The 144,179-nt window shown below is 42.0% G+C and overlaps 4 protein-coding genes across 12 annotated transcripts; 2 read left to right on the top strand and 2 right to left on the bottom strand.

Annotated features, from left to right (window-relative positions):
• Window positions 1-1,942: 1,942 nt before the first annotated feature.
• GTF2B (general transcription factor IIB) lies at window positions 1,943-23,321 on the bottom strand. Its single transcript, XM_062613131.1, has 7 exons — window positions 23,178-23,321; window positions 20,616-20,722; window positions 10,727-10,860; window positions 4,901-5,047; window positions 4,635-4,764; window positions 3,789-4,070; window positions 1,943-2,446 (listed from the first exon to the last, which is right to left on the bottom strand). The coding sequence occupies exons 1-7, from the start codon at window positions 23,192-23,194 to the stop codon at window positions 2,313-2,315; spliced, it is 951 nt and encodes a 316-aa protein (XP_062469115.1). The 5' UTR covers window positions 23,195-23,321; the 3' UTR covers window positions 1,943-2,312.
• Window positions 23,322-26,585: 3,264 nt separating this feature from the next.
• KYAT3 (kynurenine aminotransferase 3) lies at window positions 26,586-44,375 on the bottom strand. Of its 3 annotated transcripts, none has more exons than XM_062613129.1 (14): window positions 44,156-44,375; window positions 43,289-43,405; window positions 40,267-40,325; window positions 38,875-39,019; window positions 35,731-35,880; window positions 34,892-34,978; window positions 34,190-34,312; window positions 33,979-34,099; window positions 32,947-33,023; window positions 31,996-32,085; window positions 31,233-31,419; window positions 30,354-30,427; window positions 29,835-29,921; window positions 26,586-28,376 (listed from the first exon to the last, which is right to left on the bottom strand). In XM_062613129.1, exons 2-14 carry the CDS (start codon window positions 43,385-43,387, stop codon window positions 28,314-28,316), a joined length of 1,362 nt encoding a protein of 453 aa, XP_062469113.1. In that variant the 5' UTR covers window positions 43,388-43,405; window positions 44,156-44,375; the 3' UTR covers window positions 26,586-28,313. The 3 variants fall into 3 exon arrangements, with proteins under 3 accessions (XP_062469113.1, XP_062469112.1, XP_062469114.1); XM_062613128.1 differs by having other exon boundaries at window positions 43,289-43,416; XM_062613130.1 differs by lacking the exons at window positions 43,289-43,405; window positions 44,156-44,375 and adding an exon at window positions 42,492-42,571.
• Window positions 44,376-47,924: 3,549 nt separating this feature from the next.
• On the top strand, window positions 47,925-79,613 carry LRRC8B (leucine rich repeat containing 8 VRAC subunit B). Of its 6 annotated transcripts, XM_062613109.1 has the most exons (6): window positions 47,925-48,054; window positions 57,999-58,155; window positions 72,926-72,977; window positions 74,307-74,405; window positions 75,099-77,260; window positions 78,226-79,613. In XM_062613109.1, the coding sequence occupies exons 5-6, from the start codon at window positions 75,125-75,127 to the stop codon at window positions 78,502-78,504; spliced, it is 2,415 nt and encodes an 804-aa protein (XP_062469093.1). In that variant the 5' UTR covers window positions 47,925-48,054; window positions 57,999-58,155; window positions 72,926-72,977; window positions 74,307-74,405; window positions 75,099-75,124; the 3' UTR covers window positions 78,505-79,613. The 6 variants fall into 6 exon arrangements, with proteins under 6 accessions (XP_062469093.1, XP_062469089.1, XP_062469090.1 ...); XM_062613105.1 differs by lacking the exons at window positions 47,925-48,054; window positions 57,999-58,155 and adding an exon at window positions 58,369-58,701; XM_062613106.1 differs by lacking the exons at window positions 47,925-48,054; window positions 57,999-58,155 and adding an exon at window positions 58,747-58,825.
• A 2,446-nt stretch (window positions 79,614-82,059) lies between these two features.
• LRRC8C (leucine rich repeat containing 8 VRAC subunit C) lies at window positions 82,060-120,003 on the top strand. 2 transcript variants are annotated; one of them, XM_062613112.1, is made up of 3 exons: window positions 82,060-82,638; window positions 111,612-111,753; window positions 113,811-120,003. In XM_062613112.1, the coding sequence occupies exons 2-3, from the start codon at window positions 111,616-111,618 to the stop codon at window positions 116,079-116,081; spliced, it is 2,409 nt and encodes an 802-aa protein (XP_062469096.1). In that variant the 5' UTR covers window positions 82,060-82,638; window positions 111,612-111,615; the 3' UTR covers window positions 116,082-120,003. The 2 variants fall into 2 exon arrangements, with proteins under 2 accessions (XP_062469096.1, XP_062469097.1); XM_062613113.1 differs by lacking the exon at window positions 82,060-82,638 and adding an exon at window positions 98,331-98,453.
• The last annotated feature ends 24,176 nt before the right edge of the window (window positions 120,004-144,179 follow it).

Consider the following 144,179-nt stretch of genomic DNA (forward strand, 5'->3'; position numbering starts at 1 on the left):
CACAGGGGGGAAATACAAGCCTGTAGTGTTCCAGTGCTCTCTCCTGGCTCACTACTGCAACAACACAGGTGCATTAGCAGCGAACCCCAAACCTATGGAACTGCAGCCAGTTTCCTCACTTGCACTTCAGGCTCTACTTGTCCATCAGCCCTTGCTACCACTCAGCTGCAATAACACAAGAAGGCAATTAGCTAAGAGGTTGCAGAGCTGCAAAAACCTCTCCAGCTCCCCAGGCCTACCCCTGTAACCCCAAGAACTGGTGGGGTACCGTGCACACAGCTGCACACATGGACATCACACATACCAGGAAACCTCATTTCTGAAGAAGCTTCTGTAAGAGAAGCCATGTTCCTTAGCTTCAAAGCAGCTCAGTAAAGGGGCTGTAAGTGCCTAGAAGTGAATTCAGTTAGTTGCACTTTTTTTTTTCTCTGCTTAGTTAACTATGGTTAATGCTTCACATTAACCACAGTCTACTGGGACCAGCAGTAGCTTGTTTTCAGACTATAAGGCCCCTTGAAGTACAGGGCTAGTACTGACTCTGGGCTACACTGTTCCTATTATCTCCATACTAAGGATGGCAGGAAGAGGCAGGGCCAGGTCAGGATGCTATGACCCTGCCTTCACCTGCTGCACTCGTCTCTGCACGGATGTATTTACATTTTAGTCCAAGCAGCTTGTGCTGTATGTAACAATTTCAACTGCAAATGCTCACCACTCACATGTCAAGTGTTCTGCATAATGCCTGAAAGCATTTCAAGTAAGAGCATTATTGTAAATCTAAGTTTCAGCCATTTTTAACCTGTATGTAGTAGATTTAACATTCTGCTCTACAGTACACTCACTGTAAAATAACCTTCATCTTTGCATTTCAAACTGTAACAGTACATTAAAGGTCAGGCCCTGCCGATACAAAGCACCTCACCTTCTCCCATGGATGAGGTCAAGCAGCTCAGAGAAAGCCCAGGTACTAGTGTTGCAGCAAAGTTTAAGGAAATATATTAGCCGTTAGAATACAATCCCTCCAACCTACCATAACCACCACCTTCAACATCTGCACCAGTTCTCAGGACTGCAACCAACAGCCTTAGCAGTGTAACACAACTGTGCTGCCTCTCCTGTTCACAGGGAATAAAATGTTGAGCTGCCACATTGCCATAGTCTCAACTGGCCCAAGAGGATTAAACTAAACCAGCACTAGAACAGTGGGGGCTATTGACAATGGATGCTGTTAGCACTGCCTTCTGGCTGGCTGAGGACCAGATGTAGAGCAAGCTCATCCCTCAGCTGTTCATTTTGGTAATTCAAATTAATTTGCACCTGTGATACAAAATTAACTTGGGCACCAAAAGACTCCCAGTTCAGTGCATTTGTTGCTTTGCACACAAAGGGACACTGTCAAGAGGCAGCTAGTTTCCAAAGCTGTTAGTTGCGGGGGGAGAAGGGTGGGCTGAGTAACTTCTGGCCTTTGCTCCTCAGCACCTGGCCCATCATTTCAAACAATGAAGTGCTTACACTTGGAATGTAACAGCACAAAAAGCTTGACCACTGGCCAGCCAAGCTACAGGGTGAGATGTTCAACAAAAACTTACTAGAAATACTTGTTACCTTCCTTTGTACAGTACCTTGCATCCCAAAGCTCTCAGGAATTCAGCTAAACTAAGAGTCCTTACACTTCTCTTCAGCTACTTGGTTCTGCCAAATTCACAGAAGTGAAGCAGAGAGACAGGGCCAAGGATGGCACTCATCATTTCACAACAACCCCCAAACCCAGCAGCACTTGTGCAAATATTCTAACCACTTCTCAAGCTACTGCTTGCACTCTGGGTCAAGTCACCCGCTCAACTGTGCAGCTTACTACCAATACTAAAGCCACACTGGAGAGCCAAGAGCACTGAAGCAGCCCCTGACCCCATGTCAAGTTGCAGTCATGTTCACAAAGTGGTGTTTTTGGAAAATGGTTTATTTGGGAATTACATCTTATTTTCAGTTTTCCAAAATACATCTTACTAGATGCCTACAAAAGAAATCTAAATCAGTACAACAATATGAAATTAAGTTTGTTGTGACAGTCATTAAATATTTCATTCCACTAATATATACATACAAAATGCCACACAACAAGTTTGTTTACCCTTGGAATGTGTGCTGCGTCCCAGCAGTTGTGCTCCATCTCCATATCCTTCCAGTTCCACAACATGAAGACTCAATATTAACACTTTGTACATCCTTTATTATAGGCAAAAAATCAGAAGTTTCTTGGTTTGGGGGAAATAAGGGGGGGTTTAATAGAAATTGAAAGTATCTCTACAATTTCACAGCTGTGGTAGTTTGTCTACTGGGGTATCAAACTTGAAGTCTGCTGGGAAGAGATCTGGAGCTCGAGGGTAGATCAGCCTGTAGGATTGTCTGATTGTAACATCAGCCACACCAGCAATATCACCAATTTCTAAGACAAAAAACAGAGAAGTGATTAGTTTCCACTTCTGCTGTTTGAGTAGAAGAAACCAGCAAGCATGATTTATCAACAAGTGCTACACACTTTGCTTAATTCCCGATTCTCCCAGCAGCCTGGTAAGAATGGTTTTAACCACAGTGACTAATAATTTGTACATTCAACTGTCTTCTCACATGCCACAATGTAATTTATGCTATCAACCTTGAAATAATACTAGTTTCAAACTGGAGGAGGGCCAAGAGAAATGTGTCAGAGGCATGGAGCACTGTTTAGCATGCTGAGGAAACACTTGGTTGAGATGAACAGACACTTAAAATTTGTTCCATATTTAACTAAATTTGGAATTAAAACCTTGAACTGCACAAAAGCATTGTCTGAGAACACTGACGGAGTGTGGAGTATTTTAACAATCACTCTTAAGAGACAATCCAATAGCTCAATGTGAGCAAGGATGAAGGCACCATGCTGTTCAAGCTCTAGATCACTCACATGCCCAAGACCCTGTCACCATGACAAAAGCTTCAGGAACAGAATAGCAGTGATTAATGCAGAACAAGGCACCACAACCTTATAGATATTCTCTACATAAAAGCAGCTCTCCACTAAGAAATTGCTAGATTTTAAATGTTTCTTATCTGAACTAGACTAGACACATCAAAAGAGCTCCCACAGCCAGCTACTACCACTTGGATCCCTTTGTTACACCAAGTTTTACCACTGCAGCCTTGGCTCCTTTCCTTCCCTATGTACTGCTCCCACATAGGTACAATTCTCTTCAGCTCCAGAAGCTGATCCACACTGTTCTGGAGCTCAAGAGCAGCCCTGAACTCTCTCCTGGCTTCCTAAGGGCTACCCTACCAGAAGAGAGTAACGCCAAAGGTGATCTATTATCCAAGCCTGCTGTCCCACCACTTCCAATCTTCAAGGCTTAGGTGATTCCCTGGCTGCTAGACTGATTCAAGACTGTAATCTAAAGCCATAACACTACATGTGACTGCCCCTGGTTTGCATATGGAGTTTTTTATTGCAGAAGGTACACATACCAATAGCACAGGTAAAGCTAAAATTATGCTAATTTGAATGCACTGGTCCACTGCATTCAAGAATCCAACTCCTAGGGCCAGAAGAAAGTGAACTTGGTTTATACTGAGCATAGCAAATTACTGTTTTCAATTTGGGGAGCAAGAGATCCTGGTTTGGTCCTTGCTGTATGCAATTAGAATAGCAGCTTATCACTCCTTGCACAGACCTCATCCAAATTTTTCAGTAACATCCAATTCTCTTTCAAGCAGCAAGACATAGGGAAGGAAAATAAAAAGGAAGGAGGTTTTACCTTTTTGTGTCCTTTTCTCTGCAGAAGCTTGTGATGCCATGTAAATAGCTGCAGCTGCTACAGAGATAGGGCTTCTCCCAGGAACCAAATCTAATTCCACAGCTTTACGGGCAATATGTGTTGCTGCCATTTGTACTTGTTTGGGGAGACCCAGATTGGAACAGAATCTTGACATGAAGTCTCCAGTTGTAATGAGATCAACACTGGTTTCAAGAGCCTTCAAAATCAGTTTAAAGCACCGGCCTATTTCCTTCTTTGAAATCCTGGACACTGCACAGATTTCTAAATGAAGAGCAAAAATTAAACTTCAGGCTTCTGTTCCCCCAAAACAGTCAGATTTGATTCTCAATATATTAAGACCTCAAAGAAGGCCAATGTCACAAGGACCACCATCATTAAATAAGCTTTGTATACTGTGAAACCTCCCAGTCACTTCAGTCAGTGAATGTTTTTTGTAAGGAGCTAACACAGTTTGCTTGGTTATGGGAATTTGGCCCTCAATGCCAGAAGCAGCTGTATCCCTGTCAGGGACCAGTTGCACATATTTACTGCAGAACTGTTGGTTTAAGTTCATGAGTCCCCATTATTCTTTCAAAGCAAAACCTTTTAAGTTTCACCCACATTCAGCATGACTTTCAGCTGCCTATTTTAATACATTATGACCCATGCCTGAGAGCCTACTCCACAAGTGTAACACATTTCCCTTCCTTCCCTCCCCAAAAAGTGACCTATAGCTCAGAAAAAACAATTCAACCAAGTCCAGGAATGAGAAAACCAACCTCCTACAGTGACAGTAACTAGACCTTTACTCATAGCAAAATTCAATCTGTATCACCAAAAACTTACCTTTAAATGTTCTTGGAACACCTTCTTGCCTACAGGCTATGTAGAGACAAGCCGAAGCAATAGCATCATTACTCCTTCCCTTCAGGCTCTTTTGCTCATACACTTGCTTGAATAAATTATTTGTTCGGTCCTTCAATGCAAGAAGACTAAATTTAATTAACTCAAGGCCATTTAATTAGCAGCAGTATCAAAAATTCATGTGCTCATTAGATTATGCTAACTAAGTCAATGCCAGAACAATTTAAGGACAGGAGACATAAACTTACAACTATATTTCTAGGGAGGTTGATTCTGTCTGCCATGTTGGTGATCTCTTTAAAAGCATTCATCATTGCACGATCAGAGCTGCTCATAGTTCTGCGATTCTGGTACTTGGAATTCCCAAATTCATCAAAACTTGCTGCACCTGTGCCCTGAGAGAAGAACATTTTACCGTCAATAAAACACAAGCAACTTCCTCCTAATTTCAAGAGCAAACATCTTCCAACTTTATGTATCTTAACTCAAGGCATTCGGTTCCAACAGTTGGGCAAATGAACATCACTGAAGTAAATTATACAATTGAGCAGCGTTCCAAATATCAGGTTCTACACTTGGCACAAGTCTCAAATGATGAATTGATTTCTGAGGACAACGGAGCACACAGGGATTTTTCTCTCCTCGTGTGACACAGTCTGAAGAATAAAATGAATATTCTGTAGCCAGTGTGTGCATCTCAATACTCCTGCCACCAACACTGAGGTCCGTGCGTCGTTTGGGCTGCAGCTGCACTGTGATGGGCCAGCGAGTCAAGAAAACTGAATTCTATGGCCAAATGGAATACAGCTGTTATAACGACAACTCAATTATGAAAATGAAGGCATAGGCAAAGAGAACATCCAAACCAATGACCTATTCAAAACCAATATGATATTGTGGCTGCTAGCAGTTGCAAGCCTTAATTGTGGCAAATGTAAATACTCATATATTCTGCCTTTCCAGGAAAACCTAAAAGAAAAGCTTTAGGTCTTTGGAGAAGTAAGAGCCACCAACTCAACTTGGCAACTTCAAAACAAGCTTAAAACATGCATTTTTCTTTGTACCTTACAACCAAAAGTGAAAACTGCATATTTCTATTAAATATGCAGTCAATTTTGCCCAACTACAGGTCTAAAACCTTTGTCTTCAATAAGCCATCAAATAAGCAAACATGCCTGTAAATACTGCCATGTTTCTGAGCTGCCCAGATGGAATCAGAGCTCATTTCCTCTCTCCTGATCCATGTTCTTGGGAATTGCCCTTTGATTTTGAAACCTCTAATTCCATAATCTCTTTGGTACACATCTGCATTTAATACATGTTCTTTGGCTGACACTTACAATGCTCACTCTTGACCATTCACTTACACTGTTCCACTTCCCCACACCCAAGGACTCCAGTTACACCCCACTTCTGACACTGCAGACCTCTACTGCAAGACCCATACCTGGGGTGCACACACATCCTGCTGCGGAGAAAGGACTCCAGCACAGGATCCTCCCTCCCAGGTTTCTCTATGACAGATGCTGGATTCAAAGATCATTCTTGGGTTTTTCCTACTCCTTCAAACATCCTTTCAGATGAAAAAAAAACCCACCCAGAAATGATCCTGGGAACAACATCCTGGCTGCTCTAAAGGCAATGCCATTTCCTTGACTGGATGAGCACCTCCAACTATCCAAAGGTTACTAGTAAGGTTTAAATGTAAACAAAGAGCAAGAATCAAGCACATCAAACGTGAGACCACAAAGAGCATTACAAATATATCTGCAACACTAGGCCTTTCTTTTAGCAATTATGCCAGAAGAACTTCTCTTGGCCCAAATATACACAATTCTCAAATCGAAAGGCTCCTTCCTGGCCACCACTCATAGGCCTGCAATGCGTTACTGGGGCCATCAAGTATTCTTCTTCACCACAGGGATTTCCCCTGGTCCACTATATAGCACCTAGAACATTAGCAGTAGTAGTAATAATAGTAATGGTTTTCCTTTACCTCTCATGTTTGCCTTTCTTGCTTACGGTTACCTTTTCTTCCGAACAACTGCTTATGTATATTGAAGCTACCAATGCAGCTATAGGCAAGTATTCTTACATACCCTGTTGGTATGAGCACTTCCCAAGAGTCATACCCAACATACAGCTCACAACTATAAAAGGATTAGAAAATACTCTTCCATCTCAACCACTTAGGTAAATCACAACAACTCTCCCTGCATTTACTACTGAAATGCATCAATGACTTTCCTCCTGCACCTTTCAATCGAGGGACAATCCTTTTGGCTTCAGCCCCTGACAATCATGTTAGGAATCTGCTTCCCTTCATGGAAAAACCAGAAGGGAGACAGTTATAGTGGAAATCAAATTGACTTTAGGAACTGTGTGGTTTACTGTTGTGGCCTTTACGAGACATCTATTCATACCTTTCCCATCTCAGCAAAAAAGGTACCTGTCAAAGTTCTACCTGTTTGGCTTCCAAACAAAGCGGAAACCTCATGGATACATTCCTGGAAACAGCCTCAAAGATAGGTAGAGTGAGAAAACACAGTCCAGTAAACAGTGGCGATCTCTGAAGGGGCACAGCAGAGGTTGGTTAACGGTGTTGGCAACCAGCAGCTTTGTACGCCTTTAATAGCGGAGAGCGGAAGTATCATCCACATCATTGACCTGATGTTATCCACAGCGCCAAGGAATGCCCCCAGATCTGACAGTCTTCTTGCCCAGTACAACCAGCTCACACAGCTTGACAGAGCCTTTCTTTTCAACCATCAGCCCTTGATGTCCTGCCACTGCTTCTCAATATAGCACTTCTAGATCCAGGCCACACAGTCTGACAACAGCGAGCTTTCTTACAGAGGCATCTGATCAAAGGATAGGAATTCTGTACCAAGAGATTGCACCAGTTTCTTGTTCGACCAACCTAAATTCTCTTGTAATTGCAGTTACTACAAAAACTAATGGATTAATTACAAAGGGTGACAAAAGACAACTTTTTTCACAAGATAGGTGGCAAATCTTAAAGTTTTCTCTTAGAAAAGAGTTGTTCACATCACAGCAGTTCTAGAAGCTGCTTGCTCTTTTTGCTGAGGATTTTAGAAAGAACTGAAATCTTCAGGCAGTCAAGTCACAACTAATGCCAGATTTCACCACACCTCCGATTGACCTGCATTGGCCACCAGAACAAACACAGTACACAGTACCTTTGGAGATACAGGTGTGTGCCAGTATCCTAAAGATCTGTCTGACAAATGCAAACTACTTCTACCACAGCCAACTATATTATTCGTCCTCTTCTTCAGAGACACATTAATCTTTCTTCCTGAACAGACTGTTGCTGCCTCAGACAGATGGGTCCCTTAAGTACTAAAACCAATTAGTAACTAATCCCTTTGCATGGGCAAAGCAGCCTCTGTTTTGCTGCTAGTTGATAAAGACCACATACTCCTAGCAGAGAGTCCTGAAGCAGCACAGAGAGGAGAGTACAAACCATTCTGTGAGGCAGAACCGTCCCATTCCTTTACTACTTCAAGGCAATAGCCGGTCATCAGAACTTGACTGTCGTACCTGGCAAGTGGTTCAGATTCCATTTCCACCTACATTCCCAGGAGTTTACAACAGATCCCTCATAATTCTCATTGCACATCATATTAATGTCCCTCTCTTTTGGATTTTCCACAGCACGGGTTGTGTTTGGGTTTTGAAGTAGGGGCTTTTTTGGTGGTGGGAGTGGTTTATTTGATTTAAAGATCCTATTATCTCTAACTAGCTCTACCTCAAGCAGAAAGGAATACCTCTGTTCCCTGTCCCCATGCAAAAGGGATCTTTGGCACACAAATCTGGGGTCCATTCCAGGCCACTCCAAGAATTGTTGTTAACTGAGAAAATACAATCTTGCCCTGATTCCTCCTCTGGCATTCATGAAGGCTGTTCTCTACTCTGTCAGATACTACTTATCCTCCTGCTGACTACACCAATTTCACCCTTATTCAACCACTCTGCATATCTAGGTCAATCCTCATCCCAGCCTACTGCTGGCAGGGACTTCAGACAACTGCTTCAGAAAGGTACTACTTCCTTTAGTTTTGCTGCAAAATTCATGCTCTTTCTGCACTGATAGGAAACCTCTTCATTTGCTGATATAAGCTGTTCTCTGAGGGAAAAAAAGCCAGCTCCTGACACACAGTCCACATCAATGAGCTGACATCCCAGAGTCCCAGCTCAGTGGCAAACCAAACACAGAAATTCTTGTACAGAACACATCCTGGTTTGTCAAACAGATTACCAACTTCCTGTCTCTCTTCTGCAATTCCTCCCTGTGCAAATAAAATACCCAAGCAGGACAGATAGCCCCCTCTCCAATCTGATCCTGGTAGTTCCAGTACTGAGATGTTTTTATTCACAGTTCTCATGGGTTCATGCCACATGGACATTCCCACATCCTGTCTCCACTGAATGGCACTCCTTGCTATGGCAAGTTTGTTCATACTTATTTCAGATGTTCTGGGCTACAGCAAAATTGTTTAACTACATGAATGTCTATCTCCAATTCCCTCTCTAGGGCTACTACCCCTCTTATTTTATACGAGGATCTCAGCCTCCAGAGAGAAGAGGGTTAACAGCACAACTAATTGTTCACCTAGATACAAATTCTATACCTTTGGCTGAAATATCTTTTTGAACACAGGGGTTCTTAAAAGAGCTCAGAAGGTTATCCCACCTACTGAATCAAACTGAGCCTCCAGAAACAAACCCTGTACTTATACAGGCCCCAAACAAGACAACAGCGTGAACCTGGAGCAAACAGTCCATTTCTCCACCTGTCTCTCAAGATGTATTTCTGATCTTTATCACAGCTGACAAATCAGCAACAGAAATCCAAGCCCCGGTATCTACAATATTTCTGGACCTACAGAGGTCACATTAAAACTCCAGTGATTCTACAACACTACTTCACAAAGCTACTTAGCAACGCCAACCTTTTTAATGGAACAGTACAGAAATTTGTTTGCCTGAATGGATTCTAAAAGCCACCATAAGACATCCTAAAATCTGGTGGGCAGCAATGCTTGGAGTTGTCCAAAACATAAGCACCTACTTGGACAATTCTTTGAATAGAAGGTTTCCTTTTCACCAGCGGTGAAAAATTAGCTGTCTGTATCTGTACTCACTAGGTGACTTCATCTCTGTGAAGAACTCCTGGTCAAGAAGTATCCATACACCCATCCATACATGTTTAAGTACATCTACTTCCTCATCCTAGCAACATCACTGGAACAAAAGCTTCTAAGAAACCCTAGTGTGCATATACCCCCCCCCACAAAGCAGCAATACATTATTTAATAGTTATTTATTAGCAGAGAGCTGAGGACCAGCTCTCATGAAATAGGCAAGAAACACACAAAAATCAATTTGGATCTTGCAGAAAAAAAAAAACAGAACACAAAGGACAACAATGAAAATTTACCTGAGTTACTACTTCAATCATTAAAGGCAGTGCATTTGTGCAGTTAACCTTGCTTGTTTTCTCAGGGGAAACTGCAGGGGAAATGGCTGTACCACTGAATTTCAACTCAAATGTACATTGTATACTTTCTTCTGGAGCACTCACACCATGAAAGAATTCTACATTTAGTGCGTGAATATTAACTGGAAGAACATGCACAATGTGCATGTAGAACTCAAGGTCTCTAATATTAATCTGATACAGATTTTATTACCAAAATACGACAATTCAAGTTGGGCAGTACCAGCTATTGAGACCTCAAAACTAATTATCTGTTATTTCAGAATCATCCCCGACACACAGGCTAAGTCAAAGGGTTTCTTTAAAGACTGCAATATCAGCTTTTCTATTTATAGCAGCATACCAAGGAGTGGCAAGTAATCACAGAGCACTGCAAAGCTTTCACCTGCTGAAGGGGTCAGGTCTTCCCTGCTACCCCCAGGAAAGAGCTGCATTTTACAGACAAAATCTCTTTGTAAATACATTCTCTGAATACTTTCCCTGCAGGTACACAAATGTACTTGACATAAAAACACTGAAATTTTGTAAAATGTAATATTTTAAGTGTTACCTTGCCAATCATTGTACTCAAGTCGCCATCACTCAACAACGGATTCTGGGTATCCCCAACTCGAGACGGATCTTTTGTGGCTTTGTCATTGCTGAAAGTTCTCCACTCCGATCCTACATCTATGACCCGGTCACCTGAGTTCACAGAAAGCAACAGTCTCCATTGAGCTTGAAATATTTTATTAAATATCATAGCTCACATATCCAAGTTCTCCATTAGAAGAGGGCAGCCTGTTGGCATTCCCAAACAGAGCGGTAACTTGCAGGACAATGTACCAAAATGTTTGGGATTTACAAGTTAAGCTGAAGGCAATGGGAAAAAAGCAAAATGCAACTAGAGCTGCAGAGAAAACAGAGAAACACATCCAGAACTTAGAATGTTAATAGTTATCCTTAAAGAGTATTGTGAAGTCTTCAATACCAAAAGGAACCAAGACCCTGATATCAAGCTTGAGGCTGTGGTTGCCTACATTTGCAGCATTTAGACAAGTAAGTTACTTTAACATAACAAGTTTGCTTGCATTTGCCATGTGTTCAAAGTTGTGCATGATAGGTAATTCACATGTACAATCTTATTAAGCTGTAGTAAATCACTTCTGAGCATGAACTCCAGGTGCTTAGTACTCCAAAAGATACCACCTTCTAACCCACCATAATGACATCTTGCAGTTTGATTCTTGCTCATGACAGAAGGTCTGACCCTGCCCAACTCTGTTTATGATGCTTGACAGTATCATCAAACAATATACATATACAAAACTATTTCTTTTTAAACTCAATCTACCCTGTTAAACCTGAAAGAGTTTAACTAAAGATTCAGAGTAAGCAGAAAAAACACACTAAACACATTCTGTGAATGAAACAACATTCACAGGTCTGCTAAAAGCTGCATCTCAAAAGCGCTGCCTACAGAGCAATACTACAGAAAGTTTTAAGAAAACACATACAGAAAATCACAAAAGGAACACTCTTCTTAGTGTTTTGCAGTAAAGCAGATTACAGCTGTGTAGGATATCAGAAGAAACTACATTATAATTATACGTTATAACTGTCACCCTGCTTTGCTAAACGTGAAGAAAAATTCACTTTTTCAGTGTTTAAGTGTGTTTTAAAAGAAACATCTGCCAAAAAAAAGTAGATTTGACTGCAAGAAAAATGTTCAGTATGGAAGGCTCAGGATGAAACCACAGAGGCTGATTTGAGCTGGTGAAAATCTAAGTTAACAGACAAAAGCACTCTTCAAACAATAGAAATACAAGATACAAAGCCACAGGAAAAAATAGCAGCAACGGACAGTGGTGTAACTGCACAATTACCACAGGGGATATCTATTCCAAATGAGGAATATTATTCTTACCATAAAGGAATATGCTTGAAATTCAAAGCTGTGAATGAATCATAAGGAATCACCACAAACAAAAAGAATATATTTAGGTTAGAGTTAGCTTGGAGGTGTTCTCACGAAGACTTGCCAGACATGCTAACAGCTATGCTCCACCTTCATATACTGCTCTAATGAAAACCAATAGAAGGAGAAACATACATAAATAAAAATAAACTAGAAGGATAAGAATACAGCAGAGTTAAAAATGGCACAGATCTATTCTTTCTGCAAGCTTAAATTAGCAGACAGTATGTCCTCTAGCTCCTGGACTGTGTAAGTATTTGATTCAGTAATGCTCCTTCTATGGCCTAGCAGTAACTTTACTTTAAGACAACCCCCTAATACTGTTTACAGCATCTAAAAAAAGCAAAATGTACTTAAAATTCTGGCATGGTATAAATAGAACACTGAGTACAGGGCAATGATGTAATATTTTTCCACACAAGTGGGAATGACCTAAATGACTCACTCAGGGATCTGCCTTCTTGCAACTTGTGAACCATTCCTGCTCTAACAAAAAAGCGTTATATCACTGCCTGATTTGGCAAACATATTACAAACAGAGGATTGAGACTACTAGTTCAGAGTGAGAAAAGATTAAGTAGAACAAATCACTGAATATAAAGCATTTGTGTAATTAAGATACAGTAAGCAAATACCTTTAGTTTGCCAAGAAATTTGCTACTGAAGAAAAGAAGTTTTTCCTGTATGTGCTCAGTCTTATTTAAAGCATACAGAGGTCCTAGGAAGTACATTCCACCTTTCAAAAGCCTTCTATAAAAGTGACACAAGCTAGAAATAGGAACAAAAATGGAACAAATAGGCCAAAAGGTTTTCATAGGTGGAAAAAATACTCAACTACAAGCAGCTGATCATCCCATTCAACACACAGACACACAAAAACCTCGTGGCATCTATCATTTGTAACTCTTCAAAACATAAGAGCCAGTCCGGAACTGTGATGTTGGTACAGATGAAATCAAACCCCACCCTAAGTGATCAAAACAAAGTCTTGCAATACTGAAGTCAGTCTTACAAAAAGCAGTGTAAGGAACCAGCCTTAAAGGCTGGCCCTGAGGTAACATTTCAAGTCCTAAGCTGAATTGGGGCTAGGTCACACACAGGTCCTGAAGCACCTGGAAAATGGGCCTGACAGTCAAAGAGAGTCAAAAATAAGCCTCCAATAAGTACCTTATAAAAATCATCACTGCTTTCTCACATCACCATTATATTGGTATTGGTAATGGTAACCAGCTGTGATAAGTATGGGAGTGGCTGCTTATCCCCTTCACTACTTCCTTTTGATGCAGTCCTTTCGAAGGAAAACAAGCTTCACTGGATGTGGTTACACAAGACACTCCTTTATTTAAGCTTTCAAACCAATGAGTTGGTCTCAGCTTCCTCCTCCAAATTACATACAAAAAAAAAGCAGTTTACAGGACCAAATCTCTGTGGAACCACCTTCAGACTGATGCCTTGAAGCATCTTTCTGATCGTGAGTGTTCCTCCATTGCCCCATTTCATTTTGTCAACTACACTTCCAGTATCCAGTTACTCTTTAAAATACAGTCTAACAGCCTATCACACAGGCTCTAGTGAAAACACACACTGCAACCTTCACTGACTCAGGTTACCCACCATATGAAAAGCTCATTTAGGGAAATGCAGAACTGTTATTCAGAACGGAAAACCCCAGACCAAGGTTGCTTTTCTTCACAACTGCCAAATGCAAAGAGCATGTGCTACAGAAACGCAAGAGGAAACTCGGGTCAGTATCAGAAAGTAAAATATCATTTCTAACTACTCCTAAAATTTAGCTTAAAATTATATCTGTTTGCTCCTCCTCTTAACAGAGAACACAATTTCTCAAGGGAAAATATTTTCCTTCAATAAGCCCTGAATTTACAATTACATATTTATAGAGAAATAATCCCAGCTATTTTAACACTGCAGTTACTCATAATACACAAGTATTTTATTCTCTTTTTTCCATTTTGTATTATGTTACATGAAGACAATACAGCTGCAAATTGAAGATGTTTAAACAAAACAAGAAATAGGATAAAATTCAAGCCTCAAGTAATGTTAACTTCCATATCTAGTCTTGAAACAGCTCAGAGAAAGTATGTTCTTAAAGTCTCTTCCAGGGAAGCTTCAGTGTTAGCTGTCCATTGATTGTATCAAGTTCCATATATTATGAACTAATATTTTAATCTTAACAAATATGGTATTAAAGTTTCTTTGCATTTTAAATACTTACTGTACCTAATGTTTCATTCTTACAGTTAGTTAAGGAATCTGCTGCCATCTAGTGAGCACATACATTATACTTTTAATTAAAAGCATTTTACAATGCCAAATTTAAGAAAAATACGATATAGAATTACAATTCATTTCAGTCAACTCCTTATTAACCAGAGTAATGAGGTGCTGAGACAAACTGTAATGAAAATCCTTGGTAGCAGGCTACAAGATGGGAAGAATTGTAAAGACATGTAACTCTGCACAGAGCCAAGCTGAACTGGGCCTTGTGTTTTCCAGGCCAACAGTCCCAGCTATGGCTCATACAGAAAATGCTCTAACCCCTAAATCACTTTTGAAACTCCTGCTGGACTTGCTCCAGCAAATCTCTACCTTTCTACTACCAAGGAGCCCAGAATTAGACAGAGCATTCCAGATATCTAGTCTCCCATGTTCTTACTTATTAGCTTACACACTGCCCCATACAGTAGAGTACTCAACTTTATAGCTTCCAAAACTACAAAGTTATCTTGTTTTGAATAAATCATTAACACCACAAATGCATTATCACCAACAGCCTATTCACAAGATTGAAATAAGAAACAGAACCAATACAGGCTTAAGCAAATACAGGTTAAACAAAACCAACCAAATAAAACCCCACCAAAACAAGAAACAAACATACAAAGAAACCAACAGAAAACCTCAACTAGTTTTCAGTCATCAACAGCATCACAGGTACTACAGAACCTATAAGCAATTATGGACTGAAACAACAGTACCGTGCTGCAGGCAAACAAGTGACAGAAGATTGAGCAGCTCCTGCTTATCAAAATGATGACAAATCTCAAAGGACTTCCAGCTTCCTAAACCATCAACTTCTAATAATTCTGAAGGAAGGAAATGGAGTAAAAATGTTAAACAGTCTGGTGGACAAGTCTGGTCAGTTGAAGTTAAACCCCTCCAGGACTTGTGGCCTTTAAAAGACAAACACCTCTAGTACTTCCAAAGGATGTTCCAAGATGCAGAATCTTAATGAAAAGCCATGCACCTGCTATACATCACACCCCAGAAATAAGAGGCTTTGGACTCTTCTTCCATCAGTTCAGGTCATTTGTAGACCTGTTTACCCTAAATCACTTTGTCAACCTGATAAGGAAGCAAGGAAAAAACATTCCCTAAATAGGATGATTCCAATTGTTACTGTTACTCCACTGGATAACTCTAGCACTTCAACTAATGGAAACATTCTTCATAGTGGCTCTCAAACACCTTTGGTTCCCAGCCTAGAACCCACTAACTAGAAAGTCTCCTCCACTCTCCAGGAAAATTCGTAACAAGAGCAGAGCTTATCACAAAGCCTGACAAAACATGCCACCTTTTGGCATCTAAACTTTCCACTGTTGCAAACATACTTGCTGAAACAGCTAAAACCGTTACCCATCTTTAAAGGTGAAATGGGCTTGACTTATAACACAGTCTATTTAAAATGCTGACTGAAAAAAGCTGGCAAATTATTTACTTCATATTATGAACTGCCTGCGTAAATCAAGCATACATGAACACTCATGCAAAAGTCACACTCAGAATTTAAGTATCAGCAGCCTTTCTAATTAGTTTTCCTGTGGATACAGAGGTTTTTTGGCAAGGACTAACTTCTGTCAGACATTTTTTAGTCCTCTGAATACCAAGTGCAGAAGCAGTAACCAGATATAAAGGTGCACCTCTAAAGATCTTTTTATTTAAATACTTTAAATTGAGACCTCACACTTAAGTTTTAAATGTTGGTAATACTCACAGAAAGAAATAACCATGAACATACATCCAAATATGAAGAGACTTCAGCACTTGGAGGTACAAAGATACTAGAATAGGTGTAACTGGCCTCTGCTGGACCCAAGGCAGAAATACTTAGGCACCTTCTCCACTTAGAAGATACCACCAATAACTGATAAAAAAAAGGTTTCTTTGGTTTTCAGAAAAGAACTATGTATAGATGTAATCAATCCTAGCCCTAATGATAGACAACCTGAGTAATGGACTGGCCAGCAGAGATGAAACCACAAAACCCCTACCCACTTATTGATTATACTGCAGAGGCAAAACCCCAACATCTGCAGCACAGTTAAATCTTGTCTGCTCTTCATAGACCATACCTAAATTTAAGATGCACCATTTAGATTTCAAACTTTTCAGAATCGTCAGCCATACCAAATATTCTGACAGCATTTCCTAACAGCCTTGCTGCTGACTACAAGCTGTGGAACATTCCCCCCCCCCCCCCATTTTCTAACTGAATACTCAGGTACACAAAGAATCTGGAATAAACACTTGAATATAGGTCAGAATCTGATTCAAAACTTTAACAAGTTGCTACGTATCCAAAGCTTCAGGTGAAAATAGACTTCTGTTTCCAACTGTTTTCTGTTTCCAAATTAACTTCTTCTCCCAAACTCCTCACTGCTTCAACTCCTGCACACTAAGACAACATGTAATGAAACTACAGAGAAGTTAAGGGATGTCTTAGATCAGGAAGGTGTTCCTCCCTAGCCGAGATGCTACACAGCTGTACATGCCCCTAGAATCACTCTTACTCTGCTCCGAGATCCAGCTCACCACCCTACTATATTGAGAAAATTCAGTTACTTGTATTCCACTATGATATTGCTTTCAGCTCCTTCTGGTTTATCAGCTGACTTACTACCTTTTAGGTAGTAAAAAAGGCTGCAAGTAAAATAATTACTTGTCAAGAAAGAGATACTAGCCTTGTGTTCTTGAACAACATAATTCTCCCCCCATCAAGTCTGTCTGAAGAATGAGACACAGTCAATGTTTTTAAATTAACACAGAACTAACCACTTCTCCAAACCTAAAGAACCCTGCTGGTGAATTCTTAAGTCAGCACACTCACTCTACCATACATCCTAGAATGATTTGAGAGAACTATGGCTAATAAAACATCAGACTTATGACAGCAGATAAGCCTGGACATATATTTGCAAAATTTTAGATGCATGCTATTCCAGGCTAACATCAAAAATCCATGGATAACTGCCAAAGTCTCCAACAGCTTTTCATGTAAAAGGCAGTAAGCAGGAAGAAAAGTTAACAAGCTGGAAACAGTTACTATGAAAAGATGGAACCTAAGTTAACCCAGGAAAGGTAACAATGAAAAGGCAGATGAGAGTTTTTAGCAGACTGAAGCTATATTTAGAAGCAGTAATAAACCAGCCACCAGCTTCAATCATACTGACATGACAAGATCTGTTTCAATACTGGAGTAAACTGCTGTTTTGCTGTGCAAACAAGTGAAAAAATGCAAAGAAAAAACAGCATACTGGATTTAACTTCAAATTTCCATTTTGAGACACTAAGAACAATACCTATAAGTAAAAAGCAACTTTGAATAAAGAACTTTTTCAAAAAATCCCTTTAAAAAAGTAATACTTCCAATAAACAGCTCTGCCTAAGACATGGAATTCAACTGCTAAAGAGATAAGCTTCTCCTTTCCCTAGCCTCCTACTCTCCCAAACTTACCCATTTCTTTCCCTAATACAATCTATTGTAGATACAATCTATGTATCTACAATACAGACCTAATACAATTTCAGTCATGATCCTAATTCCATCTCATATCCCCAGAAGATTGATCACAATCCTGAAAATTATCTACACACCAGCTATTTTATCCTTTGACACAGTTGTACATTTAATTCACACTTTGTAGTACTTTGCCATAGCAAGCAAGAAAAACCTCAAGTGGAAAATACACTTTGTCAAAGACTGTTCATCTTATTTCAGCTACACTATACTAAAAAACAAAATCAATGAAATCACATTACTAAACACAACACTAAAATAAATGCACAAAGTCAGCCTTTAGCATTGAGCCTCACATACACCAGCAGAGCTCTGGAAAATACCACAGTATTTTCAAGTAAACCTGTAACACTTTGGCTACTAAGTATATTGAGTCTTTTGGGTTTTTAACTGTTCTAACTCATCCCCCTCAGTGATAAAGATCCCACTAACTTTCAGCTCACCTCCAGACATGTTCTCAGGGGTCCCTATTCCCATCAGCTACACAGGATGACCTGGATAAGCACTGGAACTCAATTTCACAACTTTTCTGTGTAAGAACAGGAAATGAAATCTTCCCTCTTAAGGGGAACTTGTATCGAGGAATGTGAAACAAACACACAGTTCTCGCTCAGAACAGGATTTTGCCTTCACTCCTTTGAAACATCGCTATTTCACACCCATTACCTGCAAACAGGCATCAAGAACTGGAGCTGGTTTTCTCCTTCTCTAAATATATTACCATAACAGAAGAGAAAACACTGAATATAAACACTTCTGTTTGCTCATGCACTTTTTGATTACTTATCTTCATCTGATTTGTGTTTTTTTCCAAACTACCTGTTAGATACCCTAGGTAATGAATTGAACACATGCAGGTAAACTACATTGCTAAAGAAAGGCAAGACAGAATGAGACCAATTAGCATCACGAAATGTTGAAACCTCTTAATGATAAATCTGTAAAAAGGCCTACTTTAAATATACAGCATGCTTAAAGAAAAACACACTACTTTTTTTTTTACCCTAATGTCAGCTGTAAAGAAGACTAAGACCATTTAAACACATTTTGAAAATTGAACTTGGCAAAAGTTTCTGTAAAGATATTAATGATTCTGCTCATCAAAAATATTGATGATTTGAGTTCAAGAAGTCTCCAATGTTACTGATTCAGAAGAGAGCGTAAAACTCTGAAGCAAGAATACCTTATGACTAGGTAACAGAAGGCACATGAACCGAGACTTCTGAGAAGCTCCCAAGTTCCTAACAGTGAAATGGATCAAGCAAAACCACTCCCTCTTCTTCTAAAGCCAGAATTACTTTTAAGTTGCTAACTGATGAACATGGGCTTTTCTACATTTTGGTTCAATTCGTACGGCAGCCACACAGAGAGCTGAATATGGAGTAAACTACTTTAAAGCAATAACTTAGATGCCTATTACCATATTTCAAGAGGAAATATTGCTGTGGCCATTTGAATTTCTAACCAGCAAATTTATTACATTTATCAGAATTTCTGCAACTTAAACCAGTCCTTCTTTTAACAAAGCCAGTAACAATCCTCCCCCTTGATTTTAAATGGTTTCATCATTTTAAAGGAAACTGGTACTCCAGGTTCAATGTTTTAACATTTACTTTAATAAACTATATGGATGCTTGTTTTTTGCATAAAAAGGAACTTATTTTAATTACCTAGCTAAATTAGTACTACTTTTGCCAGAACTTATTTAATATTCAGCGTTACGCTAATATCTGTATGAAAACCATGAATTCAGTACAAGAGCCAAGAAAATCACCATAGTCTGAGACAGAGAAGAATATTTAGCATCACTGAACAAATAACCTGAATATGCACCCTCAAAACAGAGGAGTTTCTTCTGGCCATAGCATGTATAAAAAAATTAATAGAAATAAATGAGGTTTAAAGAATGACCATAACATGAGCATGAAAATTTTCCCATGCAAAAGGAATAAAGACAAGAAGATGCACAGTAAGATGCTCATCTTAGGAAAGATACATGCAAATGAACATGCAGCATGTTCTATGACAGCATGGTTCTCTCTGCTTCTTATTCAAAATGACTTTCATTTTATTTATTCCATTATACTTCAAAATACAGTTTAGACTGTGGAAGTTGCTGCCACATGAACTGAATAAGAGAGCTCAGCAGAATTCCAGAGGAAAAACTGGATATTTACTTTGGATAGTCATGCAAGCCTTAGGAGAAGCAATTAACAAGAACAGGTGCTGGCAAGGATATAAAGATAATTCCTCCAAGGCAGAAGATAACCTGTAACCAAGGGAAAACAGATTTTTTTTTTTTGTATTTTTTCTTTAAGCAAGTTATTTGACAAAGAGCTTTTGTTACATTTCTTATACCTTCCTGTCTGAAACAACAGTCATTACGAAAGACAGAATACTGGACTAGACAGCACAATACCCTAATTCAATATTACAACATATTTTCAAGCTTTAAAAAGAGTGTTGCTCTTTTCATAATGCAAGAAGTTACCAACAGGCAGACTATTCAAAACAGGAAGCTTTCAGCCAACAGAACATCATAAAACATTTAGGCATGAAGAAAAAGGCTTTTAATACTCAAAGTACTATATACCAGTTTTGTGGGAAAACAAATCTACACACACAGGTTATATGGTAATTCACAACAGTAGAATAGCTACTTACCTACTACTAGCCCACACTCGGAACAGATCATATCACCTGCTCTGTAATCCTCTACTAAAATGGAATCTGGATGATTCGGGCAAGTCACTCTTGGAAGTACATCCAAGCTAAGAATAAAAAAATTAGAAGCATTTGTTAATTTTAACCAAGCAGCTGCATATCCAAAAGCGTAAGAGTTCCCTGCTGAAAACAACACTTCAGTAATACAGAATTTACAGTCATTTAAATGATAGAATATTAACCTTAACACCTGAACTTCACCTTTTAAATGCTGTAACACTATATTTAACAATCAAGACTTCACGTCATCTTAATCTCCTAATTTTTTTGTAATGCATCCTTGTACCAAAACCACACCAAATTAAAACATCAAAAATCTAATTAACAGACTTGACTAAGTGCAGTCTGCCTCGCAGTCTATCCCTACATGAAGCTCCCCAAGAAGCTAGTGGTGATTGCTTCATTGCAAATGAATGTTTTCAGTCCTTCTAACCAGACAGGTATTACTTACCAGGTCCTTAAATCGGGAAGTACTGCAAACACAACATACATTTTTAGAAAATACCTGGTTCTATCACTGCTTTAATATTTTCAGTATTTGAAGAAAAAAAGCCCATTTTAAATTAAGCCACTCATTAAATGTTGTACCTTAACAAAAGCAATCAGCTCATGAAGGGGACTATGAGAAAACTGCTCTGCTAACACGGATCTCACACTCATGCATCTTTAAGAACTACAGCAGATATACAAAAAACTTTCTATAAAGCATTAGCACTATTTAACACAACAGTAGGGTAATAACCAAGTGTTTTAAAAGCAAATACCTCATTCAAGCTACTAGTGACTGTTAAGCAATTATGTTAAAATCAATCATTTCAAAACTGAATATTTACAACTGGTGCCCATATATTCATCAAAACCGTTTTGCTCGAGCTAAAACGCAGAAGGCACAGAAGGTGATCACAAAGAATTTGTCATGAGCACCCACCAGCCTCAACCAGATTATGCCAAAATATAACTTCTAATCCTTTCAATTGCAGAAAATATCCTATCAAAACTTAAATTTATCTGAGTTCTCCCCTCTCTACTAGTCCATTATTTCAGTCTAACCTACACATTCCATCTAAATTTTTACTCTTTAGGTATTTCTGATGAGTCAAAAGTAGAAAACCATCCCATTTTAATCCGGTAACTGTTCAGAAAGACTTAAAAGGAAAATTGAAAATCAACATCACTATTAATAACAAAGCCTCCAGAAAGAACATGTACATACTAGATCTTCAGATGCAAATTACATCCAAATACTACACAGAAGCTCTTTAAAATACTTCTCACTATTCCCAGCCAGTAGTTTCATGACAAGAAAACCGTTGACAAAGCATGCACCATCATCTGACATCTGGCTTTAACAGTGACACACTAAGCAAAAGAAAACAAATCCAGAAGCCTAGAAAAAATACTAATGGTGTTTGGGTTTAGACATTACCTTAACAAAGCATTCTGAAAATTAGTCTTCCTATCCCAATTTTAACTCCTTTATCTATATATATACACACACTGTGCTTCTTATACAGGTTCGAAACACTAAAGGAAAATGAAGGCAATATGCTTAAGTATACTATACTCGGTTCAGTATACTAAAGGAAAATGTATGGCACGTGTGTAAACGTCCGTCTCAGCAAATAGCTGCCGCGTTGTAATAAGACTGCCAGGAAGCACTCCCTAGATGCCACGACGGGTTCAGGAGTCGCAGAGGCACTCCACAGTCCCGCTCCATGGACCTCCCTTTATTTCTGAGTTGAAAGAAAACCTCGATGCATCCAGGGAAAAAGCCCGATACTCAACAGGTCTGGCCACCCCCCAGTACCGGTACGGATTTAGGGTGGGAGCCTAAAAGCTGTTTTCAGGACCCGATAACCTGAAGCCGAAACCAGGGAGCAGACGCCTGGGCTCAGAGGCTGCGCTGAGCATGAGCGACACCGGGGGCTCCGCGCCCAGGCTATGCCCACCCAGCCTGCGCAGAAGGGCACTCGATCTCCGGCCTTATGGCATATCTCCAGCCCAGCCGAACGAGGAGCAATCCGCGCTCCGCTTGGCCCTACAGGATAAAGGGTTGGATCACCAGCGCCGGTAATACCGAGGGGCCCCGAACACGCCACGGCTCACCACGACACCCTCCCCCCCACACACACACCCACCAAAACGCTCACTTCCCTTCAGAACGCTGCCGATTACTAACGCCACGAAGCCGCAAATCGGCGGGCTCAGCCCCGGCGCTCCCCACCTCCGGCCGCGCTCGGCCCAGCCCACACGGAGCAGCCCAGAGAGGCCTAGCCCTCGGCGACCCTGCAGCCGCCCCGGGAACAGCGCACAGGGCGGCCCGACACACTGGAAGCCGGCTGCGCCACGAACCGAGAGCACGGAGCTACAGACACCGGTCCCTCCCCAGGCAGTAGCAGGGTCAACGCGGCCATTTCCTCTACTGGGCAGAGAGAGATGGCGGCGCCGTCCCCGTCCCCCCCCGCCTCCACCCGGACGGGCGGCGGAGCCGGCCTGCCGTACCGGCTGGTGGACGCCATCTTGCCTCCGTCCTGCCACAGAGCCGAACGAAGTCAAGCAGCGCCGCAAGGGGCCCACTTATATAAGGACGGCGGAGGGGCGGGGCCTGCCCTGCTCGCTACGAGTGCTGCGAAGGGGCGCTTCCCGACGGCAAAGCATGCGGGATGGTGGTTGCGGGTTAGGGTTCGCCTCCTGGATCTAACCGATCAAACGAGGCCGGCTCAAACGCCCGTATGCAAGCTCAGAGGCTGCAGTTTACACCGTTACGCCCCAAGGGACTAGCCGTATGCAAAATCAGTCGGTATATCTAGCAACAACAAGAAATTTTCAAGCTCAAGCTGTAAAACAGGCAAACACCTTATCCCGTTGGTATGAGCCCCTCCTCACTGATAACGAGAGGGATGGCTAGGGCAGGAAATAGAAACTGACGTTACTTCAATGCTTTAAAATGATCAGGATTGAAGTCTGAACAGTTGTAAACAGGCTATCTATTACACAGATACAAAGGGCTGCTCAGGCCATTTAAGACCATGCCTGCACTATACAACAAGAGTATTTTTCAATTTGCTAGCTTAAAGAAGAAAATTCAATGGGGTTGAAAAGTTTCCTTAATACTTGCTAATACTGAGTTAAATTCATTATCACACAACTTCCAAACGCTTTTTCATTGGTAATTCTGTTAATTCCTTTTGGAATAAAAGAAAGCTGAACTATTAGAGATGCTAAGATACATTCTAAAGCATCTCTTTCTCCATTTGCAATGACCTTTTTCATACATGCTCAACAAACCCCAAAGAAGAAATAGTAATGAAAGCAGAATCACTGTAGCAGTCAATGTGAATACAGCATGTGGTATGAAGCTCCCCATAAACTCTGAAAAGTGTATGCAGCTGCATCTGCAGCAGATGTGCCTCATCAGCACGGGCAGTCCCACCAAGCTTTCCAGGTCTGTCCTGACTCCTCACAGAATCTGTTCAATTCAAAAGATCATCTGCCAATGGCTGTCAACAGCGGGTCCCTCCTGACCCTATTCTCATTAACTAGAACTGAGAGTTGAATTTCCACCAGAGCAAGACAATCACTTTCAGAAATGTTGCAATAAATACAACTGATCATATCTCAGGATTTCTTTATTCCCTGTCTGCAGCAATTTTTCAAACACTTGCCCATCAGCAGCAGGGAAAAAGCAGTCGATGTGGCAGATGGTAATACCACTGTTAACATCTCTGTCAACACTGGATCATTTGAATAACTTACAGAAAGCTCACTAGCTTTCCCATCACAGCAGTTACAACAGCAATCCTATTTTGAAACTTAATTGGTCATTCTGGAGTTTCTTTAACTTCCACACAAAGTATCTCATGCTAGCTATGGTCAGTAATAAAAATGGGGAATTGCAATTCTTACATTGCTAATAATACCAGCATAATTTCAATGAGATATTTAGATGCCTTTGCAAACACAATGAACAGTACATTAATGAAAACGAGTCACTGGCTCTTACTTGTATCTCTAAAGGTCCTTTGTTGATTTAGGCAATGGTTATTTTGCTAAAATAGCAGATGTCAGTCAAATGCCTTGAAAGAGCAAATGAAGGAAACAGTAAGCAGCCAGAGCAGCTGAATTATGCTTGGTAGGTTAATTCATTCCTGTGCTGCATCTTATGGGTTCAGACATCTGATGAAACAAAAAGATTACTTCATTACAGCACCTGGACAAGATAGGAAGAAAGAAATTTAAACTACTCAAGTCTAATACAATGGGTCCTGTAATGTGAGGGCTGTAGTTCAGCTGAGCACTACACAGCCCCTGGTGGGATGGGAAGAGAATATGAAGACTGAAAGTGAGAAAGCCTCATGGGTTAAGATAAAAAGTTTATTTATTCAAAATAAGTAATACTATATTTTACAAATTTAAGGAAAAGAGGGGAAAAAAGTCATAGGAGAAACTAAACCCCAAGACACAAGTGTTGCAAGTAACAGTTGCTTACCGCTAATCAATGATGCTCAGCCTGTCCCTGAGCAGTTGGACCCCCTGCCAACCTCCCCCCCAGTTTTATTTCTGTGTATGAAGTCATATGGCACGCAATATCAGCTGTCCCAACTTTTTGTGCACCTCCAACCTACTCTCTGCCAGGTCAGTCTAAGGTGCAGAAAACACCTGATGCTGGGTAAGCACTGCTCAGCAGTAACTAAAATGCAGGTGTTACCAGCACTGTTTTCGCCACAAATGCAGATCACAGCCCTGTTGTAGCTACTATGAAGAAAATTCACTCTATCCTGGTTAAAACCAGCACACACAAATAAGGCTCTGCACCTATACTATCTTTAAACGCTGGCCGCCTGTGTGCCCCAACCCAAATCAGGTGCTTTAGCAGGTACGTTATTATCATACTAATGAGATATTTGAAACAGTCAAACACAAAAATGGAAAAATTTGATTTCCTCTTCAGCCCTGCATATCTTTTTTCTTTCATGCACATTATAGACCGATCCTCCACAGGGTGTCCTATTTGCCAATGAGAGTAACGTAAGTGTGTTACATAATCTTTTGGAAGCAGTGATGTGTATTTTCTTGCTCTCATGAGATCCCACTGGCATACTGTGTTCAGCTCTGGGGCTCCCAATTTAAGAAGGACATGGACCTGCCCAAGTGAGTCCAGAGGAAGCCACAAAGATGCTGCAAGAGCTGGAGCACCTCTCTTGCGAAGACAGGCTGACAGAGCTGGGCTTGTTCAGCCTGGAGAAGAGAAAGCTCCAGAGAGACCTTAGAGCAGCTCCCAGTGCCTAAAAGGGGTCTACAAGAAATCTGGAGAGGGACTTTTGACAAGGGCCTGGACAAGAGGAATGGCTTTAACCTGCCAAAGGGGAGATTTAGATTAGACACTAGGCAGAGGTTTTTCCCTGTGAGGGTGCTGAGGCGCTGGCACAGGGTGCCCAGAGAAGCTGTGGCTGCCCCATCCCTGGCAGTGTTCAAGGCCAGGATGGATGGGGCTTGGAGCAACCTGTCCAGTGGAAGGTGTCCCTGCCCATGGCAGGGGGTTGGAACTGGATGAGCTTTAAGGTCCCCTCAACCCAAACCATTCTGTGATTCTATGATTTATTTCTTTAACAGAGTATGGAAACATTGTAAATAGAGGTGAATGGAAGAACCCTTAATACCCGACTACTGTTGTGAGGCCAGAGTTATGTATGTGTACATATGCTGACAAGCCAGCTATCTCAGCAACATCTTATACTGCAGGAATAGGGCTTTAAAAATACTTCAGAGATTTGTGCTCCGTAGCTGTCACCTTCAAGAGAAGCATGATGCAGTGATCTTTAAAACTTTCTGTATACAACGATAAAAATAGCATTACTTGTGTAAGCCTTAATGGCGTTGTGAAGTACCTGTTTCAAGGACAAGAAACCAAAATTAAAGTTATTTTATTATTTTATGTCATTTCAGAGGCTTAAGAAATTAGAAATTTTTTATTTGCAGAATCACACAGTTCATAGCAGCCCGTGGTTTTATGCTGGAAAAAATTGGTTTCCTTTCACAACAATTTACTTCTCAGCTAAAGCAGCATTTTCCTTTTCCAAATTCTCCTGCAGCTCAATACCGCTGCACTGCCCTCTTGGTTCCTGCAATAGCACAGCTCCCCAGTGCAACTTACAGAAATGGATTGTAAAATAGAGTTCAGATTTCACAGAAATTTAGCATCTAAAAAAATAGTTCCTCCAGGAATTTAATGTAGGAATTTCCCCATGAAATTCATGCTGAAATCTCAGTTATTTTAATTACTAAATTGATGATTCCTTCTACACCAAGACTATACACCACCTTAACAATACCAGCCAATCATCCCCTGGTAACATTTGGGGAATGGCAGTGTAAGACAGTACAAAACTACAGAATTCCAAGCTACTGGACTCCCAAAAGCCCAAGAGCAAGAAGCACTAATGAAAAAGCCTGGCAGCTGTATTCACAATCCAGTTTCTATACATTTTTTTTAGGCCACGGTCACAGTCTGATGGAATTCAGTTAAGATTCCAGCTGTGTGATTACAGAATGAGTCAAGTACTTGCAGAACTAGTTACTGAATTTGTTGAGGCTTTCCACAGTAAGGCCTGTGGGAAGAAAATAGAAACCACATGGAGAACAATGCAAGCAGCCCTAAAAGGTTACCTACCTGGATTGCTTCTACTCCCACACATTAAAAGATCACAGAGAGAACTGGAAAAGGATGCAACTAGAAAGGAGTTCTCCATATTGATCTCTCTTGAAACAGTCCTTTATCAACTGAGGTTGAAAAAAAATTAGCTGAGCTCCACAGCACAGCCCATCTTCATGGTCCCCCTAGACCTATAGAGTTTTATATAAGTTTGGTGTGAAGTCACCAATGTTGTGAACAAAAGCATGATGAAAAGTCTCCTATTTTGCTTTGTAGATTTATCCATGTAATAATTAAACAAATAGGCAGACATTTGTGAATAGAATTCCTGTTCTGAATGCCACTTGTATAAATTCATCAAGGACTGATTACTTTCAGAACAATACACATGATTCTGGGAAAATTAAATAGTAATTATGCAACTCAGCACTTTCCAATCTTGCTTATAGTGTAAACACTGAATTGACTTAACTCAGTCACTTTATTTAAACTGAGGCAATTTGTGCATGGACAAGGTAGGTAGGTGAGTATGTAGAAAGTCAGCGCAATCATCTAATATGAAGCATATCTTAATTTTTGTCCACTGCAGGCTATTGGATTTCATTAACTACTATTTTTAAGTCTCAATCCTATTTCCTATACTATGTCATACAAAAAACACCTCCCACTTTTTTTCTCTTCAGTTTTCAAATACCTGTAGCATCTATTTATTTTACACAGAGTTTTACCAAAAGACAAGAATTTGTAGGAAAAGAGATTTGCATAGATTTTCTTTTCAGGAAAAAAAGCAAATTCTTTTGAAAAGACTGAAAATAACCTCTGGCTGCATCACACACTTCAATAAATCATTAACTCAGCAGGTGGCAGCACAAAGTTATTTACAATGTCAGTAATTCTGTGTTGTATTAAGTCATTTGTTATTAAATTTGTAATAAAACTCCTATTATTAGATAATTATACCAGATGGAAGAGTTAGTGAAAAAAAATCAGGCTGTCTGTTTATTCCAGTTCTTCAGAATCACTTCAGCTGCATCCAGTGTGCTGTCTTTCTGCAAAACAAGGAATATCACTATTACTGCAAGTATGGAGTTCTTGAAAAGAGAGTAACAGTCATGGTTATATCATCCCAAATCAATGTTTGGCAGTTCCACTTGCATCCTGTAAATATCTGTCAGTCAATTCTTTGTTAACAGTTATAACTACAAATTTTGACTACACAAAGAATTCAATGCTGACTCCTTGCAAATATCTGTTAGGTTTATTTAAAAGATAACGTATTTTCTCAGCATTCATATTATCAAATGTAATGGAAGCAATACTTCTTATAAGCCTGGCATACATGCAGTGATGTACTTGGCAGCTCTATACTGGAGACACGCTAGCATAGTTTCCAAATCTTTATGTGAACAGTCAGGAGTTTTAAATCTCCATGTAACAAAGTTATGCTGTGAACTACTCAAACATAATCCCCCTAAATATGGGTATTCTATCCACTAGCCAGTTGTGTGGCCCAGCTACAACCTGGTGAGTCATACAAGTAGTCTTGTATGATTAGTGCTGTTCACATTCACAGTGAACAAGTTTCATCCTGGCTGTTACTGGCTCGGTTTTTATCATGGTCTTTATACTGCATCAAAAGAGCTGGATAACACAAGCAGAAACTCCCCTTCATTACTGGATCAAGCTAAGGCTCTGGTCTTTGTACTAGAACAGTTAAAGACTTGCACATGTTCCATTATGCTGACTGTATCACAGAACCATCAGGAAACATGGTTGCAGGCTTATTAAAGTTTATGTACCTGTCCCCATAGTCTTCCAGTCTTTTCAAGAACAGATTCAACAGGAGGAAGACAGAGCCTTGGACAACATGGTCTAATGTGAGGAGTCTCTACCCATGGCAGGGGTTTGGAACTAGATGATCTTAAGGTCCTTTCCAACCCAAACCATTCTATGATTCTAAGACTATGTGAAAAGGAAGTGCTCACAAAGTGCTCAGAAAAAGTCAGCCAATGCACAAAAAAAATGTAAAATAACTTCCTGAGTCTTTGTTTTCTTATGTAATTTGGAGCTCATGTGAAACACTGTACTTTTTCAGGCAAGTAAGTTAAACTTGAAGGTGACCACTGTTTTTGTGGTTGGAAACTGAATGAGTGTCTGTTCTGGATTACAGAATTCACCTTAATTGATAGTGTACCAGTGTAACTCATTTTCACTGTCACCAATGGCCAAGAACATTATTAAAAATCAGAGGAAGCTAAAAAAGGCCTTCCCACCAGCTGTCTTCTGTCAACTGCCCTTCTTAGCCTTGCCACCTACAGTGATGATTTAAAGTCACTTAGCTAAAAGACAGTTGAAGCTACTTTGTGCTGAATTTTACACCAAGCTAATTTTCTGTTCCTAAAGCCATCCAACTCAGGAGATCCTGTGCAAAATGTAACGGTCTGTTGCAGATTTCAGTACTGCACTGATTTTTAGGAGTCTTAAGTCTTCCCAGGACACGTATTTACCTTAATGAAGCAAAACCGTATGTATTTTTCAAACTGCTTTTTTGTTTCAGGACCACAGAATGCTGAAAGAGGAATTGCTGAGAGCTTCTGAAACATAAACCAGAAATATTACTCGCTTACAGATGTGTATATAAATAAAAATATCTGGTTTGAGCATGATTTTACTATTCTATTTCTAGAACTCTCCCTCTAGACATGTGAGGGAAAGACAAGGTTTGGTTCTGCATGCACTAGCTAGGCTTAACTGAATTCAAATTACTCTTCTCAGGCAAACCATTTCAAAGGTACTTCTATAGCACTAGCATTTAAGCATGCTGAAAGAAAAGTGCTGAGACATAATACAATCTATAGGGTACATTTTCAGCATATTTAGCAATATTTTAGCAATATCATGATCAGCAGTTACTATAAACACCAAATGGAATATCTCTACTATATTGTTTAATAAGTACAGTTGCACTGCTCTTACTTTCAATAGAAAAGCACTTCTAAAACTAGGGTATGACTAAGACACCTTACCTTAGATGTTATCATCCATTTGACAAATTTATAATCATAAGCTTGTTTCACATCTACATCAGAGAGATCCACATCTAAAACAAAATTAAAACAAACATTTTGTAAGATTTCCTAGGCTCCACTGGGAAGGCATTCATTAACAACACTTTATTATAGTTAACACTTAAGAACAAAGATGTATGCTTTTATGTTAAATTAAAATAGGCCAACAGATTGAGCCTTTCCATTCTGATCTCAGCACTTGCTTTCCATTCAAAGCAAACTCAGACATGTAGCTTGGATGAAAGCCATGCAGTACTCCAAGTCCTCTTCAAGTCTGGGTTATTGAGGGATCAGGACTGTGGAGGGTACCGAAGACTGTATTTATTGGATGGGGAGCAATAATCACTGCAACTGCTGTTTTCACATCTGTGAAAACTGGGGTATCTAAAACTTCCTGACATATGGTAGCACTGCAAGATCCAGTTGTGTTTAAACATTCCTGCATGAATGACAAGTGCCATCAGGACCAGTTAGTGAAAAATGTGGAAATAGAAAATGTTTCCCTGTGGGAATTCTTCCTCAAATTCCTTCAAATTTTTTACTAATCATAGACCTTTTTAACACAGATTTTTTTATACACCTCCCTTATCCTCCCTAAAACCTTGCCAAAGCTTTGCAAAACATGGACAGTAATTAGGATCACAAACAAAGGCTTTGCTAAAGCTTTTAAAATCTGCCTCCCAAGTTAAGGTAAAACAGAAAAATTCAATCCCAATTAACTCTCCTGACAATGTTATGCAAACATGAAATGAGAATACAGTTTAAAATGAAAGCTGCATTGTCAGATTTACTAAAATGCTCACTTTCCACACCCTTTTTAATAAACTTTACACTAACTTAATGTAGAAACATCAACGATCATAAAATATCCTCCATCTGGAACAACAGGCTTTAGTCCAGCGTCTTGAAGTAGCTGAGCCATCCGATCACGCTTGCTTTCCAGCTCTCGAGACAGTGAGTAAAAATAGCAGTCTGGGTCATCCATGCGTTTATAGTCTATCCAAAATGCTTGTGCCAAAGCCTCCTGGAAAGATAGTCAATGTTCAAAGTACTCATGGACACTCAGGAAATGCACAGACACATACTTTCTACTGAAATCACATGGATTTTTCTTAGATCCAGGTCCTTATTAAGCAAATCACCATATACAAATTATACAAGCTACATCCAAGCATGTAATTTGTTTGTTACTTTGTGCTGTGGCAACACCCAAAGCACCCAATAATTCGCTAGGTGCTAATCATAGACAGAATCACAGTCCTTGACACGAGGATTTACAACCTGAATTGAAGCGAAGTTAAAATTACTGATAAGAACATAAAATAGAATACTACAAACAAGTAGATAGAGCTAATGCTCCGTAAAACAAGCCCATATTGCAACAATTTTTATTTTATTTGCTGATTTTTTTGTGTGTTATTTGTGATGTTATTTTTTCAATCAAAAGTCTGGTGGGCTGATAAATGTGTCAGCTCTTCTTGCACCTCAGGATATATATTTTGACAACTAAAAATTCACTGTTTTGATTACTGTAGTATTACAGTGAGACCTACAATTTGCTACACCAGGAAATCACCTCCTCTGCCCCTTATGTACCTACCTGTAATGGAGTTGGGCAAGTATACAGCGTATTTTGGTGAACAACTTGCAAATGCTTAATCAGGTTCTGGGGGCCAATAGACCAACCAAGCTAAGGGAAGAAAGCATGCATCTGTTATACTTACAGCAGTGGTACTACTAAAAATTAGAAAGATTCAAACCAGGCAGTGTCTCAAGTTTTCCTGTTTTATGAACTGATAGTGAACTGGTTTTGATAAAGAATTAAGAGCTGGTTTACATGAAATTTGGTGAATGATGTCTTTAAAAAATTCCTTGATTTGAGACAGAATTATAATTTCACTTGTCCCTCTATCTCACAGGGCGCTGACCAAACTTTTCACTCAGAAATCAAACTGAGCATTTATTAGGGATCTTACTCCTAATTGGTTTTGAATCTTTACAAATCATACGCTCTTGTGTCAAAGGAGCATAAAACAAAAGCTCACTACTGGATCAGCTATGTCATGGTTCAATTTGAACACAGGTGATGAAGAAAAAAGAATTTAGATGCCAAACAAATATTTTTATTTACTTTCTGATATGTATTTTAAAGTCAAGCAAAATATTATCATTAAATATTTTACAGAAATATGAGCCGTTCCAAAACATACGATTCCCACAGCCTGGAAACGGTCATCACAAAACTGAAAAGTTACAATACAATAATATCCATGTTTTCCCCCTGAATCTTGACTGGTTTTGAACAAATCATACGGTGTTCATTTTTTGCTTAGTATTGCTTTCTCAGAAGACCTTATTAACTGAGAGACAAGAAGAGAATTAAAACATGAGTGTTGAAGATAGGTAATTACTCCAACTGAATGATAACTTCAAGTTTTAGAGACACAGAGATTTGCCAGAAGCTTTCAAAACACAGGTCATAAAAAGAGGCTTTTTTAGTGTAATAAATGCATTGTTATTTATAGAACTGAACTTATACATTGATTCTTACCTTCCAGCCAGTTACACTATACGTTTTTCCAGCACTTCCTATAGTTATTGTTCTTTCCCACATACCTGGCAAGGTAGCTGTACAGAAAATAAAATTAATTCGGTAGAGATGCACTCACATATTCCACGTAGTTATAAATCTGTACTGCCCCTAACTCAGAGCTGTATGTTGATATCACTCCATCATATTAAGCAAGCAATGAGAATATTCTAAAATTATAGCAACTGTAGCAAATGAGAAAAAATATATGGGCGAGTGCTTTTTGCCATGAAAAGAAGGTAAGGATTAATGACAGAAGAACCAAGAGGCAGAAAATGAGAGGCACAACTTGTGAAAACTATGTGTTAGTTATCCTCAGCCAAGATGTGTAATTATTCATAAGAAAGACACAATCTGAGAAATGACTACCCATTCATCTCAAGACAGAATTATTTCTGATGCCTGAGAAAAGCCCCAAATACAACATTAACTCAGGCACTACAAGCCATTTTGACACAACTGTCCTGGTCACTGTCACTGGCTGTCCCAGACATGAGAAAAACAAAAAGATTACTAAGACTTCTAACCCAGAAACATCTACAAGAATAGGACAAGTAGCAGAGTGAGTCAATAAATTATGGTTTATTATATAATTTGACAATAGCAGGTAGGTAAGGATGCCTGCATGGATTAAGGGATGCATGTAGGCCTATCTCTGTATCTAGCAGGAGACCAAAATCTCTTTGTTTCTTTTCCAAGGAGACGACAGAGCAAAGGTCCCTTCCTGTACTTGGCTTTTTTTTTTCTGTACACTGCTTCGGGTGAGCTCCATATGGACTCTCTAAATAAATTCATTTTCAACAGAAACATATAAATCAAGACACATTTATAAGTCTGAGACACAAAGTTAGACAAGATCATACCACTATTGCAACTGCAGTGGTCAGCAACATCCACGTCCACCTCATTTGCACGCTAGAACCACTACCAATGAATCTGTTGCTACAACATCATTCTACAACCATTTGTAAGACTCCACCAAAAAATCAGCACCTATTTTAATGTGTTGGTTTCCTTTATACACCAGCCATTCATAAACCTCATCACTGATGCAGAGGGTATCATGTTTAATACAAAGATCAGCTATTACTTGGAGCTCTTCCCTGGTAAACACCTGGGATACAAGAAAGTAAAGGACAATGCATTAATCACAGTATATAAGGCATACACTGAAATTACAGTAGTGTTAAAGCAGGACTCTTACCTTGCCTATAGGGTTGTGCGGGGTATTCAGAATAATTGCTTTTGTTTTGGAATTAAATTTATTTGCAAGTTCAGCAGGATCTAAGACCCAGTCAGCGCTAGATGCAGAGTTTCCATTATTTTTCTAATTTAAAAAAAAATATATATAATTATGCATTACATTAATACAACATATTACAGCCTAACAAAGATGCCTGAATTACCACCCTCAGACACCTTTATAACTATAGCTGACAACCTGTCCAATCTGTCCTGGGAGAAGGAACTTCTAGGAACAGGCGGGAAGGCTAAAAGCAAGGTAAATTATTCTGACAGTGGCTGTCCTCTCCTGGCTACTGTGTGTCTTAAAGCCTCCCCAGGAACTGGTTTCCAGGATCTGGTTGCACACATGTTGATTATAATGGTGTGCAACGCAGGAAGCCCAGTCACATGACATGAGAGTTTATGGCCTTCCCTGACACTAGAAAAAGTGGTTTGGCTGGAAAGACTCATCACCACTGGAGAGAGATTCAAGGCCTTTTCCTCCTCCTTATCCACATAAAAATGGCCAAACAGTTAGGAATCTGCTATAGCAATCTAGCTCATTTTAATGTAATTGGATGTTACGAAAAACTATACAGAAAAGCACCACCTAGGTCTTCATCAAACTGTATCGATTATGGATGTGAAACTTTATATAAGTAATACTTAAAAAGCTACTCACATATCTCAGAGGGATAAAAACAGGCTTTGCACCTGCCATCTTTACCATTGGTTCGTAACAGTCATAAAATGGCTCTATTATTATTACCTGAAATGACAATCATCAGTATCAGAAACAGATAATTTACCGTGCATGATACCATCATGTTTCCAGCTTTACTTTGGTGGTGTAACTTGATAATGTTTCTGGCACTCCATCGTGATCTAACATTGCAAAATATTTTAGAGCAAGATTGCCAAGTATCTACAAATCTCAAAAGAAAATTTTCTGGTAGAAAAAGAGGACCAATTCAAGGAAAATCACATTGAGGCTAGATAACAGAAAACCAAACAAAAAAAAAAGAGAAAACAAATGCTAATGGCAGAGAACTTAGGGATGAATCATCACAGCTAGTACAGTAAACAAACAAATTTTTGTTAATGGACATTCCTGCTTTTCTGCTACCTATGCTGCTAAGCAATGGTCCTAAATAGAAATTGATACACATTGGTTACTCAAACACCAACAGTGCTTTGTGGCACCATTAGACTGTTTCAGATAACATCCCACAGGTTTTCTCACATAAGAAATCAGCACATGTTATGTCACATAACAGTGAAAAAGAAACTGCTACAGGTACCCTAAGTATGAAAGAAAGGGATTTTTAAGTAGGAAGGCATCCAAAGGGTAGTCTCCTCATCACAACTTCTGAAAGTGTCAGAGGTACAACTGTAACAAGCCACACTAATAGAGATCAGAAAGAAGCCCCAACATTAACTTACATTTAAAAGTGAACAAACAAAAAGCAGGCAAACTCTCATTTCAGTCACTATACCTGAATATTTCAAATAAAAACTTACTTCATCTCCCTCTTCAACTAATGCCTGTATTGTACTAAAGAGAGATCCATAAGCTCCCACGGTCACCAAGATATCTGTGAGAGGATCAATCTTTCTGCCACAAACTCTCTCGTACACTTGAGACAAGGCTTTCACCAGCGACGGATGTCCCTGTTCAAAGCAAACAAATCCAACTGATGACTGTGTTCCTGACAACGCACACAGCCCATGCCTGGGTTTTTCTTTTTTTTCCACATATATCAAAATAATACATTTTAAAATAGAAAAAAATGAGATTAACCCTCAGCATTAATGGCTTTTAACAGGTAGAATGGTTTAAAGTTTTTGTGCATTAGGAAAGAAAAGTAGTTTCAATTTATTCGCTATCTACTAGGAAATTCTTGTTTTGCTTTTAATTTTCTATCTTTTTATCACATCTCAGGATAGCTCCAGGGATCCTACAGGAGACAAAAGACAGGAGGAGAGAGGGGATACTCTGACACCAATTCATCTTCAACTCCTTTAGAGTATCTTTCACACTTGCCCATATTTCTATCTGAAGTTCCTTCTGTTTCCTTCCCCATCTTTCAACTAAAAAAATACTTGGTGCAAGGGGAATCTTTTTTATCTGTTATATACTGCCACTAAACAGCACTTGTGATCAGAATGATGACTCATATAGTCATATCCCAAATCTCAGAGCACCATTCACCATTTGTGTCCCCTACATTGCAGCACTTAACATACTCTTCTCAAAATGTGGAAGGAACACAACCATGCAACAAAGATCATATACAACATGATATAAGACAACATAATTCTGTTTCCTCAGAAAAACTACAGTTTTTTCTACCGGAAAATCTTTTTTTCTTTTTAGGTGTTTGGTAGAAACAGAAAACAGCTCCTACAGAAAATGCAAGTATGCAAAGAAATCCTCTAAAATATTGAGGGTTGTACCTCTACACACAAGACATATACCACAAACCCTTCTGTAAACATAAACATTACTATAAATTGAGGCTTACAAGTCATTGTTGATTCAAATGACAGCCACTGCTTGCCACGTGTGTCAGCTACACAGGAATGCTGCACCACCCAAGTCATGTTAGGCTGCTCTACAAGCCATAGCCCTACTGTCAATGAGAGGTCCAAGTGTGGCAGAGAGCTACGACAATGTCTCAATTATCAAATGGATGTGCATCATTCCTACTCATCCCTCCCATATTTACCACCACAAATACTTGTGCTCCAAAATCTTGCAAGTGCATAGGTTTGTAGAGGAAGTGTACAGACTGAAGATAGGAATATTGGTAAAAATTCCTCTTTAATTGCTATCTACAGTATAATATATCTGCAAACATTCATAATTATCACGGAAATTATCAAACTATTTGGAAATGAAGACCAAAGTGACAGAAGTAAATACTGAATAATTGCTTGCACTAGGAAAATTATATTTATGCTTGATTTGAAAATTGTTTTAGAGAATCACTCTGTGAATATTTGTCAGAAGGCAGACTGTAGCCCATTCTCTCTGTAACCTTTCCCCCTATGCCAAGGCTGCTCCAAAACCTTTCCCGTCTGGTAAGCAAACACTTTTCAGGTACCTTATTATGGGTGATGAACATACTAATGCTTAGCCTGTAAGGTCACTAAATCCCAGCCATCTTTTGTGTGTCTGACACAAAAATAATTGCTTTATACTTTTAAGTTTATCCAGAGAGAGGTTTATATAGTTACATATATATTGTACATCCAGAGACTCTTTACACATTGGTAAATGTGACTAAACAAAAATGATCCAAAGAGGGATGGAGGAATGAAACTACAATCACTGGGGATTTTTTGTGTTCTTTCTGTTCTTGCCAGGGCCCTGACCAGCCTTACCTGGCTGTCTACCCAGAACTCTGCCCCTGGTCCAGGGGCTCTCTTTAAATGCTATGCAGTAGGGTTGCTGATCTGCAGTTCAGTTATAACCATGCCTGTATCTGGCCATAGACCCCGTTGAACCTGTGGCTTGCCCTTAGACCAGCTGTGTCACCCTGGACATGCCCAGTGATCACTGGGTTATGTCTAACTGTGGCTAGCATTACCAGGCCTGACCTGTGGATTGACATCCTGGCTTCATCTAAGGCCCACCTCACCACGACAGTCTTGGCTGGTGATCTGTGCTGACCTCAGCCACACTCTCTGGGCTTGCCCAGGAACTGTGAGTCTGGGCCCTGGCTAGTGAAGTCTTCACACTGCTCACTGTGACAGCTTATCCTTTAGGGAGCTGCTGGCTACTGCTGCTCCCTATATATATATACATATATATATAAAATAGATATAATGACAGTTATAACGCATGCAGTTTCTTAGAGAATAGGCAAAAAGTTATGGTGGAATATATATACAGTGATGCCACAACTACCAAAACAACTGCTGGCCTACCAGTCTATACAATATTTCTCTATTACAATTGCACAACATGATCATCTAGAAAAATATTACATGCACTCCTTAGGGTCTTGTACTAGTCCTAAGACATGATTTTCAACTGGGCAATATACTTTATCTATACCACAAAATAAAAGAAAAATAAACCAAACAAGGAAGTGGTCATACTGAAACAGTAATAGCCCACTTGAATATCCTGTGTTGGCAATGACAAATGCCACACACTCACACTCAGCTCAAGACGAAGTCTATAAGCCGATTTATAGAATAGCTAGTGAGCATCTTTCCCAGGCAAAAACTTACTGTGCCCATCACTTCTCAACCTCCACTGAAATCTACTAAATGTTACAGATGAATCTTTTCTTGCACTGTCTTGAGTGGTATGAAGTATTTCTTTCTCATTCTATCATTATCCCATGTGATCCATGTTTACACTGACCAAAATCAGAGGTAAAGTTGTAATACACACTCTCTAAACTGTAATATGACTCTTCAAACACAGTTCATCTTAGATGTGCTCTACCATTTTCCTCCTGCTGAAGGAGTCTGCCTTGAAGAAGCCTACACAGAGGATGTTCATTAGTAACATATAAGGCTACTAGATCAACTTAACTTGGGACATAACAGTCTGACCTACAGATAAAAACAATTCAAAGCAAAGTCCATATTTTCTTCCCTGTGGCATATTCTCCACTGAACTTGAGTCCTTAAGTTCTACATACTTACAAAGCCTCGTGTGTACTGGTTCAGTCTGTCAACTGCTGATGCCTTTGCCAGCTCTTCTTTAACATAGTTGGGAGGGGATATATCAGGAAGGCCTTGACCAAGATTAACAATTGAGGGATCTGCTGCCACCTTTGTAAATTCAACCCTGAAGAGAAAAAGCACTTTAAAGTTAAGATACCAGATAATTTTTTTTTCTCCTTCATTAGCACCAAAAGGCAAAAAAAAAAGTATTTCAGTTTGCTAAATTGAAAGCAGTGAAGGCAGGTTTGAACAGAGTGCTCACGTGGAGAGGCGGGGGCTAGGACAATGGCAAGTAACCACAGGAGTCAGAAGGAGCCCAAGAAAAGGCCAACTTTCTGCATCCACAGAACAACTTCTGCCAGCAGAAGTATGCTCAGATGTACACATGCACAAACACACAGGAACTCTGGATATGGGCAGAAATGGAACACTACTGTCTTTGCAAAATGAAATAGACCTAGTCAGAACAGCATATTAAATGATTTGGAAGCTCGATGCTGTCAAGTGAAGGTGTCATTAAACTTTCTGGTCACCTCAGAGTGCTACATTTTATTTTTCTGTACTTTTAGGCATGGACTGTTTCAGACTCTTCATCAGCTGTTCCTAGCAGCCAGATACAAACATGAGGATTCTTGAACAACTTTTTTTTAACTCCCTTCACAGGTAAGCTTTGAATTTTGCCCTTTCCTCCCTATGCAAATGTTAATAAGAATTAAAAAACAAAACCACAAAACAACAACAGAAAAAAACCCACACAGCACCACAGTTCTGTCAAAAATGAATACAAACTGCTAACAATGAGTTTGAGGCTGGATGACCAGAACACATTGTGTGCGGATATGTATATACACACACATACAACTAATGTAAACCCAAAAGAGTATTTTCACCTACTAATAAAATCTCATTTTTACCAGTGATGGCAATACTGCTTTAAGACCAATTTAATACCTGCAAAAAAAAAGTTGATTAAAAATAATGAGCTAAATTATAAAGACAAGTATAATGGCTTCAAAAAGAAATCTGACTCATTTGGTAAATACAAACCAAGTGTAATTGAAATACATTACTCAACAAAATTAACATTTAAATTTGGGAGTCAGCTATACAACCACGCCCAAGAGATATACTTGTCTTATATGGTTTATCAGATGAACAGAAGCCGAAGCCTAATATTCACAGCTCAAGAATAAGACTTAATTCACATCTTTAACAGAAATTGGTTCACTGCTTCTAAGCAGGTACCCAATATACTCCAGCAGAGATAGCAAGTGCTATGTACTTTCTTACTGGCAATAATTATCAATTTGGAAAGTAAAGATAGCAGACGAGATGTTTTCTGAAACTTGCAACTATTTTCCCTTTACTCACCACACATTGCTGTCAAGGCCTTCAATTCGTCTTGTGTTTTTGTGTCTGAAGGCCATTGTCTGCAAGATCAAAATATACAGACAGAAGGGTTTTGTTAAGAAAGACAAAGTTTTACATTGTTGGATTCTGCATGACAAACACCCTCCTTCATGCTTTCTCAAATATACCATTGCCAGCTGAATTCAGTACTTACATGAAATTTCAGAATGTTCTTTCACTAAAGCTTCTATAATAGCTTGAATTCAGACTAACAAGAAAATACACAAAAATATTGTAAATTCCCATTCATCATTATCTAAAGCCTCTAAATTTTCAGCAAGGATAAAGCAGGGGCATAATTTAGCTCAACAGCTTTAAAAGATGACCTGAAAAAAGAGACATACATTCTTTTTCTTTTCTATGGTACACTAACAACTTAAAGAGTGCGCTATTTCTATCAATTCCTGCTCAATCCAGTTTGGAAAGCATGCAGTTTCGATATAATTTTATTTTTTAAATTGATAGGCAAAAAGAAAACAGCAAAGACATATCCTATTTTATTCAGACTTTTAAAACTTTAAAGTATTTTATCTTTGTAAAACAGCTTGACACTGGAAAAAAATTACATAGGAATTACATAGTACCTCAGTACTCCAGACACTTCTGTTTCTTTGAGTCAAACTACTGATTTTAGTGATTTACCACTGCCAGTTGTGAAGGATTCGAAACCCATACTCTAGCTACCATCCTCTGAGAAGAAAATGTCTGTGTTACCATTACACTCCAAGTTTCAATTTTGAATCATTGAGAATGACTCATGGTAGAAATATAGTGCTGGCACTCACTTTACAGTAATGAAGCTACCATATGCATAATGATTTGAAGAATGGGAAGCTGTAAAATTAAACAGATACAACTCTGCTTATAGATCTTCTCTACAGATCTGATTGTGACCTCATTTATGATAAACAAATAGAAGAGGAATCAAGCATAGGACACCTTTTATTTGTCCTCAGTAAGAAACCATTAAGATAACTTGATAGGTTAAGTTCTACTTCTTGATACAGGACAAGAGGAAGCTAAGAGGGAGTTCTGACTAGGTAATCTGTACTATACCTATTTAAAAACACATATATGGTCTAGAAGATGAATTGGATTTTACAGTGTATCTCTTGGTAACTAAGATGAATGTTTGGCTCTACTATATAAACACAAATAACACACGTACTACTTAGACTGAGCACACACACACACTTTTTTTTTTCACATGCTAGACAACTACTCATGCTGTGAGAAATAAGAAGTCTCACCTTAAATCCTTCCAGTTACTAATGAGAATTCCGTACACTGCTATAGGTAAATCTGTTCCATTGACCAGTTCTTCTTAAAATTGTTTCAATTTGCTAAAAGCTGAAGGCTTATCAACTGCAGAACTTTTGTAATCAACTATAATGTAAAGCTTAACTGCATAAGTAACTTTCCCTAGCTAAAAAAAAAATGTGTTGACAAGTAAAATAAGCTTTGATTTTTACAGCTCTCATACTATTTTAAGTATTTAATGATCCAAGTCTTTTGATGTATTTTTTCTTGTGCCTTGAAACTAGTTTTAAAACAGAATAGCTAGTCCTGCATCAGTTTTCAGGTTTTCACAGGTCCACCTTGCAGTGGGGTTCAGGTCCACTTTATTACTTGAAGAAAGCCAACCAATTAACTGACATTTAAAAATGATACCTCAAGTAGCATTCTTTCTGCCAGAAGGTCATGAGAATTCTTAAGACCCTGTTTTCTTTCAGCCAACTATGTCATCACTTGATAATAAACCATTTCAGGGCTAGGATTTCCATGAGTTTAAGACTGGTGTTAAGCAGGAGAGGTATGTTCTCATCAAGCTCTCTCTCATCTGACATCCTGCTTTCCCTAACACTTTCTATCAGAGAAAGTGTTAGGGAAATACAGCCTTTCTATCAAAGAAAGTGTTAGGGAAAAACAGTACAGTCAGGTGCTGCTTGTATTTATCTTTCTTCTTAACACAAAGAAACTCGTGATTAAATTGAATGTCAATATCTTTAATAACAACAGAAGCAAATACTTTTGCATGGCGCACAATTGAATTGTGGAACTCAAAGTCAAAAGCTACAACTGAAGCCAAAATGTAAAGAAAAAAAAATGAAACCAAACCCAACCAGGTTTAGACGTCACTTTTACTGAGAATATCTAACTCCATTAAATAGAATAAAAATACTTACAGCATATGAAAATCTGACTCAAGCAAAAGGTGACCTCCTTTTGCACGAAAAAGAAACTTCTCATATGGGCAAAATGTGCTACAACCGTCCATTATAATGATTTGAACATCTGTTTTGAAGGCTAACACGTGTCTCGGTTGACCCAGTTTGCTGACTAGATGAACTCCTGTTCTGAGCCAGAACACAATTTACATTCCAGTGTTCTATATGCAGTGCAGAGTGTGACCTCCAACCACCCACCATGTTCCAAAGCTCTGTTCCCCCCCGCCCCCAAAAAAAAGAGGACTTAAAATGAAATTACACAATCTTACAAGCAGTTAGGATGGGAAATTGAGAAGATTCTGTATAAAATTAAGTTTAAGGGACTTATATACCCCTTGTTCTTGCACCGTCAAGAAGCACCACTATTCTCATTTCATTAAAGTAAAAATGAGATACAAAGAAATAAACTGTCTTACCAAGAGCCTCTGACAAAGCTGGGATTTAACCTGTCTCCTGTATTGTGAGCTTTAGTGCCCTAACTCGGCAATCTTTCTGGCCTGATAGATGCTAGATGTGTCTTCAAAGACTGAAAAAGGCACACAAACCAATAATCACCAAATTCTGTTATGCTAGTGTGGTTAAATATTTGACTGATTCAAATATCTTATTTTGTTCTTGATATTAAACGTTTGGATCAGTGTAACGAGATAAAGAAAAGACAGCTAATGCATATATATTGGCAACATTGCAAAATTATTGCATCTCTAAAATATAGTGCAGAATATTTTCTTCTATGAAGCTGAAAGAATACTTACTGCAGAGGCTGAAAGTTTGATGGATCTGGAAAACAAATGTGTTTGGAGTTGGTATGTTCTAATGCCAAGGCAACAGAAGCTTCGTGAAGCAAGCAGCATGCCTGCATAATAAATGACCTGAAAAAAAACTTACAGATTCCAGGAATGAGTTTCTACACCTCACTAAGCAGTTTTAAAAGATAGGATTCCCATCTCTTCCCTTCAGTGATTTTGTTTCACTGAAATAAGTTCTAGTAAATTATTACCTAATCACATTTGTATGTCTAGAAGATCAGACTTTTTAACTGACAGGACTGCAAAACATTTTGAAACGCCATCCAGAGGGAAGGTTTCCTCTGTTTGACAGCACTGATCTTCTTTTCCTTGAATGACTATTAAGAGTAAATGCAATTCAAGGTTTAAAGTCTCTGTTGGAATTGTTGTTAAAATATGTTTGTGTAATAAAAATTGCTATTACAATTGCCAATTCAAACAGAATAGAAAAGGAGCCCAACTTTTAAAAAGCCACACAGCTTTAAAACTGGTGTCAAGTGTTTCAAATCAAGTATTCTGAAACAGAGATAATTAAGATCACCAGTCACACTGGAGAGAAAGGCCTACATGCTTTATGTATACTAAGTTTTGCCACAGTGACTTGGCAAACATCAAATCTCCTCCTCAGCAGAAAACAGCTGGCTAGAAAGGACATTCTGTGTGCTATAACAGATCATTCACTGAACAAAGAAAATGTGCCCTGTTAATCAGTAATTATAAAAAGAAGACCTGGCACTTCAAGCAACCACTTCCAGGAAGTATTTCTACACATAAATATTGATGACATTTACACATTTCAGTCATTTTGACAGAGAAAAACATGTAACCACAGACCTATGTCAGGAGTACGGTAGCCACAGCAGTAAAATTAACTTTGTTTTCTATAGTTCATTCATTAAAGAATAGACAACCTCTGCTTCCCCCTAGACTTTGCTCCCTGGAAGGGGGATGACAACAAAAAAAGAAAAAACTATATTACTTGTATTAGAAACAAAGGAATGCCATTCCTTGTTAAAACAATACCATGCAAGCCTTGCAGATAGAAGTAGAGAAAGTAATCCAATAACAAAGTAAAATATCATTTTTTTTCATGAAGAATGGATTTAGTCCAATGAGATACTGTTCTTTATGCTTTTAATGTAAGCTAATAGAAAAGGTCAACCCAAAACTCCCTTTTAAGGATGCCTCATTGAATGAGTGAAGTTTTAAAAGTATGTTGATTTTGCCTTTCACTTATTCCAGTGTGAGAAACTCAGTCTCAATTCTGAAATTAAGGTCTTCCTCACACACTATTGAGTTGTAGCTGACTCAATTACACCCTCAACAGTAGCAGTGTAATCCCACTGCATTGAGCAATCTGCAAGTATACAATTCATTGACACTTTTGGAAGAGAACGCTGGTAATTCCCCCAACTCTGCTGGCCTGAGGACTAGCAAAAGGCAATTAAATCTTTGGCACTAGTCAGTAGATAATCTGAAAGGCACAAAAGGAATATATCTGTTTAAAACCACCTGTACATACATTTTAAGTTACTTTTAATAACAGAACTTAGCACACTGGACATAATCTTTGATAACAACTGCACAAAATCAGATTGTGAAGGCCTCTACTTCTCTCTCAGCGCATGCTTACAAAAACAACTTACACAACATACTATCTTAAAATGCGACTGTAACAACAGTGCTATTCTGCCAGGGTCAGGCCAGAGACAGCACTGCTCTTGCACAGCCAATGCCTGCAGTAGTCAGCACAGAGGGACAAACGTGCATATCTTTGCCAGTTTAATTTTGTATCGAGAAGCAGCAAAATTAAATAAAGACCGTGAAAACCTTAAATGCAAAACTAACTTGTAACTTTTGTGGGAACAATTATTAACAGTTGTAAATATTTCTAGCCACATTGCACTGAAAGACAGTGTGGTATTTGAAAGGCCACCATTCACCACAAGGCAATCATACAAAACCACAACACAGCACAGTGATATATATCTTGTATCATCACTCTGGTGTGGTCAATCTCTGCGAGTACTCGAAACACCTCAAGTAAAAAATTATATCCTACTTTAACACCACAGAAACATAGAAATTGTGAAAACTTTATGAGGGACACTATGGAAACAGTACTTTGCTGAACAGCCTCAGTAAGGGAAGTCAAGGCACCTGCATGTAACCCTTGTCCCACTATATTTCAATCTTTGTGTCACTTTTCCCGCAGATGCTGAAAAACTCAAGAGCACTCAGAAACAAAGACTACTGGCCATTAAACTGGACAGCCACCTGCAAAATACTTTAATGACTTTTTTGCTTTCTAAAAGTATCTCTTCTATCTTCTGCAACACTGAGGACTTCAATTTAAGCTACTCTAGGAAGGAAAGGGAAAGGCCTCCTCAATACAGCCCAGTACTCTCCCACACTGATCTCAAAAGAGACAAGACCTACTCTTTTTTTCTTTCCCCAAACATACACATTCCCACTGTAATTGTATATGACATGTTATTACATACCACAGGCTCAAGCGAATTATTTACTGTCACCTTTAGTATGAGAGTGCACTTAATTGTTACCTCCGTATGTGTTTCAGCAATGATCAAGTATGTGTAAGACATCAATGAGACGTTTTATAATGTCCTAAGGTAAGTTTTTCTCATCAAGATAGAAAGTTTCTTCCAGCTCAGGAAAATTACACAGTGCTAAACAGCCACAGAGGTACTGCAAACCCTGTTTGAACTCCTAAATAAGGTTATTCAAACACAGAAAATGCACTGGTGCTTGGGGGAAACAAAAAGGTGGTGTTTTTTTTCCCTTTCTTTGTCATATTTATGTCTCTTCTTTCAGTTTTGGAGCCAGGCACTGGCTTTTTGGCCAAGTCATGTCTGTTAAACTCAGAAATTAACAGCTAGAAATACTTTTCATCCCATTCTCATTTTCAGTGCTCTGAAGCATTCATGCTCTAACCAGGAGTCGGTCCTCCTGGAATTCAGGCTTACACAGTCATAAAGAAAACAGGAAAATGAACTTGGGGGGGGGAGAATAACACAAAATTGGGAAGCTACTCCCGCAGCTTCCTATTTTTTTTTAGGAACCAAGGCAAGCTACCAGAAAGATCAACGCAGTAAATGCTTTTTAGTGGGTCTGGAAGACACATTCTGACTGCTAATCCAGTTTAAACTCAGATTTGGTGACTTAAACTTGACTGGATGATACAGTTGGGCTTTGTCACGGGAACACTATGAATACACCTATGTACTAACAATCACTTGGCTCATGTGGTGCTCTACAACCAGTCCAGCACACACACAACCTCTGCATTGCAGGCTGTTCTGCTCCCTTCACAGTGCCCGGCTTCCTGGTCGCACACACCCTGACCTCAGATGCCACTGTGCCACTGGGGCATGTTATGGAACAATACATGTTTGTAATGAATTCCTTCCCCTTTGAAACACAAAGCCAAATGCTGCTGCCCCTTCATTTCTGAGCTTTAGTTATAGATTCTCTATAAAAACCACCTTTAAACTTGCCATATGGTCAGACCCCTTGAACTGCTGTTTTTCCATGTAACAAGTTATTTTTCTATTCAGACTTAGTGACAAATGTCACTAGAAACACCACAACCCCATCAGCCATCACAATAACGTTAATATAATCCCTACTATGTCTGCATTGAGTTAGTATCGGTTGCAAATGCAAACCTGGAGAATTTTGTATCTGGCCTTGTGAAGCCTTTGAAAGAATGCCTCTTTGTACCTGTCCAGAGGATGGAACCTTTAGAAAAATAAAAGGTGCCACCTCACCGAGGCCTCTCCAAAGCTTACTTTTCTACCATCTAAAGGTAACAAATGGCATTTTAAGCCAAGAGAACTGTTGGGAAGCTGGGCGTTCATATTAAAAACTCTATATGAAGGCTTTGTTGTAGTTGTCAATATTTTGTCATTTCTTCCTCCACAATATACATGGAACAGAGAGAACCAAGCATGGACAAGTAAACTTTATGACACGGAACAAGAAGAGGGACGAGGTTGTGGGATTTTTTCCTTGCTTTTGCACCTCATACAGCAGCTTTGCCGTTTAACCACTTTATATGGCGCTTATGCTTTCACCGACGCCCTTTGCCCACCCTTATTTCCACCTGGAACATCCCCGTTTGCATCACAAAGCCCGGAAATCCATGAACTGCCGGGCACCAACAAGCCCTCACCCCCCCCCCCGCCCTGTGTCCCACAGGCCTTCCATGTTAGCCCTCCACGTTCACCGTGTTCACCAGCTACAGGCCGCCCTGAGGGCCAACAAACGCGACCACGTCTCTCCGCTGCGGGACGGAGAGACCCGGCGCGACCCGCGGGCGCTTTCCCCGTGGGCCCTCAGCCCAGCGGGCAGCACCCACGCCGCCACAACTCACCGCCCGGCGCCACCGCCCCCGTCAGCCCCGCTTCGGAGGCGCCGGGGCGGAGCTTGGTGCCGGTGCTGGTGCTGGTGCTGCCGCCGTCCTGAGGTGAACGGGGGCGCCCTTCTTCCCGCCGCGGCCCTGAGGGAAATGGCGGCGCCGGGGGACAAGGCAACCCCTTACCCCATCGTCCGGCCATGAGGCCGAAGGGGGAGTAAAGCCGCATGGCGCTTCTGAGGGGGAGGCTATCCGTCAAAGCGCGACGCTTGTCTTTGTGCCGAGGTGGGCACTGAGATGGCAGTGAGTGAAGGTGTCGCAGCTATGCGGTGCGGGTGGAAAGGTGCTGCTCAAAGTAAGGCACAGCAGTTGGCTGGACGTCTTAAACGTCTCCCCGTTGCTAAGTTCGGGGTGTGTGTGTGTGTGTGTCTTTCTGTCAGAACTTGATTTAATGATTTTTCTGATCTCTTCATGCTCAAATGCATCTTGATATGTAACTACAAACACACATACAGATAGCATCTTCCAAATTTGAGGTAAACTGGGCGAGCTAGTTACCAGGTTGTGTTTCTGGATGGAATGAAGTGTCCAAATCATCTACAATACTCTTGTACCTAAGTTAAACCCTTATCAGGAAAAGAATGGGTTTTTCCAAATTTCTTAAGGTATTCCATGTAGTCCCAGAAGTTGAATTTCTAAGGATCCACTTCACAACCAGGACAGAGACTTAGGCGTTTGTCAGTGAAAAAGTTCCCTTTAATCAGCACCTTGTCATCACTAAAGTTGATTATTCAGTTAGAAATATACATCTATTTGCAATGCCTTTGCAAACTATTTTTGCTGGGTTTATAAATCTGCAAAACCGGTTTGCCTTAATACAGACAGAGCTTTAAGAAAGGTTGTACAGCTCCAATTGATTTTGTGTGCTAAGGAACACTGTGATCTTAACAGGCAGAGCTTAAACAACCTCATAAATCAGGTTTTCACAGAGGGCTGGCATGGCATTGCATGTCAAATGCATTTCTTGGCCTAAAATGTCCAGTAGTACAGATAAATACATTGAAAAGAACTGCACAAGCCAATAGGAAAAAAAAAAAGTCATTGTTTTTTTTTAGATGTTGATGCTAGAAAGAGGTCTAAAGTGTCAATAATCACAAAGAGATGGATTTGGATATTATCAAAAGCAACAGATACATACTTGCATATCATTACCGTATGTATTGTGTTTATGTATATTTATATGAATGTAAAATGATTGAAGAGAGCCAGCACTATAGAGTGAACTAGAACACCTCAGCTTGGATGTAGAAATACTCTGACAAAGCCAAAACAACGTATCGAAATTAAGAAATTAGTCCCAGCTGTTATGTTTGATCCTAAATAAGAAGAATTTAACACTTTATTCCTTTTATCTGTCACGCTTTTTGAGAACGCCCACGCCTCAAGTGCAATGCTTTTGCAGGCAGAGAGGACCTCTCCAAGCATCCACCGGAGGGCAGCAGATCCCAAACCTTGCCATGGTATAAGGCGGTTCAAAAGGAGGGGAAAAAAAAAAAGAGAAAGAAAACTTAGCCTTCCGTTCGTCACATTGATGTCCTGTTTTTTATAGAATATCGTGTACAAAGCAGACATCATGGTGAAATCCATGCAGCATTATATTTTCCTGGCTTCTGCACATCACTACACCAGGTCTGGGATACAGATAGCTGAAGGGATGCTGTTAAGATACTGCTGAGTCATCTTCAGCTGATGGAACAAGCACTGTTTGAGCCCTTATCCTATCAAGTGATGCTCAGTGCTTATCAGATCAGCTGAGACAGTCAGGAACAAAGGAGGTTTGAAAGTCTCGTCTGCCCCAACGGGCTCTGACATTTAATCTCTTGCAGGACACCTGATTATGTAATTCCTGTTGGTAAAACAGAATGTTATGAGCACATGAGTTAATAGGATCCACTGCAGTTTAACTAGCATGGCAAATGCAGTGTTGTCTGCTCTTTCAGTTATAGTTCTGTGGCACCTGTTGCAACACTTTTGGTCTAAATTTCAACTGAAGTAATACAAAAAACATACACAGGTCCAACTTAGACAACAATCAAAGTCCACTGTGGTGATGGACCACTGTGAAAATTGTAGTGAATTTTCTACCAGTAATGCTCAGTATCCTTTTATTCAAGTTCTTCCGCAAAATTGACAATTTCTTTAACTTTAATGACATTTTGTGCTTTAAGGGCTCACTTTGATTATCAATCAGTCAGAAGGTCTTGAAAGAGGCCTGTCTCAACAGTGTTAGAGAAACTGACTGAACAGTTCTACCTTGCTGCAATGTGAAGGGCCAAAAGTTGTGTTTCAAGATTGCTAACGTAAAAAGATTTTCCAGATTCTGGCACAGCAGGGAAAACAGGAACACTGAAGCCTGAGCCTAATGATTTAAAACATTAACTCAAGTCTTTCGAATTCAGCATTCAACAGTTCTCATAAAATTAAATCAGTCCTGAATCCTAGGACTCAGCTAAAGTAGTAAATTTAGGCATTTACCTGTCGTGCTTAAAAGTAATATTGATTTCCATATTTAAATTAAGTAATTTTACCAGAACCTGCATTAATTTTTTTCTGTTTTTTCTTTTTCTAAGCACCCCAAGTATCTCATACTGACTTTCAATTCAGAAGCATCTCACACATTTTGTGAGTGCACAGTAATGTGTCCTGAATTTTTGATGAAGGTCTTTCGTGCCTGGTCTAACTGTTTAACACATTCTCATTCATTAGTAGTAAGAATTAGTGCATTTTTAGGCTAATTTCTTTTTGTATAACCCAGCTTCATCTTACTTGTGAAGTAGGAATGGTAGTCAGGAATTTATACACTTCAGATTAGTGAGAGGCAGTTCATTTGAAGAGGAGGAAATTACTTGGCAGAACTTGAGTGCACAAATCACACTATTAAAAAGCCCATGGAAAATCAGCCTGGCTTCAACTCTTTTTTTGTGCGTTGGAGTTTTCTACCCTAGCTGCAGTAAAGACCCTAATGAACCTGTATTTTGGTCAAATCAAAGTAGAGATGAAAACCATTGGATTTAGATCAGCTTTTCCTTGGAATACAGCCAGCGCTTTCCAAAGTGGTATTATGCAAGCCATAAAAATAAAACCTTACACGTGGCAGTTCTAAAGGCACATATGTGTTGTCATTTCTTTTTTATATTAATTTAGAACCCCAACAATTTTTTTGTCAAGATGAAAAAGAATTACTGATGGGGCATTTAAGTCTTTGAAAGAGTCTTGTTTACTAACAAGAAATGGATGAAAGCCTGTTTGATCACAAAAGCAACTGGACAGCAGATGAGAGAATCTCTTTGCTCACAATTCCTCTTGTTAGTATCTTCTCTTTTCTTGCTCAAAAGCTATGCTGTGCTAACAATTCTGCTTTTCAAGCAGAAGCACAGAAATATGTGCTGATGTCTGCAGCAGTTCTGCATCCTGTTAGGCAGGACACTCGCACACCTCATAGCTGTGAGTAATTCAGAGTCCCTCAGGAGGGAGAGTCCATCCTTACCTGTTGCCATGCTGCTGTGTCACAGTGTGCGGTGTTGTGTCTGTGTTCAAGAAAAATAGTATGAAGCTTGTCTTTTACAAATATTTATTAAAGGGGTTTTCTGAGAAATTAGTGTGCCATCTTAAATATAATGTGTGCTAACAGAGATGAAAAAGTACAGCCCAAGTATCTTGCAGGCCTAACTTTATTCCTAAAGGTTGAGTCCAGCCAGCATCTAGACTAGGGAGGAAGATGTGGTTATCTGACTGCTCTCACACTGTGTGACTAACACTGAATTGCATCAGGGATGTCCAGGAAGGTGGAAATGCTTCAGTGAGAATTTCCTATATTACACACAGTATTAAACAAATGCATTCCCAGTCATTTGGGGTGAGCTGTATGACTCATGTCTAACTACATTTTTTTATGATTAAACATCCCAAATATGCGCCAAGGAACTCCTCATATCAGGCTGTGCTGTAGACATTTATTATTTACTTTGATTCTCATTCAAAAATGATGACTTTTCTCTGCTTGGTAGGCTGCACTGTAACAATTTGCTTATCAGATAATTAGCTTCTGTATATGCTTGGCAGCATTATTTAAAAGGCATGATAGCCAATTAGTTTGATCCTGGAGTTGAGATTATCCTGGCTTTATTGCCTCTAAAGATGGAATCTTAGCAGGTGGTGAGGTCACTCCGATTTTAAATGACCTCATACATTTTGTATATCTCAAAGAAAACTGAATGCAGCTGCAGAGTGAAGTAGGTGGTAGATAACTCCAGCATTTCTTACCAGTATCCATAAATAACTTAATATCCATTTATTTGGCTATTGCTCTTACTGACAAGGCTGATTTTAAATGGTGTCTCTCTGTCTTTGACTTCTTTATAAAATTCGGTATTTTTACACTGTGAAGTTTTGAGGACAAAATTGGCTTTTTTTTCCCTGTGCTATCAAGCCATTAATAATGAAGATGGCTATGACAATGGAAGTATTTTCTGACAGAATCGAGGGGTGCCTTCTTTGTGTTTAAATCTGGGTAGAGATACTTTGGTATAACAGACTGTTTTGTCTTATTTTTCGCATGTTCTCTAGAAAACAGAAGGCAAATTTCTGTTCGAGATGTAGCAGTAACATGATTTATAATGGGTTCTTCAAGCTACCAGAAAGTGATTCTGTGACATTTTTACTTGCAGGGGCTATCCATAGTACAGAACTGATGTTTGCACTTTCTGGAGAGATATTGGGAATAAATATTTCAGATAAATCACCGATCCATCTCGAACTACACATTAGTAAAGAAGACTGAAGGGAATGAATAAAAAAGGTCCAGAATGAAAGTGCACTGAAAGAAAAATAAATTGCCTTTGATCTTCTGCTCTAACAACTTCCCTGAGTATCTGTCTGCATGGTGCAGAGCAGATCCTGCAGTGTTGAAAGGGCAGGTTATATTGTTATATGGGATAGAGCTTATACTGGTTGAATCCAAATTGGGCCTTTCAAAATGATGCTAATTAAAGAAACCTTACAACCAAAATTGTTTAAGCTGCTCAGGTCCATTTTGGTAGCACCAAACTGGGGAGCAATGTCACACATAAACCAGACTGCAGTTCTGAGGGAGCAGCAGCTTGTGGTGAAAAATTGGCTGGGGACTAATCAACAACAGGAGATTATTGCATGGGGTTGACGCTCTTGAGCTGTCTCAGTTGGAATCAGGGCTGCGTGTCTGTGGTTTAACAAGTAAAGCAACAGTGATTTAAAAAAAAACAATGAAGTAGGTAGTTTTCTGCTAGAGGACTTCTGATTTCTAATGTGTTAACTTCCACAGCAAGCAAAAGTTGTCTCCAGACAAGTGCTGAACTGACTAGAAATGCAAGAATTGCAAGACTGCTGAATGAACAGAAGCTGGCATTGATGAAATACTAGGTGTAAAATTCTTTCACCTCTGTGCAAAATGAGTGAAATGTAAAAAAATAAGATAGTGTAAAGGAAAGAAAGACCTAAGACTCCTGTGAGAAATCAGGATCTCCATAAGAAGTCACAGAAGTGTATTTCCTGTATTTTCTGCAAAAAATTATGAGATGTGGAGTTTCAAGTGCTGGATTCTTAATTGCATTTTTTATGACTTGTAGTTGCAATACTAGAACTGTACCGTGGAGTCAAAGCATTTGGAAATAGCAGGAGTGAATGATATTTGAATCCCAAAGCACTGATTTGTTGTTGTTGTTGTAAGTAGCATTCTGGCAGCCACACATCAATTATTAGTAATGCATCATTAAGTGTCATGTGCCAGCTATTAATGCCTGTGGGGCTGCTAGAGCCAACAAATACTTATTTTGTGGTGAAAGCTCTTGAGAGACAAATACTCCTCTTTAGTTGCTCTATTTGGAGTCCATGTACAAGTTTTCTTGGAAAGTCTCAAACAAAGACTTTACAATTAGTAAGAGTAAGATGCAAGGATCACCAGGAGTCATGAATGTAGTCCCACTTAAATGAAGCACAGAGTAATCCTTATTCTTCAGCATTGAAAAACCAGGTGACAACTGGAAAATATCCTGCTTGGAAAAGCATTGCTTGTGCCACTTTATGTTGGGGTGGGGGGTATTTCCTTTCCCTATTGCTGTTACTCAGGATCTCCTTGATCGTAACATTCTGGTTTCTTTATTCAAGCCTTGTATTTTCTCTCCAAACACTTAGAAACCTTTTTTATTTCCCCCAAGAGATATATGATCTTTTCTAACCAGGCCTTCAGCGTGTTTAGCACAGGCTTTGTTCTGAATGCAAATTGGGAACCACCTTCTGTGTAATCACCTGTTTCCCATCTTCTAATGAAGGCTTATTCCAGTTAACCTCAGCATGGCTTTAAGCACTGATACCTGTTCTAGGTTTTAACACTGAGTACCACTTTGACCCAGTCTTCTGACAGGTTTTCTGTGGAACATCTCTGTCTCCCTTTTCAAAGTGAATTTTTCTGACTGGGAATATTGTTTTAGAATTATATCTATATTTTCTACTCCACCCATGTGTAGCTTACTCATCATCTTGCTGTGTTTTGAAATCCACTGACAGCCTTCATTCAGCAGAGCATGTGAACAGAATCTTTATTCAGCAAAACAATTATGTTTTTCAATCGTGTTTGTACAAGTCAGTGAGGAGCACATGTCATCACCTGGTGCAGTTCCTGTCCTTGTGAAGAGCAAGAACTAAGCACAACTTTACTAATTTATCTCTGCAATTCTCTCTCCCCTTCCTCTTAACACTCCCCCTCCCTCAGTTGTGGACAGTATTTCAACAACTCTATGGCTTGAACACAAGACAGCTATCTGAATATGGTAGTTTCCATCAAGCCTCCCCTTGTAAAATGTTGTACTCTGGTTGTTGCTAGTAGTTTGGAACAGATGGCCAGAGGGGAAATGGAGCAGTCAATTAAAATTCACTGTAGCACTATTCTTGGTTACCATTAGAATCACAAAAAGTGCAGCCAATATTTCTCTCTCAAAAATATTAATCTTTTTTTTTTCTGTGATGCCCTATATACATGCTGTACAAAGAAATGCCTGTTGATCTGGCATGAGGATCCAGCTGACATTTAAGTGCTGTCAATTAAAATCAGCAGAGGCTATGTAGAGAAGGTCTTTGCAGACAATAGATCTATGTATATATATCCATTGCTGCAAAGTGAGTTCATGCTTGCAGCCCTACATACTGTACATTTCTGGGGGGATTTTAAGGCTGCCTTCACATTAATGAGCAAGAATATATCTGTATTAATATGCTGCTGTCACTTTGCACTCAGTCCCTTCAAGGTAGACGCAGAAAATATGTATTAGCACATTACAGAGAAAGGGAAAGAATGTGCTCTCGTCTCAAATGTCCTGTGTTCTGCAGGATGGATGATTTACAGTGGTGTTCTTGGAATACCCTATGATCCTGATGCTTTTTTGCTGAAGTACATACAGCCAAGGATCTGTTGCCTTGTCTGAGCTCCTATAGTGCAGCTCAAGAGCCAGCTTGTCAGGGTTTTGGAGAGGATATGAAATGGGAGACCCTAAGACTCCCAATTTTATCATTATCTACAGCTTTGAGATACTCCTGTCTTGAGCACAAAATAAATTGATAGTCCCGTCCACTTGAAGCTGGATTAAACTCTTATGATTATCATAGCCATCTGATAAATTAAGAAGTTCTTTGCTAGCTTCTTATTGTCCAAAGCTGTCTGGAAGGAGCAGGGGTCTTGCCTGAGCTAGAGGCAGAGAATTTGGGCAGGTCCCTCCAGTGCAGGCAGAGCTGTGACTGCCCACAGATCCAGCAGAGGGAAGTGTTGTCCTAAAATACCCATTGAGAGCCTTTTGTGTGATGAACTGCAAGAGCCACGTTATTGCACCAAGAAATCAATGATCTGGAGCGTATGTAACATGTGATTTATAAAGTCCCAGAAGGAGACAAAGAAGCTTTATAAAATGCCAGAAAGAGCAAGTGTGTTAATAATCAGGATGTGGCAGGGGCTGAAATTACAATTCTATAGAGAACTATGAAACTTACATAATTTTTATTTTCTTTAGGAGAATAAATGGCATTTTAGAAGTTAAAGGGTTGTGGTTCATGCTTCAGTTAACAATAAAGCTGTAGCCTTTCATATCAAAAGATGGGATCTTGAGAAACAGACAGTCAGAGATGTACTTGGAGATCACATGGTAGTTGTCATAGGGTGCTTCACTCAAAGAACTGGCTCAGCTTCAGGTTAACTGCTACCAGCGCAATTGTGATCAAGATACTGTTGCTACTGCAACTTCAAGCACTACTAGAGGGTTAAAAGTCAAGTATAATAATCTCTCTGATATTAAAAAGAGTGGAATAATAAAGTCAAATTCTGACTGTAAATATTACCCTCTTAAATCTACAGGATTCATGAGATGTCCCAAAATCATGGAAGCCAAAATGCTCAGGACACCCATTAGTTACACTGAGCGTGACATTGGAAACTGTTACTTCTTTTAAGGTTCAAAGCTGGTTATGTAACCTCTAAGTATCAAGTTAAAAAAGATCAGGGAATGGAATGTTGTGTGAAATGAAACTCGACCTTCCCTGAGTTGTCGAGATGTGGTTTTTCAGTTTCTCATAGATGGCTGTGACAAACAGTTAGAAAGGGTGTTAAAGCTTGAAGAACATTTTATGGATAATGGTGCTTGAAAAAGGCTGGAAGAAATGAATCCTAAAATAATTGCACTAAAATAACCCTAAAGAAGAATTTGATCTGTGGGGTACAAAGTTTAGCTGCACAGCTAAAAACGGTGTTGTTTCTGAGTAGGCAGTTAACAAAATACTCTGTTTGCTCCGATCTCATTCCTTGGGGATTTGTGGGGTGTGATTGATGAGTTGAGTGCTCCCCTTGTGCTTCCCCAGGAGCTACTCAGTAGCAAAGTAAGAACCAAACCTAGAAGGGTGGGTTGCAATCTTTTGCTCAAGCAATTATGAACCTTATGATCATTAACTTTAGTGTTCTGACTTAATGCCAAACTTCAGTACCAATATTTCTTGGTTTTACAACGTATCTTCCTAGCCTGTTGCTGACAGAAAATGGGGCAGATCCTGTATACAGACTTCTCATTTTTGAGTTAGTAGAAAGAAAGATTATAGAGTAAGACGTACTTTTATCTTGCTCACAGAAAGGGGAAATAGTTCCAGTAAGGTAGAATCCATTAATTCATTCCTCAGGTAAGCCCTAATAAAGCAGAAGATTTGTCTCGATGGTGGAAATCAAGACCCAGTCAGCTGAGGAGGTGGTAGGTCATGGGACAGAAGGGAACTGGTCTCCTGGGAAGATTGCTGGCTGGCTGTCCGCTTTTGGCCAAACTCTGTCAAGGACTTCGGGAGCAGTAGCTGCAGACAGGGCCATGCCATTGTCACATCTGTGATGGCAGTAGCAGCTTCTCAGAGATTAGATTGCTATCAAAGGACATCATGGAGTAGATCATAACAAAGTGCACACAGGTAGAAACTATCTGCTTAAAACAAATACAAAACAAATTCTCTGCTAGGCTACCACTATGGCTGCAAACATACATGTTGGCATTAGTGTTTCTATGTGTTTGGATTAAAAAGCCAGCTTCACTTTCATTTGTAATCGGTTTCACTTTCGGCTCCACTGTAATGCCTGTGTTTCAAAACAAGCACACACCTCTGTGTTGTGCAGAATTATATTGTAATGGCTTTTTTAAGTTGTACTTTATTCAGTGTACGGCATACAGTTCATTGGTTTTGCAGAATCTGTGCTCTTTAAGTGAAAGGGGTTTTCTATAGCTGTGAAGGAAAAGATTTTGGTGTTTTATGGAGGAAAAGCAGTAGTTCGAACAGGCTCTTTTACTTGCTAAACTGATGACTAGACAGACAACAAACACTACAGCAGAGTGAGTGTAAGAAGTATAATTATATTATAAATAGGATTTTTAATAGATTCTTGCAATGGAGTTGCTAATAATGAAAATATGGCAGGAACATTCCTGGAGTAGATTGAGCTGTTCGTACGAGTAAGAGAAGGCAGACGCAGCCCATTTGTCCCCGTTAATAGCAGGAATCTAGGTAGGGATCACAACTTCCCTTCGAGCTTTCATGCGTTTATCCAGCAGAGCCCTTCGGGCACCGGGAGGAGGGAACTTCACTCTCCGCGGAGAAAGGCAGTGAAATAGGAAAGTCAAATGGGTCTATGACTGGGGGTTTTAAGTCGTGTATATTTGTGAACTTTTAAAATTATTATTATTTTATTATCAGATTTCCCCTGGAACTGAAGAGCCGTAGAAGGGTCCTGCCGTGCAGAACACGGACTCGTGTCTGCCCCTGTCAGACAGCGGCGTGGACGTTGGATGTTCCTGGGCATTGCTGCAGGAGAGATGCAGGGACGCGGCAGGGGCGCCGGCTAATTCGTCAGGTAACACCGCGGTGGCATCCCTAGCATCCAGGCCGGACATCAGCATCCCCGCCTGCTTCCCCTCCCCTCCCGCTGTCCGCACCTAGCCGAGGCCTCCGGTGCGCAGGCAGCCGCGCGTCCCCCTCGCGGTTCAATAGCCTCGCTGCCAGCTGCGCCTTCCTCATGTGTACTTTGTAACCGCCGGCGGTAGCGGCTTTCTCACGCCTTCCACCTCCTCCCGCTTCCGAGCGGCTCACGTTTGGTTAGGTGCCGGTACCCTCACCGGGGGGCTGTCAGTCTGACCAGGGGCACAGCAGAGGTGCCGGGCGGGCCCCTGTTGTCCGCCGCAGCGCCCGCCCCGCGGCCTGTCAGTGGTTTCGCCGGCAGCGGCCCATTGGCTGGCGCGGCCGGTAACGTGACGGCGGCGTCGGGGCGGGACCCGAGAAGTGCCGGTTGGAGCCGGTACCTCTCGCCGCGCTGCCGGCTCCCTCGCGGACGGAGCGAGCAAGCTAGTGGGCTGGTGACCGCACCGCGCTGGGCGGGAGGGCGGGCAAGCCGCGCGGCCAGGTAAGCCAGGGTCGGCCGCTGCGGACAGGTGCCCGCTCCCCGGCGGGAGCAGGGCTCTCCTGAGGGCAGAGCGCGGTTGGCCCTCACTGCCGCCGAGAGACCGTCCACCGGTTTTCCTGCCTCGGTAAGGGGCTGGGGTGCTCCCTCCGCCTGCGGGAGGGAAGGGAGGAAGGGGGGTGCCGGCCTGCGAGGAGCCCGGCGCTGTCCGCCCGCCCTGCCCGGCGAGCCTGCGCGGCGGCCGCCCCTTCACTCGGCGGCGCCCCGCAGCGGGGCCGCTCACCTGCCCGCCTCCCCGCGGGGCGCCGGAGCGAGCCTGTGCCTGCCCCGGGGCCTGGCGGCCGCCCCGCTCCGCTCCCGCGCGGGTGGGGCTCTGCAAAAAACCGTTCTCTGATTTGCGTAACCGACATCTACACGTGTCCTCAAGTGACCCGGGGCGCTACAGGTCGCCTGGGGCTTCCTCCTTCTTCATCGCGCTCGGAGCGGCCGGGCGGCAGCTGCCACCCTTGACCCCCGGTGTGGCAGCGGTATCTGCCCTCGAGCAAAGGGCAGGTGGCTGCCAAGTCCCAACTTCTTTGAAAGGGAAAGAAAGACTTAACCTCAGTGCTGAGGCCTGGCCGGACTGTGTGTCAAGTAAGAAGCATTCTCTTCTTTGTCCTTCTTTCCTCTCTCTTGTCAATGCACTTCTCTTCCCCAGCGAGACTGATTTTGCAGCAAGGGGTTTCTTGCATGGTGGCTTTTACTTGTATCCTAGCTGAGTTGTTTCAGTGAGGTAAGGCTTACTGTGTGCTGGTCTATTCTGTGGTGAGATTGAGGCTATTTCCTGGCATCAATTAAGAATCTGTCTGTGGTGAATACTGTGATTGACTGGTTCTGTAGGATTGATTAAAGTGGACTTCCCTAAAGCTTAATTTTATATGTGGATTGTCATTCATTGTCCTGATCAGGTAAAGTGTTTGAATTGGCACCTAGTGTGGTCACTTAAAACAATACCTTTGAGGTAGTGCTTGATTAAGTTAGGAGCTATGTGGTCACTTGCATTTTCAAGTATTTGACATGTCCTGCTGACACCCAGCTTTCCTTGTCTGTTTGCTGAAGTGATAAGGTAAGGCACCAATTATTTCCTTGTGTCTCAGAGTTCTTTTTCATGTACTTTCCTAGCAGAGAAGGCAACAATCACGGCTTACTGATCTATCTTGTGGGAGCTCTTAAACCCTCAAGAGGAGGGAAGGGAAAAAGCCTACATAGCTCAAGTATTGAAATCTCAAAGTATATCAGTCATAGAATTTGTGTTGTTTAAGTATATTTCCTGTGTTTTCCTCACTCTGTGTAGCTCAGCTGGCTGTGTAGGGAATAGAAAACTTACCTGGGCAGTGTTTTTCTTCAGTATCTGTGCTGCTGGGCAGGGCAAGGGATGTGAAATGGAGCAGAAAGGAGAATTACTGTAGTAGAGAACCAAGAATTGGGATAGGGAGCAAGCTTTCTTAAGGGCTTTCCCTAGTGTTTAAAGCATTCTGTGTAGCTAGATAACAGAATGTTGATCAGAGTTTACATTAGCATATATTTACATTCTACTGAATTTTATATTAGTGTAAAGTAACCAAGCTTCAACTTTAGTAGCATTCATATGAAGTATTAACGTGCTTGTTCCTTGCACTCTTGGGAGAAGAGTGTTGCTGGTCTCACTCTTATTTTTTTTCCTTTTTCAAGAAAATAGGATTCTTATGGGGAGAAAAAGAAAATTGCTGTTTTTTTTTTTCCTTACCAGTACAGCTGCTCTTTGAAGTTGATGGAAGCATGTTAAGTAAGTCTTAGAGACGGATCAACAATGCTATCATTGTTGGTCCCTCAGTATTTCAGCATTGTAAAATGAACTTGGTAGAGCAGTATGTCATTGGCAAAACAGTATTTTTATAATGGATTTTTAGAGGGGGGTGAAGGAGGAAATCTTGGTTTGCTTTAGCTGCTACTGTGCCTGCTCTGCTGATGTGCTACAGGTTGCAAAAGAGACCATGGCCCTAGTAGTTTACTTCAGTTTACCATAACCTACTGCTAAAGCCACCAAGCTTTGCTCAGCCAGGATTAGAAATGGTTATTTCATGTGACTAAGGGGATAATGTGTGGTTTACACTGATCTTTCTGTTGCCTATCTAAATGTTTCACATTGCTGTCTGTATTCTGTACACTAACCTGTGGGCTCTGTTTATCTTTCCTGTAGGCATCCTCATAACAGCTATTCACAAATAGTACTATTATGCCAGCTGATCTTGCACTCACTCTTTTTAAAGATAAGTTAGAAGTCTGTTCTGTGGTTATGAAGATAGTTGGTTCATATACCATGGGTAGCCATGTAGAAGGGTGAGAAATGTAAAGTGGAATTAATATTCTAATACTTAAATATGCTGTCATTTTGATGTTTAACTGGTATATACATTGGTTTCGCAACATATAGCTATTATTAATTTGCTGATAATTAATAAACAACATGCTTTTATTCTTATCTGGTGACAAGCTATGGTATGACTTGTCTGATACATGTTTGTATCCTGTATGGATTGAGTTCAGCAGGACACATCACAGACTTGTAACTGTGCTTAGTGATAGCTGGTAATTGTAGCTGAGAGTCTGCGGCCTGTGTTTTATTAACCCTATCACTGCCATGTGGGCAGTCATACTCATTAATGCAGAAAGGTGGTTATGAGTCATGTGGTCTTAATTTGTTAATAACTAAATTTCTTATTTGGATGCAGTACCTTGTGTATACGTTCAAATTGGAGTTTTGCCAGACTTAGTAAGTGGGCTTCAGTTTATTGTAGTTATGCTTGGCTTTGGTCACTCTTTTCCCCAAGACTTGTAGTGTGCTATGAACTAGTTCTGAATTAAATTTCTAGCTGGTTGAAATCAAACTATAATTTAATATTGAACAGAAGTTTCATAATGCTTATGAATAGTTTCCCCAACTGTTTGACTGTTTGTATCAGTAAGTTTAAATCTATACTTTCTAGTGGTGTAATACCTTGGAAAGAAGGTAGATGATTCAGCCCTCAAGAAAGCTGTTGCAAATGAGCTTTGTGGTATCATGCTGGCACACCCTCCTCTGATTTAGACCCAAGAGAATTCTAGGGCTTTTCAACAATCGGAAGGAAATAATGGAGAAAACTCTAATGGAGTATCTTCAATTTGATTCTCAATGGTGCCATTCTGTTTCAGAATAGTCTTTGCACCCTGAATTTATTATGTGAGTGCATTTCCATCAAAAGTGCTTGATTTCTCAATATGTTCTGATACTGTAAGCTGGAATGCAATTCTTTATACTGAAATTGAGAATTTAGTTGATTGTGAGAAACTGAAAGGTTTAACAATGCTAGTAAGGCATCCAGTGATACCAATAAAGAATATGGCAGTAACACAATCTGTTACTAATTGTTAGTAGTCTTAAGACATTGTAATAAACGCTTTGTTTCTTTGGGGGATACGAGTTGTGGTTTTTGTTTAATATGGAATAAAAGTTTCAGTTCTGTGATACATCAGCTACTAAACTATGGTCATACAGTTACTGAGGCTTAATTAAAGTGGCATTGATTTTAAAGCTCTCGCTTAAAACCCCAGGAAATGTAACCCTTGATTTCCCTGACATCATTGCCTTAGCTCTCTAGGGAGAATATTGCTGTTTTATGAGTACTTAGTTGGATATTTATTGATACATTGGTTGTTGGGTATTTATTCATGTGTTTTCTGTTAGCTAAAGTTCACCTGCATGCAAAGTTTGACTAGGCTTGAATTTAAGAGCTGCAAATTTAGACTCTAATCCTAAACTATTTGTCCTTTAAACTAATTTTTCCATTTGAATGAAAGCAGAACCATGATGTGTATTTGTTGTGCAATCCAAAATATTTGAAGAACAGAGGACAAGTTGAAAAGTTTTAACACAAAACTGTTTCTAGGTTGTGCTTAAGTTATCAACAAGATAAACTCTCTCTTCCAACCCATGCCAATGGAAGTGTGAAAATAATTATTACTTTGCAAGTGCCTTTGCAGTACAGGAGAACTGTTTTCCAAGTTCTTGTTTGTTTATTTTTATTAAACAGTTGTTTAAATACTGCCTTTGCAATGACACTGATTCAAAGTCAGGAAAGCACCCAAACGTTGATGAATTGAAGTCAGATGGGATGTGTCAATACTCAAGTGCTTTACTGAACTGGAGTTGTTGAAAGTAGTGTCTGCTTTGCTTCAAACTATTAGCAAGTTTCTTACAAATATGGGGCTGGAATTTTTTTACTTCACAGTTCTTAACTGATTCAGGTGATGTTAAAACCCTTAACTCTTGTTTTTGAAGTTGTTAAACTTGGCTTCATACCAAGAAGTGTTTTTTCTTTTAGTATTGCTATTTGAAAAATCTTACCATTGTTAGGTTTCCTCAGACACCCCACTCAAAGCAAACTTTGTGCAGCAAAGGACCCTATTATGCAGCATACCTGGGCTTGATGGAAGTATAAAGCACAAACATAGTTGCTAAGTTCGTGTTTGCTCAGGAAGCAAAGCAGGATTACTATAGGCTTACTGTAGCACTCAGGTCTGATTGCTTGTGCAGGGTTTTGAAGCCTAGCATTGTTCTAGGAGATGCTTCTGATAAGCATGATGCTGCTGTTGTGATCTTATGCATCTGTGCAGCTCTCAAACTGTAGATACGTATTTAGCCGTTGATAAGTCATTTGTACCCATGCAGTTACACAGCATGTGCAATGCAAAAATGAAAGGACTAAAGGACATATTTATTAAGATATAAGATGTAGCTGGTTGCTTTATCAAGTTAACCAATATGTAATATAGAGTAATATGAACAGGAAGATACTTAAGAGATTGAGGTAATTGTGCAGACAGCATGCTCCCTGCCAGAGGGTTAGTAAACCTGACTCTATTTCCATTGCAGGTGAATTTGTATTTGGCTGTGGAGTTTCACAAGTTTTTTGACTTTGGGGTGGGGAGATTACTAAAAAAGGTAACAAGATGGGTTTCGGGAGAGCCTTTATGCAAAAAGAGTACCGGAGCTTGAATCAGATGTAACTTGAAACTTACCTAGTGTCATTATTTTCTCTTGGATGCCTAGACCAAACACCTAGAATCTAGTGTTTCAACTTGTCAGGATGGCTTTCAAGAGTAACTATCCTCTTAAACAAGATAAAAAGCTGCTGCTTCTGAGAAGAGATATGAGCCACTGCTGAAAGTTGACTCAGCTTTCCAGTGTGGGGACTAATAGAGTGAAATCAGATGTGTTTTGTATTACTGCCCTGATAATAGTTTTTTTTTCATAGATGCAGTTAAATTCTTGTCTGTGGAAGTAATAAGCCTGCCTTCTGGAAAGTTCTTCAAGAAACTTATGCAGCATCAGGAAAACCTAATGCCAAACTACTGTTTTTTGACTGTTTTTAAATCTTGTAGCTGTATTTGTGCATGGTAATAATTATCTTGCAGAGACAGAGCGTATTTGGTATATATTTTTGATTTGTGACCTCAGCTGAGATTTCTGTTCTCAACATCTGTTATCTTGATAGGGCACTCTTTGGTCATGGTAGTCTGTAAATACTGAAAACCCATCAGTTTCCTTTTTAGCCTGAATGTCGGGATTTTAACTTACTGTATTAGATTACGGTTCATATTTTAGAAACATCAAAATGATTCCAGCTAGAACAAGGAGTATAAATATATTTTGTAAATAATTTGTATAAATACAAATTCGCATATTTCTGAGAACAGGCAAAGGTGATAACTGTCTGCCCATTATGCAGAAAAGGAATAGTGTGTGTAGTACAATCCAGAATAGACTCTGATCATCTAGTAAGAAGTGGTATTACTCTATAATCTTGTCATTTAAATACTTTATGAAGAATAGAAGAACCGTTACCATGACTTTACAGTTGAGGAATTTGAGGTAGGGAGAAATAAAATCACTTGCATAGAGCTGTTCAGCTGTCAGAGATAAATATCCCTATTAACTGGGTTGGGTATTGTTATTGTTTTAGAAAGCAGTGTTTAGGCTATGAAAATAATGTAGAATGGAGGTACTGAATGTCTAAAATAATTGGATTTGGGTACTCTGCTCCCTGGAAAACTATCAGGACTTCCTATGGGATGAAGAGTGTTCCCCCCTTCCATCTCTAAATGCAGTGCTGTTGAATTCCTTATAGGACCTTTATCTAGAAGGATCAAATCGGAATATTAACATGCTTTGGTTAATACATCAGTGTGTATAGTATGACATGAATTATGTTGATAGCCTAGTTATAGCAGCCTGATAGCCTTTGGACTACAGAATTGACCCAAATGCTTACCTGACTTAGGTAGGATTTATGGTCTACTCACTTTGTTCTGCAGCTCTCCCTGTGCTCCTTGAGAAATTAATTCAGAGGTAGTTCAGGTGTGTGGACATAGTCCAGGGCTTCTCTTTCTGAGATTTCCTTATTTCTGACTTGTTTCTAGTGGGGTTACAGGAGTTATCTTGGGCATTTACAACTTCATCGCAAAGCAGACTGAAAATAGAAGAGCATGTATGAGTAATTCCCTGCCCTTTCCTAAGGAAAGAGGGTCTTCTGTAAAATTTAAACTGCTTTATGCTGTTGGCTCTCTTGTACTACTACTGCTCTTGAAGACTGAATATAATAAGCTATATTATAACTGAAGAATCTGCTGGTAGAAAGATCTTGTAATAGTAAAGTTGTGAATATTCTGCAGTGTTATCTTGCTCTGCTTTGCTTTCTGATATCCTGAGCATAGCAGTACAATGAATGAGGATCGTGACTATCTGTCTGACTGCTGGAAACTAAGGAGTTAAAAATTAATTTTCTGTTGTAGCATTTATCTTGGTATGCAAAATTAAATATATACCATTGAGGCTTCCTTTAGAGCAAACTGGAGGGATATGAGGGATACTGTTGATACCATTGTCTTATGGGTATGTATTTATATTTCTCATCATGAGAAACTGAAGAATGTGGTTATGGGAATAAAAAGGAGATATAAGTGAGCTTGAAAATCTTAATTCATGCAGTTGGGAGGTATCTGACTCTGTTAGCTGTGTTAGCAGTGGGATGAAGGACTTGATGTACTCTCGTGTAAGATGATTTCTGGGAGAGCTGTAAGGTAACAGCATGCCACAGGTAGCAGACCCAATCTAGACCTTTTAAGACTGCTTTTGGTCTAGTCATGTAGTCTTCCTTGCTTGGGGAAGAACAGGTGAAGAACCAAGGAGACTTTTTTCATACTTAATGCTCTGAATATACTCTTGAGATTTCTTTGCAACTTGAAAGGGAAGACTACTAGTAGTATTGGTGTACTGCTGCTAGTAGTATTGGTGTACCATTTCTGTCTTCAGTGTTGCCATACTGATTTTAAAATCCAGTTGGGGGGGGGATTGGTTAGTTGTTTTAAAGGAAAAACACAAATGGATTTGTAACTACTTGTTTCTTTAACTACACGTGAAGTTAATGATTGTAAGTTTGTTGGGTCTATGGTAGCTTGAGCGATTCTGGGGTGATACTAAGTACATTGCTGTGGATAATATAGTCTAGTATTTCAGTGCTCTCTCAATCCTATTTCACAAATCCATTAACACTTCACTTAAAAAAAGTAGGTTTGTCTATGAGGAGGTAACTGATGTGTGCTTTGAACGTGCTTGGCTTCAGGTTCATTAGTAAGTCTCCTGTACCGCTTAGGTGCTGATTCTGTTTGTGTAGCTATGCCTCTTTTTTGAGACTTTATATGAACTGACTTACTTGCATTAAATGGTGTGCTTCATTGTGGGCACCCTAAATGCATGGCACATTGTTGGCCATGCTTAAAATACAGTTCTTTGGGCTCTTAGAAATGTTAGAAGTAGTAGGAATGCATGTAATTCTCCTACTTGTTGTTCAGTACTGAAGTTTTTTGTTTACTTGAAAGTGTTATGGGGCCAGAAAAAAAGGGGGAAAGGAGGCTGATAGAAATAGTGCTTCACTTTAAATACTAACCTTTGTGTTGAAAATGGATGGAATGTGATCAGACTGTACAGTGCAATATAAAAGATATTTGGGACATGTTCTTTGATTTAGTGTCTTTGGGCCCCTTTTTTTTACTTCAGGAGAATTTCAGAAGTGACCTTCTAGAAGACCATCTCTATGGTTTGTGTTCTGCATGAGAGGTGCTGGTCCATAATGATCTCGGCAAGAAAAGCCCTCAGACTCTCTACAGTGTAATTTAAAATTTGACATCATAAAGAGAATAATGTAGATAATCATAGATCCCTTTAGAAGCTGGGAACATGAGTTGTGTAGCATCAAATGAGCTTTTGATCATTGTGCTGCACAACATGCAGGCCTTACTGGTGGGAAGGCTTTCTTATAAGCAAGCGAGTCTGCATCATTTCTACTGTCAACCAGGAAAGATGTTCACAGGAGGACTTCTTGCTCCACTTCTTGATAAAGACAAGGACATGCAGGTGGTGTTTGACTCATACCAAGTGGGAGCTGCCTGCAGACTTCTCCGTTACCAGATGGCTCTGCTTAGTCTCTGGCCAAGAGATCTGCCCAGCACAGGCCTGAGCCTGTTAACTTGACAGAGTTGATCACTAACACCTCAATGTGCTATGTTCTTCCAGGCAGAACTAGTACAGTTAGTGATACTCTTCTCTCTCTTTCTTTTTTTTCTTTTTAAATAAAGAAAAAAAAGCCTTATGGAACTCTTTACAGTTTGAGTTTGTTTTTTTTTAAATCTGTTAATGCGCTTTGCTGTGTTTCTTTAGGAATTGCCAAGCTTGTGATAGCAGAGCTATTTTTTAGTGGGTAATACCAATATGGAGTTTTGGTGGTCATCTTGCATTCATATTTTCCTTTTTCAAGTGGAATATGTGAGATGCACAGCTGTTTGAAGACATGTAAATTAATGGAGCAAATGAAAAAATGTTCTAAAAACATGCTAGGGTTTTTAGTGAGAATAAAAATTAAATTAATGAAATTACTAGTTAAATATTAGAGAAACAAAATATTCTCTAAGTGAATTTACTTTTGGGATTCTTTGTATAACCAATACAAAGCACTCTCTTTAAAACAGGTGCTTGTTTTGGTATTTACTGGAATCAGTATTTTATATGCTAATACAGCTCTTAAATTTAACTTGATTATTTTAACTTCAAATATAATATATTTAAAGGACCCACAGTCTGGCAAGGGCCCTACAGCTTGCCTACAGGTTTATCCTTATGTGTCCTCAAGGAAAGAGGAGACCACAGCATTATAACACCTGTCTCTGTAGTTTGATTCTTTCCTCTGCCATATTTCTACCATTACCTGATACAGACTTCTATTTTTTTTTGTTTTTAATGCATCCTTGAGTTGAAAATCATGCTTGGGCACTAAAGTTGTGCAGACTATTGCTTGCTAGAAGTATGGAGTTTTGATTCCAAGTCTGAATTTGGTTTGGTTTGGTAGGGATCTTAGAAAGCACCAGAACTATAACTCAAGTGATATTTGCCCAGTAAGTAGACAGCTTGCTTTCAAAGAGATCAGTTGTGTTGATGCAATTAAGTGCAAGACAAAGCTGGGCTACCTTTTGTTTTACTTCAGGGTTTGGTTTTTATCATTAGATTGCTTCTTTCTTTAACTGTGAAACTTACTTGTTCGGAAACTTAGGTTTGTATGAACTTACCCCTTTTTCTTCATCTTGTTTTTCAGTGGTTTGAGGTGGTTTGGTTTTGTTCTGTGAAGTGCTTGACTCCCTGTCTATTTGGTCTCAAACTTGGGTTTAAACTGAATATTTTTCTTGCTAGTGCAGGTCTTCACAGGAGCATAGATTGTGACCTCTTTTAGCTAGAACACCATCCTTAGCACCTTAAACTTAACTTGAGAAGGCTGAAGAAAGTACTTTTACCAGCCTGTGTATGTCTGAATATGAATTAGTATTTAAAATTGCTCTCCAGGCTGTCCTAATATGAAATAAAAAGTACATTTACCGTACCTTTAAATACATGTCTTGTAATACAAGTTTATTACAGAGTTTAACCCTTAAAATGGTTGACTTGGTATCTCCCTCCCATCCACTTATTGAGAATGAGGTTCAAGTAACTTCATGTACTTGGGCAGACCTTGCTGATGTGATTCAATATTTTATGACGTATGGGTATGTAATTCTAACTGCCTGTGCAACTGGAATGTTTGAAGATGATCTATCTCCCTAGTGAGTGTTTGACCAGTGACATACATTACTAGCAATGTTTAATTCTTTATTGGCCTTCCTTTAATAGAGAAAAGGCTTAATACTTGCATATTGATGGCTTTTAATGAGAAGTTAACTCAATATCCTCAAGGAAGATAGTGGTCCCTTCTGGATGTGGCAGGTATGGGACAGAAATGTATAACATAGCATATTTAATCCTGCACAGTCTGATGGCAAGAGGTCTTGTGCTTCTGAAGCAAATCAAATTGGAGTAAAGCTTATTTTCAATTTAGATTAGACTGCAAGATTAAGTATTTCTCTTGCATTAAGTGTACCAGAGAAAGGAACTAATAGAATAAAGATGGGTATTCTGAGTTTAGATGAAGCTGCCTTCAAGAAGTCTTTTCCACCTACTCTGAGGCCTTCTCTGTTGAACCTAGGAATGTTCAAGCTTTTGGGTAGCTGAGGAAACTAAAACACACTTGCCATGTTGTACTCTTTTTCTCAGCTTGCTGTAGGTACAGTAGTGGTAGAGCTGAGTAGTAGTTGCTTAATTTTGCAAGACTAGCAGAGTACCCCATATACAGTAAATGTAAATAAAGCCTAATTTATTCAATTTTAAGCTAAAAATGTTTACAAATGTTTTCCTAGAAATTATTGGGCTCTAAAGTTTTATGCAAGCAGACCTCTCCAGAGAGCAAGGGCTGCTTCTTGAACAGCATGAAAACTTTGCTATTACTATTCCACATCTTATGTTCAGGGGGACTGGCTTGAGAGCAAGTGTTTAAGGCAGGCAAGGCCTCCAGTTAATCCAGACGCTAGTGGTTGAGATTGTCTCTAGGTGTAATTATTGGCCTTTGGTTGTTTGAAGGGTTGATATGGAAAATGTGTAACAATGCTAGTGGTCTTGAACATCATGTGCTGAGGAATATGCTAGTTACTGTAAAGTATGGGAATGTCTTTGTGTTTATCCTAAATACAAAAGGATAATCACTTACACATGTTTCAGTTATCTCCTGTGACCTTCAGAAGGAACTGAAAAAGAAGCTTTCTCTAATGTTGTTTGTGTGTTGTTCTGTATTCAGTGGAATACAGAGCCAAAAATACAATCCCTGTCACAAAGATCCTACCGCTGAATCTGGATGTGCATACAAGTAGTCAAGGTACACATTCTGAAAGACCATATATCAAAGTAGTGCTTGAATTGAGTAGTCTATTATTTGTCAATAGGAAGCTTAAAAAAAGGAAATGCAGTCATCTGAACACATCTGTTAAGAGTATGTATGAAGTTATCATTCTTCATGAAGTCAGACCTGCCCCTGAACTCTTGCAGTAAGTGGCTTTTTGTCGTTTAGGGGACATGTGAAAAAGGAAATGGTAATATGCTGATAGAAGGGGAAGTTTTAGCCAGGAAAGATGTGTTTTGGGTGATGAATGTGTGGGGAAGTAAAGCTTGTTACTTTTTTTCCTTTGGGAATATTCATTAGTGTTTATTTGCAAGTGGAGATTCAGGCTGTGCATGAGAAGACCATAAGCAGGTATTAGAAATCCCATAGGAGACTCTCAAAATGGTCCATGGAGTAAAATTGATTGCCTGTCTAGTTTATTATTGAATTTCATTTTGCATCCTAAATTTTGGAAGAAAAAGGGATACATCTAAACTAGCTAGAAGCTAAGTAGGTACTGAAGTTTAGGAATCACTTTTGGTAGGAAGTTGTTAAAACAGACATTTACTTGGGATGTCAGCATTTCTTACCTCAATTGAGAAGCTGCTGGAATAACACCACTGGAATACCTGTCAAGGTATGCTTTAGTTGTATAAGTCTAGTTTGATTTACTTAATGTGTCAGAAACACCAACTGAATACTCAATCAACAAAACCAGCATAGCCTTAAAAATAAACCAAAGTTTCTTGTCAGGTGTTGGCTTTCTGCAGCCCATTATTCTTTGGAGAGGAGAAGTAAAGCATTTCCCTTGCTTCAGAGCCATCCCTAACTAAATGTGCTTAAAATTACAGAAGCAGTGACTAAATGACAGAGTAATGTGATGTTAAGTAACCTTTTGATGCCTGAGGACAGTGAGGTGCACTGTCTGATGCTTATAGATAATGTTTTTTTCAAAATGGTAGCCTTTCATTCATATTCTGGATAGGTTTCTATTGATCAGATTCATCAGTCTTGAAGCAACTAAAAATTGCCTTAGATATTAGTGGTCTGTATTATCTTACTTTTCTGACCTGCATCTGGGTACTGGTCTGGGTTAACTCTCCTGAAGTCATCACTTAGCCTGGGGCTATAATGTCTGCCTCTCATCTTCTAAGAAAGATTGCCAATTGAATTAGGCCACTTTGAAAAGCTTTTATGGCTTTGATATGGGTTGAAAGCTGCTGCAGATGAAATTTCTCATACCCATTACAGTTGAGCATTATTCTGTTTGATTAGTCACCCTTGGCGTACAGATAGGATTTGAAAGTAAACTGTCTTTAGCAAATTTATCATTAATAATTCACATTTTTATTATTCTTGTATGTATTGTGGATGTCTCTGATACTTCATATACATAGAATTGTAATGAATACACATATACTTCATTGGAAGGTTTCAAAAAGGAGTCATTCATTAGCAAGACCAGAGTTCACGTATTTAAACACTTAATACTGTGATACTTTCTACTAGAAAGTATCTAAAACTGCAGCAAGAATGTAGCTGGACTTTTCTGATGGGAACTAACAACTTAAAGCAAGCGTTTGATAGAAACAGACCTTACAGTCTCTAAAAGCTCTCAGCCTCTGTAAAAACAAACCACTTCTTTGTTTGAGTATTATGGCATTGCTTGAAGAAGGTGTATTGGGTTGTACATGCTCTCAAGTATACAAATAGGTCTTTAACAGAATTGGCTTAAGTTCTGTTTTCTTTCTGCGAGTTTTAGAGAAAATACTTCATCAAACAGTGTTAACCGCTTTCTTGTACTCTGAATTCTGTACCTCATACTCATAACTCATACTCTGTACCTCATAAGCTTCTTTTGCTTAGTCCCCAAAATAAGCCTGTTACCGGGAGAATGATGTTCTTTGTGTAAAAGTGGATATGTGCATTACTGTTACCTGTAACTTTCTCTAATATGCACTTGGTTACAGAAAATATATTCTTACAATGTTAGTATCTTCCCAAATCCCTGCTGAGGTTTACTTGTTTATCAGGAAAAGAATTGCTCCCATCCTCATGCTAATTACACCTTTCAAACTCATTTAAACTCTCAGCCACTTCAGTGATCATTTTGACTTCTCAAATATGTTTTTCTTTGCTAAAAATAATGTTCTTTATATCTTTTGATCTCTGAATCATTCAACATACTTGTTTCTCAGCCTGTTCTTGGTAATTCAAGAGGGTCTCAAATCTTTTCATTTTTGTAACAAAGTTGGAGTGAGAAGAGTTGACTGGGTTTAATTCTAGGCTGGAAATTAAAAAAATGCTTTTGTTTTTTCTGTTTGTATTCAAATCAAGCATGTTTGGCTTCAGTCAAGACATGATCCAGACACTGTTTGCAGAATGAATGTCTTAGTTTGGGTGTGTTTAGTAAGTTATTGTGCTTTTACATCTATGAATTTAGATTCAAACCCCAAAGAATTATACTGAAAGAATTCATTTTAAGGTAATTACAGGTTTCACAACTTGAGCTGAAGTGATTTAAGAAATTGTTATTTCTTAGCTATGGTTAGAGCATCTCAGTTGTAGGGTTAGTAACTTCATGTAAGTGCAAAAACTGTTGGTCTTAAATAGCTTTTAGTGCTTAGAAATGGGACAATGACAAGGGCCAGTACTTTATTTCAGGAAAAGCAATTTTCAGCTGGTGAATAAGTGATTGATTTGATGGGATAGAGCTTAAATTATTCTACCTAGTTCTTGTGAATCTAGTTAGATTTTTTTTCTCATCAGATGTTGAATCTTTAAAACACTGCTGTGGGAAGGAGTAATGAACCATTGTTTTAATAAATCATTGGAGTCCATATATTTAATGATCTGATGACAATTTCTTTTCTCTCTAGAAGTACACTGTAACCATCCTGTCCTTCAGCTGCTTTCCCTTGAGTGGGCCTGGTAAGTTTCTATATTCTATTTAAAGTAGTCTTATCAATGCAAGAAGGGTTAACTTATTTTCAGCCATTCTTCTCCCTTCGAATGTAAATATGGAGTAAGAATAAGGCTTTGCCTCAGTTCAGCTGTTGTTTGTCTTTTTATAAGAGCTACCCAGTTCTGTTTGGAATTGAAATGTCCAGTATCTATCTATTATTAACAAGAGCCAACTTGTGCCCAGGTGGCCAAAAAAGCCAGTAGCAACCTGGCTTGTACCAGAAATAGTGTGGTCAGCAGAACCAGGGAAATGATTGTCCCCTTGTACTGAGAACTGGTGAGGCCACACCTGCAATCCTGTGTTCAGTTCTGAGCCCCTCATTACAAGAGAGACATAGATGTGCTGGAGTGTGTCCAGCAAAGCTGGTGAAGGGTCTAGAGAACAAGTCCTGTGAGGAGGGGCCGGGTGGGCTGGGGTTTAGCCTGGAGAAGAGGAGGCAGAGAGAAAACCTTACCATTCTCTAGAACTACCCAAAAGGAGGTTGTAGCGAGGTGTAAGTCTCTTCTCCCAGGTAACAAAGGATAGGAGAAGAGGAAGTGGCCTCAAATTGCTCCAGGGAAGGTTTCGATTGGATATTAGGAAAAATTTCTCTCCAAAAAGGTTGAGCATTGGAACATCCAGACCAGTGACATGGTAGAGTCACCATCCCTAGAGGTCTTTAAAAGATGTGTAGATGTGGCACTCATGAACATAGTTTAGTGGTGGACTTGGCAGTGCAGCATTAACAGTTGGACTCAATCTCAAAGGTAATTTCTAACCTAAATGATTCTGTGATTAAGATAAACACAGAACATCCCCATTCCTTTGTATCTGTACTGCTTAACAAAATTTCTAGGATGTTTTCTCCAAAGCTGTGGTATTGCCATTGACACTGGATGGTTTCTTGATTTGTTTCAGGGCCTCTGTTTTTGAGAATCTTGGCTTTCTGCCGAACCTTGGTATATCAAAATTACGACTGACTTCTATTTCATGAAGTACTGCATGTTGCAAATCTTATTTTCAATAGTTATTTGGCAGGAAAAAAAAAAGGATTACTTCCCAGTTGAAACAGGACTTGCTGTAAGCAGTTTGCTGGGTTTCATGTTGATGTGACTGTACAAAGCTTTGACATCTCATTCTATGTGTTCACGTCTTGAGTATGTTTTGTTCCATTTCGTTTAGCTGTAGCAGTGCCGAGCTTTGCTACATCCTGATGTCTGCAACAAGGCAGCCGTTCTAATGAAAGCTGAAATGTTTGCCCTTTATTTAGGTGAAGCAATTAAAAGTGAAGTATATTGAATGTTTTCTCTATCCAGAATGAAGACAAATGTAAAGATGGCATGTCCAAGGAATTTTAAAAGGTGTAGACCTCCTGACTGAGCACTGCTAAGTATTTATTCTCTTTAATTAGTAAAGTAAGTATGAATAAAACCTGTGCTGCTGGGGGTTAGGTGTGTCATTTATATATATATATATATATATGGCAATATTGGAAAATAACAGGTTGGGTTAGCTTCACTTTAATTCTGTCAGTATGCTTAATGCTCTTGATGAGAGAAGATGGGAATTATACGTAAGACTGTATAAAGCAAAACTGGTTTTGTGGGAATTTTTGTTTTTTCTTCTTTAATTGAGTAACATGGTTTAATGTAGTAGAAAATTCTAAATTACAAGAGCCATCATGTTAATATATTGATTTGATTTTTTGGGATTCTTCTTAAATAAGAAATAGCTTTTGCTATATGTTTAGGATGCTGCTGAAGGGCTGCTGATAGTGTGCCAGACACTTCCTTAACTTACACCTGCTTGTGTTTCTGAAGAGCACCCAAATGTTTGGTCAGAATACATTTTCTCCTGATCTCTGATGCTATGTTCACTCTTCGTTTAAACTTTTGCATTCCAAGTAACTTTCTTAAAATAAATAAGGTGATGGCTAGAGTTAGGTGCCAGCAGTTCTTGGATCCTTTTGCTATGCTCTGGATGTTAGGGCAAATGTTACCCATTTCAAACTGGGGAAACGGGAATAAGCTTCAAGTGTTTAATGGTGACAAAAATTGGCTTTATCAATTCTCTAAGAATGTCTTTTCTTTCTTTTTTTTCTCTACCAGCTGCTGTTCTCTCACAGGTGAAAGTCATGATCACGCTAACAGAACTCAAATACTTAGCAGATGCCCAGTCATCCTACCACATACTAAAACCATGGTGGGATGTCTTCTGGTATTACCTCACCATGATAATGCTGCTAGTTGCCGTACTTGCTGGGGCTCTCCAGCTTACTCAAACCAGAGTATTGTGTTGTCTTCCTTGCAAGCTAGAATTTGACAATCATTGTGCCGTGCCTTGGGATTTAGTTAAAGCCAACCTTAACATGTCAGCTAGCTCTACAGCACAGATAATCATCCCTCTTAAAATCCAGAACGATCTCCATCGGCAGCAGTATTCCTATATTGATGCAGTATGTTATGAGAGAGAGCTTCACTGGTTTGCCAAGTTTTTTCCATACCTAGTGCTTCTGCATACCTTTATTTTTGCAGCTTGCAGTAATTTCTGGCTTTACTACCCTAGTACAAGTTCCAGGCTTGAGCACTTTGTAGCCATTCTTCAGAAGTGTTTTGATTCTCCATGGACAACGCGTGCCCTCTCAGAAACAGTTGCTGAGCAGTCTGTGAGGAAGTTGCCAATAGCCAAATCAAAAGCAGCGATTTCACCTCCTGGGAGTTCAGTAGATATAGGGGCCAGCAGGCAGTCCCTGCCATATTCCCAACCTGGCTTGGAACCAACGGGAAGAGAAAATTCCTCAAGTGTTCTTGACAAAAAAGAAGGGGAACAAGCTAAAGCTATATTTGAAAAAGTGAAGAAATTCAGAGTACACGTTGAAGAGAAGGATGTCATATATACAGTGTATATGAAACAGATTATAGTGAAAGTCATTGTATTTGTAATAATAGTAATTTATGTCCCCTACTATTTATCATTTATTACACTTGAAATTGATTGTGTAGTCAATGTTCAGGCCTTCACAGGGTACAAAAGGTATCAGTGTGTTTATTCACTAGCAGAGATTTTTAAAGTTTTGGCTTCATTTTATGTTGTTTTAGTGATCTTCTATGGCTTAACTTGTACTTACAGTTTGTGGTGGATGTTGAGAAGTTCACTTAAGCAATACTCTTTTGAAAAACTGAGAGAGAAAAGTAATTATAGTGATATACCTGATGTCAAGAATGACTTTGCATTCATTCTCCACTTGGCAGATCAGTATGATCCTCTTTATTCCCAACGATTCTCAATATTCCTGTCTGATTTGAGTGAAAACAAACTGAAACAGATCAATCTTAACAATGAATGGTCAGTGGAAAAACTGAAAAATAAACTAGTAAGAAATTCCCAAGACAAGATTGAGCTCCACCTTTTCATGTTAAATGGTCTTCCAGACAGCGTCTTTGAACTGGCAGAAATTGAAGTCCTAAGCCTGGAACTTATTCCTGAAGCCAAACTTCCTTCAGCTGTGACCCAGCTAGTCAATCTCAAAGAACTTAATGTTTATCACTCGTCACTAACTATGGATTATCCAGCAGTCAGTTTTTTAGAAGAGAATCTGAAAACATTGCGCCTCAAATCTAGTGAGATGGGAAGAATTCCATTTTGGGTCTTTCATCTAAAAAACCTGCAAGAATTGTGCTTAACAGGATATTTCATGCTAGATCATCACAATTCCATATATAATGAAAGCTTTCAGGGGCTAAAAAATCTGAGATCTATTCACTTAAAAAACAACCTTTCCCGTATACCTCAAGTGGTTACAGATCTTCTGCCTTCTTTACAGCACTTGTCTATCAACAATGAGGGGAACAAACTGATAGTGCTAAATAACTTGAAGAAGCTGCTCAACCTGAGAACCTTAGAATTAATCTGCTGTGACTTAGAGCGCATTCCCCATTCCATTTTTACCCTCAACAATCTGCATGAAATTGACTTAAAAGAAAATAATCTCAGAACAGTGGAAGAAATAATTAGTTTTCAACACCTTAAGAACCTTTCTTGCTTAAAGTTGTGGCACAACAGTATTTCCTATGTCCCAGTGCAGATTGGTGCATTATCAAACCTGGAACAATTGTATCTAAATTATAATAATATTAAAAATGTTCCATTGCAGCTCTTTCTTTGTAAAAAATTACACTCTTTGGATCTTAGCTATAATAAGCTAACCTCCATCCCTGAAGAAATTGGTTATCTGACCAATCTGCAGTACTTGGCATTGACAAAAAACCATGTAAGTAGAACTTTGAATTACTACTTCAATCAGGTACTGACTTAACCTACCGTATTTTTTCTGGAGCAGCCTCTGCTTCAAAATGCTTTTGCAATGTTCATGATTAAAGTAAAGCTGGAAAAAGGGGTGGTGCTTGTTCAATCAATATAACTTTGGTGTCATCAAAGCTTGTATAATACTAAATACTACCCTGGTCTGTCGCAGCTTAAGGGCTCTGATCCAGAGATAGATTTCTGTAGTCATCCTAACCTGCACTATCTTTCCCTGCGGCTGTCTATCCTATGTAGTATTTTAATGGAAGTGAACAGTGTTCAATTGTTACTATCAAATGTCAAGCTGAAAGCTGTAGTGCATCAACAGCTAGCTGTCTGGGAAGAGGGAAATCCTTATAGCTGTAACCTCATTAGCAGTCCTGAGCAGTCTGGCTCATTAGTATCGGGTCCAGGCTTGTGACTGAGGGCTTCTTTTGAGGTTTGTAATTGGTTTTTCACTGGTGAGATTGGTTTTGGATGGACTGGAGTTACTACTGTATTGTGCAGATAACTGGTGGTACAGGTTTCACAACACAGGAACTCCTAATGTCTTTTCACAATCTGTATTTTTTTCTTCATTAACTGATTCTTAGGAGATAGTAGTCTATTTCTCCCCTGCCACCTGTGCATGCACGTGTTTTGTATGCACTTCTGCATATGCACTCATGTATATGCTTCCCCTGTCATGCTTATGTCTTCTGCCAAGAGCTTAGCGTCTTAATGAAACAGGTATATAAAACCATCCTAGTGTTCTCAAGCAATTTATCCCATAATGGTAGAAACATTACAACCTTCCAATTCCTTATCCTTCCATAAACTAAGAGGGCTGGGGTTCTTTTACCCTAAAATATAACTGGGAAATGTTAAAACATGCAGCTGCATGTACGCTAGCAACTTCTAATGTGTATTTTTGTTGTTGTTTTCTTTTTCTAGATTGAAATGCTGCCCGATGGATTATTTCAGTGCAAAAAGCTGCAGTTTCTTCTCCTGGGAAATAACAGTCTGATGAATTTGTCCCCTTGTGTGGGTCAGCTACTGAATCTTGTTCAATTAGAGCTCGTTGGAAACTATCTTGAATCACTTCCTGCTGAACTGGAAGAATGTCAGTTCTTAAAGAGGAATAGTCTTATTGTAGAAGAGCGGTTGTTAAAAACACTTCCACCCCGTGTAAGAGAGCGTTTGCAGGCAACTTCAGATAAGTGCTCAGTTTAAACTGGAACTCTGCATCATTGCAGTCTGTAAGCCTGTGTATCTAAAGGGCTCCATAGGTGAAGTGAGAGAGAACAGTTTACAAATCAGTCTTAAACTTAAATTCATTGAACTGAGTTGATTGTATTGGAAAAGACAAGTTTACTTAGATTCAGGAAAAAAAATGCAGCCTTTAAAAGGTAATCATATGTTTGAAAAATCTGAAATATGAATTGTTGGTTGGCTTCTACTGGTTGAAATAACTAAATGTTTATGATGATATTGAAATGGAGGAGTTGATTGCCTGGCTATAGTGAGGGTGTATATACTTTTTTCCTATGGGAATTCTTTTCTGTTGTTAGTGATAATTTTAAATAGCTTCATCTTCTGCCACATGAGGTCTAAGAACTGTCTGGAACTAGTTTCTGAATGTGAACTCTTTGCTAACTTAGAATATGTTAAATTAAGAATTTAAACTATTTGAGCAGTTCAATTGCATGGGTCATATTGAAAGTAATTTTTCAGCATACCTTAATTTTAAAAGCTTTTGACAAGTACTGAGCATAAATTCTATAATTATGGAAGTTGCCATTTGAATCGCGCTATTAAAACCAGTTGGACAAAAACATCTGAACACAGTTTCAGTATTTTGTCTTAAAAGTAGTAAATACAAATTGAATTGTTGCCTAGAAATTGGGAAGAATCAGAAGAATCTGCAACAACTGTTGTGCATATGTATGAGACAGCAAATCTTATGGTACTGATCTTCATAGGTAATGATGGCAATCTAGTTGCAGGGTTGTCTTCTGTATGTTGTGAGCATCGCAGGTGTTAGTGTAGTGTATGTGCTGTTTAACATGTTTTATAACTTCTCATTACTGACTGCCTCAGTCCTCCATACCCAGTTACTGTGTTCTGGTGTCTGGGGAGAGGATGAATAAAGTTGATGTTAGTGACAGACACAGTTAAGCTAGACAGTCATGCAGCTTACACTTGGGAGGGGAAACCAGGAAGCATTATAAACTTTGCCTCTTCTAGGGATATAGTTCCATAGATCATAGTGATGGAATGAGCTCTTATGCCATCCTTAATACTTGCAAAACTGGATGGAAATAAAATGGTTCCTGACTTCATTCTTCTGCTGTGTGCTCTTTTATTGTATTGAAGTCTTAACTCTCACGATATTTAAACATGTTCACAAAAAATATAGGTGATACTCCTGGGCAAAAAAAGGAAGCATGATTTCCAAAAACGTATTTGACTTTTTATAATAAATTTTCAAAACCTATCTCAATAATGGGTTAAATAGATGAGGTAAACTGTGTTCTTAATGCCTGTGTTCATCAAATATGCATTCCAGTTTGTAATATCAAATCATCACAGATAAACCAGTTTTAGTACTAAGATTACTTTTAGTCATCTCTTGCTCCCGTCCCAGTGTCCCTCTTGTGAAGAGTAATGTTTACTTGGAATGAAAATGCCAAAACCAAGTCTGGTCAACATGGAAGTTAGAGATGTCTCTGCAGTAGCAGTGCAGGAGATGCATGTTTGTTTACTGTACTGATGGCATTCCAAAGACCTTTGCAGTTAGAGCACTTTTCTTCTCAGGGAACCAAAATGTGGTAAACCTACTACTTTTTATGTAGTTCTAGAAATGTTTTGTGTAAGCTGGTAAGTTGTGTTTACGTGCAGACTTGTGTTGCTGGAACGGTCTTTTATAGCATCCATATGTAGCTCTTCCAAACTTTTTCAGCTAATCTTGAGTTGTTTAATAGTTCCATAGGAATTGACATGGTTCACAAACAGAGCTAGTTGTCATAGATGTGATGAAACCAGAGTGCATTGGTGTGCACCCCTGTGTCAAGAGTGGTGTTAATAATTGTAGCAGGCATGTCAGGACTTTGTAACTTAACACTGAAGAGCAGCACTTTGTGCCAGAACTTGACACACAAGACTTGACAGACCAGTGGCTTTTAAAAAATTAAGCAAGCATTGGCTTTAAAGCTTTTTTCTAAATTGGGAATCAACAAGAAGCAAGCAACTGGCTTGGTCAGAAGCTTTCACTTCTTAGCTGTGCACCAGTCCTTTTCCATAACCAATAAAACTGATGCAGATGAACAGTGATCTTAAATGCGCAGTTTGGGCTAGTTCTGCCAGTGAAATAACAGAAATAACTGGGAGAGAGGTACTTCATTTCTAAATTGTGCAACCTCAAAGGAGTTGAGGAAACACTAAGAAATACATAAGAATGTAAATACTGTTTTATACGTTAAATGGATTACACTTCTTTTGCAGCTTTAATATTTTTTTCACTCCGTACCCCCTCAAGGGCTGTTTTGGTTTTTTTTTTCCCCTGCATGTTTGAGTGTTCATAAAACACCCAGACAAACCCCAGAAAGTGTAAAGACTAGAGTCTCTAGCCTTGCTTTCAAACCACAGTGTGCCTTTATAATCAGTTTTGTACCATGAAGCCCAATCCTAGTGCTTAGAATTGAAGGTAGAGACAAATATAACAGAACTTGTTGAATTCACTTCAGCCATAACCTTAATATTCAATATTTCTTTGAAATGAGGGGGATCTCAGAATCAACACATGAATTCACTGTCATAAGCTTTGTATGATAAGTATTGTTGGCATCTAGTCTTTGTTATTAAACAATTGCTTCCAATCAACAAAAGGCTTTGCAACTTGTGTGTGTTGTGTGTAAAAACTTTGTATTGTGATCTTCCGTATCATGACCATTTCTTTTGAATAATTAAATTTTTTTTGGCATTAAAATTCTATGAACTGTTCTTTATTTTCCATAGGAGATGTTGCATTTAATGCAAAAGGTAGAAGTCTGCTTCTGGCTGTCTGCACTGATGTGCTAGCCTGCTAGCTCTAGTTGGGAACCTGGGTTTAGCTCTGTGTTTTAAAGATAAAGGAAAACCCCCAAAGTGCAAGTGATGTTATGTATTCAAGTGCTAGCTTCTTATCTTTCAAAATAAGAACTTTCCTAGTGAGTTTTAACAGAACTGTGTCCCTTTCTTCTTGTAGATGAAATGAAATAATTAATAAAAAAAATGACTTGTGGTTTACCTGTTCTGAGATGGGATTGTTAGTAAAATAAGGCAGGTGATTCTTCTTAAAGCTCTTACATGGATCTGCAGGAGCATGGAACATGGATTTTGTTTTCATGACAGCTTATTGTAGTTCTAATGATTTATTCTTGTAGCCAGTAGATTTACATCATACTAACAAACTTCCTGGGTATGTAGACTTCCCATCTTCAAGAATGTGACCTGAAGTTCATTCTGTAATTGCTTCTAATAAGTGACTCTTTCCCCTTTTCCCTTTCCACACCAGTAAATGCTGGGATTATAGAGAACAATATAGGAACAACTGAAGAATTCTACTAGCAAATACATGGCTTCAAATGCTGAAAGCAGGAGGCAGTACATGACGTACTATGGATTGTTTATATCAAGGATTTTACGGAACTTTAGGTATTTCTAGAGATCAGGAATTAATCAAGCTCTTGTGCTTTATTTGGCCTTGCTGGGTGTGTGAGTCCTTACTGTGCTTGCACATTTGAATGTGTTTACCAGAGAGAATCCAGAGACTGTGTGTTTTACTGGCTGTCATGATGGAGCTGACAGCTAATGTAGGCTGTGGCAACAGAGGAGGAATTGTAGTGAGCTGATAGGAAGAAGCAAGCAGTGATACTGAAGTCCTATATACTTGTAGGATACAGCCAGGTCTTGGGAACTCCTGTGTCTGGAGAAGCTGCTCTGCTGGCATTACATGAAGAGTTTATTGCAGTCCTCCATTGCTAGGACACATAGGTGATGGAGGGGAAATTAGCAACCCACTCCAGGGCTGGACTGGCATTTGAAAGGGTTTAAGCATTAACTCATTCTAGTGTGTTTAGTAAATGAACTATTACATCTTAGTGTTGTTGCTTCCTTCTTTTCCCTCATTTACATGAATATCTGTTCTGTCTTTATCTAACCTCTAGTGACTTAAAATCTAGTTTTATAACTTTGTGCAAGTGTCCTCTCTGCTAGGCAAGACCTGGATAAAAGATTTCCGGGCAGTATGGATACGCAAGCCATATGAATTTAACACTTGGTGAGGTGAAGAAGAGAGGATGAAAAGTGGTCAACCTGCAGATAGAGGTATAAAGAATAATTGCTCAAAGTAACAGGGAGATGTCTAAGGGATCATTATTACTACTTAGCCCAGCAAAGCTATTGGTAAGTATTGCTTGCTAGTATGGTGCTTAACACAGTGAGGTATTAGTCTATAGTGCTTGTGGACATGCTGTTAAACAGGCACTTTTATTACTTGCTGTTGCTTTTTACCTCTTATAAGAATGTTATGTATAAATCTACTGGTACAATTTATAAAACTTATAAAAGTTTGAATAAAACTTTTCCCTCCATACTTCCATACGGATGTATTGCAGAACCAATATGTCAAAAAATGTTGCAAAGCAGCTAATGTAATGAGTATTTGAAAAGTGTGCAAGGATGGAAACTGTAATAGGAGGTACATAGAAATGCCAGTCACTGCATTCACACTGGCCTTGCAATTTGAAAATCTCATAAGTCATGATTAAGGTTTATTATATGGATGAAAAAGGGAAAAGGAGGAACATAGCTTGCTGATTTTCATTGAAAACATAGCTAACCTGCAAGGAAATAGTGAGTTAACTGATGATTTTGAATCGGTCTTGCTCAGAGGCAAATCTGAATAAAGCTGTGCATGAAAAGCTGGTGGTTTTCTTTGTGTTTTTTTTTTTTTTATTGGTCAAGTTTCTTATCATAGCTAAAGGTGCTTAACCATTCTGCAGCAGTACAGGGGAGAGGTCCCAGGCAAAAGCCTGGCAAAACACTACTTGATTGTACTCATTTTCTGCTGGCATTACAAGCTGAATTAGTTTGGTACAGTCTGGAAAGTACCAAAGTCAGTAGGAGAACAGGTCAAAGAGCAGTACCTCCCCTTATGACGATTGCTTAGGGTGCAACTTTGCATGTGTTTGCAAAGTAATTATCATGGGCTGCCCTTTTTTTTTCCATATAGTATGTTATTGCAACCAAGTGATCACATGGTCACAACTTTTTACATGGGCTATAATATATTATGTGCATATATGCACATATGTAGGTACTGAATGCATATTTGGTGTTAAATAGGTCTAGGGCACAGTAATATACTAAGTATGTTTCTCTAAAATAAGGTATTAAGTGAAAATTGTAAGAACAGAAACATTGGATATCACATATGCTCAGTTACTTTGGCTGTAGTAGTTGCCTGAAAATGTAGAAGTGGGAGAGGAGCTAATCAGACTGACCCCAGGGGTATCCTATACTGTATGATGTCATGCTTGGCATATAAAGCTGGGGAAGAAGGAGGAAGGGGGGAACATTTGGAGCTATGGTGTCTGTCTTCCCAAGTAACTGTTAGCATGGTGGAGCCCTGCTTTCCTGGAGGTGGCTGTGCTCCTGCCTGCAGTGGGAAGTGGTGAATGAATTCCTTGTGTTGCTTTGCTTGTGCACAGCTTTTGCTTTACCCATTAAACTGTCTTTATCTCAACCCTCCAGTTCTCACTTTTACTCGTCTGATTCACTCCCCATCCAGTGACTGGCTGGATGCTTGGTTGGCAGCTGGGGTTAAACAATGACAGTGACCCATGATAAATGGTGACTCTGTGGGCTCGTTAATCCTTGACACTACTAGCTTTCCTCAGATTGCCTGAAGAGGGAAGAGAAGCTAGGGCAGGAGCTAGTCAAACTACTGTAGAGCAAGCCATTTGCAGTCCTGAATCAGTTCCTGAATCTCTGGCTGATGCAAGAGAACTGCTATTTTTTCTTCAGAGTAGTCTGTCTCATTACAGAAAACTCATATTTTGAGGGACTGATTCTGTAAGGTGCTGAGTTTCTGAGTAACTGCTTAGTGAATGTGCCTAACTCCCACCCAAAGCCAGTGGGAATTCAGGGTATTCATTTCATTCCAAATACCCTTTTTTTATTCTTAAAGATGGCTTGATAAAAGGAGCTTGTAAAACAGTGATTTCTTTTCTTTCTGTTCTGTGGATATAAGTTATAAGATATGCATGAAAAGGAAATGGATAACCATTTTCTGTTTTAAAAGTGGCTAGAAACAAACATCAATGTCAAAGGCAAGGACATATGAATCTTATTCGATTCAAATCTGGGTTTATGCCAAGTGTGTGTGGTTTTGCTAGTTTGAGAAATAAATGGTCTTCACTGATAATATATTCTTTCCTGTGTGGGTTCACAGAAAACTGATAAACTAAAGGTACAAAGTTTTATATTTACAGAGTCTTGCTTTTTGCTGTAGCTGCCTGTTTTTCTGGATTTAAGAGTACTAGCAGCTTATAAAGAGGGATTGTTTTTCATTGCCGTGGATTTACACAGATCCATCAAGAGCATAAACAAGGCCTCGTATCCATAGCAAAAGAGTCTGAAATACTACATAAAGTTTCTAGTTGCAGTGGGCTAAAATACGGTTACATTATTTATTATGTTAAAATAGAGGCTTTTAATAAGTTAAGCTCTCAAATAAAGACTAAAAGTCGATAGAGTAGTGCTTCTGATAGTTTGATGAAAAGCTCTGTGTGTTTTACACTGCCATGCATTTAGTTCTTAATGCATCAAAGATGTTTGCGCTGGAAATGCGCAATTGTCAATGAGAAGCTGAAGCAGTGGGCAGATGGGGAAGTGGAATATGCACAAGAGCTGCATGTTCCCGACTCAGCAGTGCAGTAGCAAATAGTGCATGACAAGCTGTCTTTTAAGACTTCAGGCTTAATCCGTTCAGATCTCAGTCATTTGCTCCCCTTGGAGTATGGCTCCAGGACTTTGCAGGCTCAAGAAAACAGAACTGGAGCAGAGACAAACTGAGGTTTGGGGACTTTTGTCCCCTGAAAAAAATCTGCTTGATCTTTTCTGTTGTGGTTTTATTTGTTTGGTTGTTTGATTTTGGTTTTGGTTTGTTTTTTTGGTGGTTGCTTTGGTTTTGGTTTTTGTTTTTCAGGAAAATAACAAATCCATGCAGCAGAAGCCTAGTTGAGTTCCTTTAAGGCATAGAATCATAGAACAGTTAGGGTTAGAAAGGACCTTAAGATCATCTAGTTCCAACCCCCCTGCCATGGGCAGGGAAAGGTCCTTGCATGTTTCAGTTTCTCTCCTTAAGGAAGGCTTGTGTGCCAGTTGATTTCAGCTCTGCCTTTTCTCATTAACAGACTACCCTTCAGTGAGTTTTAATCATAGTAATAAATGTATAGGCTAAAGGAGTCGCCATGGCTTCTAGATGACAGTGAAGGTTCTTTCCCATGTGTCTAGGTAAACATTTCTTCTGCTTCTGTATTGAAGGCAGGGAGATAAGAGCTAAATCACTGTGGTTGCTGCCTCACCCTTAGGGTCCAGCTGTTGATAAAATTACAGCCTGATATGCAGGAGAACTCATGCTTGTGCTGGCATGAGAGAGGGAGCTGGGAGGGGCACAATGAGGCTCGTTATTTAGGGCTGTGCCAGTTTTGATTGCTCAGAGATAGCAATGTGACTTAAATAGTGGCCATATCCAACTGTAGAAGATGGAGTAGGAAACACACAGATCAGGAGGCAAACTCAGTAACTAGAGGCTGTCCCTGCTGTATGTTGAAAGGCCTGAGCTGGCAAAGAGTACTGAAGAAAATACTATTTAGAAGGGAAAGCTTTGGTTGTAGGTCTAAGTCTCTCTCAATATCAACATTCATTTAACAGCTGTATTTTTGCCATCTTCATAGGGTTAAGCCAGTGAATTCTTTGACAGCTATGTGAGTCTATAGGTCAGCGGGGAGGGAGTAGCATTTACTCTTTCTCGGCCAAAGTAATATGCTAAAAAATGAGAGAGCTTTTTTTAGTGTGAGCTATATGTACTGATGTTGGATCAGACTGCCAATGAAGCATGGGAAATGCACCCTGTGCAGCTAGGGACCTGGCACGTTTGGATATGCCAAGTAATGTGTTTGCCTTTCTCTCCCCAAATGATACATGTCCTGAGAATATCTCCAGTTGAGAGAGAATAGATGCTGAGGAGTGCTAACAAAAAGGATTGCAGTCATCTATGAACAGTTACACAAATGGATAAGGTATGTGTGTACTAAAGATGTCAAGTTAAGCTGCTAGATAAATGTTGAGAAACAATTAGGCATACCTGGAAAATCAAAACAAGCAGTTGTAGAGAATACTTAGCTCGTGCTCTTGCTCCTTAGTATTTTGATTTTCAGTTGTTTTAAATCTCTATTGAAATTCCAGTTTATTTCTGCATCTAAATGCTCCAAGACCCCTGTGTGAGGCATTTCTAGTGTAGAATTTCTTTCCCACCCATGCTGAGGTAACTTTAGATGTATTTTACTCTTCTTCTCCCCCTGCCGGCGATGTTGCATGACCAGTTGGGTACTGTAACATGATTTCAGGTACAGGCTTCTTTGAAAAAGCAGGTTAAAAAGATATTTTAATTGATTGATTAAAACAAAACCACAATTTAAACCCTTTAAGGTTTGACCGTAAATAGTTTCTCCATTTCCAGTATGGAACAAAGCCTTGGGAACAAGCAATGGAACTCTTATGGGGGAAAGCAGAACCAGTTCATTTTCCCGCTGCCGGTTAGCCACTGTGTGCAAAGCAAATGCATAAATAGCCATATGCACAAATGCACAAACCCCCCAAATAGAAGAAACTAAGTGAATTCTTTTACTTTATGTATTTGAGTGGCAAAATATGCATTTTCAGTTTACTTTTTTTTTGCTGTCTTTGCTCAGTTGCGATGCAAATCCGTCCAAGCTGGGAAGTCAGCAGTGACATTGAGATGGATGTTAAGCTCTATTAACAAAGTTGTATTAAATAGAAGAAGTTCCCCAAAAATGGGCAAAGTCCTTTCCTATTGAGAAACTACTGAGTTCTGGAGGGACTAGAAACTATGTTACTTCTCTCCCCACTTAAAAGCACTTCATGCTTTGCCTAGGAAGGTTGGACCAGATGATCCTGAGGTCCCTTCTAACCTGGGGTTCTGTGATTCAAACCCATGTCAGAATAGTTACCTGGGAGCATGCTCTGCTCACTTAATTTCCCTTTTGCTCATCTCTCTCTCTGCACAGGGCAGTATAGTCTCTCCATCACTTGGGTTGTATCACTGACTTGGAACGTACTTTCCTTCCCAATCCTTGAGTCATTTTTGTTCTTTAAATCTTTCCTGAGTATCCGTTATTTTCTTCATGTGCTTCAGTGGCTCTGCTGGGAAGAGTGTTTTCTGCTGCAGGAAAATAAAACACTTATTCTTTTGAATCTGTGGTAAGAGCTGAGTAACAATCATGTATTGTCTTTTTTATTATGTGAATGTGCAACATAATGTACTCCACATTTTCAAACATAACGGAATAAATAGTTTCCTTATGTAGAATGGATGAGAAATAAACATCAAATGTGTAACTTGCTGATGGTCAGTATTTGCACATCTAACAGTATTTTTCATTACTAATAATCTGGCGTAATGCGTCTAATTGGTTATGTCAGCTAAGAAGCAGGCAGTGGGTTGGAGTGTTCCTCTGTTTTGCTTATTTACAATGAATCACAATAGTCTCCTCTTGCTTAACTTCTGTGTTTTGAGAAAAGGATGTAACTCACTGCTTCCAGCCCAGGTCCTTTCCTGATTCCTCGCTCTCTGGTTTTCCTCTGGGATTATCCCTGCTTCCATGTATGCCTCCAAGGGCTGCTTTGTCTAGTCCTTTCACTCAGCCTGGGTGCTTTTTCTCTCTTGAGGTTGCATCCACTGTACAGCTCAAGGCATCCATGTACAATTGTCCTTTATTTAAATCTCTCTGCATGCATAATTTAGGCTGTATAGCCTTTCTGGGGCCTTTGTTTCTGCTGGGTGTTTCTGATCCGTGAAAGGGATGTGTAACTCGCTCCAGGAAAAGGCTGACTGCTTTCATGTGCCAGCTTCAGTGACAAAATGGCTAACTTTACAGAAAGGTTTAACTGTGATCATGCCATCAATTATCCCCAGACCAGTCGCTAGAGGTCAACATCATCATCTGCTATAATAGAGCACTAACTGCCACATCATTAAAGGACAGCCTCTTCTTTAGGGGTTCATCTCTCTAAACACTTCTAAAGCTCATGATGAGGTGTTACTGATCCTGCCACTGTCCAAGGTTAGGACAGAAGATGTAAAACAGGAGTTAGTAGTTTCTCACAGTGAGGGCTTTTTAAAGGTATCAGGAGCAAGAAAGAAATTAATCTGAAGGTCTTTACCTTTCTGTGCCTGAGGTTGCTTTTGGTGAGTGCCTCAGGAAACAGTAGCAAAGCCATCAGAGAAGAGCAATAGAGGAAACTTTTCTGGAACTATTGCTGTGTGTCAGCTGTAGGTCTTGCTGCTAATGTGTGCATAGCCAGGGGCTCCTGTCAGTACAACATGCACTTCATCAGCATCGTAACTCTTGAGGATCCCTAGGATTTTCCAGACACACAAGTATTACATTTACATTCCTACTTCGAAATGCTTTTTACTGTTTCTAGCTTGGATAAGCATACAGTCTATTTGAAGTCTCTGACAAACTTTCCAGAACAGGATGGAAGTTAAGAAAACTGAAACCAGGGAGGAAGAGCTTAATGCTGCATCATCTCACAAGCAGCTGAAGGAAAGAAGCCTGGCCTACAGATCAGCATCCCTGAAGATTTCCTCATAGTTGCAGTATTTAAAAGTGACCTCCCTCTTACTGACTTTCTGATGTTTAACTTAATCTTGCAGGCTTTCTCTTGGCTGGAACGCTTGTAGGATCTTCTTCCTCTAAGTAGCCAGTTGCCTGTTTTCATAGAACTTGAAGGAACTTGGTTTATCCAATCTTTTATTTATCTTCTGTTAAATTTGTTTGAAATCAACCAGCACATTCAATATTTATTAGGGGGATGACACATATCACCTCACTACTTTAATGTTTATTCTTTACCTAGTTTCCTGTGAGAGTATGATGTAAAACCTCTTCATCCTAAGACATCTGCAGAAAGAGTATTTGTTACTATGGATGCAGTATCCTAAGTAATCTAAGTAATCTACTCTATATTTAATAAACTTTGAAAGAGGCGAAGAAAGCAACACTTCTAGGGACAGCATGGATCAGAGTTTCAAGCATGCATCTATATATACCAGATCTCCTTTCAGCTCATAACTTCAGGTGGTAAAGCTAAGAGTAACATTGAAGATGAGTGGGAGAGGAAGAGATAGATTTATCCAAAGGCACAGAATAAGACTGCCTGGGTGATCCTGGGTTTAATTATCCAGTTATCATGGCTTTAACTAGTTGGGATTTTCATTGTTGCTGTTGCTCTATTGGAAAGTGGCTCCTAATTTCCTGTAATTCTGGTTTTTACAAACTTTATTTTTCCCCTGTAGAAGCTGTCTTCTCACTTACTGTCAAGAGACTTGGTAGGAGAGGGAATGCAGACTGTCCTCCGTTCTGGCTCGGCTTCTCTGCATTGCTGTCTCCATTTTGGCTAATGCAGGTTGACTGCTTCTGAGCTATAAGTGAGGCCCACAGGCTGTGCCAGGCAGCTCTCCCAGCTCATCTGGACTAGCACAGGATCTCTGCACAGTGATGCCTTGTGTGAGGGAGTCATCCTCTGCTGCAGGGACTAAAGGCCACACCACTGAGATGCTGTGGAGATAACAGCAAAATATAGGCACAGGGCAAAAAAGTTGCATAGTTGCGTTCATTTTCTGTGCAGGGCTGGTGTATTGTCTCTGGCAGACTGACACCACTGTGTTTTTTGCAGTGTAAATCTGGAGGACTATCAGTGCTGCTGTCAGGGCTAAGCTGAAATTCCATTAATAGCATGAGCTGGCACAGACTGATGGTACTGCTAGGGAGATGGCTCTGTTGCCCTCTCCGCCCCTCTTCCCTGCCTGTGTGTGCAGCTATTTCTGCAGCTCTGCAGACAGTGTCTGCAGTAGTGGGTGAGCTAAACAGCCCTGGGGCGGAGCCCCAAGCACTACTATGCTCTCTACTCATAGTGCAAAAACATGGTGTAGTTTTATGGCACAGCTCTGGGCTGCACAGCACCCTGCCCAATAATGCCCTGGGCAGCACAGACCAGTGATTGTTTCTAGCTGGCAGTTTGGATGTAGCCTTGCTGGTGGCAATAAAGGAGTTCAGCTGTATGGACAGAGGCTGTTCTTTGCGATAAGTAGATATGAAAAGTAGCTATAGTATCATGCCAGTGTTCTTGATAAGATGGCTGTGTCTAGTCGCAAAGCCTTGGACTCATATAAGTGGGGTTTTCACATTCCTGCCTCTCTCTCTGTTCCATCAAAAAGTAAATGAGCAACAGAAATAGGATAGCACTTGAAAATCTGTTTCATGAAATGCTATGCCTAGTTTTTGTGTTCTATCCAAACATCTTTGTATATGATGGAAAGAACACCTGAAATTGGAAGTATGCAAACACTGAACAGCAGCCACAATGTCACCTGGGTTTGACACCTGGTGTTTTACTATAAGTTTCAGTCTTTACTCCCCAGTGCTCAGTGGCAGGACCTGAGCTGTGCTTGATAAAGGTGAGAAGCAAACACTTCCAGGGTTCAAACCATACTAGATTTTGCATCTCTAACTTATTTAAAAGTGGAATTTCCTCCAGAGAGTTGGAGCAGAGGTTCCCTGTAGAAAGAGAGACAGAAAGCTCTGCTGGGATGATTGCTTTCATTATATCCAGATGCCAAACTTTTGCATATGCTGTGTGCTTTCCTTTGAAAATGTCCTGTTTAACCACTGCTTCAGAGTAGGTTCTATTGAGCAAAACTGATTTCTTAATGAACCTGAGTGGGCAGGTTTCCTAATGCTTTTGAACCCCAAATTGTACTGCTCTCTCTTAGAACTGCCGAGTTCACCTGTTTCTAGCCTTTTACTTAGTCATTCCTTTACTATTGCTAGATGGAAGCATGAACAGAGCTCTTAACCTCTCCATTAGCGCAGCATTCAATCTAAAAGTGGATTTGGTTTCATAAGATAAAATCACAGAGATTTTACATTTGTATGCTGAAATAATTTTGTCCTGCTTTGTTTCACAGTTTACTCTTGACATATAGGCTTCCTGTTAGCCTAGCAAAGGTCTTCCAACATGTCTGATTTCTTCATTCTTCTTGTCACAAACTAAAATAAGCTAGTGGTGCAGAGACTGTCAGCATTACCTACGTTCTCTCTTAATATGTGTATTTTACACAGCATTCTCCAGGAAACAATCCTATTCCTGGAAATTCATCACATTCCATGCAGTTATGTGGCCTTACTGGTGGTGTTCTTCAGCTACTTCAAGTGATTCAGTGGAACTTCCTTTTGTGTTTGGGATTCCTGGGAGGTTTGTCATATACAGTGCTCTCAATACGGCAGAAGAAGCCCAGCACAGAAAAATGCACAGTTTGGTCCCTTAAATTATTAGCCAGTCTAAAGGGGAAGGTGTTTACTGCAGAGCCTGAGTCCTAAAGGTCTCAAGTGTAAGTATATAATCTTTAGCCCCTTGCTGAACATTGTACCATATATAGTCCAACCAACAGCTAGATCAAAACAGCATGCGTGAATGTGTCATCCCCTTAGGTTTGTGTTATAGTAAACAATCGTATCTCGCACCTCGGCTGCATGCAGACTTGTTTTAATATGTAAGCATATGTGTGTGTACATCCAAATACACACAGCCTTAATTCTAAATACTTTAGTGTGATAGTTGCTCATAGAGATAGAAATTCTGGCAATGCAGCATGGACTGCTTGGACAACTCTGTGGATCGTATCCCGTAGAAACACCTACAGCTGTGAAAAGGGAAGAACGAAGCCATCAGACTGTGATCTTTTAACAGTGTGAATGGTTCATGGCTACAGAGTTTGGAGGATACAAAAGCACTTCTAGAAGTAATGACAAAGAGACTTTTAAATGTGGAGTACTGCCCTAGCTGAAGTGGGTGTAGTCTAAGTGTAGAGTCAACTAATAGCAACCCAGGAAGAGGGACACTAAAAATGAGAGTGTTGGGTGTACACAGGGTGTATGATGACTGGATAGTTGGACTGACAATTAACGTAGGCCACACGTCACTGTTATTTACTCCCTCTCACCACAAAGACTGTCCTGAATAGTCTTCCTGAATGCTGTTCTCTCTCCTGTGAGGTTACTTGCTTCAGAGGCTGTGCCCACCATGGCCTTCATACCAAAGGAGTCCTGGGGCACACTCACTACCTGGTGAAGTACATTGTCTTTAGGGTTGTTTCCCTGCTGAACTAGTGTGAAGTAGCCAGAATTGAGACTGTAAGCTTTCCCTAAGTGTTTTGGTATGGGGGTTTGGTTTGGTTGGTTTTGGGGTCGTTTTCTTCTTCCCAGTAGTTGGATTCAAACTGATTCCTAGTGAAGTGCAAGGCTCAAACATATGACTGAAAAACGATAATGGGGAAAAAACCCAGACCTTTTAACTATATGCAATGAAATATGGGCAAGCCTGAACACAGCAGGTGTGACTGCAGCGGGGTCAGATGCATTCCAGGTAAGCGACTGTCGGCTGATGAATAAGCACAAAGCGCAGTGCAGTATGTATGCCGACTTCCACTCTTGGAAGTAGCATTGGCCTGGACCTGTATCATGTATAAGCAGCAAAACATTCATCCTCTGCGTGGGCCAAGTCTAATGATGCAGGAAGATGGGAGTTGTCTTCTGCCATTATACCAGTGACGTAAAGAATCACAGTGGTACTAAACTAGAATGATGATGTGGAGATTTACACTCCATTGTACCTCTGCCTATGGCAACAGTGTGGCCTATGAACTGCTCTTCCACTCTGGCCATGAAAACTTACACCAGAACATACTTTTACTGCCTAATAGCTCAGTGATGCTTAAATATGATCCAAAACCATGATTATTTTTATCTGATTGGACTCTTCTCTGTTAGGAATACCATAGCTCTTAAAGCTACTGAGCTCATACAGAAGCCACCAAACAACGCTTCATGTTTTGTTCCTTATCAGCTCTGTCTGTATCTGATAATCCCCTGTGCAGGTAAAATTACTGACAGCTCATATAGCTCATTCCCACTCCCCTGAGATTTCCTCTCTCCTGGCAGGCACCATGTTTCAGAGAATCATTTGGACACATGGGGTTGTGTTCTCAGTGTTGATCTGTTCCAGCAATTAACACAAAACATTGTTTATTTGGAGTTTAGGCAGCCAAGACTGCTGCTGTATTCTAGTGCTTTCCAATTCTGAGAATGCATTCTAATCCTGACTCTTTCCCAGCAAACAAGCATACCATATGTCTGATTACTCAGGTTCCCATGTAAAATAGGAAATTAAGAATTCCAGATGATTAACAAACATTTCTCTGTTTATTTTGAGATGACTCTTTTAAAATACCATAAAAAAGAAAATTACGGACCTGTTTCTCAAACATTTACTTTATCACTTTATCATTTAGCTGTATAAAAGGATATTTTCATTAAGAATGTGCTGTTTGTGTTTTTAAATTATGATCTATTGACAAAGGTTTGCCAGCAGTAAAACGTCTGCAAATAACAGTTTAAAGACAGTGGACAAAAAAAGGGGATAATTCAGTGGTGGAATCTGGGGGGAGGTGGGGATTGAGTGACCAGGGAAAAAACATGCCAAGTTGTGGTCTAATGATAGTGAAAAACTTGAATTTTTACTTGAAACATCAAAGCCCAAAGTATGATGCAAAGTGGACCACAACCAACAGCCTCTGATCTCTTAGCAGGATGTCAGCCAGGAGGAGCAGGCCATGTAACTTGTGATTCAGTTCAATACAGCATCACAGCCAGGACAACGGTCAGGATAGGTTACCCCTGTGGCAAGCAGAGACATCCCTAAAGGTAGAGCTGCTTTCTATTAATTTATAGTTTCTGTGCATATATTTGGTTGTGAGCAGACTCGCTTGTGCAAGGGGCTGGAGGCTGTTGAGAAAACCAAGTGTGAGAGAACCAACCATTTGACTTAAGGCATATCTCTGTGAGTGCCTGAATGAGGGAAAGGAGATGTGGTGCCCATGCAGAAAAAAAGCCAGTCTGCATGTCAGAGCAGCTACAGCACTCTAGTTGGGAACATCAGAGGGGGCAGAGAGTGGGGGAAGGCTGGGAGGCAGGAGCTCTGAGGTCAGCAAGCCTGCTTGATTGACCCTTGTCTAATATCCTTCCCCAGAAGGGTTTGTCCTTGCTACCGCTTGTGTATTCAATCACACCCATGAAGATGCATTGGTAGTAAAGAAGCCTCCCTTAGTTTAAAAGTAGTATTCAGTAACTATAAAGTGTTTGTTCTGAGCTCTGGCTGCTGGGCTGCATCCCTCCTGTCTCATGTGAGCTACCCCCACTCATTGCATCACATCTAAAATTAGCTAAGATGCTGTACCCTGGGAAGCACACTGCTCAGTGGCTCCAAGCTGCAACAGACAGAGCAAGTGTAGCTGTGTAGCTCCCTGGGTGGAAAGATGTTTTCTTCCCACCTGATGATGATCAGAAGTGTAACAGAAAGAGGTAAGGCATCATTCAAATGCAGGAGCTCTGGTTCGGCCAAAGGCAGAAAACAGGAGCTAGTCCTATTTCTTATAGTAGGTCTCTGTCTTGCTGTTTTCTCAGCAACATGAGGTACCTGGGGACAGCTGTCAATAGCTGCGCTGCAGAGAACTAGTTGGGCCAAATTCCCCCCCTGATGCAATTGCCCTGCTTTTGTTGTAACTGTACCAATGATGAATGTGCCTCCTCTTTACTTAGGAACAAGAAAAGAGTGCATGAGATTAAACATCCTTTCAGTGTTTTCCTTCTGATTAATGCAACTTTTAGTACACAGAAAATGCTGTAGGCTTAAGAAAAGTTCTGAAGCTTTGCTTCTCCTGCCCAGTCTCAGCCATTAGCACCCCTGCAATGTATTTTAGAAGTCTGTATTTCCAGTGTGCTAATACTACTTAAACATCTGGTCCACTTAAAATTCATATTTCAAATCCACTAATCTGGGGGGAGAGGGGTTAAGATGTGAAGCTAGACAAAAGCTAACTAAGGGAGAAGATAAAACTCTGACAGACGCTGCAAGCAGCCAGGAAGAACAAGAGCTGTCAGAGTCTGCATGCTGGATTTGAGCCGAACCAAATCACAGAAGCAGTTTTTCAGTACTTGGTCTGAAAGCAATTTAGCTTTTCTGTGTTAGCGGATTATGCTGTTTTCAACAGTTGTTGGAGAGATGAGTGATGAAAAGCGTTTTCATTCTGGGTATGTTTCCAAGTAGAGAATGCTCTTGCATTCAAATCCATCTTCTTGCCCTAATCTCTCCTGAAGCTGAGAGGGGATGTGGTCTGTCAAGCTCTGCACAGCACCATCCCCTCAGCCCAGCCACAGGGCTGCTTTGGGGACCCCAGGTTTTTGGGTCTGGGATGGCTTTGAGTTTTTCCAGGGAGAAGAAGAAGGCGGCGGCTGCATCCTGGCAGATGGTATGTTGGTGCTGAGCGGGGACTTCAGGTCTGGGCATCCTGAACCTGGCTCACGCTCTGGATTGACCCCATGGGTACATGAACTGTCACGTAATAACTGATAGTATTACTGACAGTGCCATCTGTCCTTGTGTCCAGCTGGGTTTGGAGGCTGGTCTGTGATAGCTTTAACTCTGGGTACAAACCAGCACCACTCATGGGTTTGGTGTAGGTTAAATACTGCAAGGCAGCACTTGGGAGCAGCAGTAACACTTCCGGAGTTTGTAAATTACGAACCACAGAAGAGGACAATAAATAGTAAAGCCAATGTGCTAAGTTTGCAGTAATGGCATTTCTTATGTGACGTGTCCCCCTTTCCTCTGGAGTCAACAGCAACTAGAGAGGCAACCAGAAATCAAAGGATGTCAAAAACCTGCACTTATACACATGATTTAATCCCATTTCTGTTGCTTATCCTTTTGGTAGAAAGGATACTTTTAGTAAATAAACACCCCCACATTACTTCAGACACCGCCTGCCAAAAATAATGCATGGTCATACAGAAAATGATGCAGGAATTCAAAAACACACTAGTTTTCTGCAGGTAGCAAGTTGTTTTTTTTTCCACTGGAACAATGGTATCTGGAGCCCCAACTGTGTTTTTAACATCAAAGATGAATTTTTGGGCCTTCTTTCACTAGCTCACCTACCAGAACTGCACTAAGCCTCTACTCCCAAACCCACCACCTCCAATAACCCAGGGACCATGTTTCCTATTGTGGTATTGGTGATCTTGTCTGTAATGATTCTTCACAGGGGAGGCTTAGCTCAGTCCTTCAAGTACTGCAGCAGCTCTGAACAAAAATAACCCCAAAGTCCACAACAGGAAATGTTAACAATGGCAGGATTACTGGACCCTGTGTCACCGTAAAGTAAATGAGCAACTGAGAGGGACTTCAGGGAACAGCAGCACCATGATTAGGTAATGGGAGGGACTGACCTATGAGAAAGGACTAAATGAGCTAAGCGATGACGAAAGGGTGAACAGCAAAACTGCTGCAAATGTTTGAAAGAAGAAACCATCCAGGACAGGGAGGGATTCTCAAAGCTGCTGCCAGGAGTTGAGAGTAATGGAAAGAAACCAATAAAATGAATGCAGCAGTCACCATAACCATTTCTTTAGCTCAATAAAACCACCCAACCTGGTGCTTTTGTCCATATGGAAACCTTGCTCATTCACCCCATTTTATTCCTCAGCCATATCCCCAAAGCATGGGGCTAACACTTATAATTATGTCATGGTGCATTATTGCTGACATCTTTTAGGCTGGCAGCTCTGAAGGACTGTGAGGGAGCTATGCCAACAACCTCCTCATTTCTTGAGGTGCCTCAGAAAGCCTCAAGGCTTTGGCTGAGGGAAGCAGTCCTGCACTGCAAAGCACTTCAGCAAACACTTCAGTCAGATGATGAGCTGGACTCCTACAGCTATAAATCACACCCGTGATTCCCACATGAGGACCCTGAGTAAGCCCTCAGTGGTCCCTGAAGCAGATGGGTCAGAAAGCACAGAGTCAGAATTACCCACAGCTCTCCATGGCAGGCCTTCAGTCTGCATCCCAATCCAGTTAATATCCTTGCAGCAAAACAGCTGTGAGGCCTCATGCTGTATTTGTTTCCATTAAATCCCCCCCCCCAGCGGGCTTATATGTTTGTATTTGTTTACATATTTGTACTGTCCCCAAGGGATACTCAACACTATTCCTAAGGTTCGGGGCGAGTCATTAGAGGGCAAGAACCTCCCTCTGATGCTGACATTGTCCCCTCTCTTCCTTCTGACAGAGATGTAAATCTTTCTTGGAAACGCTGGACAAAAGTCCCTTCAAATATGCGGTTTCTTTCCACAGCAGTTTTCAGTCTGCGCTTTTTTGTATTGCTGGGCCAGGAGGTTGTGTTTCCAATTGTCGCTCTCCGAGACGTTTGTCTATTGTTAATGGGATCCCAGCCGCTTTACAGCCTGCACTCTTTATAGTCCCCCACGGCCCCGTGCCTGGAGGCTGAGGGTTTCCCATCATAATTAGCGCTGCCCCCCTCGGGGCTCCCTTACACCGACTTCACTCCGCATCTCTTCGGCCGGCGTCCGCTCCGCCCGGGGATGCCGCGGGCCCTCCCGACGGCCTCGGCGGCCGCCTCCCGCTACCGAGACGAGGGGGAGGCCTGCGGGGCGGCACGTCCGGCCCCCGGGCTCCTCTGCCCGGCCGGACCACCGCCCCCCGGCCGCCGCCTGCGTCAGGCCGGAGACGTGGCCCCGCAGCGGAGGGGGGCGGAGCGGCGGCGGGCGGAGCGCGGCTGCGGGCGGCCTGGCCTCCGCTCCGCTCCCCGCCCCGCCCGGCCCGGCCCGGCCCTGCCCTGCCCGCCGCGCTCAGCCCCGCACCGCGGCATGACCGCGCTCCCGCACGGCCGCCCCTGACCCCTCGCACCCCGCCAGGTAAGAGCCACCGGCTGCCTCCTCCCGGCCGTCCCCGATGCGCCGCGGAGGGGGCCGCGGAGGGGATGTGGCCAGCTCTGCGCTCCGGTAGGGAGGGAAGGGGAGGCGAGACCCGGCAGCGTCTGCGGGATTGCGCTCTGCCCGCCGGTGGCATCGGTGGTGCTGCCCCATCCCTGCGCCGCGCCGGGGGAGGCGAACTTTATCTGGTCTCGCCGCCGCCCCAGCCCGCCCCATCCATTCCCTGCCGGGCCGCGGCGCTCGGGCGGCCCCAGGGGTGCCCGGCGGGGCGGCGGCAAGGGGCCAAGCGGGGCTTCCCGGCAGCGGGGCCGGGAAGCAGTCAGTGGAGACGGGCGGGTTGAGGGAAGCCCTTGGCGGTGTTTCCCCTGGGAAAGAAGCGCAAACCCAGCGCAACTCATCCCGCGTTACAGGGAGGCGGCAGCAGCGCGGTGCGGGCAGCGCGGTCCCTCGGCGGGGTGCTGGTTGAGGGTGCCGGCGGGTCTCTGTCGCGGGCCGGGGGGGAGCGCAGCCCCCGGCGGCACTGCGAGGCTCTGGCGTGCCCCTGGCTCTGCTTTCGAAGAGATTTGAGGAGGAAAAAGAAGCCAATCCTGATCTGAAATCGGTTCAGAGGCAGCCTTGTCGCAGTGTGATGGGCGGTTTTGTTCATTATTCACGAAATGCAGTTTGTCCAGTTCACTGGAAAGAGTTGACCAAGCAAAATGAGAGGCTTACGAAAGACTGCCGAGTGCATCCTGCTAGAATTTCTTTAGAATGAAAACGTGTAGAAGTGAGGTGTTTTATTGCCCAGATCAGTGTGTGAGCTAGGCTTGCCTTTGTTAATTCTTTTACTTTCAGAATAAGTACTTTCTGTGAGGGAAGACTCAGTATTATGAGCAGCACTGTTTGAAAACAGTGTGCTCCCACAGAGTGCTGTAGGCTTGAGTGATGCTGTGGAACATTGGGCAGGCAGAAAGGTGCTCTGCAAGCTAGTGGAAGAAAAGATAGCAACACTGGAAATTAATAATAATTAAAATATCTCCCTTCCCAATTCAACCAAGTTTGCACATTTCCCTCCCCCTGCTTCTACTTTTCTTTTTGGCATGATGAAGGCAGTCTGGAGGGTAGCACTCACTCTTCTGGACATGCCTCTTTGCCCATGTGGTTCAGATCAGCATCAAGAGCTAGGCTTAGCACAGGTCCGAATGATCCGTAATTTTAACCTGGCCTTGGGTTCCTTCTGTCTTGCAAGTGCCATGGGGCTGACAGCGAGGCGCAGCAGCCTGGTGTTGAGCACCTGTGGTTTGTGAATCATTTCCTTTTCCAGTTGCGTTCTGAGTTTGTTACATGTGTGGCCACGGGGATGCTGTTTTTTTCCAGTCTGAATGCTAACGGGCCCTGCTGGAGGCTTACTGTAATGTAACTTTCTGTGGGCTTTTTGTTATTTGCTCTTGTAAGCGACTTTAGAAAGAAGCTTCTGATGGAAAGCCTAAAAATGTAGTTACTTTGTGTGACTGGTATTGGAAAAGGCCAGTGCTGGTTGGCAGTGAGCGACAAAACCAGAGAGTGCTGAGTTCTTTGTGCGAGTTCCTTGCCTCAGTGCTTGGTGCTACCTTGCAATGAGTTCCTGTACCAGTTGGAGCTGATTGCCTCTCGCATCTGGGTTTTGAGGCCCACGATGAGGGGCTCTGAGGGAGTAGAGATGGTGATACAGTACTCAGGTGGCCTCAGCACCAGAGTGACACGCAGCAAGACCCAAAATAAGGAATTGGGTCAGAGTGCTGGGAGGAGCAGTTCCCCTGATTGTCCATTGACCTCAGTTGCAACAGTTGAAGTGGCCTCTATTCAGCACCAGAAAGGCACTTCCCAGAGCAAGGCTTTTTGAATGCTGCGGGAAGTAGAAAGCATTTCAATTACTGTCCAAACAATTCACAATAACAGGAGCTAGTGTTTGATTTTACAGGGCTTCTTTTCCTCTTTGAGAGAATTCAGTGAAAAGGTATTGTCCTTGCTGTCACAGAGTTGTGCAGGGCAGGGGAGGGACTGTGTATTAAAGGAAACCCTGAAAATGAAACAGTTTACCTCAGGGAAAACAAAAGAGAACCTCCAAATTCCCTTAAAAACCTAAGTTAGTAGAGCAGAGAAGCCATTCTCCTTCCAGAGTGATTTGCCAGAAGAATGTTAACAACTGTTGGATTTCACATGCTTAACATAATGGAAACTTTACTCTCGTCTTCATACTTAAGCTGTTTGCCCGGGGATTTTTTGTGACAAAAACCTGGTGCAGATCCAAGCTATAGTGCAACGACTTGTGTTGGGGTTGTCGTGTCTAAGATCTCTTTCCCACTGGGAGGATACTGGGTTTGATTCACTCTCTCAGGCATGTGTGAGTATGCCCTTTGCTCCACTGCTTTCATTCATAATGCAGGGCAGGCATCGCTGGCTTCCAGGCAAGCAAAGCATCTTAGAGCTGTCTTTAAACCTGACAGAGCCTGGCTCAGCTTTTCTTCACTGTATTCATCCTAGTGCCTGACACAAGCAATTAATCAGACACAGCATAAGCTTTACGACTGTAAACTTTCTGTATCATCCAGAGAGCCATAGGCTTGGATCAGGATGATATTTCCAGACAGTTTTCTAGTCTGGAGGTTGTGTCCACTCTGATCCCATCTCCTGTGAAGGGCTGATTTACAGTCTAATGTTCAATCAGGTCAGGCTTTTGAAAGGTAGAATAGTGCCATGTGTGTGCTTTGCACATTTTCCATTTGCTTGGGAGAATCGTTCATTAAGATACAGTGCATGGTTTTCCTTAGTTTTAAAGTAAGGCAAAGGCACCCAGAGGTGCAGATTGGCACCTTTCTGCATGGAAAGTTGCTGTTGCTGCTGTCATCGTGAGTGCAAAGTTCTACTGAGTTTGAGCCAGCATAAATGAAAACACTTGGCCCTGTAAAGTAGCATTAAAAATCCATTTCTCACTCTCAAAGTAAATTTTAACTTTTCCATTGTCTTTCAAGTGAGCAGCATCCAGCCTTTTGTACCAACTTCAGATCCTGGGCTAAACCACTATTAGCTGAAAACGGAGATGCTAGCTTGCATCTCCCTTCAGTGGCAGTAGCGCATAGTGATTCTGTATTGATGGGAACCCCAAATTCCACGAGCCAGCAATACAGTAAGACTGCTGAAATGCTGAGAACATTTCCAGTTTTATTCACGTGGCACTGAAAGCAAGGTGGGATTTTTGGATTAATTGTTTGCTCTGGAGCACATGGGGAAGCAGAGCACAAGTCACGCCTTGCCTGGAGCATGCAGTGGGGTAAGATAAATGTGCTTTACAGCAGAATGCAGCAGCTCAGAAGTGCAGGTTGCTGTCTGCAAGCAGGTTTGGTGTTCTGAGCACCGTTGGAGATCTCATGTTCCAGTTGATGTGAATGAGCTGTCTCAGGGGTAGGTAGTTTTCATGGGTGTTCACAGACAATATTGCTGGAAAAGCCTTTTGTAAAGTGTAATGTGATTTAAAAAAAAGCATTTGCTCTTTGCCATCATTTACCCATCACAGCATAATTTCAAAGACCTGCACACCCACTCTAGTGTGGTCAGACACCCGCCTCAGCAGCAGCTTTGATCTCGCAAAGTTAAGGCTTGATGGAAACAGCCTTTCTTTCTGTTCTTGTGATGCAGCTACAGACTTCTTGGTGGAGCAAGTTTAGAGCTAATTCCCCTTCAGTGGACCATGGCTGGACACTGGGGAAGTCCTATAGTAAATTTAGGCAGATACTTCTGGTATTCCACATCTCTGAAGTTTATGATCCTTTAAAGTCATCTTATGTGAACAGGTTCTGTAACTGTTCGTATTTATCTTCGAGTGTGTGTAGATCACATCAATTTAATGTGCTTGGATTTACTTTCTTATTCTTTCAGGCGTACGAATGGGACTATGAGCTTTATTTTTATTGTCAGGGATTTCTTGTCACAAAAGATGGTTCAGGGGGAAGAAAACTCATCAGCTGTGTTTTGGGCTGAGAATACCTGTGTGTTTATCCAGGCACTTTGGGGTTCGTGGTTTATGAGACTACTGCAAAGTGTAGAAGGCTCTCTTGTGTAGCGTGCAAGTAGGAGCAGAAAAGATCCTTTATATGAGAAAGTCTCACAAATGGTGAAAACAGGCATTTCTTTACTGGTTTTGGCTGAATCGCTGCATAAAAAGTTTTTAACTAACTTTTCAGATGGTTGAGCTGCTTAAGGCTCAGAATGGACCCTTTGTGCTTCCTGTCCCAATTAGGAATTAATTTTTAATTACATAAGCTGAACTTTCTTATTATGAGCACTTTTATTAGCCTGAGGCCCCTGACTATTCCTTTGACAACGAAGGCACTGGTTTGTGTAATACTGCCTGTCCTTTGACATGCTACAGCATTGTTTCTGTCTTCATTATCTGAGTGTGTTAAATAAGCGTTTGTGGAAAACCTAGTGCAACTTTGATTAAAGCTTGGTGTGAGTTTACTTTTCTCAATCATTAAGACATATTTCAGGAGTACTAAAATACCACTTGCTGGGCAGTTTCTTGCTCAGTGCTTTGATTTGCTGCTAAAAGTTTTCACTGGCATTAAGAACATTTTGCAGCTCTGGAAAGAGGGCCAGGAGCTTGAGTGATAGCCTTGATAAACCAAGAATGTTACTCCCAGAGCTGAAAAATGGAAAGTATTGCCTTTGAAGTAGTCTTTGACATGGAAATGCAGAGTGTACTTTCCTTTAGATTTGGACAAATAGCTCAGCAAAGCCAAATCTCCACATAGGCCTATGTGATTTCATGGAGACTTTATCTGGCTGAATGTGGCCCTAAACATTTTTCGGCCTCAGTCTAGCCAAGTTGAAGTCAAAGAGCTTCTGACAGTAGGAAGCCTTTTTGGTGTGTAATACATGAAAAAGTACCATGACTCAGTTGAAGCAAACAACAAGGTTATTGTCTGGGATCCATCACCAAAACTGCGCTTTCTGTACGTGTAGGTGGAAATTGCAGCATATATTTTGAAATGTTGTTTATTAAAGTTCTTCCTCCTTCCATCCTTTACGTCTCCTCTTTATATCCCTTATGTCTCCTCTGAGTTCTTGATTCAGGCCTTTAAGCTTCCACTGCTACAGCAGATGCTACCAACAACAGAGCAGGGGGACTCCCTGATGCCTCTGAATCCACTGTGCTCCCTTCTGGGTGTGTGCAGACAGCACGGGTTGCACACCTTTTGTAGGACCACCAACTTGTGGGTGCTGAATGATGTCTTCTGTGGGCTGACTGTATGTTGTCTGCTCCTCAGGCTGCAAACTAATACTAGCTGTGGCACGTAATTTGGGTAAGGTGTAGTATGAAATCAGATTCGCTCCAGTGGCTTTGCATTCAGACTCAACCACTGCAGAGAACTGGAAAAAGCAGTGCGTTGTGGTTTTGTAGTGCTGTTCATTCATATTGACCACCAAAGGTAGTAAAGAAAGTAGATACCTTTCTTCTTTTGCAGCTGGAGAAGTGATGGTATGGCAAGTCATTTTGGTGTGCCCAAAGCAGGAGCTCAGGGATTCCATAGCCAGCTCCCAGTGGGAACCCCTGACTCCTGCTCTGTGATTCCTCCAGGCCACATTTCCTTGCCAGCCTCAGCCCCGAGAAGATGTATTTGTTTGAAAATGCAGTAAACACATGGACTTTTAAAAATAACTGCTTGGATGCAAATGGTTTGTTTTTAATAGTTTCCCAGTTCCTTAACTTAGCATTTATGTTTCAGCAGCAGCATCATTTGTTTGTATTTCTTACTTCAGGGTGATGGTATTTCTTCATATGAAAATCTGCCTTACAGTCAATGGAACAAAAAGTAACCCAGCGTGTTTGAAGAAGTGGCCATGTACGATACTTTTTTGCCCTACTCCCAAACAGGATTCAAAGGAGTTTTTCCAACCCCAAAATGTCAATTTTGTGTTTAAATTTCATATGACAGGAAACACCAGTGGCTGTAAAGCCTTGTAGGGGAACTGGTCTCCTGAAATGCCTCAAATACAGGGAGAAATTAGTAGCAGAGATATTATTGTACGCCAGCATAGTCCAGGAATTATTTCACTGCACACACAGTGTGTGTGAGAATACACAGATAAGGATGGAACATCAACCTTTTGGGAATTAGGAGTTGCTAATTCCAGCCCTTATCATTTTATTTCCCCCTTAGTCTAATCTCAGTTAGCCAGACTTGGTGCCTTGTCTCTGGGCCCACTTTTAGTCCTCTCCAGGTTAGGTGATGAAGTGAAGCAGGCTGGTTATCTGTGATCTGTGGTGCCAGCACTGGCAGTGCCAGGAGCTCTGCAGGGCTCCTGGACACACACTGGAGATGAAGTGTTCAGCTGATGAGACATGCAAAACCCAGGTTTCCAAAGGTTTATAAAGCAGCCAGCTCTGGCAGCTGATCACACTGCAGTAAAAAATGCAGTACCAAGCCATTTTCATGCCAGGCTGTGCCTATAGAGCCCGGCTAGAGGAGACTGTAGCCCTAAGCCCCAGGGCTCTGCATAGACCAGTGATTTTACTTAAATTGGGTATTTAAGAATACATCACTGTGAACCTGACTGCCGAACACCCATATCCCAGCTTATTTAGCTGTGTTGGTGTGCAGTTCACAGTCAAACAAAATAAGAATGCACAGTTCTTCTGTCCAGTGCAGCCCCAGGCTCTGTGCTGAGAAGCACTTGAGCTAAACTTCAGCTGAGGCCAGACAGCACCAAACCACCTGAAGAGCCACTTTATGGTGTTTATACGGAGTTACAAACATTTACAGGCAGGAACAGCTGGACATGATGTTCAGGGTGTGCAGCGCCATGTCCTATGTAAAGCAAAACCTAGTGGAGTACCGCCCTTGCACATGTAGCCTGCAGCACTCGAGCTCTGTCATGTCCCTGCCACCAGGTCACAAGCTCATTGTGTGGTCAATGTGTGCTGTGCTCTGTTCCTTTAATCATAGAATGATTTGGGTTGGAAAGGACCTTAAGATCACCCAGTTCCAATCCCTGCCACGGGCAGGGACACCTTCCACTACAGCAGGTTGCTCCAAGCCCCTGTGTCCAACCTGGCCTTGAACACTGCCAGGGATAGGGCAGCCGCAGCTTCTCTGGGCACCCTGTGCCAGCGCCTCAGCACCCTCACAAGGAAGAACTTTTTCCTTGTAATAAAGATGAATATGCAATAAATCATGTATGGGAACCAACCCAGAGACCTACTCACAGCGCTGTTCCCAAAAGGCATTCCGTAATTTATCCTAATGCATGCAGTATGTTGAAAACAGCCAGGAGGGTGGGGTTTGCCTAGCCCTGCACTTCTTTCAGTAGATCTCATGCGGAACACCAGGCAGCCCAGTCTGAATTGCCTCTGGTGGACATCTCAACCTTGACCCTTCTCAGTGTATTCAGCTTGGCTGTGGTTGTGGCCCTGTGGTTACCAGCCCAAGGCTTCTGACATCAAGGGGAAAGCTCCTTCCCTGAGGGGAGGCAGCCATGTCCATAGCATCTGGGATTTGCTTGGACTCAGCACCATTCTCTGGAGGTGGTGGTGCTGATCCTGTATCTGAGGAGGGTTGGTGGGATGTCAGGGAACTGCGGTTAAACATCAGCTGGCTAATCATTTAAACATCCTTTCTAGTCAGCTTAAGAGACCTCAGGGTTTTATGCTTCCCAGTTGTAAATGTCACTATTTCTGCAGTGTTATCTCTCCTCCTGCTGCATTCCTCCTCTTTTTCCCTCTGGTGTGTTATTCATATCCTGCCCTATTGAACCATTAAACCCTGGATGTTAATTGCCTGTCCAGCACCAATTCTGGTGCGTGGCTGTGGATGTTCCCCTAAAACAAGCAATCGATGGCAGCAATTGCTTCAATGCATGGCAACACGATCGAGTAACCGCTGTTGGAAGCATGAAATAGCAGAGTGCTTTCTTTTAATCAGTGTCTCTACAAACTGCTGTGAAAGCTGAGGTGTGGCTGAGTCGGAGCAGGATTGATAGTTTCCTCCAGCAGCGTACTGAGGGCTGGTGTCAATCCACACAGCTATGCTCTGTACAGTGAATGAAGTTACTCTGTGAGAACCTGCTTAAAAATAGCAACCGTCACCTAGCAATAGCTGGAGAGTGGGGCCTCAATGTTGCTAGGAACTAAAAGCAATTTTATTTGGGGTTGTACCAGGGGGGCACCTCTCTGAGCATTAATACGGTTTTTCTGCGTAAAGTATCTCTCGGGATGCTTTAGGATGAATACAGCTTGATGGGGGGGGGTGTCATGGGGAAGAGCAAAACTAGTTCATCTTCCCACTGCTGGTTAGCCACTGTGTGCAAAGCAAATGTTCCACCCAAATAACAGAAAACTAAGTGAATTATTTTACTTGATATGTTTGAGTGGCAAAATGTACATTTTCAGTTTACTTTTTTGCTGCCAGTATCTTTGCCCAGTTTTGATGTGAATCTGTCCAAGCTGGGAAGTGAGCAGTGACACTGAGATGGATGTTAAGCTCTATTAGCAATTAGTGTATTAAATGGAAGAAGGTCTAAAAAAAATGAGAAAAGCCCTTTTGTATTGAGAAACTACTGAGTTCTGGAGGGACTAGAAATGATGTTACTTCTCTCCCCACTTCAAAGCACTTATGCTTTGCCTAGAAAGGTTGGACCAGAGCATCCTTGAGTTCTCTTCTAACCTGGGGTTCTATGATTCATATCCATGTCTCCAGCCACAGGTGGCAGGAAGTTAATGGGTTAAGTTCCTTTCTGCTCTGCAGCACATCGAAAGGGCTGCCCCATTGGTAACACACACTCATTCTTCTCTTCACCCACTGGCAAGAGCCAGCATCCCTTTCCAGCTGTCCCCACCACTTTCCTTTATGCACTCTGATGAAGGCTAATCGCTGAGAAGCTGTTTTGCTCCATGGTGTGGCCATTTCACAACCATCCATTGATTCAAAGTCTTGATTTAAGTCTGGTTTGTTTCCAGTACTTTCCTCTCTGATGTGGTTCTATTTATTCTTCTTAGCTCTTTTAGGTCACATTACTTGTGTCTTGCTTCTAATCACCCATGCATTAGCTTATTCCTCTAGTTAGCTTTTCTGCTGGAGTAAATATCACACCTTCCTTGTACCTGGATTCCCATATTTCATCTTACTGTCATGTATTCATTTTCAATAATCAAGCTTTCTATATTTCCTAGAAATATAATAATAACAGTAGTATCTGTATTAATTTCTTTCCCCTCAGTTTTGTTTTGTTTTGGGGGGTGTGTGTTTTGTTGGTTGTTCTTTATTTAGTCTGTCAAGTGCTTAGCTCCTTTGTGCAGCATTGCTTAACAGCCAGTACAACTGTTTTTACCCCAAGTTCCTATTTTATTTCCTTCTGGTAGCTGATTACCAGATTATTTCTCTCATGTACGAACTTTTTTTCTCTAGGGACTGAGGATTATTAGAAATTCAAGAGAAAAGAAAAAAGAGAATGAGTTCTGATTTTAATTGAAAACAAATGTCCAGTACTCACAAGTCAGTATTTCCTAAAGTAGGTTAGAATAGTACTTAACATAAGTCAGGCTCCACATTTCAACTACAATGTAGTATGCCATTAAATAGTATTTGGATTGTGAGTGAACTGAAGTAGTAATCCTGTCTTTGTTTTCACCAGCTGAAATGTTGAATTCCTTTTATCTCCTTGTTATAAGAAGAGGTAAGAATATACAGTAGATGCTGTGCTGTCCCACAGACGGCTGTGATTTGGGCTGCAGTGTGACATATTAGCACAGAATCATGGAATCATAGAATGGTTTGGGTTGGAAAGGACCTTCAGATCATCCAGTTCCAAGCCCCTGCCATGTGCAGGGGCACCTCACCTTAGACCATGTTCCCCAAGGCTTGTCCAACCCTGCCTTGAACACTGCCAGGGATGGAGCATTTACCACTTCTCTGGGCAATCTGAGTGGCTCACCACCCTCACAGTAAAGAACTTCTTCCTTATATCCAACCTGTACTTCCCCTGTATCGGTTTGAACCCATTACCTCTGTTTTGGTTTGTTTAAATTCGTGGTTGACAGAATCACTTTACTTCATGCAGACCTGGTTTGTGCATGGTTATAAAAGAGTCTGGCAGTGGTGCAGCCGTGGTTGAAGCAGTGGGGAAGAGCCAGACTCTGGCCACAGCCAGGAGGGAATGTTCAGGATTGGTCTGAGCCATGTGGAACTTTTGTGTCTTTTCCGAGGCCTCAGAGCCACTGCTAGTAGATGTTCTTTCAGTCAATGGACAGGCAGGCCAGAAGGGAAAAGAAGCAAGAAGGAAGAGCAGTTTTGTGTAATCCTGTCCTGTTTGCAGATACAGCAGCGCTGGTAAGCCTGCACTTCTCTGCACTTCCTTCCAGCATTTCCTCTTTACTGCTAGCGCAGCAAGGGGAGAAGCAATTGGGTTTCTGCAGAGGATGCTGGAAAACAGCTATGCCACTTCTTCACATCCAACCTCCTTTTAAAGCTGCTTGTGAATGTCTTTTTTCCTGCAGTTAAAAAATGACTGCCTGTCATTTGACGTTGTTGGTTTATTTATTATTCTTGTGTGCAGTACTATTGCTGTCATTCAGTAGCATCTATCTTCTTTTTCTAACAAGAAATCAAAACCTAAGTCGCAGGCAGGTTCTGATCACTGGTGTTGGACTGCAGACCTTCCACCCTCAGGGATGAGTTTTCTAGCATGGCTCAGAGAGGCTTTCTGTATGCAGGTCTCTCCCTCCTTGGCCCATTTACCACGGTAACAGAATGTGCACTCTACTAATGAGGAGTCACACTATGCAAACAGCAGCCTCTAAAGGGAACAAGGGATCAGAGCGCCATGCATTTGTGGTGCCAGAAACTATCTGCCTTCATCTGTATTCCCCACTTATCATTTAGAAGGAATAAAGCAAATATATAATACAACAAAGAGCCCTAAAAATACAGAGTGAAACTTATCAAATGCAACAATGAAATTCATTTTTGGTCCTGCAAGCTGTCCCTGCACAGTAATTTGCAGGGTATTTTCCAGTTCCATCTGCTGTCCCTGTTTCAGTACTGCTGGCTTCCATAACGCCATGGCTCCTATCCACAGAGTTGCTTAGACATCTAACCAGCAAGGATTTGGTCTCCACATGTTTCGGTGCATGAGAGCACTCAAGAGCCTTCACTGTAGGAAACAAGATGCTTTGTTTTACCTGATGCTCAAATTGTCTGTATTTAAAAAGAACCTTAACAAGTAAAACCTCTATAGGATGTGGCATCAGAATACGAAAAGCACTCCTAAGCCATTTCAAAAGGGAGGAAGTGGGGGAGAAAATACTGTGATTTTAAAGCTATCTATTGGTATGTATTCTTGGGTGTACTGATGGCATTTCAGTCAGCTAACTAGCCAAAAAACCTGAGCCAGCAGTGGTATATGTGTTACAAAGCTCTGCGCAGGACTGTTGCATGGCAACTGGTTAGCTGACATCTGTGTAAGCATATTCCTTTAAGATTTTTTTCTATGTGTTTCGATGCTTGATAGAAAAATTACTTTACAGCTATTGCCAGTCATTTTATGTGGAAATCAAAAAAAAGGAGGGTAATTCCTTACCAATGGCAGTGAAATATGTGAGGGTATAGACAAGAGATCAGTACGTGATGTTCTTCATCTCAGGTGTCACTAGGAGCTGCCACCACTCCAGTGATTCAGGCCTGTTGGCATGGATGCTGCTGAGCCTCCATCCTGACTGTGTGAGTTCAGGCTTTGCATCACCATCGTTTTCACTGATGGGCTATTAATTTGCAAGTGCTGCAAAGGACAGCCTGCCTTCCTCCTGGGGATTGCCAGCCATGGATCGCATCTGACAGTGTAGCGTGCATCCTGGGGACAGCTTTTAGAAGTACAGGAGGCTGAGAGAGATGCTTCTGCCTGGCCAAGTACTGCTTAAAGCAACCTGTGATAGGGCTGCAAGAGGACAGGGGAGCAGGGAACAAGGGCTAAAATGGTTTTATGCTACTCACTCAGAAAGCTGCAAAGCCCCAGCCTAGCTCCTGGCCCATGTTCATTTAGAGATGTTACCTTCTGCCTTTGGGGGCTGCAGTACCTCCTGAGGATCAGCTGCACAAGCAAGCCTGGCGAAGGTGTCAAAGTGAGCATCTTTCCACACGAGTATGGCCAGTGTGGTGGGAATCAGTTACAGATTCTTGGCATGGCTGTATGCTTGCCATGAATGGCAACAATTAGGGCCTGAGTGCTTCCTTACCAGATCCCCAGCCCTGCATGGACTGAATCTCTCAAGTCACTGGGCAACGTATCAGCAAGGGTGTGCTTATCACTGAGCCTGGATGGCACCAACCCCATGCTAACGGGTCCCAGTGCGCAGCTGAATCAGGATTGTATGTTATTGTGATACAAAGGGATTGTGGTGGGCATTTATGGTGTTAGTTAAAGGACAAGTTTTGTAAGTTGCCCTTGGGAGTATCTTTGTTGCATTCCCCGTGTGAATTTATCTTTCCATTGTAACTTACTGGGGAATTTCAGTACTGGTTTGGTCTCAGGGATTGAGTTTCACGATCTGCTGTAGGCTTTTAAAGCAGTTACTTTGCCTGTACATGCTCATGTGCTAGGTGATATTTCAGAGGATGTGATGATGTAAGCCTAGGCATCTGAGGTGAAGATAAAAGCCCTTGATCTGACTGTAGTTTTGGTTAGCTAAGGCACTTTTGCAACTTGCACTCAAACCATAGTAGATTTAAAACTGCAGGGAGTAAGCACACAAATATTCCAAAGCATCCCTGAAACCACTATGAATAAAGTGAAAGTGAATGAAACATGATAGCTAGCTCAGGACAAGCATTCTAGCCAGACCTTTGAGATCAAGGCTAATGTGTATAAAGATGAATGTCTCTATCTATAGAATGGGCTGATTTTGCCTACCTGCATTTATGGGCCCCCAGTCCTTCCTCACAGGAGCTGCAGGGCACAGTATGATCACTCCTCTCCTGAGGCAGGATATTAGAGGAATGCTTGGGTGGTAGCTGGGAACTTTTCTGCCACATCCTAGTTGTTCCATTTCCAGAGCAGCTTCTTTCAAACCTCACAGAAGAACTTGCTCACGCGGGCTGCAGGAGGCTAAACCCTGGCCTTGCTCTTTTGCAGGACGATGATTCCCGTGACCGAGTTTCGCCAGTTCTCAGAGCAACAGCCAGCATTCAGGGTGCTGAAGCCTTGGTGGGATGTGTTCACAGACTATCTCTCCGTTGCCATGCTCATGATCGGTGTGTTTGGGTGCACGCTACAGGTAAATCCATCAGGACTGATGCAAGGCGGGTGTTCTTGGGGTGAGGCTGAAAGAACACCACAAATGAGTAAGGAAGGAGGGTGTCACAGCTTGGTTTATCTCTTGGGCTCACTGTCAACAAAGCAGGGATTTGCTGGTCCCAGGATTAAAGCTGTTTAGGTAGCAACATCAAATAACATAGACCAGACTTCTAGCAGCTATAAATCAGCAGAGCTGCGCTAGAGTTGATGGAGTGGTGCCAGCTGAGATAAGAGCTGATGTCTTGGCTTGTGCCTGGATGCCTGTTTGCACCACCATTTGGCATAACAAACCAGATGATCAGCTGAGGTTCTTATTTACTGCCATTTTTTTACTGAGAAGTTTGAAGATTGTAATTTTGTAATTTCTGTTTTCATCTGGCAAATGTTACTGTTCCTCCAGTTGTTATGCTTCAAAGGGTTCTGAAATTAATGTACTTATTTTATTAACACCACTAATATTATGCCTCCTCCATTACAAAACAACTCTGAGGATGCTTACATGTAAATTACTGACATTACTGACAATCACTGTTAGTTACATTTTGCTGAAGAGCCAAAAGCTGAAAAGAAATGAAACTTCTGTTTGGGATGGACTCCACAAAAATAGAAAGTTGTAGTTCTAGTACAAACAGGAATCTCGTGTTCCTTGGCATGACTTAGAAATGGAGCTAAAGGGAAACAGTGGCAGGGGAATTTGCTCGCTTACATGGCCCAAGATTTTCTCATACTACATCCCAAATTTCATGAGAAATCAGCAAAAATCATACTTTTGCCTGTATTCTCCATTTCAAGTATTTTCAATTGAAAAGATATGCTGTCCGTGTTTAAAAATCTCTTTACAGAGAAATTAATTTTGCATTAGTAGCTAAGTGTTTTCTTAAGCAAACAAAGTAGAACACTTGTTATTTTTAAGTTCACCTGCTTAGTTGGGTGAAGCGTGGGGGAAAGTAATGTGTAAAAGCACCACAAATAATAGGTGATTTTGTTTTTTCAATTCCAGCTTAGGAATTAAAAGCCAGTGCGGACCATCAAGGAGGATCTGATTTTGGCAGCTCTTGCTGCATACCCTGTATTTAATGCCTTCAACAACCATGATGTAAAAGAATACATTTACACTACACACATGTCGTTTGGGCTAATGCCAGTTAGTCATTCAGGGCAAAAAACAGAGCTCCTTGGTTTATCACATGGGTTAGCATTTTAAATTCAGACCTATAGGGAGCCTCGCACTGAACTCAAACTGTTATCACAAGTTAAGCCAAACGTGATTGGTTCCTAAAGGCTCTCTGACCACAGTTTGTCAACATGGATGGCCAGCCCAAATTAAGAAAGTTGCTTTTTTTTTGCCTTATAGACAAATCAAGGACAGGACAGAGCTACTTCCCCCCCCCCCCCCCCCCCCCCCAGGTGTGTGGCACAAGGACTGTATGTATGAGAAACTGAACATAAATGACATCCATGCACACAAATGCTGTCAATTCTCTATATCCCTATCTGTCTTTATTAAACCTGAAGATTAATAATGTCCCAGCATGATATGCCCCATTAGCTCTTTGTCAGCTTTTTCCTGTGTTGATAAGACATCACAGTGTGAGCATACAGCCACATGAATGTGGTTATGCAGCTTTCAAGCCTAAGCTATCTCTGAACATCATGTAGCCAGGGTGAACACACCTGGCAAGAGCAGTCTGTCTCTGGGGAGAGCAATGCAGGAGATCCCTGGTCTTTTCAGGGAGCATTACCCACACTCTTCCCTTTTCTGGATTATCTCAGTGCCCTTTTATTCAAATTATGGAAAGCTAACGATGGATGAAATAGGGTGACCTAGTTCTTGGCATATAGAACAAGTGCCTTGTTGGGAATAATAATAGTAATAATAATAACAGCGACAGTAATAATAGCACAGCCTTTGTGGCCAAATGCCAGGTTGTAGAACAGACTGCCTGGCAGCTGGAGGAACTCCAAGGACAGCTACCCATTGGTACTGCCACCATTGTCTGTACATCAGTTTAAAAGATGCCTTTTTGTGTGTTTCAGGTCATGCAAGACAAGATAATATGCCTTCCAAAGCGCATCCAGCCTTGCCAGAACCAATCTAATAGTTCAAATGTGTTTAACACAATCCCGGATACAACCCCTCTTCCTCCACCCAAGCCATCCACCCCTCCAGCTACAGTTGAAATGAAAGGACTGAAGACTGATTTGGACCTTCAGCAATACAGCTTTATAAATCAGGTGTGCTATGAACGTGCCCTGCACTGGTATGCCAAGTACTTCCCTTACCTTGTCCTTATACACACACTGGTCTTCATGCTGTGTAGTAACTTTTGGTTCAAATTCCCTGGATCGAGTTCCAAGATTGAGCACTTCATTTCAATACTTGGGAAATGTTTCGATTCTCCCTGGACAACAAGAGCCTTATCCGAAGTGTCAGGGGAAGACTCTGAAGATAAAGATAACAGGAAGAACAACGTAAACAAGTCTAATACTATCCAGCCAAGCACTGAAGGCACTTTGGTCAAGACACAGTCTTTAAAATCAATCCCTGAGAAGTTAGTTGTAGATAAAGGAACACATGGGGCATTAGATAAGAAAGAAGGGGAACAGGCCAAAGCACTGTTTGAAAAGGTGAAGAAGTTTCGCCTGCACGTGGAGGAGGGTGACATACTCTATGTCATGTACGTTCGCCAGACTGTACTTAAGGTAATTAAATTCCTCATTATCATTGCTTACAACACAGCATTAGTCTCGGAGGTGAATTTTACAGTAGTCTGTAATGTTGATATTGAAGACATGACCGGATATAAGAACTTCTGCTGCAATCACACGATGGCACATCTGTTCTCTAAGCTTTCTTACTGCTACCTGTGCTTTGTAAGCATCTACGGCCTCACATGCCTTTACACACTGTACTGGTTGTTCTACCGATCACTGAAAGAGTATTCTTTTGAATATGTTCGGCAAGAGACAGGAATTGATGATATCCCAGATGTCAAGAATGACTTTGCTTTTATGCTTCATATGATTGATCAGTATGATCCTCTCTATTCCAAGAGGTTTGCTGTCTTCCTGTCTGAGGTCAGTGAAAATAAGCTGAAACAGCTGAACCTAAACAACGAGTGGACTGCAGATAAGCTGCGGCAGAGGCTGCAGACGAACTCCCATAGCCATTTGGAGCTACAGCTTTTCATGCTCTCTGGACTGCCCGACACAGTCTTTGAGATTACTGAGCTGCAGTCATTGAAACTTGAAATCATCAATAATGTCACGATACCAGCAACCATTGCACAATTGGACAACCTCCAGGAGCTCTCGCTGCACCAGTGCTCTGTGAAGATCCACAGTGCCGCCTTAGCTTTTCTGAAGGAGAATCTCAAGATCTTAAGTGTCAAGTTTGATGACATCAGAGAACTTCCACACTGGATGTATGGCCTCAGAAACTTGGAAGAGCTCTATTTAATTGGCTCCCTAAGCCACGACATTTCCAAGAACATTACACTGGAGTCTTTTCGGGAGCTTAAAAGCCTTAAAGTTCTTTACATAAAAAGTAACTTATCCAAAATCCCACAGTCTGCAGTCGATGTTTCAAGTCACCTGCAAAAACTATGCATCCATAACGATGGCACTAAGTTAGTGATGCTCAACAACCTGAAGAAGATGGTCAACCTGACACAGCTGGAATTGGTTCATTGTGATTTAGAGCGCATACCTCATGCAGTCTTCAGCCTTCTCAGTCTTCAGGAATTGGACCTAAAGGAAAACAACCTCAAATCCATTGAAGAAATAGTAAGTTTCCAACACCTGCGAAAACTGACAATCCTAAAGCTGTGGTACAACAGCATAACGTACATCCCAGAGCATATAAAGAAACTCACCAGTCTTGAGCGGCTTTCCTTCAGCCATAACAAAATAGAGGTTCTTCCGTCCCACCTATTCCTATGCAACAAAATCAGATACTTGGATTTATCTTACAATGACATTCGCTTTATCCCACCTGAAATAGGAGTTCTGCAAAGTTTACAGTACTTTTCCATTACCTGCAACAAAGTGGAGAGCGTGCCAGATGAACTGTACTTCTGCAAAAAACTGAAGACTCTGAAAATTGGGAAAAATAACTTGTCAGTCCTTTCTCCTAAAATCGGGAATTTGGTGTTCCTCTCCTACTTGGATATTAAAGGCAATCACTTTGAAATCCTTCCACCTGAACTCGGGGAATGCAGAGCTCTGAAACGAACTGGTTTCACTGTAGAGGACACCTTGTTTGAGACGTTGCCTTCTGATGTCAGGGAACAAATGAAAGCTGAATGACTAACTTCTGCTGCGTTACATACCGAAATAACGCTTCTACCAAATAATATGCATTTAGTTTGTCATTATTATTTTTTCTTCTTTTTTCCAAACAAGTCCTTTCTGTACAAATTTGGAGCAAGGAGTACATATATTTTTAAATAAAATTTCCTTGTATTTTTTCACTGTTTTAAGATATTTTTTAAGTTGGTTTTGCCCTGAGAACAAGGGTGGCTGTAACTTAATTTTTACTGGTAAAAGTAAATGGTTTTATCTGCTGATATTTTGGGTTTTTTCCTTTGCCTAGCCCCCACAAGGGAACTGTATTTAGAACGTATGCTTTGGGTTGTGTAAATGATTATATTGTCTTCCTGGTCGTTGTTAATCCCTTAGGACATGGTCTTAGGGTGGTGCTGCAGGTGTTGAATGCCTTGTTTCCTCTTTTCTTCAGTGGCAGTAGAAGGCGTTCAGCATCTTACAAGATCAAATCTGGGTTGACTGTTCTTCTTTACTTATGACAAATGGCTTTCTCAGATGGTCAAAGCAAGCTGAAATGGTTCTTTATGCATCTGACCGGCTCTGAGGGAGCATGCAGCACTCCTCCAGGGCCTTTGGGCAAGTGCAGTCTAGCTGTCTGTTCACACAGCACGCCAAGCAGGAGGCATTGACTGCGGGTTCCTCTTCTCAGGAAAAGTAAGGTCACAATTCACAGAGGAGTCCGGGCTAAAGTGACTCACGTTTGAAGATGTTCCAAGCAGTGCAAAGGGATGTGTCTGCCCATTTCCTGCCAACTTGAGTGGAGGGGGTGCGGTGAACTCACTGTGCTGGAAATGTCAATCCCATGAGGTGAAACATTCTCCTGAAAACCCCCATCCTCCCCTAAGCACCCTGTCCTGCAAGGGAGGAAGTGTCCTCTGCCGCACTCAGTTCACTTCTCTTTGGGGATGCTTGGCACCTTGCAGGAATGGGATCCAGAAAAAGTGCAATCATGTTTAGTTTGTAAAGCTTCTGACAAGGAAATAGGATCTAATATGCTCCTGCATGGAGCTTGGGTATCACATAACCAAGCTCAGCACAGGGACATTTGCAGATTTGCAAAAATGAGATTAAACAAATACATTAACTTCTCAAAAGTCTCATCCTACCAGATCTTCACCACCATCCTGCCAGAGGACAGTGATGAAGACTATGTTTGCATCTCCCAGATGGTAATTACATTGGAAAACATACAGTTGGAAGTCTGCTTTTTAAAATGATGTAATAATCTGTAATAATTATGTATCAGGTTGGGAACTTTATCCTCTGAAGCCACGTTCAGTGGTTTATTTAATTCAGCCATTTGCTCTCTTTCAGGCAAGCTTGGCAGGTATATGGTAACTCATGTGCTGCTCACAAGCTGATTTAAGCTAATAACAAGTAACCATTGATAGTAAAACATTTTGCTGGAAAGAGATCTCCTCATTGTATCCAACAACACATCTTTTTGAGTTAGATGCAGGCACTGGATAAATGCTTTGCAGGAGTATCTAGGAATCATAGAATCATAGAACAGTTAGGGTTGGAAAGGACCTTAAGATCCTCTAGTTCCAGCCCCCAGTACTTCTTTCTCTCAGAGACAGTGCTGTTCATAACTTGCAGGCATTGATTGTTTAAAGCTATGTAAGATAACTGGGTGATGACTGTCAGGTTGGTTGCTCTTCAGTGTTTTCTAACTGTCCTTGTGTGTCTTGAGCTACAGTTGAACTGAGTTCTTGAGCTTGCTACAGAAGCATACTGTTGTTTTAAGAGTCTGACTTATAAAGGTGGGGAGACAAACTGAATGGGAATTTCCTCACTAATCCAGGGTGTGCTATGCTATCTGGTATGTGGGCTTGCCACAGGACCAAGCCAGGCTGATTTTTTGTGCTTGGCTACATTCTGGAGAAGATCCACGTGATTAATCAGAAATGGGTCAGGCAGGAAGGAATCAAAGTGAGCTTTTTAAAAGGGGTTTGATTTAGTTCTCTTAAAGACCTAAAACTGCTGTAGCTGTTGCGAGAGCTACTCTTATGTATGGAATGCACTTATTGGAACAGCTTGTCAGTATGTGTATTCCAAATGTATTTCACTTTGATGTAATGTGAGGGAGAGAAATGTTTCATTGCTCATATTAACCTAATGATGTAAACCAAAGTGCTGTTGTCCCTGATGAATGTAAACTGTTTAAAATGTCCAAGTAACTGGTGGAGCTGTATAGTTCTCTGCCTTACATTTGAAATATGGGATTACATTTAAAGGTTTTTTAAAGAAATCTTTCTATTCCTAGATGTAGCATTTCAAATCCCTAATTTATTTTGTGTCTAATGTGGTTTCATGTGTAATTTGTGGTTTGTTTTCTGAATGGAAGTTATGCACACTGCAGAACTAAAGGTTGGAGACTTGTTTTATGCCATTTTTGTAAATACATCACTTAGGAGATGCGGAGGGGTTTTGGTTGTTACTGATTATAGTCATGCCAGTGCAACCCCTCCTGTGGACACCGTTACATGAGTATGAAGTGCCTTGTGCTGGCATATCTTTATTCACATTGATAGGAATAAACTATACTGGTCTAAGCACTTTCACAGGAATAACTATCTCCAAGGGTTTTGTCTACTGAGACAGCTTCGTTGATCTAACGGCTCACTGCCACCAAAAAGGGGCAGTTTCTTCCTCCTCCCATTCTCCCTATTCCTGCCAATATGTTTCAGTTGCTTCTCTTGTACCTTTACTGGTCTGGTGCTGGTCTGATCCCTCCACAGGACAAATCAACCTCTGAATCCAGCAGAAAACTAAGCTAATTTAAGAAAGGGGCTCATTTTCTGCTTGATCAGCTCTCCAGAGGATTGGATGGACATGAGGCTGGGAGAAGCAAAGAAACAGGACTCTGCAGCCAGGGTTTGGACAAGGAGAAGGTGGGACAAGTCACTTTGGAGGTGCTGAGCTGCAAGGTCAGCCCCATCATCTTGCCGAGCCATGTGCTTGGAGAGCTGTGCTGCTTTATCTAGTGCAGGGTTGGGCAGCATGGCTTTTGTGGGCAGACAGCTCTCAGGCTTGCAGTAAATGATAAACTATCACATTGCTGTTAATTGCTTCAACTTAATGAAACCAACTCAGGTAGCTGCACTGCTGACTTTTCTACACTTCTTCCTGCCTGGTCTGTGGGGTGTATTTCCCAAACCCATGCTGCAGTATTTTAGAGGTGTGTCAGCTCAGAGATTGTTTCCTAGCTCTGTATGACATCCAGAAAAGTATGTACAAGTGCCATATTTACTCAGTGATTCATTTACTGCTCATATGTATATTCACATGCAATGCATACCAGACTTTGCTTTGGCCTACAGTATTTAACTTAGGGCATTTTGTGGATAATACTTTAGGCATGGTTTATATACAAACAAGGAGTTTATATAACTACATACATTAAGCAGGTGCCTAACAAGTACAATTCAAGGATATAAGCAAGGCATTTTACGTTATTGCTCAAAAATAACACAAATCTTCCTTGGTAATGGAAGCAGAGACGACAAAGAGTGCATCAAAAATAAGAGGACAACCTTAATAGTCCGTTAAGCCTGAAAAGCAAATCTTCTTTGTGATCAGAACCTGGAGGCAGGCATCTTTGTCAGAGTTGGGATGGGTATTTGTGCATCCAGCCAGCCCAACAACTAATGCGAATTCAGATTGGAAAGCGCCTGTTCCAAGGCTCATGTCACATTGCTGGCACTTCCAACAATTCATGTGCTGAAATGGTGATGAATCCTGTAAGAATGCCAAGGAAAACCTTTGGAATTTGACCAAATGAACAAACTCCTTAATACTGTAGCAAGACTCTTGATCTGATAGACCTGTGTAGTGTTACAATATACTGCAATATACTACACTGAGAAGAAATGGAAATAAAATGCTCTTTTGTAATAATGAACATTGTCAGGCTGCACTGTGATTATTTGTCTGGGGAGCATTTTGTTTCTGGGTTACCTGAAGATCAGACATAACCATCTTTTGGGTTTGATCCCTTGGGAGGGAAGTCAAGAAAATATGCTTGGAACAACATCATGAGACTCGATGGGATTTGTAGCTGTGTAGTCTTGCTTCCTGTGCTCCAGCAGCCAGTGAAGAAGCTGTCCCAGTGGGAGCAGCTCCCCTGCTCTGGTTCCTGCTCTGTGCCAGGGGTTGTGGGGGATGCCTTAGCCCACACTAAGGGAATTGATGCTGTTAGCCCTTGCATCTGATGTAACCCCCTATAAATCTGACTGAAGGCAATGGGATTGTGCTGCCTGCATCTCACACAAGAATTGTTACTTGTTTCTCTGTATCTTTAAGTTGGAAGCTATCATATGTTTCAGTTTAGGGTTTTTATACCAAGACAACGCTGTCCTGATGAGATAGAGCACTGCTCTTCTCTGGTCACTGTGTTCGCAAGGGGAGGAGGGGAGCAATAAGCACAGCAGCCTGAGGCAGCGTTGCCTCTGGATGAGCCCTGGCGGGGAGCTGGCACCAGGGACACGCTGCTCCTGGGGCTTGGCAGGCTTCGCAGAGGAGCAGAGGGAGCTGTCCTGACAGTGCCTGCTTTTAGCCTCCAGGCTGCTCCCTGCAAAGATGCAGAGGGCTGGGAAAGCTGGGCCACCCCTCGCTGCCCTGCTCCTTCCCACCGGCCCCACAGGAGATACCATGGGGATGGAGGCACAGGCAACACTGCTGCAGGAATCCCTGGGGCAATGAGATCACGGAGCTGGAGCAGATGTGTCCTGTTTATGGAGTGGAAGGGATGCCAGGGAGGGGCTCTTCAATCAGGGACTGTAGAGATAGGACACGGGGTGATGGGTTCAAACTGAAACAGGGGAAGTTCAGGTTAGACATAAGAAAGAAGTTCTTTACTGTGAAGGTGGTGAGGCCCTGGCACAGGCTGCCCAGAGAAGCTGTGGCTGCTCCACCCCTGGCAGTGTTCCAAGGCCAGGTTGGACAGAGCCTTGGGCAGCATCGTCTAGTGAGGGATGTCCCTGCCCACAGCAGGGGGTTGGAACTGGATGATCTTAAGGTCCTTTCCAAGCCAAACCATTCTATGATTCTGTGAGTGCACTGCTGGCAGGAGGAGTTCATGGCCCCAGTAAGCTGAGCTCCAACAAACCTGTCAGATTCCCGAATATGTGTGCTGGGGAGCAGGAGCTGACTAAGCAGCCACCATATCCTGAGAAACCCCCACCCTGGGGGGCTCCGAGTTCCAGCAGCTACATCATCTGCTTGCCAGTAAGCCAGGGCTAGGGCCAATTTGTCCTTCAAATAGAAACTGGAAATTCCCAATGACTGTGATGGTTTGCTTGTATGACTTCATTTATTGCATTTGATAGTGTGGGCGATGGGAAGACAATTGCATGTCTGTCCACCTTTGGAACAAGGACATGAAGCTCTAAAGATTCAGATGAAGAAGAAGCAGTTTCTGTTTCTCTTCTTTTTCATGCCAAGGGTGCAGGTCTTCCCCACTGCTGCCTCTATCCCCATGAGCCACACAGGAGCAGTGGCCCACAGGCAAAGGCTTGTGCTGGCAGAGAAGTTGTGTTTTTATCGTTCTCTGGATATGAAATAAGCTGTGTTGTGACTGGACTGTAGCTGGTGGCTTTGGCTCAGGCAGGTAAATGTGGGCTGTCTGCAGGTGAACAGGCTGAAATGGGGCTGGTTTACAGAGCAGAGCTTCCTCCATGTGTCTCAGGCTGAGGAAGGACTGAGTGTGCCAGAGGCTGTGTTTCCAATGGGAAAATAAATACAAGGAGTGCAACCACCATGGCCAGTGGTGGCTTTTGGCCAGGGTCAGATTCCCAGCTCTGGCAAGGTGTGGGATCCCAGGGCATGGAGTGAAACACCTACATTGCAGGCAAGCTCAAACCATCCTGTTATAAAGCACTACTTTATCAGCCTATGCTTTCCTCTGCTGCCAAGCCTTATGAAGTTGCACCTAAACTGGGGGGTCCAGGTAGCTCATCCAGCAGCATCTTTGATGTAGCAAGGTGGCAGTGGCATTGGGAATAGTAATGGCAAGATCGTGCTTCCTTCAAACCCAGTGTCAACAGGCCAAACAGGACAAGGGTGGCCATGTCCCTTTACAGTGTGGCAATTAGCTTATACTAAAGGTGAACCCTAAGCTACTTCAGGCAGCTGGAACCAGACAGAGCAGGCAAGGGAATGTAGGGCTGCCACATGCACTGAGCTGACTTAGGACTGAGTTATCTGCTGTGCTTTTACATTGCTGGAGTAAGAGAGCTGCTGAGCTGTCTGTCAGAGGTATTTTGTCACATAAATTTTATGGACTGTGGTAAATAAGTGCTGATATTTTGCTGAATTAAAATGGAATTTCAGTGTCTTTTGCCAGCAGGGTCATGTGGAGACTGCCTGCAGCTCTATTTATTTAGTAACATATTTTGCAAAGCATCCTGTTTCTTCACTGTAAACAAAGGGAGTACTTAAAGAAGCACAGAACTTCAGTGCGAGGTTACCCTTAGGAACAAGTGGTTGGCTACAGCTAGAACCTAAATGAGATTCTTACAAATCCAGAATAGGGCAAAGCAGTCCCCCCTTCAAAGGGTAACTTCAGGAAGCTGATGTACCAGGAGCAAATGCAGGCAGGATCAGTGCTGGTAGGATCTGCAATCTCATTTACTGCTGTTTGTCCCTCTCCTGGTGCTCTGCAGTGGAGGGTGGTGCTTCAGGCTTCCAAGGGCATCCCACGTTAAACCATCTCTCATTGTATAAGGGATGTTCCCAATTTTAGGAGCCTTTGAAGTGAGTTCCATAGATGCTGTGCTGCTACTGGTCCCGCAGCTCTCCCGCTGGTTTTGATCCCATCTGTACATGTGCCTTGGATGCTTTGGTTGCCTTCCAACCACCAGGACTGGTTCCCTGGGGTTTAATAACATGGTGTCCCCCAGCACTTTGGTTTCAGGTCTGCGATGCATTACTTGCCATGGGTGCACAGATAACTCAATAGGTGCCAGATTTATGACACCTTGTGACTCTCTGCCATCTCTATCCCTGCTTTTGACATCGGGGTGCATTTAAAGGAGTTTATCAAGCTGACGTACAACACCCCGAGATCCTCAGGTGAAGCCCACTGCTGGAATAGCCTGTTCTAGCTCTGTGTCTCAGCAGAGGTCCCTGAAAATCCCTCTCTCGACTCTATGTGCAGTAACGCAGACAGCAATAACAGGCTCTTTCCACTTCCTACGTGTAACAGATCCTGATCTGATCCAAGTGGTAGTTGCATATACACCAGATAGTAACTAATCTGACACGTTGTGGTAGGAAATGCAGTTCCACCCCTGGTGTAAAGATGACCTCAGCTCCTTCTCTACTCTTTATACGTTAACAGCAGCACGGATGTGTTCACACTGTGGTGGCTTGTCTCAGTGATGGGAGACGGGCTCCCCTGGCTCCCCAGGCTGAGCAGGCCATTGAGTGGGTTCTAAAGCAGAAGATGTGTGGTTTCTGGTTGTCCCTGGCTATGGGGAGCACAACAATCCCAGTGCCAGGGTGTGCACTGGGGAGGGCTACAGGGACCCACTGTAAACACCAGTGATGACAGCCAGAGTGGAAGAGGAAGGGGATTTTCCTGCTGCTCTCTATTTCTGCTCTTTGTTCAGAGTTAAAATCTGACAGGTACCCGGGGAAGCTCTTATCCTTGCAATCGCTCCTCTTAAATCCTTCTCTTTCTTCCCTCCATTTGGATGGAAAGAGTTTTTTATTCCCTTGCCTGTTCCCCAAAGCTTCTCCCTTTCCTCATCCCCCTGTCATTGAGGGGAAAAAAGGATAATTCCCCAAGCCACAAACAGCAGCAACGAACTAAATAAATAACCCAGATGTACAGGAAAAGCTGGGCCAGTTTTGAACTTCCTCTTTCCAGCTTTATTTCTGGTTCCTTCAATAGCCACTGTCTTCTGCCATCCACCTCCAGGCTCAGGTGTATCCAGAGGCACATCTGGAGGGGTTAGGGTCAGGGTTAGAGATAGGGTTATTGAGCCAAGGGTACCAGGGCACCTTCGCCTTCCTGCCTCCTCCACTGGTCAAGCTGCTTCCCCCAGGAAATGGGAAAAGGGAAATTATTGCTGCTGTTACAAGGCAAAGACCAGTGAAACCTCATGCAAGCAGAGTACATGAGCAGGAGCACAAAGGAAAGCCTCATGCAAGCAGAGTATGTGAGAAGTACATGACCAGTAACCCAAACGCTCAGCAAATCAGAGCATCAAAAACGATACCAAAAAAGCAGCCCTATATCACATCACCTTAATGGGTGTGCTGAATCCACAGGCTGATAAAAGTGAGCAGCTCTCGGGTCAGATGAGGAAGTGCTGTATTTCACTGGCTGCTCCTCAGTGCTGTTTCCTGCTTTCGGCTTCTTTTTCCTGCAAAACCAGTACTTTAGGCAAGATTATCATGGCTCACCCAGTGAATGCCTCACTCTGATTTGCTTCCTGCAGCTCTTCTGTGTTTGAGTCCACTGTTAATAAACAGTCATTTCCTTTTAGCTCCCTGAGGGACTATGAGAGAGCCTTGCAGGCAAAGGGGATTGACAGCATCATCTTCCCTCCACCACTGAGCTGGAAAGAAAAGCCTCCTACAAAGCCTATGGTACACAGTGCTTGTCGGAAACTCAGCTTGGATGAGGCTGAGGATAGCACAGGGGTGAAATGATGCACAGAGGGACAAGGCATGCAGGTGGCAGCCAAAGGAGGGTTTGGCCATGGGGACCAAGGGAAGCTGGGGACATCTCATGCAAGCCTCTCCCTTGGTGCACAGAGAACAAGACATCTCTGTCATCTGCCAGAGTCACAGAGAAGGAAGAAGGGGAATCTAAATAGCAAACTACAAATCAGGACCAAAGGGTTGTGCCTTCCTCCTCCTTTATTACTCAGGAAGAGCATCAGAAGTGAAAGGCAGCTTGGGGTTTTTTTGTGAAACAGTAACAGGAGGGCTCCAAGAGTCTGATCTATTTATAACACAACAGTGGGAGGTTTCATTTGCTTATTTTCCTAACACTTAATAAAATACCTGGCAGACTGAAGTAATAAAACCACTTAAGTCAAAAAATGCATGTTTTCACTTCTTCAGCAAGACATAAACTGCAGGCTCTGCTCACCCTGGAGACCAGAAAGGGAGAGTTGAAAACACACAAACACAACCTCTGTGAATAAATCTTTTGTGCCTTATTTCCTATCATTAAACCACAGCCAAGGGTACCCAAGAGGTCCAGCCACGCTGGTGGTCTGGCAGTGCAAGGCACAAAGGGCAGGGGCTTGGTTTGCAGGCAGCAGGTCAGCAGTGGGGTGGCTGCCACCACTTAATTGTCCTTCATCTCCTCTGGGTTGCACAAAGGGACCTGTGCCCACTGGAGCGCCTGCTGCAGTACACTCCTTAGGGAAAACCACCTGTGATAAAGACACGTATTTATTTATGTGCACATTTACATGTATTTATGTGCACATTCTGTGATTGTAAATCACAGGGTTTGGGTAGGAAAGGACCTCAAGAACATCCAGTTCCAACCCCCTGCCATGGACAGGGACGCCACACGCTAAACCATGTCACCCATGTTCATCCAACCTGGCCTTGAACTGTATATTGAAAATGTACATTGAAATGTAATATTTGAAATGTAAGCAGGACTTCAAGCCTTAGAAACAAGGAAGAGGATGAGAAGGATTTGAAGAGCTATATGCTTCTACCACACACATGAGTTTAGCACACATTTTCCTTCTCATATATTCCACAATAAAGCTTATAAGAAATTTTGCACTAAAGGTGTTGGGGGCTGTGATGTTGCTTACAATGCATTAGAACTAGCTATAAGACCAGCTGTGTTGGTGCAGGTTCAATCAGAAAGCCAAAGGGCCAGGTGTAGGGCATTTGCTTCAGATCAGTGCTGTGCTCAAATGGTTTCACTGCAGCTGGATATCAAGTTCTCCGCCCTGCAGGCATGGTGCAGTCCATGCACATGGTCCCTTAGTGTCTGGTGAGTGTTTCTGTGGAGGTAGTTGTGCTCCCATGGTGAGCTTTAGGCCTCCATTCACTTCGGGATCTCACATCCCTGCTGCTGGACACTTTTTTCCCCTATCTGTGGATCTCTCCTCTCATTCTCAGGCTCTTTCCTACAGCCTTTCATTGATTTCTGTAGCCCCTGAGTCCCTGCCACTGTCTGCATTGGGTATAAGGGCTTTGTCTTTGGTTTCTTATAGGGAGCCTGAGCAGAAAATGGAGGGAACAGTTATAAGCTTGTGGTGTTGTTGATGGAGAAAGTTAATGTCTCCTGGGCACAGTGTGCTCTGTGTGTGTGTGCTGTGGTGTTGAGAGGCACTAATGGATGAAGGTGCATGTAGCCGAGATTGAGCAGCCTCGGAGATGGGCACAGTGTCTGACTGGAGGTGAAGGGAAACTGTGTCCACATGCATTCTTTGTTGTTGTTCATGCGTGTGCTCCCTTAGGATGGTCTTTGCTTTCGGTCTTCCTTCAACCATTGGTCCCCACACTATCGGATGCTTTCCTTCTCAATGTCTTCGTTGAGCTGCACAACACTGGGAAGCTCAGAGAAATGCTGATGCCCTGAGGGCAGGGTGTTTCAAACCCAATGTGTAAGCAGCTGATGATCAAATCCTGGTGGTTGTTTGTCCACGTGCTGGCTTCTCTCATCCAGCTGATTTTACCCACACACTATTGGTGTTGCAGTGGCTGAAAGAGGCATCTGATCTGTGTCAGCTTTTATCTGCCTATTTTCTTCCTACTGTGCCTCATTACGTTTGCTCACTAATTAGATCCAGATAGGAAAGGAAATATATGAGAAATTAACTGGCAAGACATCAGCAGCTGCAGGAACTCCGTGGGAGAAGAAATCCATTTACTAATGGAGTTAGTGGCAATGCAAAACCTAGACGTGACTGCGAATTACTTGGGCACATGTAAGTCTGGAAACAGGGAGAGGATCCAAGGAAATGGATATCTGACTGTTGAGTAGCGTTTTCCTTTCTCATCTTGAGGATGTAGGTAGGCTGAGAACAGTGGCTGCAATAGTAATGCAATGGCAAAGCATGTCAGAGTCACTCATGGTGCTTTGGGAGCTGCCACTAGGACCCATGCATGGTGCCAGCAGTGTCCCTAATCCCTGGGAGCACCCACGGCTGTATCCTGGGTACCTGTGCTCCATCTGCCTGTGCTGTGGAGGAGGGATGTGGTTGTGAGAAGCCACATCGCTGCTCCTCCTGAAATGTCTGTGGGGCAGCTCTGATGCCTTCCACATGTAGATGTAAGAGTCCACATCTGTTTTTTAAGGCTAGATGTCTCTTTCCTAACTGCTTAGGGCCATTCCTAAGAGCACTATGCTTACACAGGCCTATGGTGCTGTCAGCTGTGACTTCCCAGCGGCCCTCAAGCCAGGGGATGGACTGGAGGCATCCCACAGAGGGATGCCAGGTACAGCCCAAGTGACAGCAGTCAGCGCACAGAAAGCATGTGGCTTTATCCAACTGCTTGAGGTTCCAGCTGCTGTGCTGCAGCTCTGCACATAGTGAAGAGTGTTTCAGCAGGGAGAAATGCTGCTCTCTTCTGATGAGGTTTGTGCTTGGCCAAAGTGATAAAAACAGGTACCTGCAGGCCAACAGGACACCATTTCACTGCCCAGAACCATCCTTCCAACTGCTGGCAGCATGGGGTAAAGAGACTCCTTGAATAATGTGGCTGAAAAGCAGCCCTGGATGAGCAGTTCTCCAAGCAGCCCTGCTGTAAGAACAGTCCTGCACATTGTTCTCTTTATCTTGATGATTATAAAAGCAACAGCCAAGTTTTCCTCAGTGCACTGCATTTGGTTATATTCTTAGAAGAAAAAGGATGGAGTGGTGCTGTGCTCTGGAGATAATAGGATGTCCTTGGCTGCAGAATGAAATTCATTCTGTGCTCTTTCTGGCCCCTTTTCCAGGGCAATTGCCCAGCTCAGGCATTGAGGCTCAGTGTGATGGGCTCCAGTGCTATGTATGAGAGGCCAGGAGGGGAGGTAGTGAGGGCTGGGCATGGGGAAACCTTCTTCCTGAGCAGCTCTCCCTGGCTGAAACAGGAGTCCTAATGTGGCAGCTATCATGGCACGAGGATTACAGCTCCTGGAAGCCTACAGCCCACAAGGCGTACCCATGGTGTAAATATGGCTCAGCACAGTTCCCTCCCCTCCCTATGGATTCATAGCAAGCCCACTGGGACAATGGCAAGTGCAGACGCAGCCAGGGGCTGTGTTATTGACCCAAGTGTCCCAGGCAATCCCAGATCATGCCAGCTTCTTACACTAGGAACTGGAATACAGGAAGCTGCAGAGGTTTTTAGACCATCCTCAGCCTTCTCTCCACTTGTGTGCTGGATTTGCTCATGGTACAGCAAAGGGTGCCCAGGATTCCCCTTGCCTTGCCAGGCAATGTAGCATCAGGGTTGGCTTGGGGCATGTTCAGGGACAAAGTGTAACTCCAGAGCAACAGTTTTGGGATCTGGGAAAGACCCTTTGGAATGAGAAAGTTGTGGGACATCTTGGGTTTTGGGCACCCAGTGGGGAAGCAAAGATGGTCAGGAATGAGCTAGACTCCTGCAGGCAGGAGTGTAATAGATGAGGTGGTGGGAGCCAGATCAAGTGATTGGAGTTGCTGTGTTTACAGGTTTGTTTTGCTTCATGAAAGGCAAATATGGGTTCGGGTTTTTCCTTTGCCCTGTTGCTGTTGGACACTGGGAATGACTTTCTTCAGGCCTGTTGAGATGCCTGGCTGTAAGGAGAGCAAGCACAGAAAAGTTCTCCTGATGGAGTTTTCTGGAGCACTACAAGGGAAAAAGAGGCTAATGGGAATTGTCTGTAAATGGCAGGGAATGAGGTCTAGTGGACAGCTCTTTTTCAGGTGCATTACTGCAAGTCTTTATTAGAAAAAGCATATGGAAAAGGGGTAGTTAGGATGGCAGCACAGTGCAGTTACCTACATCTATAAAGATGGATCAAATGTCTTTAATGTGATTAAAGAGCAGAGAGGTCAGACCTGGTTTACAGTGACTTTGGACTATGCAAAGAGAGACTTGGACTCCAGACATCAGTAAGGGGATACAGGTAATGCAGAAGGAGTGAAAGAAACATGTCCAGGAGTCTTTAAAGAATAGAAGAAGGAAATTAAAACAGACTCCTTGGAATGTAACATGGAAAACAGGCAAGTAGGAAAAGGGAACAGCGATGCAAATATTATCAGGCTTCCAGTTCTTTAAGAGTGATGGTTCAGGTGTGTGATGAGCAGCTACTTTCTCTGAAAAGCAGGGAAAGTACTAAATCAAAGGAAAAGGAAGATGTGTGTACGCATGTATGCGCTTTGAAAGCCTCCTGCTGTATTATAAATACCTTTGAATCATAAAACCCAGAGCCTGTCAGTAGCTCCTATCGAAGTCTGAACACGCATTTTCACTTGTTCACAGTACAGCCTGTGTGTGCCATCACATTAAAATCAGAGAGGAGGAGGAAAGACACAGAAACATCCTGTAGGTAAAACCAACACAGCACAAACCTGATAGCCTGACAAATTATTAAAGGCAATCTTAGCATGGGTAGGCCTGTAGAGCAGACTCCTCAAGGAACTGGCTTTTATTACACAGCACTCAACAGATGAATTGCAAGAGGTAAGGTTCTTCCTGCCCTTGGAAATGTAGGGAGGTTGAAGATATGAAGGCTTATATAGAACGGGGTAGATTTAAGTGTGCAGCAGCTGTTCCAGTGCAGTATAAGTGCTGTGATAGGGCACTGGTGCTGTGCTGGCAGAAGGCAGTCCTATGGACATTACTGCTGGCAATGCTTGGGGGGGTGGGCACCTGACCCAGAGGAACAGTGTGTTAGGGGACTAGCAAAGCACCCAGAAGCTGTGTGTTTGGGGTAGATGGTGGGGCAGTGATGACTCTGGGTGCATCATCAACCTTGACACAAGCAGCAGGAGGGAGGGTGTAAAGAATCAGTCTGTTACGTGGAATGTGTGTGAATGGATGAGATGTGCTGCGTGGCTTTTCCCATCCACACACAGAACTTGCCAGCAACTGCCATTTAGGGACTCAGGAGGGATGTCAGTGCTGCTTTGCTGCCATGTTAGAGGAAGCAGGATGGGAAATGATCCCATCCATCCACAAAGCCTTTGCTTATGGTCACAGTGATTCCTGATGTCCTGGCCCAGCCCCAGGAACGTGTCCGATGCCTCCTGGCCTGCCCAGCCCTGCTCCCTAGCTGGGGTGGTGGGACACATCCTGCTCGCTGGGTCCTGCCCTGCCACCCCAGGAAGCTCCCATGGCTCCACGACCAGGACACCGAGATGCTCTCCTGAACTGCAGGCAGCAAGGAAAAGCTACTGGCAGGAACTGTGTGGCTGAACCTCGGGTCGTGGCTGTTGTCTGTAATGCAAGGAGGAAAACTGTGACAGGAGCTGAGACAGGGTGCATGGAGCAGGAGGGATGTACTGAGTCTGCAGCCTGAGGAGCACAGAGGAAGGAAGAAGAGCTGTGAGGTGAAGGTGGAGGAGGAAGCAGCTCTGACCAAAACAGTGACCTGGGTTCTCAGATCACTGAATTGCAGGAAGACTTGGAGTGTGACTGAGCAGCCAGCAGAGAACAGTAGGAATTCTAATGTGAGCCTGATGGGAAACTGGAAGCGTTTCACGAGCAGCAAAGCTTTCTGGAAGGAGAAAAAGGATGGCACTGTCTGAGAAAACAACTTTGCTCTTGCCCAGCTTGACCTCAGAGACCTTCCAAAGTACTGAGAGGAATCTGGTTGAACAAGAGCCAGCAGAAAGTCTCTCAGCTGGATAATGTACAGGAGCAGATCCAGAGGGCAAGCCTCAAGATGTGGCCAAGGCAGGCAGAGACAGTTAGACTGCCCTGGAAGCGCAAGGGAAAAAGCAGTTGTCTCCCTAACTCTGTGGATGCTCCTCCTATGTTACTAAGTCTGTTCAGCTTCAGTAAGTAGGAGCTGCGTCATTCCATAATTACATGTCATTATTACATACAATCATACGATATGGGCATCTTTTATTACATACAATTATAGCATATGTGCATCTTCTATTGTTTTTCATTGCTGCTAAGAAGAAACTAGTGTGAGGTGAAACTGTTGATATGGCTTTCCAGCAGCAGTGCTTGGAAAACAGATTAGAGCTCTACAAAGGAAAAACCTGCTTGTTCTGGAGAGTGTGTGTGTATGTTGGTGATGCCTATGAAGGCCTGGAGACAAAGCATCTGAATGACTGGAAGGCCCACAGGAGGGTCATGGTGCAGCACTCCTTCAGAGCTCTACAGTTTACTGGTGCAAACCCTTGCGTAGATGCACTTGCATCAGCTGCAGAGATTCCCATCTATTTAGCTTGTCTTTGTGGATGTAAGGAGCAAGTTAAACCCAGTTAATGTTACCTGGATTCAATACATTTCAGGTTCAGAGTTAGCTGGCTTAAAGCAGTACCTTGAGGCCAGATTTCTTGTGTCCTTGCTAGCAGATTGTGGTGCTCAGGGCAAACGCCTTTGATGAAGCCATGTTGCCATCAGCCCCTTGCATGGGGAAGGGAGCTGACAAGCTGATGGGAATCTGGGGGGGATGTGGGGCTTGTTTCCCCAGGCTGGGTGCTGGGGAAAGTGAAGGGGCTCCTGGTTATGTGTGTCCAGTGGAGGCTGCTTGTGCTGCTCCCTTTACAGAGAGCACCTGATGATACTGATGCTGAGGCCTTATGCAACCCCAAGGAAGACATCCAGAAGTACAGGATGTACTGTCACTGATGGACAGAAGACATAGCTGAGGTAGGTGACAAGTCCAAGCATGGCAATGCCCTTGGGGAGACTGGGCCAGCAGCACAGTGTTGTTAATAAGACACCATGGTAAAAAGCTGTAGGCAGGTAGCGCTTCATCCCCAAATGTTCCTGCTAAGCAGGTGAATGCTGCCTCTTGGATCCTTCACACAGCACCAGAGCAGGTAACGCTGTTGAGTCACAGCAAACCTGCCTTTGATAGCACCCAGCTTTCACCTGGCGCTTGGGAAGGCATCCGTATGGAGAGATGCTATAGAGAGAGAAGACTGGATCTAGGAGCTGTAGCTCACTGGGAGAGCACCGCAGCCCCAGCAGTGGCCGGTGTCGCAGTGTCACCTGCCGTCGGGGACCAGCAGTGCCACCGCTCTGCTCAGCGCCTCCTTTGTAAGCCCTTTGCACCGACAGGGACCGGTCTGGTTCGCTCCCCCCCTGCAGATGCTGTAGGTTTCAGGCTGGGTTGCCAACCGAATTCCTTGGTTTCAGTGGGAGTTTTGCCTGCCTGAGAATCTGAGCCACTAATTGAAGGGTCAAATGGATGCAGAAACACCTTCTTTGCACACCCACTCAGTGAATGGCAGCAGATCATTGGGATGCTTTGCATGAAGCCCTGACCCACATCAGAGAACAGTTGTAGCTTGAGAAGAGTTTGCTTCCAAAGCATCTTTAAAGTATCTCTGCAGTGATAATCAAAGTAAACATTTCTCCTTTGCAGTTTTTACTTCCACAACATCAGAAGGACATGGAGCAAGTCCAGAGGAGGCCATGAGATCATCAGGGGCTGGAGCACCTCCTGTATGAAGACAGGCTGAGAAAGTTGGGGCTGTTCAGCCTGGAGAAGAGAAGGCTGTGTGGAGACCTCATAGCAGCCTTCCTGAAGGGGGCTACAAGGACGCCGGAGAGGGACTCTTAATCAGGGACTGTAGCAATAGGACAAGGGGTAATGGGTGCAAGCTTAAACAGGGTGATTTAGGTTGGATATGAGGAAGAAGTTCTTTACTGTGAGGGTGGTGAAGCACGGGAACAGGCTGCCCAAAGAAGTGGTAAATGCTCCATCTGTGGCAGTGTTCAAGGCTGGGTTGCATGGGGCTTGGAGCAACTCAGTCTAGCGTGAGGCATCCCTGCCCATGGCATGAGGTTGGAACTGGATGACCTCAATGTCCTTTCCAACCCAAGCCATTCTGTGGTTCTATTTATTCCAATTCTGCTGGTAAAGTGGTCTTATGAAACAAGAAAGCTTTCTTAGGGCTAGGATAAAGCAGTGGTTTTATGACAACTATTGGAAGATACCAGTCAACGGCTGCGGTTATCTCTGACCTGTTTCAGAGCACTGAACACCACTAGCACAGGTAATGGATGGGGAGAGGGCGCTGGGGAGCCTGGAATGTGCTGAGAGTGCCAGACTGGGTGAGCGTGCTGCCTCTTGGGTGCTGTGAGGGAAGGTGGGATGCTGAGTAGGGGAAAAACATATTAGTGGGCATCTTCCAAAGACCAAGTTAATTTCCTTTAAGGATCTGGTCTCTCTTTTCTCCTAAGGCATATGGAAATTGACTACACTGTGTCCTGCAGCCATGTGGATGCTGGTTTTGTTGATGTAACTAAGGATTTCACACAGTATCACACAGTATCACAGTATGCTAGAGATTGGAAGGGACCTCAAAGGATCATCTAGTCCAATCCCCCTGCCGGAGCAGGAACACCTAGATAATGTTACACAGGAATGTGTCCAGGCGGGTTTTGAATGTCTCCAGGGAAGGAGGCTCCACAACCTCCCTGGGCAGCCTGTTCCAGTGTTCCGTCACCCTCACTGAGAAGAAGTTTCTTCTCAAGTTTAAGTGGAACCTCTTGTGTTCCAGTTTGCACCCATTACCCCTTGTCCTATCATTGTTTGCCACTGAGTAGAGCCTGGCTCCATCCTCGTGACACTCCCCCTTTATGTATTTATAGACACTTATAAGGTCACCCCTCAGTCTCCTCTTCTCTAAACTATAGAGACACAGCTCCCTCAGTCTTTCCTCGTAAGGGAGATGCTCCACTCCCTTAATCATCTTCGTTGCCCTGCGCTGGACTCTCTCCAGCAGCTCCCTGTCCTTCTTGAACCGAGGGGCCCAGAACTGGACACAATATTCCAGATGGGGTCTCACCAGGGCAGAGTAGAGGGGAAGGAGGACCTCTCTCGACCTACTAACCACCGCCCTTCTAATACATCCCAGGATGCCATTGGCCTTCTTAGCCACAAGGGCACAGTGTTGGCTCATGGTCATCCTGTCGTCCACTAGGACCCCCAGGTCCCTCTCCCCTACACTGCTATCTAACAGGTCATTTCCCAACCTATACTGGAACCTGGGGTTGTTCCTGCCCAGATGCAGGACTCTGCACTTTCCCTTGTTATATTTCATCCAGTTATTCCCTGCCCAACTCTCCAGCCTGTCCAGGTCTCGCTGGATGGCAGCACAGCCTTCTGGCGTGTCAGCCACTCCTCCCAGCTTAGTGTCATCAGTGAACTTGCTGATAGTACACTCAATTCCCTCATCTAAATCATTGATGAATATATTAAATAATACCGGTCCCAGTACTGATCCTTGAGGCACTCCACTAGTTACAGGCCTCCAACTAGACTCAGCCCCATAGACTACAACTCTCTGGCTTCTCTCCTTCAGCCAGTTCGCAGTCCACCTCACTACCTGATCATCCAGTCCACACTTCCTCAATTTAGCCGTGAGGATGCTGTGGGAGACTGTGTCAAATGCTTTGCTGAAGTCAAGGTAGACCACATCCACCGCTCTGCCATCATCCATCCACCGCGTTATTTCCTCATAAAAGGCTAAGAGATTGGTCAAACATGATTTCCCCCTGGTGAAACCATGTTGACTGCCCCTCTAACTTATCCTTGATGTGCCTTAAGATGGCACCAAGGACAAGGTGTTCCATCACTTTCCCAGGGATGGAGGTGAGGCTGACCGGTCTATAGTTACCCGGGTCCTCCTTCTTGCCCTTTTTGAAGACTGGAGTGACATTCGCTTTCCTCCAGTCCTCAGGCACCTCTCCCGTCTCCCAATTTATAGTGTGTAGCTTCCTGTAATGTGATCTGATAGGACATCTTCAATTTGCCAATGTGGACAAGTTTCTTTGATTGCTTTGTGCCTAGTGCAATTGGAAACATATTCCTAATGATTACTAGTGATCCCTACACAATGATGGGAAGAAAGGGAGACCTACATTTTCCTTTGGCATTCTCCATGTGGTCTATCTGGATTGTGTACCCATGCAGGTTTCCGTGGTCCTTTTGTATACAGCTACCCACTGAAAGAAGTAAGAGTCTCTTGTTTTCTTGACATAAAAGGAGCTATTCTTTCAGAGCACCAGGTTTTACAGGTTAGTAATAAAAGTATTGTTGTGTTTTTAAAGGTAGAGCTTCTGCAAGTGCAGTTCATAAACATTGTCAAGGTCTGCCCCACTTCCACAGAGGTTGTGAAAGTCTTGCTGTTGACTTATATCTTGCTGTTGACAATATCCTGCTTCACCTCCCATTGCTATCCCAGCACTGAAGAGGTCTCTCATTGTCTTACATCACATCTGCAGGCCCTTCTGGCTGTGGAACCCTGCCCTTTGTGAAGCTGTGCCAGGCACTATTTTATCAGAAAGGTGCAGTAAAATGCTGCATCTTACCTTAAAATTCTCAAAGACAGAAAGTTAATTCATAAGCTTTGGTCTGCAGGTGTCAGCGCGCAAATTTGCCTGTGTAGGTGAGAGAGCTCAGTACTCTCCATTGGCTGCATTCAGGGATTTCCAAGTCCTGCATCAGCATTTTTCCAAGCCTGCACACACTTGAATGTGAACAGGAAGAGAACATCCGTCAAACTCGGATGAAGGGACTGGGGAAAATATCTTGGAAGAGCAAAGTGGAGATCCAGGAAATGTATCTGATCCATTCTGGCTTTTCCATGCACTACCAACCATTTTGTCTTGGAGCAGTCCTAAAACTGCATCACGCAAAGACACAGCTGTGGTGTCCAAACCAGGTGATACCTGGTGAGTTGGCATCCCGGAAGTCCATGTACTGCTACACACACTGCAATTCAGCAGTACAGCTTGGATTTCAGACAAACTATAATCCAGCCATGGGCCTGCTCCTGAGAACACAAAGAGCTTCTCTATGGGTATGGTTGCTTGTAGCAGTTTTCCAAATGGTCCAGCTCTGGGAAAGGAAAACATAAGGGTCTTACACCAATGTGAGCAGAGGAATTTGGGGATTTTGCTGTACTTAATGGCTCTGCTAATTGAATTGAGTGGAAAGACCATCACCCCTCTGCTTCTACTCTTCTTGTTCTCTCCAGGCCCAAAATGAGGAGGTGACAGCACAGCCCACCTCCTGTGTAAAAGGCAAGCGGAAAGGGGAGAACACTCTCCTGCTTATGTCTCACACTGCCATGGCACCAGCAGTGTGAAGCTCACCCTGTCTTTCCCCCTCCACAAACCCAGCAAATAAGCCAGTATTTCTGATCCACTTTCTGCTCGTTCAGATTTAGGAACTCCATACAATAGATAATACAATAAGGGCAAAATGGGGTTGAACTTAAGGGTTCTTCAGCTTCCCCCACTCCCAGGTTGCTCAAGTTGGGACTTCATCCCAGATCATTCCATGCTTAGCCAGGTGGAGCAGAGATCAGCTCTTCCTTCCTGTTCAGGCAGCCCTGGCCAAACTGGTTGTACTTTGGAAGAATAAACAGCAACTAGCATCACGCGCAGCTCGTTCCTACCATCATCACCCATCTCCATCTGCCAACTGCTTTTGCTGCCTCTTATGTGTTGGCAAAGACACTCAAGCCAAAGGTCCTTTGGGAGATGCAGAGACAACAGAAGGAAACACTTGCCTGATGTCTGATGTTACCGCAAAGGGCTGGCCAGTGTGCATAGAAATATTGGACTTAGGATGGAAAATGGAAGGGATTAGACCTGTGCTTTTAAGGACCTATCTGCTCCTTTGGTGCATGCTCCAGTTCTGTTTGGAATCAGCCTTTCTGAGCAAATTCCCACCCCTAAAGCTGAAGGGTTTTGGGGCTCAGGTAGGGCAGGGTACCAGTCACTGATTCAGGGTATGTGAAGGTTGCATCTCTGAAAAGTACTGTGATTAGCGCAGGAAGCCTACATAATGTTCCATGGTCAGTGGGTGTAAACTGGAAAAGTCAGCCTCGTTTTAGTGCATTTACTGTAGATTTAGTAATTGTTATTTTATATGTATTCAGAATTACCACTCAGTCATCCAAGCAAGGGGGTTTGCAATGGAATCAACTGCAGATGAGGAGGACAAGGTGTGAAAGAACCAGCCAGAGCTTACATCCCAGAAGCAGCAAGCACAGGTTTACATGAGTTAGAAGTGTGGGTACATGTCTCTCACTCTCTGTTGCACTGACTTGAATTTGTTTTGCAGAAGAATGCATACAGGATAAGTCTGTGTGACTGTTTTTGAAGAGGAAAGACAGAAGAACTAGTTGATAGCATGATAACAAAGGCACAAACATGCTAGAATGGGAGTGCAAGGACAGATTAAAGATGGGTTCAACAACAGGTGTTCAGATGTGAAGAAGAAATTCTGCAGTAAGCACAGCTGAGACAAGCTGTTCTATACAGGGGAGCTGAGAGTAAAAAAGGCAGCACAGAAAGAGGTATTTTTCCAGAGGTTTGGAACTAAAACAGAAATATTATACAGGGAAATCCGGGACTATAGTGCTGCTAGTCTCTTCCAGGCCAGTATCATCACATTTGGTGTTTGGAAACTAGACAGATACCAGTTGTATCCAGGATGCTGTTCAAATGGACAATGAGGATACACAGCTGGAAACTTGGAGTTCACATACATGGATAACAGGACAACACAGTGTACAAAAAGCACCTAAAAGAACACTGCAAACAGGCTTAAGAAAGACTTGGTAATGTGCTGATCTTGGATCCAGAGGTGTCACTATGAAATAATGAAGTACTGTCTCACTTCTGCTGACTTGAGAACATACACGCAAATTACTCCAGGCTGTATTAACAACCACATGTGGACCTAAGATTCCAGCAATGCATAACACATGCCAAGCTAGCAGCCAAATGGGCTCAAGGGTGGCAGGGCTGGGGGAAGACTCCAGGCCACATTCAGCTGTGAGACCTTCTTGTTGTAAAACAAGATGAGCAAAATGGGGAAGCACAAGCAAAGTGTTAGTGTTTTGCTGAGTTCTCAGATCTCAGCCTGCTAAATTAATGTTTTAAGTAAAATAGCAAGGTTTTATAATATGTTTCCAACTAGTCATTTGTCAGCTTTCCACAGATGGTCTGAAGAATGTATGAAAATAGAACACAAGCAGAAAATTCCTTGTCTAACTTGGAGCATCCTTATGTGCTCTCTCACATGCACACCTTCTGCACGTCCTGCAGCAAGTCTAAATGTAATGATTTCTTCACCAGGGGTGGTGACACAAGGCTGGAGAAGTGGAAGAAGAAGAAACCAAGCAAGAAAGAGTGGTGTTCCCAGTAAGAAAATGGAGTGTGGAAATGCAAGGGACTTGCAAGGAAAAGCGAGGGATCAGTGAAGGTGGTGGTAGCAGCACTCAGCATATCTAGGAAGGGGTAGAGGTTGGCTGAGGTGCAAGATGGGGAGACAGCCATTGGGAGTGGGGACCAGCACAGCTATAGATGGTAGGTGAAGCCCTCTAGGCAGATGAGATGGTCTCCAGAAGGAGACTCAGGAGACATCTGTGCCCTTCACATGGGAGAAAGGAGAGGGCATGGGTGCTGGAGAATTCCAGGTTCACTGGGCAGGGCACAAAGAAATGTGCCTGGGCTGGGGATGGAGGGAAGACACTGGGGTCCTGATCCAGGCAGCTATGTGGAAAGGGAGAAGGTAGCAGAGAGGAAAAGCAACTCCTAGAGAGGGAATAGGACTTCAAAGGGAATTTGCAGTCAATGGCATCAAAATTGGGAAGACAGCCAGGGGAATGGGGATGGAGGAGTGAGAGGCTCTGAAACCTGATGGCATGAGCACTGGAGTAAAGATATAGCGCTAGGGTGAAGGTGGAGTTGGCTGTGGTGCTGACTAGAATTTCCCAATTAGAAAACAAGGAAGAAGAAAGGTGGGTCAGGGAGGGATTTGGGGACAATGAGAGATTATAATGTGCTTACCTTGGAGGGCTTGATGAAGGACCCCCAAAGAAAGTGAGGATTCTAAGAGGTAAAGGGTGGAGTTAGGCTAGAGGTACAAGCTATTAGGAAGTGAGAGGAAATTCTGTTTCTGGGGTATTGGATAGACAAGAGCAGAGAATGAGAAATGCTGTTGACTGTATAAGAACCAGAGAGAGTGCAGGAGAGAAGCAAGCCTGGCTCAGACCTCAGAGAAGCTGGCATAGGGGTAGAAGAAAGAAGAGGACTCTGTGAAGGAGTAGCCTGATGTAGCGGGCAGCAGGTCTAAGGGGAAAGAAACTGGAGGAGAAGGACCGAGAGAGAGAGTGGAGCAAGAGGCACAGGTAAGAGCACAGGAGATGTGAGTAGCAGGGAAATGAAGAGGAAGGAAAGGGTACAGCAGCGCAAACAAGGCTTTGTGTGGCTGAGGAGTGCAAAAGAAAAGGGGATGGGAGTCAGAGACCAGAACTAGTGTGAAGGTGGAAAAGGATGGAGACATGGAAATGTTCCAAGGTGGGAGGGAGGGGGAGAGAAAAATGAATAGGCTAATTATAACTAATGCAATAATTGGCTGCTACAGCAGTAATCTGATTGTCACCCAAACTGAGAGGATGAGGCGGGGAGCTGGTGACTGAGGAGGCGTAAGCAGAGATGGGTGAGCATGCTGGGCACAGCGGATGCTGGGGCTGCAGTTCCTATGGCAACATGTACAGGTGAGTGTGAGCAACAAGTGTGCAAATGTGGTGGTGTGAGCAGGGCACAGCTTGGCATGTTCCCATGTTGTGCTCCTCTGGGTGGGAGCAGAGCCAGGCACCATCCCTGGGTACCAGGATGCTGTCACTGTGCAAACCAGCACAGGATACAGGCATGTTTTGAAGCCAGTCCCCCTCACTGATGAGAAATGGATTTCTTGTGTTCTTTCTCCTCAATCCTGGCATCCAGAAGCCCAGCACAGTGAGAGCTGCTGAGCATCTTGTCAACAGTGTGTGTGTTCTGTATGGCGAGGAGGCAGCTCTGTAGCTCAATACCCCTGGAGAGGGCAAGGGAACAGCGAGCATTCATCCCTCATGCCCGTGCACCATCTCCAGTGCCCTGCTGCAGTGGCACATACCTCCAGGCACCTACACTGTATAGCTGCCTTCCAGTGCAGTACCCTAGTGTGCTTACAGGAGACAGCAATAGTACCCTGTTTCTGCCTGGGGCCTTATTCTTAACTCCTCAGCCATTTTTGCAGATTTTTCCCTACCTCTCCCACTGTATTCCCTGTAACCAACCAGCGCTTTAGGTGCGCAGCTACCCCTCAGCATTATGCTGATGTTCTACACTAAATAGCTGGAAGCAGAGCACAAAAGCCAGTTCTTCTGTGCAGAGAAGCAGTGTTTCCTAAAGCACCGACACTCCCAACAGAAAGGATATCCCTACAGGGTGCTGAGCAAGGATGGTGTTCTTTTTGCCTTCAAGAGGCACCTTGGCCTTGCTCAGGCACTCCAAAGCAGCCCTGCTCCTGCATGGGCTGCATCAGCTCTGCATCAAGCATCAATCACTCAAGCATCAAGAGATGCTTGGAGACTCCGCTGATTCAGAGCAGCGTTTCTAAGCGCAGCTGCATCCAGCAGCAGAGGGAGCTCTGGGCGAGGAAGAGGAGCATAGGAAGCCCTGGGAATGATGGAAGCAGGCAGGGGTTGGCAGGGCAACTGCCGACAGCTTTGCTGCCCCAGGTAGGGACCTTTTAAACAGTGTAAAGGAATCAGAAAAAAAAAAAAGGGGCCTGGGAGAGGGAGAAGTGGTTGGAAAGCAACGACCATGGAAACAAAATGCCAGAAGGACTTTGGGTATATAAAGACATGCAAGAGGCAAGCAAAAGAAGTGTCTGGGTGCTCTTTCTCTTGCAAGATTTAAGACTTCTGCTAACTTCAGGGTGTCTGGTGCTAAATAGCCATAAGGGGGAGGAGGGTATCTTGGTAACTCAGGGAATGTTTTCTCTGTATTTAAATGTTGGAAAGGTCTGGCTCCACTTACGTTTCTTTTCCTGATGAGGCTGCTCTGTGTTGAGCACTGTTCTCAGGTCACAGTAATTTCAGCAAGTTTCAGTTTTGAGAAGTTACAGTGCCATCGATTCACATCAGGATCAAAGCCCAGTGGTGAATATCCGTTTGTGGCTATGTAAATGCAGCCATTAGAAGATGATGGCCATTTCTGCCACATGTGGGATGACAGCAATGCCAACCAGCCACATCACAGTGCCTACAAAGCCAGAGCTTGGCTATGACTCTCTAGCCACAGACATCTGAGCAGGAAAATAAAGATCCTGGCCTTCCAATCCCTCATTCCTCATGGTCCGAGGTGCAGCACAAGAGCAGGCATGATTCATTCTACAGTCTCTCTGCAACCCAAGGGGAAACCGCCTGCTAATTTCAGTTCCTGATGTCAGAACGTATAATTAACCTGACAGAGCAAAATGTTATTTTGGGCTAAGGCATGATCAGACCTTCCTTCTCCTGCTACCTGTTTCCATGTGGCAGTAAGTTGGAGGTGTTTGGGAGAGCTGGGGGAGGTATAGGTTTAGTTGTGTCTATACAGTTTTGGCAGTGAATTCACTGCTGTGTAATACATAAAAATAACTCCAGTGCTTTCTCCAGTTAATTTCCATTTGAGGTAAGCACAGAGAAAATGGAATGATTTGAAGATTATAGCAACCTGCTTCCCTGCTGCCACACACTTTTGCAATACTCCTCCCTTGCATATCTTTGGAGCAGGAGATGAAGCAGGTTTCAAGTAAGTGTGCTGGCTGTGGATATGGATCACAGGGATACTTGGAATCTTTAAGGCATGTCATGTTAAGCAGAGTGGGTGGTGTGGTGATGGTAGATGTCTAACTGTAGAAGCTCAAGAGAATGGAATGCTTTGGTTTATTGTCATTGTATTTGAAAAAGCATTGGGATGAGGACCTCAGAGGTGGAGTTTTATCATGTTGTTCGTATGTTTTCCCTTGGGTAGAGTCTCTAGAATGGAGCAATTGATTTTGTTTCATCTATAATATGTGAGCTTAACAAAGGTGCTGCAGTTAAAGCGTAAAGATTAATCTAGCCACTTCAAGCAAAATCAAATCCCCATAGTACTGTGTGGGCAAGCCCAGATTCTGTAGGCCCCCAGGCACAAACACAGCAGCCCTGTTGCACCTTTGAGGTGGGAAAAGAGCTCCAAGTCTCTTATTAAGGATCCCCATTTTAAAACAAGCTTTCTCTACTCTCCTACAGAATGACCAGTGCTTTCTTTGTTCCATGGGAAAACAGGAAAGCAGAGAGAAGATGCAGCTTGTAAAAAATAAATGATATATTAGTCCCTTGCCCCCTTTTTCTGCTGTTTTTGCTGGTCTGACTCAATTTCATTTTATTTTTAATGGTCCAGCTGTGCGAGTCCTTAATCTTCAGCCAGTTGAATGACCGAGGATCAGTCATTTCCAGGCTCGGAGCATTCTGGTCCCGCATATGTTCTTTCTTTTTCCTTCTGCTGCTCAGAAAGCTCTGTCCAGCTGTGCACCTCATTATGCCCTTGTGGCTAGGCTATTTTAAGGGAACTTCTTCTAAAGGAGTAACAAAATCAGCAAGCTCTAACTTTTGTAACTGTGGGATTGGGGAAGTGAAGGTTGAGTGCTAGCACAGGTACAGCTAAGCACTCTCAAGAAAACTGGCTTGCCATTTCTTTAAAGACCACCATTTATAGGTTCAGGTAGAGCACTTAGAGCTTGCGTCATGCTCCAAGAGCCATTTCACTGAGAAGCCAAGACTTAAACAGGCAAGAAGGGCTTTCAGGCTTGATTTGAATAAGGAAATAACAGACTGAAATGTCCCAGGGGGAGGCAGAGAAATCATTCCAGGGAGCTGGGCTGGACAAGCCATGATGGCCGAAAGCTTCTTTTTGTCTTACTCTGCTAATTCTGGTTATGACAGGTTTTTAATCTTTATTTCCTATTCAGCCTCCATGCTTAGCATGCTTAGTACTTGTGGAAAGCAGGGTAAGCGTAGGAGGTGGAGATTACAGAAGTAGCAAAGTGCAAGAAAATGAGAACTAATCAGATGAAATGGACTAACTCAGTCCCAGACTGCCCCCAGCCCTCTGGCTTTAAAGATCTGAAAGTGGTACCTGGTGTGCTGCTGAGCCGGGATCTGAGTATGAAGGTGCCATGTTACCAGGCTCTACATTGGACTGACACAGGCTCTATCTCAGGTTGACAAAGCAATGTGCAAGCTTATCCCTGTTTCTGTCAAATTAAAGCCCCGGTCAGGCAATCAGCCAGGGTGAAGGGCAGATGATGATGTTTGCCTGCAGCACAGCTTCCTGCCTTTCTGCCAACCCTTCCACCTCAGATGATGCTGTGTACTTTGGGAATTCATAGTCCTTTATTGATAAGTACAGAATGAAACAGGTTGGCCATCTGCTGGTATATCCATTGGATGAAAAGTGGTATCTCATGAAAACTAGACCTTCTGTATAATCAGAAGCAGCCAGCAGGAGTTGTTCTGTCGTTCCTGCCATCACTTGAAAACTGTGCTGAGCTGCAGTGTGACAACACACGCTGCTTACCATACTCGGCATGATGGCTGCTCCTCTTCTTGTTTCATAATGCAAAGGTACTTGGTAAGAATGTGGCCTCATCCCCCAAATCTCCATTCCAGTTTTAGATGGCTGCATTGCATGTTGAGTGATTGAATTTGCATTATAGCAAACAGAATAAAAAAATTGGTGAGCACATTGTGGAGCTCTGGATATAAATACAAGGGGGAAAGACCTGCTTTTTATCTACAACAGTCATTTTGACGTTGTAAGACAGAGACACTCCTCCTTTTTTTCAGCACAAAGACAAGATAAGGAGAGAGGGATTTTTTCCAACCAGGAAGTTCAGAGACTGGGAAAGAGTTGTGGCTCTGGAGCAGCATAGACTGGCTCACAAGGCTTCCAAAGGTCTTTTAACACAGAGGCTGCTGTGCCATGTGTTTGAAGACAAGAAGAATAGTGAAGTGTCTTCAGAAAAACATGGTAATGTGGGTCTGGATAATTATTTAAGATGGAGTTATAAAGCAGTAAAGGAAGTTGGTTGGCAGGAATTTAAATCAAAAAGGA

Source organism: Pezoporus occidentalis, unplaced genomic scaffold (genome assembly GCF_034315485.1).
Source record: "Pezoporus occidentalis ecotype Australia unplaced genomic scaffold, CSIRO_AGI_Poc_V1 ctg164, whole genome shotgun sequence".
Classification (NCBI taxonomy): Eukaryota; Metazoa; Chordata; class Aves; order Psittaciformes; family Psittacidae; genus Pezoporus; species Pezoporus occidentalis.

Excerpts from the sequence above, each read along its gene's own strand:
- GTF2B (XM_062613131.1), bottom strand. Across the intron at positions 5,048-10,726 it reads TGAGTACAATGATTGGCAAG|GGCACAGGTGCAGCAAGTTT; the intron begins GTAACACTTAAA and ends TTCTTCTCTCAG. Across the intron at positions 4,765-4,900 it reads ACCTCCCTAGAAATATAGTT|GACCGAACAAATAATTTATT; the intron begins GTAAGTTTATGT and ends CTTGCATTGAAG.
- KYAT3 (XM_062613129.1), bottom strand. The coding sequence starts at position 43,387 with ATGCTGCTTGCTTCACGAAGCTTCTGTTGCCTTGGCATTAGAACATAC. Across the intron at positions 39,020-40,266 it reads GGCCTTGACAGCAATGTGTG|GGTTGAATTTACAAAGGTGG; the intron begins GTGAGTAAAGGG and ends TTTTCTCTTCAG. Across the intron at positions 35,881-38,874 it reads ACCAGTACACACGAGGCTTT|GGACATCCGTCGCTGGTGAA; the intron begins GTAAGTATGTAG and ends TGCTTTGAACAG.
- LRRC8B (XM_062613109.1), top strand. The coding sequence starts at position 75,125 with ATGATCACGCTAACAGAACTCAAATACTTAGCAGATGCCCAGTCATCC. Across the intron at positions 77,261-78,225 it reads TGGCATTGACAAAAAACCAT|ATTGAAATGCTGCCCGATGG; the intron begins GTAAGTAGAACT and ends TTCTTTTTCTAG.
- LRRC8C (XM_062613112.1), top strand. The coding sequence starts at position 111,616 with ATGATTCCCGTGACCGAGTTTCGCCAGTTCTCAGAGCAACAGCCAGCA. Across the intron at positions 111,754-113,810 it reads TGTTTGGGTGCACGCTACAG|GTCATGCAAGACAAGATAAT; the intron begins GTAAATCCATCA and ends TGTGTGTTTCAG.